Source organism: Hemitrygon akajei, chromosome 3 (genome assembly GCF_048418815.1).
Source record: "Hemitrygon akajei chromosome 3, sHemAka1.3, whole genome shotgun sequence".
NCBI lineage: Eukaryota > Metazoa > Chordata > Chondrichthyes > Myliobatiformes > Dasyatidae > Hemitrygon > Hemitrygon akajei.
Window position 1 is genome coordinate 53,633,092 of NC_133126.1, and position 144,179 is coordinate 53,777,270.

A 144,179-nucleotide genomic window follows, 5' to 3' on the forward strand; every position below is an offset into this window, starting at 1 on the left:
GGATGGATTGGAAAGTCTGCAGATGATACAAAGCTTTGTGGTGTTGTGGATAGCATAGATGACTGGCAAAGAACATAGCAGGTTACAGATATGGGCGGAGAAATGGCAGATGGATTTTATCCAGGCCAAGTGTGGTGTTGCATCTTGGTCAGATTTAAAGACAGTACACTGCTAAAGCTAAGACCATTAACAGTGTTGATGAGCAGAGGGATCTTAGGGTCCAAGTTCATAGCTCTCTGAAAGTGGCAAAGTTTAAAGTTAAAAGTTCAAAATAAAAGTCATTATCAGAGTACATACATGTCACCTCAGACAACCCTGAGTTTCCTTTTCTGCAGGCATACTTACAAATCTATTGAACAGTATCTGTAAACATCAGGAACTGTTAACTGTAAACAAACTATGCAAATGGAGATATAAATAGCAATAAATAATGAACATGAAATAACAATATGAGTCCTTAAATGAGTGTAGCTATCCCCTTTTGTTCAAAAGCCCGATGGCTGAGGGGATAGTAACTGTTCTTGAACTTGGTGATGCAAGTCCTGAGACACCTGTACCTTCTAACTGGTGGGAGCAGGGAGAAAAGAGCATGGCCTGGGTGGTGAGGATCTCTGATGGATGCTGCTTTTCTACGGCAACATTTCATGTAGATGTGCTCACGAGTTGGGAGAGTTTTACCTGTGATATACTGGGCTGAATCCACTACCTTTTGTATGATGTTCTGCTCAAAGGCATTGCTGATCCCATATCAGGACACAATGCAGCCAATCAACACACTTTCCATTACACATCCATAGAAGTTTGCCAAGGTTTTTGATGACATGTTGAATGTCCATAGATTCCTGAGGAAGTAGAGGAACTGTTGTGCTTTCTTCACAATTACATTTATATGATGGGCCCAGGGTAAGTCCTCCGAGATAGTGACAACCAGGAATTTAAAGTTACTGACCCTCTCCACCTCTGATCCTCCAATAATCACTGGATCACGGACCTCTGGTTTCTGTCTACTGAAGTCTACAATCAGTTTCTTGGTCTTATTGACACTGAATGAAAGGTTGTTGTTGTTGTTACATCACTTGGTCAAGTTTTCAGTCTCTCTCCTGTATGCTGATTCATCACCAGCTTTGATACAGCCCACAACAGTGGTGTCATCAGCAAACTTGTATATGGTGTTGGAACTGCAGTTAGCCACTCATTCATAGGCGTAAAGCGAATAGAGCAGGGGACTAAGCATACATCCCTGCAGTGCTCCTGTGCTGATGGAGATTATGGAGAAGATGCTTTCGCCAATCTGAATTAACTGGGGTCTACAAGTGAGCTGTAATTGATAAAGAACATCCTGATGTTCCAGGGTTGTGTGAAGAGTCAACAAGATAGCATCTGCTGTAGACCCTTGCTTCTGTAGGTGAATTGGAGAGGATCCAAGTCACCACTCAGACAGGAGCTGATATGCTTCAACACCAGCCTCTCAAAACACTTCATGTAAGTATCAATGGGCGATTGTCATTTTGACAGGTTACCACACTCTTCTTGGGCACCCGTATGGTTGAAGCCTGCTTGAAGCAAGTGGGTACCACACACTGCTGGAGCGAGAGGTTGGAGATATCTGTGACTATACCAGCCAGATGGTCGTCACAGGTCTTCAGTACTCAGCCAGGTACTCCAGGCATATGGCATGCTTGCACTATCAGTTGAGGCACTGAGTTTAAATATCAGGAGGTTATGTTGCACCTTTATAGAACTTTAGCTTGGCAGCATCTGGAGTATTGCACACATTTCTGGTTGCCCCACTATAAGAAGGATGGCGAGAGTTTGAAGCGAGTGCCAAAGAGGTTTACCAGGATGCTGCCTGGATTAGAGGGCATGTGCTATAACGAGAGATTAGACAAACTTGTTTTCTCTGAACTGGTGAAGACTGAGGGGAGATCTGATAGAGGCTTTATAAGATCATGGGATGCATAGGTAGAGTGGATTGAAATGTCTAATACAAACTGGCATGCATTTAAGGTGAGAGAGAGTAAGTTTAAAGGAAATGTGAAGAGCAAATATTTTACACAGTAAGTGTTGGGTGCCTAAAATCCACTGCCTGGAGTGATGGTAAAAGGAGATACAGTAGAAACTGTTAAGAGACATTTAGATAGGCATATGAACAATTATACCAGTGCCTAGGAAGAATAACATGAGCTGCCTTAATGACTATTGCCCGATAGCACTCACATCTACAGTGATGAAATGCTTTGAGAGGTTGGTTATGACTAGACTGAACTCCTGCCTCAGCAAGGACCTGGACCCATTGCAGTTTGCCTATTGTCACAATAGGTCAACGGCAGATGCAATCTCAATGGCTCTTCACACAGCTTTAGACCACCTGGACAACACAAACACCTATTCAGGATGCTGTTCATCGATTATAGCTCAGCATTTGATACCATCATTCCCACAATCCTAATTGAGAAGTTGCAGAACCTGGGCCTCTATACCTCCTCTGCAATTGGATTCTTGACTTCCTAACCGGAAGACCACAATCTGTGCGGATTGGTGATAACATATCCTCTTCACTGACGATCAACACTGGTGCACCTTAGGGGTGTGTGCTTAGCCCACTGCTCTACTGCTCTACTCACTATATACCCACGGCTGTGTGGCTAGGCATAGCTCAAATACCATCTATAAATTTGTTGACGATACAACCATTGTTGGTAGAATCTCAAGTGGTGACGAGAGGGCGTACAGGAGTGAGATATGCCAACTAGTGGTGTGGTGTCACAGCGACAACCTGGCACTTAACGTCACCAAGACAAAAGAACTGATTGTGAACTTCAGGAAGGGTAAGATGAAGGAACACATACCAATCCTCATAGAGAGATCAGAAATGGAGAGAGTGAGCAGTTTCAAGTTCCTGGGTGTCAAGATCTCTGAGGATCTAACCTGGTCCCAACATATTGATGCAGTTATAATGAAAGCAAGATAGTGGCTATACTTCATTAGGAGTTTGAAGAGATTTAGTATGTCAACAAATACACTCGAAAACTTCTATAGATGTACCGTGGAGAGCATTCCAACAGGCTGCATCACTGTCTGGTATGGAGGGGCTACTGCACAGGACTGAAAGAAGTTGCTGAGGGTTGTAAAATTAGTCGGCTCCATCTTGAGTACTAGCCTACAAAGTACCCAGGACATCTTCAAGGCGCAGTGTCCATTATTAAGGTCCTCCAGCACCCAGGGCATGCCCTTTTCTCACTGTTAGCATCAGGTAGGAGGTACAGAAGCCTGAAGGCACACACTCAGCGATTCAGGAACAGCTTCTTCCCCTCTGCCACCCATAAAGTAAATGGACATTGAACCCTTGGACACTACCTCATGTTTTTAATAGATAGTATTTCTGTTTTTTGCATGATTTTTAATCCATTCAATATATGTATACTGTAATTAACTTACTTATTTATTATTATTATTATTATTATTATTTTATTTAGTTTTATTCTCTTCTAGATTATGTATTGCATTGAACTGCTGCTGCTAAGTTAACAAATTCCATGTCACATGCCGGTGATAATAAACCTGATTCTGATTCTGAATGTGAAGAAAGTGGAAAGATATGGACATTGTGGAGGTAGAGGGATTAGTTTAGTTAGCCATTTAATTACTAATTTAATCGGCTTAGCACAACATTGTGAGCCAAAGGGCCTGTTGCCGTGCTGTACTATTCTGTGTTCTATGTTCTGTCTGCGCATTCTTGGATTGCTAATGAGGCTAATGCAGACTCTATCTTGAGTGGGGTAGATGGTATTTGATTTAGGAAGGAGTCCCAAGCAACAGTGAGCATTGTGAGTCTGAGGGAAGGTTAGGAGATGTTAGAATGGGTAGAGAACGGAGATATTGATTCAAGAAGTTGGAGGGAGTATGTGGTAAACTATGTATACCTGTCTGGGCACGCCCCTCTGCTGACTGCTGCTGAATGCTCCTGTGGCTCCTCCCACAGACCCCTGTATAAGGGTGATTGGGGCACCGCTCCTCCCTCAGTCTTCGACATGTCGTGCTCCCTTTTCACTGTTAATAAAAGCCTATCGTTCACTTCCAGTCTCCTACAGTTGTTGATGGTGCATCAGAGTAGATATTTTGCCACTGAATAAAGACTTCACCCTGTCAAGACAAAGATAATGTGACCATTTGAGCCCTCCAGCAATCCACTGAATTCCTTCTGGTATTTAAGTGTAACTATTATTCTCTTATTGTGACATCAATCTGGCATGTCAGAATTGATGCACACTCTTAGAATGTCAATACAACAATACAGCTGAGCAACATAATGTTGGTAAAGTGCATGAGCAAGTTTTAGAACAGTCTGCTTAGATTTAACTAGTAATCTTACTTGAAATATAATGAGAAATAATTACTGTAAACTGTGCTAATCTTGACATGTTTGAACTAATGTTAACCATCTTTAAAGCTATTATACCGGTAATTGTTTGCTGCTCAATTGACATATTTGTGTAGAGTGAAAGAGGAGAACAAATTTGCAAACCATTTGATGACCAGTCTTCCAGTCAATAACATTGCATACAACAGGGCTGATTTGCTGCAAAGGTACTCACTACTCACTAAAGTATAGTTAAAATATAACATATGAATCAAAATGGAAACTTTTTGTTCCTGTAAGAGCAGGATATAACTAAGCATACAATGAATGGAAGGAAATGAATAGTTTTGTTGCAGAATGTTCTAAGAATTACACATTGAAAAAAGGCTTGCATCTACCACAACCTTTGAGTGTTTTCAGGTCCTTTACAATAATTCACATTTTTCAGCTGTGTGGCCAGTGTTGCAGCACAAGCAAGCCTTGAGTTAATTTGAACATAGCAGGGCCTGTAAACAACAAACAAACGGTGACAAGATCATCTGCGTTCATCATGATGGAAAGAGAAATACACTCTGTACCTGATGAAGTGGCCACTGAGTGTATGTTCGTGGTCTTCCACTGCTGTAGCTCATCCATGGGTTCGACAGGTGTGTTCATAGATGCTCTTCTGAACGCCACTGGTGTAATGCATTATTATTTGAGTTACTATCGCCTTCCTGTCAGCTTGAACTTGTCTGGCTATTCTCCTCTGACCTCTCTCATTAACGATGCAGCTTCACCCACAAAACTGCTGTTCACTGGACGGTTTTTGCTTTTCACACCACTCTGTAAACTCCAGAGACTGCGATGTGTAAAAATCCCAGGAGATCACCAGTTTCTCAGATTCTCAAACCATCTTGTCTGGCAATAACAATCATTCCATGGTTCAAAGTCACTTAAATCACATTTCTTCCTTATTCTAAGGCAACACGAGTGAATCTGCAGATGCTGAAAATAAATAAAAACACAAAATGCTGGCAGAACTCAGCAGGCCAGACAGCATCTATGGGAGGAGGTAGTGACGACGTTTCGGGCCGAAACCCTTCATCAGGAGTGAAGTAACATGGGATGGTCGAGGGGGGATAAGAAGTGGGGGGAGGGATGAAGTAGAGAGCTGGGAAGTGATAGGCTGAAGGGAAATGGGAAGATGGAGAATTATGGGAAATAAAAGAGAAAGAAAGGTAGGGCTGGGGGGAGATTATAGTGAGGGGGGAAAAAGAGAGAGGAGGAGAACCAGACTAAAATAATAGATAGGGATGGGGTAAGGGGGGGGGTGCAGGGGTATCAACGGAGGTCTGTGAGTTGAATGTTCATGCTGGCAGGTAGGAGGCTACCTAGGCGGGAGATAAGGTATAAGGTATTGGGAGGTACTTCATCCCTCCCCCCACTTCTTATCCCCCCCTCGACCATCCCATGTTACTTCACTCCTGATGAAGGGTTTCGGCCCGAAACATCGTCACTATCTCCTCCCATAGATGCTGTCTGGCCTGCTGAGTTCTGCCAGCATTTTGTGCTTTTATTTCTTCCTTATTCTGATGCTTGGTCTCAAAAACAACTGAACCTTTTGACCATACCTGCATGATTTTATGCATTGAGCTGCTGCCACACTATTGCATGTATAGATATTTGCATTAATGTACCTAACAAACTGACCACTGAATGTATTTGAAATGATGCTTTTAAAAGCCATTGAGCAATGAATATTATGAGACTGGAGAACCTTCACCACTTAGAGGCTAACTCAGCTTTCAATATTGCTTTCTTTTCCCGAATATAGTCAGTTATATAATAAATATATAACATACATGACTCCCACAGCTACCTCTGCTATATCTCTCCCAGCTTGCAACTGTAAGGATATTTTCATTAATTTCTCTATCTCCTCAAATGAGGACTTCTATCCTAGGGCCTCTTAATTGTCCTCTTTCATCTGGAAATATAACTTCCCCTCTGCCATAGTTGGAGCCCTCCCACACATTTCTTCCATTCCCTGTAAGTCTGTTCTCAGCCCCTTTTCTACAGAGAAAACAGCAATACAGTTTGCCTAGTCCTCATCTTTCACCCATTAGTATCAGCATTCAACACATCATCCTCTGCCCTCTCCAAGGTGATCTCACTACTTAGCCCATCTTCTCCTCCAGCCCCCTTTCTGCTTTCCTCAGAGACCTCTCTCGCCATGTCTCCCTAGTCCATTCATCTGTCCCCAACCTCTCCAACCTTAGCTGCAACACCTGTCCCCTTTAACTCTTACCTCACCATTATCCAGGTACCTAAATATAGTGTCACCTGCACCTCGTCCAAACTGTCTATGTTTGATGCTTACAGTGAGGCCTCCTCTATATTGACAAAAACCATGCATAGTTTAGGCAATAGTTTTACAGAGTTCAAAGCTCAAAGTAAATTTATTATCAAAGTACATATATGTCACCATATATGATCCCAAGATTCATTTTTTGTGGGCATACTGAATAAATTCATAATAAAATAATAATCATAATAGAATAAATGAACGACTGCAGAAAATCTGGGTGTTCAACCAGCGTGCAAAAGACAACACATTGTGCAAATACAAAAAGGAAGAAATAATAATAAATAAATAAGCAATAAATATAGAGAACATGAGCCAAAGAGTCCTTGAATGTGAGTTCATAGGTTGTGGGAATATTTCAGTGAAGGGGAAGTGAAGTTGAGTGAACTTATCCCGTTTGGTTCAAGAGCCTGATGGCTGAGGGGTAATATCTGTTCCAGAACCTGTTGGTAGGAGTCCTAAGGCTCCTGTACTTCTTCTTAATGGCAGCTGTGAGAAGAGAGCATGCCCTGGGTGGTGGGGGCCCCTGGTGATGGATGCTGCTTTCCTGCAACAATGCTCCATGTAGATGTGATCAATGGTGGGGAGGGTTTTAACTGTGATGGACTGGGCTGTATCCACAATCCTTTGTAGGATTTTCTGTTCAAGAGCATTGGTGTTTCAATATCAGGCTAGTCAAAACATTCTCCACTACACATATATAGCGGTTTGTCAAAGTTTTAGATATCATGCCAAATCTTCACAGACTCCTAAGGAAGCAGAGGCACTGCCATGCTTTCTTCGTAATTGCACTTAACGTGCTGGACCCAGGAATTTAAAGTTGCTGACCATCTCCACCTCTAATCATCTGATGAGGACTTGCTCACGGAACTCCAGTTTCATCCTGCTGAAGTCAATAATCAGCTCCTTGGTCTTGCTGACATTGAGTAAGATGTTATCATTATGGCCCTACTCAGCCACATTTTCAATCTCCCTCCAATGTGCAGATTCGTCACCACCTTTGATTCGGCCAATGACTGCGGTGTCATCAGCAAACTCAAATATGGCTTTGGAGCTGTGCTTAGCCACACAGTCATAAATGTAAAACAAGTAGAGCAGGGGGCTAAGCACACAATCTTACGCTGCACCTGCGCTGATGGAGTTTGTGGAGATGTTGTTGCCAATCCAAACTGACTAAGGTCTCCAAGTGAGAAAATTGAGAATCCAATTGCACAGGGAAGTATTCAGGCAAAGGTCTTGAAGCTTATTGATTAGCTTTGAGGCGATGATGATATTGCATGCTGAGCTGTAGTCGATAAAGAGCATCCTGATGTATGCATCTTTGCTGTCCAGCTAGATACATTATTGATCCCAAAGGAAATTACAGTGTCACAGTAGCATTATGTGCACAGATATACAATTACTTAGAAGTGAAGCATGAAAGAATAAAAAATAAGTTACCTCAAACAGTCTAGCAGGAGGGGGTTAGCACTTCCCCAGCTAGAGGTTGACTCATTATAGAACTTATTGGCCAAGGGTTAGAATGAACTCATATGGTGCTCTTTGGAGCAGCACAGTTGTCTTAGTCTACTACTAAAAGTGCTCCTCTGTTCAGACAAGGTGGCATGCAGAGGGTGAGAAACATTGTCCATGATTGCCACAATTTTCTGTAGGGTCCTTTGTTCTACCACAACTTCCAGTGCGTCCAGTTTGACTCCTATAACAGAGCCAGCCTTTCTAATCAGTTTATTAAGCCTGTTGGCATCACCCATATTGATGCCATTGCCCCAGTACACCACAACGTAGATAATTGTACTGGCGACAACAGATTGGAAGAACGTGTGAAGGAGAGGTCTGACAGATGACGTGTAGATGTTCTAAGGTTAAGTGAAGAGCCGATGAGGTGGCATCTGCTGTGGACCTGCTGCTCTGGTACGCAAATTAGAACAGATCCAAGTCACTTCTCAGGCAGGAGTTAATATATTTCATCACCGAACTCTCAAAACACATCAACATTGTGGCTATACAGTAAGTGTTATTGGACAACAGTCATTGAAGGAGGTTACCATGATTTTCTTAGGACCGGTTTAAGTGAAGCCTGCTTGAATCAGGTAGGTATCTCACACTACTGAAGCACCAGGTTAAAGATCTCAGTGAACACTCCAACCAGATGATCAGCATAACTCTTTAGTACTTGGCCAGGTACCTCCCCTGGGCCGGATGCTTTTCGTGGGTTTACCCTCCTGAAGGCTGCACACACATCAGCCTCAGAGACTGAAGTCATAGGATCAACGAGGGCTGTGGGAGTTTGTGATGGCTCCTCCATGTCTTGATTATCACTGCGAGCAGAGAAAGCATTGAACTTATCTGGAAGCAAAAACCTACTGTTGTCTACGTCACTTGATTTTACTTTATAAGAGGTAAATGGTAGGGCATTGAAGAACGCAGTAGGACAGAGTGATCTAGGAATAATGGTGCATAGTTCCCTGAAGGTGGAATCTCATGTGGTTAGGGTGGTGAAGAAAGCTTTTGGTATGCTGGCCTTTATAAATCAGAACATTGAGTATAGGAGTTGGGATGTAACATTAAAATTGTACAAGGCATTGGTGAGGCCAAATTTGGAGTATTGTGTACAGTTCTGGTCACCGAATTATAGGAAAGACGTCAACAAAATAGAGAGTACAGAGAAGATTTACTAGAATGTTACCTGGGTTTCAGCACCTAAGTTACAGAGAAAGGTTGAACAAGTTAGGTCTTTATTCTTTGGAGCGTAGAAGGTTGAGGGGGGACTTGAGAGAGGTATTTAAAATTATGAGGGGGATAGATAGAGTTAGAAACATAGCAACATAGAAAATAGGTGCAGGAGTAGGCCATTCGGCCCTTTGAGCCTGCACCGCCATTCAGTATGATCATGGCTGATCATCCAACTCAGAACCCTGTACCTGCTTTCTCTCCATACCCCCTGATCCCTTTAGCCACAAGGGCCATATCTAACTTCCTCTTAAATATAGCCAATGAACTGGCCTCAACTGTTTCCTGTGGCAGAGAATTCCACAGATTCAACACTCCCTGTGTGAAGAAGTTTTTCCTCATCTCGGTCCTAAAAGGCTTCCCCTTTATCCTTAAACTGTGACCCCTCATTCTGGACTTCCCCAACATCAGAAACAATCTTCCTGCATCTAGCCTGTCCAATCCTTGTAGAATTTTATACGTTTCAATAAGATCCCCCCTCAATCTTCTAAATTCCAGTGAGTATAAGCCTAGTTGATCCAGTCTTTCTTCACATGAAAGTCCTGCCATCCCAGGAATCAATCTGGTGAACCTTCTCTGTACTCCCTCTATGGCAAGAATGTCTTTCCTCAGATTAGGGGACCATAACTGCACAAAATATTCTAGGTGCGGTCTCACCAAGGCCTTGTACAACTGCAGTAGAACCTCCCTGCTCCTGTACTCAAATCCTTTTGCTATGAATGCCAACATACCATTTGCCTTTTTCACCACCTGCTGTACCTGCATTCCCACCTTCAATGACTGGTGTACAATGACACCCAGGTCTCGTTGCATCTCCCCTTTTCCTAATCGGCCACCATTCAGATAATAATCTGTTTTCCTGTTCTTGCAACCAAAGTGGATAACCTCACATTTATCCACATTAAATTGTATCTGCCATGAATTTGCCCACTCACCTAACCTATCCACGTCACCCTGCATCCTCTTAGCATCCTCCTCACAGCTAACACCGCCGCCCAGCTTCGTGTCATCGGCAAACTTTGAGATGCTGCATTTAATTCCCTTGTCTAAATCATTAATATATATTGTAAACAACTGGGGTCCCAGCACTGAGCCTTGCGGTACCCCACTAGTCACTGCCTGCCATTCTGAAAAGGTCGTATTTACTCCCACTCTTTGCTTCCTGTCTGCCAACCAATTCTCTATCCACATCAATACCATACCTCCAATACCGTGTGCTTTAAGTTTGCACACTAATCTCCTGTGTGGGACCTTGTCAAAAGCCTTTTGAAAATCTAAATGTACCACATCCACTGGCTCTCCCCTATCCACTCTACTAGTTACATCTTCAAAAAATTCTATAAGATTCGTCAGACATGATTTTCCTTTCACAAATCCATGCTGACTTTGTCCGATGATTTCACCTCTTTCCAAATGTGCTGTTATCACATCTTTGATAACCGACTCTAGCATTTTCCCCACCACCGATGTCAGACTAACCGGTCTATAATTCCCCGGTTTCTCTCTCCCTCCTTTTTTAAGAAGTGGGGTTACATTAGCCACCCTCCAATCCTCAGGAACTAATCCAGAATCTAAGGAGTTTTGAAAAATTATCACTAATGCATCCACTATTTCTTGGGCTACTTCCTTAAGCACTCTGGGATGCAGACCATCTGGCCCTGGGGATTTATCTGCCTTTAATCCCTTCAATTTACCTAACACCACTTCCCTACTAACATGTATTTCCCTCAGTTCCTCCATCTCACTAGACACTCGGTCCCTTACTATTTCCGGAAGATTATTTATGTCCTCCTTAGTGAAGACAGAACCAAAGTAGTTATTCAATTGGTCTGCCATGTCTTTGTTCCCTATGATCAATTCACCTGTTTCTGACTGTAAAGGACCTACATTTGTCTTGACCAATCTTTTTCTTTTCACGTATCTATAAAAGCTTTTGCAGTCAGTTTTGATGTTCCCTGCCAGCTTTCTCTCATAATCTTTTTTCCCTTTCCTAATTAGGCCCTTTGTCCTCCTCTGCTGGTCTCTGAATTTCTCCCAGTCCTCAGGTGTGCCACTTTTTTTTGCTAATTTATATGTTTCTTCTTTGGACTTGATACTATCCCTAATTTCCCTTGTCAGCCACGGGTGCACTACCTTCCCTGGTTTATTCTTTTGCCAAACTGGGATGAACAATTGTTGTAGTTCATCCATGCGATCTTTAAATGCTTGCCATTGCATATCCACCGTCAACCCTTTAAGTGTCATTTGCCAGTCTATCTTAGCTAATTCACGTCTCATACCTTCAAAGTTACCTTCTTTAAGTTCAGAACCTTTGTTTCTGAATCAACTATGTCACTCTCCATCTTAATGAAGAATTCCACCATATTATGGTCACTCTTACCCAAGGGGCCTCGCACGACAAGATTGCTAACTAACCCTTCCTCATTGCTCAATACCCAATCTAGAATGCCCTGCTCTCTAGTTGGTTCCTCGACATGTTGGTTCAGAAAACCATCCCGCATACAATAGACAGTAGGTGCAGGAGTAGGCCATTTGGCCCTTCTAGCCAGCACCGCCATTCACTGTGATCATGACTGATCATACACAATCAGTACCCCATTCCTGCCCTCTCCCCATATCCCTTGACCCCGCTATCTATAAGAGCTCTATCTAACTCTCTCTTGAATGCATCCAGAGACTTGGCCTCCACTGCCTTCTGGGGCAAAGCATTCCACATATCCACCACTCTCTGGGTGAAAAAGTTTTTCCGCATCTCTGCTCTAAATGGCCTACCCCTTATTCTTAAACTGTGGCCTCTAGTTCTGGACTCCCCCAACACCGGGAACATGCTTCCTGCCTCCAGTGTGTCCAATCCCTTAATAATCTTATATGTTTCAATCAGATCCCCTCTCATCCTTCTAAACTCCAGTGTATACAAGCCCAGTCGCTCCAATCTTTCAACATATGACAATCCCGCCATTCCGAGAATTAACCTTGTGAACCTACGCTGCACTCCCTCAATAGCAAAAATGTCCTTCCTCAAATTTGGAGACCAAAACTGCACACAATACTCCAGGTGGGGTCTCACCAGGGCCCTGTACAGCTGCAGAAGGACCTCTTTACTCCTATACTCAATTCCTCTTGTTATAAAAGCCAGCATGCTATTAGCTTTCTTCACTGCCTGCTGTACCTGCATGCTTGCTTTCATTGACTGATGTACAAGAACACCTAGATCTCGTTGTACTTCCCCTTTTCCTAACTTGACTCCATTTAGATAGTAACCTGCCTTCCTGTTCTTGCCACCAAAGTGGATAACCTCACATTTATCCACATTAAACTGTATCTGCCATACATTTTCCCACTCACCCAACCTGTCCAAGTCACCCTGCATTCTCATAATATCCTCCTGACATTTCACACTGCCACCCAGCTTTGAGTCATCAGCAAATTTGCTAATGTTACTTTTAATCCCTTCATCTAAATCATTAATGTATATTGTAAACAGCTGCGGTCCCAGCACCGAACCTTGCGGTACCCCACTGGTCACAGCCTGCCATTCCAAAAGGGACCCGTTAATACATTCCAAGAAATCCTCTTCCTCAGCACCCTTACCAATTTGGTTCACCCAATCTATATATAGATTGAAGTCACCCATTATAACTACTGTTCCTTTATTGCACACATTTCTAATTTCCTGTTTAATGCCATCCCCAACCTCACTACTACTGTTAGGTGGCCTGTACACAACTCCCACCAGCGTTTTCTGCCCCTTAGAGTTATGCAGCTCTACCCATATCGATTCCACATCCTTCAGGCTAATGTCCTTCCTTTCTATTGCGTTAATCTCCTCTCTAACCAGCATTGCTACCCCACCTCCTTTTCTTTCCTGTCTATCCCTCCTGAATATTGAATATCCCTGGATTTTGAGCTCCCATCCTTGGTCACCCTGGAGCCATGTCTCTGTGATCCCAACTATATCATATCCATTAATAACTTTTACTTTACTTTTACTTAGTGTTGACGTGGATAGGCTTTTTCCATTGAGAGTAGGGGAGATTCAAACAAGGGGATATGAGTTGAGAGTTAGGGGGCAAAAGTTTAGGGGTAACACGAGGGGGAATTTCTTTACTCAGAGACTGGTAGCTGTGTGGAATGAGCTTCCAGTAGAAGTGGTAGAGGCAGGTTCGATATTGTCATTTAAAGTAAAATTGGATAGGTATATGGACAGGAAAGTAATGGAGGGTTGTGGGCTGAGTGCAGGTCGGTGGGACTAGGTGAGAGTAAGCGTTCGGCACAGACTAGAAGGGCCAAGATGGCCTGTTTCTGTGCTGTAATTGTTATATGGTTATATATGTGGCAGCATTTAAGCTCTGCCACAAACATCAGGCATCCTTTATTGATTCAGGTTTAGTCCGGAGTTGTAACTTTGCCCATGAGGTGGCTTACTGGAGATCATACCTGGACTTCTTGTAACTTTCTTAATCACCAGACTTGAATGCCTCAGATTGGGTCCTCAGCAGATTGTGGATCTGATGGTTCATCCAGAGCTTCTGGTTGGAGAAGACGCTGAATGATTTTGTGGGGACACACTCATCTAGAACTGTTTTTATAATGCCTGTGACAACCATGCTGCATTTATTCAGATCTACAGATGAGGCCTTGATCATGGCCCAGTCCACCGACTCGAAGCAATCCCGTAAGCTGGTCCTCTGCCTCTGGCAACCACCTCATGGGTGTCCTAATCTCCGGATCGTTGCTCTTTAGCCTCTACCTGTGTGCAGGTAGAAGGACAGACTTCCTGATCAGATTTCTTGAAACGTTTTCTGGGGCATGGAACAGTAAGCATTCCTTACCTTGGTATGACAGTAGTCTAGTGCATTGGGACTTCTGGTGCAGTAGATTATACGCTGACAGCAATCGGGTCGGGATGGACTGCTTCTTATTTGGAGATTGCATCCTGCAGTATCTTGGGCACTTGATTTTAGTCGGCCGTTGGTGATATGTAAACTCTGATGAGTTAAAAGGACAGAGTACCTGCACTCTGTCTACAATGAACATTTCAAGCTCCCTGTTGCAAGTCATTTCAACACTCCTTCCCACTGCCTCAGCTTTCTTGTCTTCCTTGACTGTACTCAGCTTTCTTTATTGCTACAAAAGGGCTAAACGTAAGTTGGAAGAATAGTAACTCGTATTCTGGTTGAGTAGATATAACACAACAGTATAAACATTGAACTTCTCACTTTCAGGAACCCACAGCCCAGCCTTACTCCCATAATCACTGTTCTCCCTAGGTTTATTCACTTCTCACACCATTACAAACTAACAACTTTGCTTCTTTCCTCTCAGACCTGCAGCAGGATCTCAGCTCAATATGCTAACTTACAACTTCTCCCTCCACCAATGTGACTCGACCTGCTGAGTTCTCCCAGCATATTTCTACCACATCTGTGGTCTCCTTTGTCTTCGTACAACAAAATATGCATGTCTTTAACTGCACTTTATATGCAAATATTATGTCTGAATGGAAGGCCAAGAGTGCAAAGATGTTTTTATTAATTTAATAGCTCCCTTGAGTCTAGTTCATGTAATACAAACACTTATATGTAAGAGAAATCTTTAATTCCACCATAACAGCTTTCCTTGTTAATCTGGATACCACAATCAATCTGAAACATACTAGATCATTGGCATCTAGAACAGCTGTAAGAACTGTATCTCAGCTGTACCCTGGATTGGCACACAATATGAATCAGCTAAATCTGACATTGGCCAACTCACATTGAATCCCTCCCACTCAGCACAACCCAGTGATGTAAAGGATATTGCACTTCTCTTGTACACAAACTCCCATTTTAGTGAAAGCGCCTCAGAACGCCGAGGACCTTTCCGCTCATAAATCAAATCACACGGGTTTCCGAAAGAGGCCAAGCATAGGCCACCGTCTAGCTTAGCAGTCACCAACCTTTTTAAGCCCAAGATCCCCTTCCTCGGCCTTAGTGAAAGGCAAGATCGACCCCAGATTGATTAGTCACACGCATGCGCACTGGGGCAGAAAAGACCGGAAGTAAAACCCCGCAACCTGGAAGTAGAAATAATATATAAACACCAGGGGGTACCCACCCTTTTTTGCACCGCGGACCGGTTTAATATTGACAATATTCTTGCGGACCGGCCAACGGGGGGGGGATGTTAAATACGACCAGAATACAGCGATACTTGAAGCAGGTTCCTTATGTCCAGTCTATTCCGCAATTTAGTTTACGTGGTTCTCAGCACTTAGCTTCTGTCCCACTTGCTCATGTTTTTTCTGCTGAAAAAACTCAACGGGTTTGTCTTTAAGTGCAGGGTGCTTGGACTCAGGGTACCGAAGCAGGTTTGAGGGCTTCATTGCCTCATTAGACAGCCTCCGGGCCCAAACTGCAGCCTCCCGCCCGCCCGCCACCTTGGCCAGGTGCGGCTGGTCGTGGGTGGGGTGAGAGGACAAGGTGAGGGCCAGAGGTCCCCGGGCCAGCGCCATAGCGGTCGCAGTCTGGAGAGAGCGAGCGAGGAGTGCAACAGGCCTGCGCCCTCGTAGGATCTATCAGCCGACAAAAGTCTGTCTCAGTAGATCGCAGCACGGTAGCTGCTCTACTACTTCCGAAATCTTGAGCCCGAATTAGGTCGTCTGCGAATATTTTAGCACCAGGTTCCCCACGTCATTCGGTGTGCTGAACAGGTTTAGAGGCAGCACTCATCTGTCCGCGCTCCAGGCCGGTAGCAATGGCACTTCCCGCCGGCCGCACGAGGCCAACCAGTGATCCCTGGTGCGAGGGTGTCACTACATTTAGGCGACTGATGACCTCGCGTGGGTTCAAGTTCAACAGTGGGCTGACAGGGAATGAGGAAAGGTGCAGCTGACTCATATCGTTTCCTTGCGGCCCGGTGGTTGGGGACCACATAAGTACACTGTGTAGTGCGGGGGAGCTACACGCATGCACACTGGGCAGAAAGAACGGAACTAAAACCCTGCAACCCGGAAACAATCTCTCAACAGTATTTGTGTATCTATTTTCATTTTTATTTCGGGATCTACTGGGAAAGTCTCAAAGATCGACGGGTTGGCAACCACTAGTCTAGCTGGTGGCAAAAGTACCAAGCAGATTTCTGACATTCAGAAACACCGCAAACAATTACAAAGTACACTTAAGGGAAAAGTCAAACCAAAGTGAGGTACTAAAACATTTAAATAATGATAAGCAAATACTAATGCTCGTTTAAATTATTCACATTTGTTTTCTAATGAAAATATGGGAAAACTCGCTGCATTACGGCTAAACTGCAGGAGAAATTTTTGAGCGGACTTCCGTCTTTGGGTTGGAGAGTTGACGGAACTCACATTCCACCGCTGCTCTGAAGAATGCAGAATCTCCGGCGAACAGCGACAATCGAAATTAAAGACCTACACTTTCGTACGTGCATGCGATCATTCGCAGTTTGTTTGGGCTTACAGATGGAATTGCCAACTGTTCCCCGAAAGAATGTTGAAAGGAAACCATTTAAATAACATAAATTCAGTTCACATAATTGCTCCTAACATTGTTTGTTCACCTTAGTCATTCTAGGTTCGCACTTCTTCATCTTTCCATTGGGTAATACACCCTCTCCACACTCTGGTACACCAAGCCACCCTTCTACACCAGCACTTACACGATAAAGTGTCCTATTCTTTCAGTTCAACAGTACCCATGTAAAGCACTTCCGCATCTGATTTCCTTTAATCACTCTCACCAAGCTCTACTTTATCGTTAATCAACACCTATTGATGTTTTTGATCCATGCCTTCTAGATAATAGGCCATCCTTTATTTTTGGCCCCGATCTCTGTAACTTTAAACTTATTTCAGCCGAATGGATCTGGACGCTGTTTTGACATGTTTCGGAGATTATGCAAATTGTTTCCTCTGCAAAATATGATTTTAATCCCCTACACCCACATTAGGATTTTCTATGCGAATTACAGACATACAATGACATTCATTACACTCTGTACTAATTTTCCTCCTTGGACTATATGGCTCTCTAAAGAAATTTATCATCTGTGATAAATACAAATCAAACTGGACAACATTAATTAGTGTGTGAAAAGAGGCAGCAACTTCTTGTGACATTGACAGCAATGCTATTTTTCATTTCACATTCTGTATAAACAGACCGGCTTTTCTATGCTTGATACAACAATCAGTTTTATGTTATCAAAGACACCTTTGAGCTCCAGGGGTTGTAGACTTTGTTAGCTCCATCATGGGCACAACCCTTCCCACCATCGAGAACATCTTCAAGAGGTGCTGCCTCAAGAAGATGGCATCCAAGGAACCTCACCATCAGGGACATGCCCCTTTTTGGGTTTTCTATCTTCAGGTAGGAGGTATAGGAGCCTGAGAACTAACATTCAACAATTCTTCCCCTCCATTGTCAGAGTCAATAACCTCACTCCTTTCCTTGCACATTTTATTTATTTTGTGATTTATAGCACATTTACATCTTTGCACTGCTCTGCTGGTGCAAAACAACAAATTTCACACCATCAAGACAATGATAATAAACCTGATTCTGAATTCCCAAGCTATCAGCTGAAGTTTTGGTATTTTCAGAGCACAGAAACCACAGAGTAGAAAGGAAGAAAAAGTCCTCAAAATTTGGACTGCACTGCGATCATTTGCCAAGCCATTAATCCTGCAAGTGTTTAATATGGCGAGTCAAGACGTATAAACAAGCGGGATGAACTCAGCAGGTCGGGCAGCATCCATGACCTGCTGAGTTCATCCAGCTTGTTTGTACGGCTTGATTTGACCACAGCATCTGCAGTGCACTTTGTGTTTGATATGGCGAGTAATGTTCACTAACTAGGATTGTATTGGTTCAGGTTATTCCTAAACTTTCTGGGTGTACAATAGTACAATTTGCTAAGCTAACCCAAGCTACTTCTGGTTTGTTTGCTTTCAGTACCTTTAGCTTTAGAACCTTTCATTGCTCATCTGCTCCAAAGCATGCACTGTAAATCCTGGGTATCAGGGGTAGTTACTTTTGCCGTACTTTTTTGATCTACTTTGGAATCAACTTATCTCACTAGTTGTAGTCCAAATGTTAGTGGGACAATGAAGGAGGACTCAAAAAAAGGGCAGGATCAAGAGGAAGAAGGGGGAAAGGAGGACATGTGCTGGAGATCCTGAGTCTTCAGAGGTCACTCATGGAAAACAATGGACGAAGAGTTTAAATTTTAGAGGTAGCACCGAACCCTATCATTTACTCCAGCAAACAAGATCATTAGCCCCACAACTCTTATGTCTTGAGATGCCCCTCAGATACAACAGATAAAATTCTTGCAGTTTGTTTAGTTTTTTTTTATATCACATTTTTAATTGATCGCACAATGCAAGGAAGGAAACTCATATTTACAAGCCTCATCAGCATTCAAGGAGCCATCAACCCACACTGCTCATGCTCATCAACAGCCTGACATCTTTCTCAATACCAAAGGTGATTAATTCCTAAATACGTGGCTTGTTTGCTGCCAGATAAAGTACATAATAAACAGCCAGTTATCATAATTTGTTCATCATGTTCCAAGACTTTTCCACCTTCATAACTGAACGGTTTGCCATGGATTTGTAGTCAACTGTTATAATAGACATTCCCTCTGATGAGAGCTGTGATGAAAGCTGATTACATGTTCAACATTGCAGCCCCCGTACTTGGTGTAAAGCTCTGACATGATACATTTTTCAGCTCCACAGATGCTGCTTGGCCCATTGTGTTTGCCCAGCATTCTGCTTCTCATTCTCGATTCTGGCACCTGTGTTCTCCTGCCTTCATATTAACATTTGCAATCCTACAGTCCTCTAGCAGCACTGATAAAAAGATCAAGAAAGTGGATTCACATGGTTTAGTATCCCTGTCCTAGCGTTTGTAAAGGACCCACTTTGTGCTGGTGAGCCACAGAGGTGTAGCAGTTAGTGTAAAACTCTTACAGTGCCAGTTTCCCAGGTTCAATTCCCACCGCTGTCTGTAAGGAGCTTGTACGTTCTCCACATCACCATGTGGGTATCCTCCAGGTGCTTCTTCCCACGGCCAAAAATGAACAGGTTAGGAGGTTAATTGATTCCATGGGTAAATGGGCAGCAGAGTTTCATTGGTCTGGAAGGGCTTGTTACCATGCTGTATCTCTAAACATATAAATAAATTTGTCAGCCACCATAGATGCATCACATTAGGACTAAGTGACATGCTTAGATTGAGAGATGCCAACATTTAGCACCTTGATTCTTTCCATTTTAATTTAAAATAACTCTACACCATTCTTCCACTATTGTAACAACATCCTGTCCCTTTGTGAGCACAGAAGCAAAGTATGCATTCATTAACATGCATTCTGATTCAAATTGCTTTTCCTCTAATTTTTCTACCATTCTTCTAGCCTTCCTAGTGTTTAGAAAACAATGCTCTTTTTATTACCTGTGAAATTTCACTCATACCCCCTTTGCTCTTTTTTGCTTTCTTCTTTCCGTAGTGCACTCTGTGATAACAATTTTATCTATGGTATTCCATTCCATATTTGCTATAAACTTTATGTTGTACCACACTTTAACTTCTAGTTATTTTGTTCATCCAGAGACCCTCAGCTTCAGGTGATTAGTTCTTCTCCTTTTCAGAACATTCATTTTATTATCAAAGTACGTAAGCAGAATACAACACTGAAAACAAATCTCAGAGTTATATTCTGCATACATACTTTGATAATAAAATGAACCTTTGAACTTTTGATGGGAAGTATCTCCTCGAGGGTCAGCCTTGCTCTTTCTCTCAAAGTCAGTTTTTGTTCTTTTCAGTATGCTGAATCACTTGATAGTTCACTGAAATTAGTTATTTTCCATGTGGGCATTTTCACTTTTAACTTCCTGCTGACCAATTTCATACTTTTTTATTATCTCTATATAGATAGGGAGATAGATAGATAGATAGATAGATAGATAGATAGATAGATACTTCATTGACCCCAAAGGAAAATTGTGTCACTGTAACATTACAAGTGCACAAATACACAAATATTAGAAGAGAAACAAGAAAGAATAAGAAATAAGTTACCTCAAACCATCTGACAAGAGGGGGTCATCACTTCCCCAGCTATAGGTTGGTTCATTATAGAGCCTAATGGCCAAGGGTTAAGCATGACCTCATACAGCATTCTTTGGAGCAGCACAGTTGTCTTAGTCTATTACATACCAAAAGTGCTCCTCCGTTCAGCCAAGGTGGCCTGCAGAGGGTGAGAAACATTTTCCAGAATTGCCAGGATCTTCTGTAGTGTCCTTCGTTTTACAACAGTCTTCAGTGTGTCCAGTTTGTCTCCTATAATAGAGCCACCTTTCTAATCAGTTTATTGAGTCTGTTGGCATCACCCATGTTGATGCCATTGCCCCAGCACACCACCGCATAGAAGGTAACTCACTATTATCCAATGATCTTTCATTGAAACTCTCTCCATTTTCCATTTCACTTATTAGATCCTGTACTGCTTCCTTCCTCAGCTGGCTTCCAAATCATTTTTTCCTATTTTGTACAATTCCTCACCCCTAAATGTCCCACCTTTTTAAACCATCCAGTATACATATGTGTATTAAAAAGTATTAGGCACCTTAAAAGTCAAAACTATATTTATACCCAATCAACGAATAAAGCACAAGGTTAACAAGGATGTGGATGAAAAACTAGCATTAAAGATATTTCCATAAGTACAGGTGCCTGGTGCACTCTCTACCCCAAGTCACAGAGTCTAGAGATGTGGCTCAGCTACCCCCACTGAGTTGGTTTCATGCTATCACACCTTTTGTACATCTACGTATCTCTTTGCCCACCTTCTCTGCAACCTGAAAATCCACTTGTTTTTCTCCTTCCATGTTCTGATGAAGAGTCTTTCACCTGTTTCTCTTTCCACAGGTGCTGCTGACCAACTTAGCACTTCCAGTATTAGAGTATTCTCAATTCTTACTATTCTTGTACACAAGCATTTCTTAACTCCTTTGCAAACACATCACCCATTTGCACGCTTCTAAAATAGAAGAAAAAATGAATAATTTTTAGAATGTTTATGCGTCCAATCAAAGATATGGGCAATTCCATCCATCTATTTATAAGTTGAATGACAGAGTCTGTGAGAGGGTTATAATTAGTTGGGATAATTTTATCAATAGTAGGAGTAATTTTAACACCCAAACAAGTAAAACCCTGTTCTAACACCATAAGCTGAGTTTGAAGTGGGGGATTGAGTCTTTATCCATGAATAATATTGGAGATTTGTTGTTGTTTATTTTATAGCCTGCAAAAGTACTAAAAGTACTTATCAGGTCAATTAAGGCAGGTAATGTTTATTTCAAGTCGAAGCAAAACAAAATTACGTCATCCGCATACAGGGCTAGGCGATGTTCTATATCTCCTATAGTTATTCCTGCTATGTTGGCCTGTTTTCGAATTGTCATAGATAAACAGGAGGGGAGATAGGAGACAGCCCTGTCTTGTTCCCCGTTGAAGTTTAAAAGGTGCCAAAAAAAGTCCATTAGTTAAAATTTCAGCCTGTGGGTTAGAACAAAGAAGCTGTATCCACTTCATAAATTTTCCCCCTATACTAAATCTTTCTAAAACTTTAAATAGATACTGCCACTTCACTCTGTCAAAGGCTTTTTCGGCATTCAATGACAGAATAGTGCTATCAGAGCTTCCAGATTTTTCATGAAGTATTTTAAGCCCTCTGAATGTTAGGGAAATGTTAAGGGAAGCCCTGCCTTCCCTTAACAAATCCATTTTGGTAAAGATGGACCATTTTTGCAAGAGTGGCTCCAGCCACCTAGCTAATAGCTTACAGAGAATTTTGAGATCATTGTTCAGAAGTGAGATTGGCCTATAAGATCCACATAGGGACGGTGGTTTTCTAGGTTTTAACAGTAGTGTAATTGCTGCCATGTTAAGAGAGGGGGGAAGGGATCCAGTGTCAAATGACTCCTGATACATATCAAGCAGATGTGGTAATAGTTTAAAGATTTTATATATTTCAACCGGAATTCCATCGGGCCAGGAGTTTTCTCTCCCTTCACGTTAGCTATAGCTTCAGACAATTATTTGGCCTCTAAGTTAGACTCCAGTGAGGTCAAGGACATTTCCTCCAGGGGTGTAAATTCTAACAAGTCGAGAAATTCCTTTTGTATTTGTGGAGCTGAATTTAAATATTCTGAGTTATACAGATTTTGGTAAAATCTCAAAAAGATATTGTTTATTTCTTTTGGGTCAGCAGTTGTCACCCCCTCATCTGATTGTATGGAGTTTATTGCCCTTTCTGTTTGTATCTTTTTGATGTGCCAGGCCAAGAGTTTACTAGCCTTTCAATTTTACCTAATTTCCCATACCTTTTCCAATCTATTCCACTTTCTCCTCCATCATCTTTCTTTTATTTATTAAAGAACATTTTTTCTAATTTCATCTGGAATAATACATGTCCAAGACTCAGGCTTTCCCTGTTATATCTGCCGTATGATAGAGGCAGCTTACAGCTACCAAATCTTATATGGTGTTTCTGGGCAGCCCAAATTAGAGCAGGAATGTTTTACTTAGTTAAGGATCACTCCCCTACTTGGGACTCAAAGGAATCCCAGTCGATCAATATCCCTCTAGAACTATAGATGTATTCAGCAAATAAGAAAAAACAGGTCAAATGAAGTAAAAACCCCTTCTTAAAGAATACAATAATGGTTTGGCATGAAGCTTTTGCGTATTTGGGAGAGACATCAGCGTTATCCCAGTTTACTCCTGTCTTTAGTAATGATAGCTTCCAGCCCAGCAGAACAGTCCTTGGCTTTAAAACTTGGTCAACCTGAGGCATAGCTAAGGTGTCTGATCTTTATAATGGCAATACGTTTATGTCATTTGAAGAACTCAAGGCCACATAACACTTTTTTAAACACCTTCAGTTGTGAAGTTTTATTATGTCCAGGCAAGGTTACAGTTTGAAACTCCCTCCTTTATCTACCCTAGAAGACATCACTCTGAAATTATCTGAAGCTAGGGGACATGTGTCTGTATTATACAATTTGTTTGCAAGTAAATGCAAACAGTCATCAAATAACATACTACAAGCATGGAGAACTGATTTGCATGAGAATCTGTCAGAAAAAGAGTGGTCAGAAGCTTGTTCCTTAGATCAAACCCAATCAGTGAACACTCATTCTAAATGACTTCAATACAAATGGATAACCAGACAGTACTTTACTCCAGTCAGGTTGCATCACTTTAACCCTAACATTCCAGACACATGCATTAAATGTAAACACCAAAAGGGGTCTCTGTTCCATTGTATGTGTAAGTGCCCCCAGACAATCTGCTTCTGGAAGAAGGTGCTGGGTTTGATTAGTCAGATTATTGAAAAGAAAGGTACCCCTTGATCCTAAATTATGTATTCTGAACATTCATCCAAAGGACTTTGTAACCTCCAAAAATGTAAGGTCTCTGCTTAATATTTGTTTTTTTTTGGAAGCCAAATGTTGCATAGCTATTCATGGAAGAAACCAACAACCAGTGGACTGTCACAATGGCTGAAAGGAATGACTTCTTGTCTTGCTCTAGAAAAAATAAGCTACATCACAAAAAACAAACTTGGCAAATTTCAGGAATTTTGGGACATTTTCTGCAAGTTTCTGGAGAACAATATTCAGGATGATGGAAGTAACAAACTGAATTAACTGCTTTTTTAATGGCGGAGTGCTTGCTTTTTTTGATCTGTGTGTTTTTTTTCTTATGTATTTTTTCCATTTTCAAACCTATGGATGACCTAATGTGTTTTCTTTTCATTCCGTAAAAGCAATAAAGAGATGTTAAAAAAAAAGAAAAAATGAATAATTTCTCTTTGTGATCAGTTACTCTCCATATCTTGAAAACCTTGATTATTCCTGTGGTGAACTACATATACCTGTCTGGACACGCCCCCCTGCTGACTGCTCCTGTGGCTCCTCCCATTGACCGTGGCTCCTGCCACAGACCACGGTATAAAGGCGATTGAGGCCTGAGCCCTGCCCTCAGTCTCCAGGATGTAGTATGGTGGTCAATTACTGCTTGTTCTTTCTTCCAGTCAATAAAAGCCAATATCTCGCCTCACGTCTCGAAGAGTTATTGATGGTGCATCAATTCCTTAACCTATGCGCCAGGGAAATAACTCCAGGTGAAGGGCTACTTATATAATATCTGCAGTGGTTAAACTGAAAAGTTATTAATTATATACTGTATAATAAAAAAACATTTTCAAAAGCAACATATCCTAGTTAAGAAATCAATTCATTAAAAATTGGATACATTTCCCAGGGAGGGGTGCAGTAAAGATTCAAGTCTGTCATAGGATTGTTAGTGAAGCCTAAATTCTTTGGAGTTTAGATGAATGAAAAGTGACCTCACTGGAACATACAAGTGAGGTGAATGCAGGCAGGATACTTCCTCTGGCTCAGGAATCTATTACCAGAAGTCCAAGTCACAAACTCAGGGGTGGGTGTATGTCAGACTGAGAGGAAAAAAATTCTTCAAAGTGCAGTGAATCTTGAAAATTCTCTACCCAAAAGGCTAAGGAAACAGTTATTCACTTCATTCAGAGTGAAACCAATGGATCTTTAGATATTAAGGGAATCAAGAGATAAAAAGATGGGTCAGTGAAATGACATTGAGGTAGAAGATCATGATGATTTTATTGAATGGCATATTATTGCCCCTATTCTTTGTGTTTTATAGAAATATGGATCATAATAGTCAAATTAGACTGATACTAAATACTGGCTGAGGTACTTTGGTGCATCTAAACAGGAAACATTTTCAATTGCACCTCCAGTATTCTCTGAAATTTAACAGATTTTAAAGAATTTTACGTGTGTTGCATTATTTAATTCAGACATGAATGAAGGCGGAGGCATGATTTTAAAAATTGTGGGTCATCCTTTGATATTTATCACACCCTCTAAATTTTACACTTTACACTCAAATTCTTACCACAGTTAAGGCCATAAGATAGAGAAGCATTTGGACTATGAAGTCTGATCTGCGATTCAATCATGGCTGATTTTCTTTCAACCTCATCCTCCCCATAACTCATAATCCCCTTACCAATCAACAGCTATCAATCTCAGCCTTAAATCTTAAATACACACAGTGACTGGCCCTCCACAGCCCTCTGTGGCAACAATTCTACATATTCACTACCCTCTGGCTGAAAACATTCCTCATCATCTTAATTTTAAAGGGACATCGGCCCTCAGATACTAATGGAAGCATCCTCTCCAATCCTCTATCCAGACCTTTCAGTATGTGGTAGGTTTCTACAAGATCCCCCATATCCTTCTGAACTCCATCAGTTTCAGGCCTAGAGCCATCAACTGCTTCATTGACAGTAAGGCAACAGCCATTATGACAATGCTTCAGGCATATACTGTAAGTATTTAAAGTATAAACACAAGAAATACTACAATGCTGGAAATCCAAAGCAACACACATAAAATGCTAGAGTACCTCAGCATGTCAGGCTGCATCTGTGGAAATGAATAAACAGTAGATGTTTCTGGCAAGTCCTGAATAAAGTTCTTGGCCCATAAAGTCTATTTGTTTATTAATTTTCATGGAAGCTGCCTGACCTGCTGAGTTCCTCCAGTATTTTGTGTGGGTTGTTAAGTATTTAAAGTTTTGAGAGTAAGTTAAAATGTTAAGAACTGAGTGACTATTCCATCTTTCTGAAGGATTCTATCAATACTTTTTTTGATTGATGTTTCCAGGTTATGAAATTATATTACTTATTTTATAGCTGCAGGAGGTACCATAGATAGTGATTAGTAGGTTACTAAAACTGGAATAGCTTTAAACTACCAGAGAAGTTAAAATTCACTCACAATAACTGCTATCTACATTATTAGAGATTCCACAGAAATTTTAAATTTTATTGGAAAAATGTACTAGAACTTACAGCAGTTATCAAAGTATGCCATCTATGGCTAAAATGTGAAATTACAGTTTTGACAGTGGAAAATATTTCGTAAAACAAACGCAAGTTGGTGCTCTGAATTACTGAATTTGGAGCACTGTGTACTAATACATGGAATGCCTACCAAACTTGGTTAGTCTCAAGTAATGATTACTCACACTTTCAACATTTAGAAGCATTAATATAGCCATGCTGCATAAGTATTCAGCATATATAGAATACTCACAAACTGTTTTGTGCACATTACAAAATGGATGATATTCTAAACAAGATAGAATCATTTGTACATACAAAAAATACTACAGTACTTTTAAAATCAGTAAGTATGCTGATTGATGGCCATCCCACACCTCCAATTTTATCAAAAAGGGAACAAGATAGAGTTAAATTATTCCACATTTTCAAACAAGAGATGTTGGAAATCCAAGCAACACAAACAAAATGCCATAGGAACTCAGCAGGCCAGGCTTCATCGGGAGGAAGGCCCAATATGTCGACTGTTTACTCCTTTCCATAGATGCTGCCTGACCTGCTGTGTTCCTGTTTTCAGTGCAGTTTGTCGGACTGAGCTGTGCTGGAGTCCAGCTGGCACCCAGTATCCCTCAACCCAAAGCTCGAATGAAGTGATAACCCTACTTCAAGAGAAATGCAGTAAGAAGTATGGTAATTATTCTGTATATTACACATTAGCAGTTCGCACAAATCTATTACAGCTTGTGGCATCAGAGTTCAATCTCAGCGTTTTCTGACAAAGGAGTCTTTGTACAACCTCCCTGTAGAACGTGTAGGTTTTCTCTGGGTGCTCCAGTTTCCTCCCAGAGCCCAAAGATGTACTGAGTAGATTAACTGGTCACTGTAAATTGTCCTCTGATTAAGTTAGGGTTAAACTGGGTTTGTTGGTAGTTGCTGGGCAGTATAGGCTGTAAGGCCAGAAGGCCTATTCTGCCCCTTATCTCCAAATAAATAAATAAACAGATTTTGTTTAAATACAAAAATACATCCCTGCTTACTAAAGCTCAGGATGAACAACTAAGAATGCTTTCTTCAGAAATGTGGCAAATATACTGTATATGGCTGCAGAATATCAAGCACCATCTGCATACTTTATTCTTTCCAGGACAAAAGTGAAAAAATGTTTAAATACAGACCCAAAATTATATGTCAATATTTTCATAGCAATATAAACATTTAAATAAAAATACAACTACTTGATAAATGCTTGCAGAGTAACAAGACTTCTTACATTCTTAATTTTTGACTAACGCAAATAAAGCTTTATATGCTGATAAATGATTGTAAGTGGAAGAAGCAATACTTCCTGAAAAATAAGTGTCATGATATAATTGACCAGCAAAACTGCCAGGTTCTGTTTGAAGTTAGGGTGTCTAAAGCTTTAGTAAAGACCAAAGAGACAGAATCTTCTCATTTGGGCAAGGTGCTGCATTTAAAGTGACGGTAATCCTCAAGTCAAATGAAATTCCAACACAACGTGGGCAGGAATCTGGATGAGAACACAAGTCATTGTTATCTCCTTGCCTTAAAGGGAGAGTTATTCAACCACAAAATCATGGAACACAGATTTATTTGGCTAAGGTAAAGGGAACTCAGAGTAAATCTTCCAAGGTGCCAGTTTTAGATGAAAAGCAAACATAGACTCAAAAAGGATACAAGAGCTTATGGAGTGTCAGTTCAAGCCCGTCAACACATCAAAGATCCTACCGGTTTTGTTATAAAAAATAGATCTAACTGGCCTACTTATTCTTTATCTGGAGGAGTAGTGGCATGAATAGCCACTACATTGCAGTGGAATCCAACTTCCTTCTCCCATTTACCTCGCCTTGTATCATAGAATAAGGGCTAAATCACAAATTGCTAACAGAGGCATTTTAGCAAATCTCTTCCAATCCATTTCAAGAGCCTTTCAGTGACAGAATCCATTGTGAATTCTCCAGATTAGAAAGATCCAATGTGCAAGCTAGGCAACTGTTCTATAATCCAGTTCTCTAAAGTATAGCTGGGTTAGTTAATGGAGTACTGAAGTGCAATCCTCTTCTGGTTTCTGACAAATATTGCAAAATCACAGTACAGTGAATAGATATTACTGTATTTTGAATGTATATTTAAAACAATTACATGTGATTGTGTGTGTAAAAAAAAATCTTTTGGTCCTATTACTCCTCAACGGCTGGTTTCACCTGTTAATAATCATTCACTCTCCGATCAAATGCATAGGATTTTGTTTTCTTTACTACTTCTAGCATGGCATTCTATGCATTATGAAATGGATGGAGAACATGGATTCAAATGTAGGCCCCCTCAGAACAAAAGTCCACAATTCCTAGAATTGTAACATTTAGTTACAATTTGTATTCTCAAAATTTGAATCAAAAGTCTCACCCGAACTCTAAAACCAGCTTACAACATAGGCACAAATAATAGGACAATAGTTGAGGGAAGAGATTAGGGGATGGAGTTAAAAGAAAATTAAGTTTGATCATAAGCAGGTGACTCAAGGATAAACTTAGTCCTGAAGAAGGTTCTCAGCCTGAAACATCAACTGTTTATTCTTTTTCATAGATGCTGCCTGACCTGCTGGGTTCTTCCAGCATTTTGCACGTATTGTTCTGGATAAACTTGGGTCTGATAAAAGTTCAGTAACTTTGAGATATCAACTCTGTTTCTCTCCCCACAGAAGCTTCCCAACCTTGAGAGCATTCCTAGCATTTTCAGTTTTATTACCCTCTTATTCAGCTGGAAACACTGTTGAATGACAGAGAATCATTCTGTCCTGCTGAGTTCCTCTAGTGTTTTGTGTGTGTTCTTTGGCAGAAAACATACAAATTCCATGTTATGGGTTCAAAGACAGAGTCTTTGATCTTCCCAGCATTTAATGAAAAGTAACATCAGACAGATAGCAAGGAATTTAATAGCAGAGAGGAAGATGATGTATTATCAATAGGGAAGTTGATCCATCTAGAAAGATGGTAAAAAAGGTACCATCACAGATGAGGAAGCCATGTGAGACATCTTGAAATGGTCAAACGAGCAAAATATATATCTAACACTTCATATACTTAAGATTCTACAGGTGCCTTTAATCTGGAGCAACTTGCACAAAATGCTGGTGGAACTCAACAGGTCAGGCAGCATCTACAGTTAAAAATGAACAGTCAACATTTCGGGCCGAAACTCTTCAGCAAGACTGGATAGGAATAGGGCAGAAGCCTGAATTAAAGGGTGGGTGGGGTGGGGGGGGGGGGGGGGAGAAGCATGAAAAGGTGAAAGGTGAATCCAGGTGGGGGGAGGGATAAGAGAAAAATGGAACGATGTGAGAAGCTGAGAGGTGCTAGGTGGAAGAGGTAATTGGCTGAAGGAGGAATCTGATGAGAAGATTGTAGACCATGAAATAAAAAGATGGGAAACCAAAAAGGGAAAGTGGAACGTCATGGGCAATTTGTGCAAGTGGAGGGGAAACAGAAGGGTTAGAGGCTACAGGGTTAAGGGAATATGTTTTGGGAGGGTGAACAGAGGGCTGTAAATACCACAAATGCTGATTCCATTAGATTGGAAACTACCAAAACTGAATACAAGGTGTTGCTCCTCCAACCAGCATCAGGCCTAACGTGCAAGTAGACCATTCTGTGGACAGACATGTCCGTGTGGGAATGGAAAGTCGAATTAAGGTGACTATCAGACCTGGCTGTTGCAACAGATGGAGCAAAGGTGTTCAGCAAAGCGACCTCTCAGTCTGCATCAAGTTTCACTGATGTTCAGAAGGCTGCACTGGGAGCACTGGATACAATAAATGAACTAATGAATTCATATGTGAAGTACTGCCTCATCTGGAAGGACTATTTAGGGCCCTGAATGGCAGTAAAGGAGGTGGAATAGGGGCAGATGTAACACTTAGCTCAGTTGCAGGGGTAAGTGCCCGGAGAGAGACCGGTGGGGAGCGGGGGAGATGGAGTGTAGATGTGTGGGAAATAGAGCTGATGCAGGTGTAAGCTGCATTGATAGCAGTGGAGGGGGGAATATCAGCATTTTCTAAAAAAAAGAGGACATTTTGGATGTCAGTGGGATTCTAAAGATATCGCGCATACCTTTAGAATATGCACCAATGAAAAGAGATAAAGATCATGTTTTTTTTGTTAACAACAAAGCATCTGCTCTAATGGCATTCGTCAGCAGAAACAATTCATGGAAAAAGGTCAGAAGTAGCTTCAACACTGCCAATACAACAACTCATAATAATTAGTGTTAGTAAAAATAGTTTAGCTTGTAGGCTAGAACTACTTGCTTCAAAAACTAAAACAAATCATCACCATTACCACACAGTCTACAAGCATGTAACTGTGACATTCCAACTGCATCAAGAATATTATACAAAAAGGTGGTGTAGCAAAGGTTCACCTGATTGATTTTCAGGAATATGGGCAGGATGAGAGATTAAAAACAAATTAGGATTATAGTCTTGAATTTAGAACACTGAGACATTATCTCAGTAAAACATTCAAAGGATTTTTGGGGCTTTACAGGTTAGATGCAGAGAATTGCTTCTCCAAAGTGGAATGATTAGAATCCAGTCACAGTCTCAAAATAATGGGCTGCCATTTCAGTAGAGATGAGAATTAATTTATTTTTCCAGAGGGTTGCGAGTCTTTGGAGTTTTCTTTACCCAAGAGGGCTAGAGAAGCATCGTCGCCAAGTATGGAGATACAGATGACAGATTGTTAGAGATTAAGGGAACAGATTCTAGGTACATTAATAAAAACTAAATAAAAGTAATCTGAAAGATAATCCCAGTGGAACATGATGTCCTTCAAAGTTTTTGTTATTCAACCCCGATCCAAAAACCTTAGAATGGATTGACCATCAACAGAAAGACTTACTTAGGCTTACTTTGGTAACAAACATGAGGTTGTATTGTGAAAGACAAAGTTTGGCTCCTGTGAGTAAAAGGGAAGTCTGTACTTAGAGCTTAAGTTGAATGAGAGGCACATGAAGACAATGCATAGGGGTAGATAGCTTGCATTGTTATTAATTCATTTTTGTATTTACTGTGTTAGTGATGCCAGTAGCTTTGGGACACACAGTCTAAAGACTAGCTTGAACAGTGTCCTTGCACCAAAAGATAGTGATTTTGAAAGATCAGCTTAATCATTCAATCTTGAGTCTAAAACAACCATTCTATATTTCACGTTGTTAACCATTTTAGATATCATTTTAGACAAGTAGCTAACAAGAATGAATAGTTCTGCAAATTAAATTTTAGTGACATGGACAACTCAAAACAGATTTAAGAAGTATGATTTGAAATTATTACATGATTAATGATGTCAACAAAGGCAATACTGACAAATTTCTAATATGCATTTCATTACCCTTCCATCAAGACATTATTAAACCTACTTTGCAGACTTTTTAATATCAGTGAAATAATACATCTTGTATTCAATAGACTAGCTTCAAAAATACAAATGAACCTCAGTATATTTGACTTTTCCTTTTAAAAAAAACTGTCTTGGTCATATTCACCAAATCACTTCAGCAAAGTTGCTCTGGATTTTTTTTTCTTCCCTAAATGAACAATGAATAATATTAGAATTCTATAACTACGAACAACTTCTTTCAGCTAATTATGGAATTACAACAAATGCAGTTAGCTACCTTTAGACCTACCTGTATTCTTATTCTGGCTCCAGCTAAAAACTGCAAATACAATTAGTAACTATAGAAAATAATTTAATAGCAACAGCATTTAAATAATTTTATCATTAATTAAACTAACCCAAATAGAGGCAACACAAGATACCTAGACCACTTGGTATGCACATCTAAACCACATAGTAACTGTAGAACATTTAATGTGCCCTAGAAACCAAAGGTGCAGAAAGTGGCATCAACTGGAGGAGCCCAAGTTCTAAGTCTTGCAGGTTAAGTAATCGGTGATGTCACTGCAGTCCACTTGTGAGGCTGTGTATTTCATGAAAGGCACATTTTAGGTGATCACATTACAGCTCAGGGAACGAATGGATGATTGAAGAGAAATCAAGAGCAGATAAATGGTGCAGGTGGTTCCTGATGGCAACATGTTCTTTAAGAAATACAGCAGAATCCAGTTAATTAGGCCATTGCTTAAATTGGGGCAGCTGCTTATTTGGACCAACTCTAAGAACAAAAACGAATCGAGAAAATAGCCAGGATTCCCTTTGTTTATTTAGGACACTATGCCAAATTAATTGGGACAGGAGACAGTTGCTGAACAGTTTCTAATCTAGAGTCAGTTGCATGAACGTATAGCTGCTCGACACTACACTGTGCTTAGAGCAAGCAATTGTTTAAATAGCATCAGTTGCATGTGTTTATTTAAAAAGTGGTGATTTTTGACAGTGATAGTTGGTGAGAAATAAACAGCAAGACAATTCAAAGCTGTTTTGTTCCTTGAGTCTTCAAGCATTTAGGCTTGGAATGCCAGAAACAGCAGTCAGTGAAAATGAAACAAAAAGTTATTTGAAGGTATCAACAATCATCATGAATGTTACAATGAAAATAAGATTTGGAGGATGCAGTCACTTTAAGTATTATATGAAGGCAGTCCATTGTTTACACTAGGTGTCTATGCTGATTTTGTTCACTTATAGTCAATCAAAAGAATGCGGCATCGTACAGGTAAACTGGATTAATTCCACCATCAACAATTAGGAATTAATACAATTTTATAGTTAATGTAATGGTCTAATTTGTTTTATTTTTCATTTAAATACACAATTTGTTACTCAGTTAAATGGGAGTATATCTTTTAAACTATTTCTATGAAAAAGGCTAACTGGCAAGCCGCTTCATTGAGCCAAAATGTACAGGTCTCAATGTGTCCTAATTAAAAAGGAAATTATTGTATTCAATTCTGGCAACAGACAAAGTAAAACGTTTCCTGTGAAGCAATGGGACTAATCCTGGGCAATTTGGAAGCATCTCAACAGATTTGACACCAATGACTACAATGAACACTCAAATTTATTTGACAGGAAAATGGTACCGAAGAAAAAGAAAAGAGTTACAAAAAAACTGGGAGAGAGAACTAGCACAAGAATAAACAAAGTCTTTAAGCTATGACTAGATTAAGGGAGAGTACAATAAAGTCTCAAAGATACATTTACAAATTCTGCAAACCTTAATATATTGAAAAATGTAGTTCAGGTGCAGATTTAATCAACCACTTGGTATTACGTTGTCATGATAATAACAAAGACCATGAGGGAAAAAGAAGGGCACAGGGTTACAAATAATCTTGTTTACAATGGGTTACAAGTAGTTTTAGGACCAAGTGTTCAGGATGGATTTTGGTTCTTTGCAGGAATGGGACGGGTGGTTCAAGGGTCAGTGTCACGGCAGGAGACTCGCGTGGAAAATCTTTTGCTATGGGTCCAAAGACCCGAGATCTTTGCAACCTTCAGGCACAGAGCTCGTAAAAAAGCGACGAAACCGACTTTTTAACATCGTAAACCAGCGGGTTGCTGTTATGTCTCCCACTCCCTGTGAAAATAGGGACACCTCCTTCTCCTTTATTAGGAAGAGAGAGAACCTGTGTGTTGCCAAATTCCAGATGAATTGCGATAGTCTTTGGGGTAACTGCAAGGTCTGTGTCTTTGCTGTCGCTTGGCTCACACTTGTGCTTGGTAACGAGTGCGCTTTTTGTTTTGGCGGTTGGGGGACGGGGGGATTGTTGCTTACTGCCACTTACAGGTGGGAGGAGGAAGCTGGGGAAGGGGGGACTTTGGGGTTCTCATGGTTAACTGTCCTTCATTCTTTGGGGCACTTCTCTGCTTTTGTGGATGTTTTGTGAAGAAAAAGCATTTCAGGATGTATATTGTATACATTTCTCTGACATTAAATTGAACCTTTGTAAAACGGTGAAGCAGTAGCAATGTCAATTAAGGGTGATAATACAATGCTGGAGAAAATGTCCTGGAATGATCAAGCTATTTATTTTAGAGTTAAACGAACAATACGTATGTAATTACACCACTGGGACTATTCCAGTGGCTTCCATGCCAAAGAGCAAATATACTGGAAAATAACAAATGAATACCTTTTTCATCATTACATTTGAAACTTAAGGTGGTGTAGATGGACTTGTTTTTGGGTGGTAAGCTGGGCCAACTGTAGCAGGTATCTATGGAACAGCTATAGGAAAGGGCTAACAAACCATTTCAAAGTCAACTGGTGTGGAGCTACCTTCAATGATATTGTAACAGACCTGACTCAGGTAAACTAGACAGTAATTAAACAAAGCAAATGCATTCCTAAGTCAGAAAGAGAAAGGAAGTTAAAGCCCAAACTCTATGGATGAACAAATGGATGTAATGGAGCTAATAGAATGAGCAGTCAACAAGAGATTGGCTTTTAAAATGACAACCAGGCTGATTACAGGAATTTGAGGGGAAGTGAATAAAAGAGGCAGAGAGCAAGGACAGGCAGAAAACACAAAAGGAAATCCAAACGTAATCTATAAGCATGGTAACAGGCAAGGCTCTTAAGAATAGTAGTGGAGCTGATGAGGAAACAAAAAAGATATCTAATCATGGAGACAGAAGCTACAGCTGAGATACAACCAAGAATCTAATAAACTAGAAAATGATGCACTTGGAGTCTCAAAGAAAGATGTGGTTGGGCTTCTGGAGGGGCTGTAAATACAATAAACATTCACTTGCTGCAGATAAAATGCATTCTATGTTGCTGGGGAAAGTAACTGGCAATAACCTTCTAAGCATCTATAAGATACGGGGTGGTGCCTATGAGATAGCACCAAAATGAGGTATTTTACCACAGTAACCACAGACTAGCCACTTTAACCCACATGATGGAAAAAGTTATAAATCAATAGTCAGGAATAGAATTAGAAGCATGGATTGAGAAAGCCAATATGGATTTGTTACCAGCAAATTCTATTTAATGATTCAACTTGACAGTCTAACGAAAGAAATGTAGCTGATGTGTATCTGTGGTTCTGATTCTCTTTCCCCACATTGCACAGTATTTTGGAATACTGACAATAGTAAATAAAGAGAAATGCTTCTCTACATTATATACAAGGTCATTGGCAGTTTAATGAAGCAGTATTTACACTTTTACCATCTGTAAAATAATTTTGCAGTTTTTCTACTTAATGATTTGACTTTTTTTTACTCTTAATTCAAGAAAAATGCTTCAAAGCACACATGCACATAAAATAATTACAATATAAACACTCAGGTACAAAACACATCCATAATGTACAATGTCAAAAAGTAGTATTATAAAATGTGAAAGTTACAAGCCAATTCTGTTTGTGATCATAATGCCAGCATACGGAAGATCAAATTTTATTCAAAAGACAAATAAATAATCTACAGAATCAACTTCAGTTTTGTTGAAATTACTTTGTTTTATTTTCATGGCAAATGCAATTAAAACGAACCAACACTGAAAACCCAATTCATTTCCTCCTGCAACTTACAGTTTAAAGACTTTTGAAATTCTCCTTTTACCTTCAGTAATCATGCATTATTGCCACAGTGGATAACATTAACCTTAGAGAGATGGCAAAGGGAATATATATTTACTGGAGCGCCACCTGCAGAGCTCGTTAATAACTAAATTTGCCGCATTAACTTACATATGAATGGCATTACCGTGCTACACTGCATCGTCCTCAACTACTCATCCCACTTTCAGTCCAAGAGAATATCCCAGTAACTACGTTTTATAAGCAGAGGCACCTGCGTAGCTGATCCTGTATAAACAAGTATACCATTAACATAGTGTTACCTCTGTGTATAGCAAGGGGAAGAAAATCCATTATACCTGGATAAAACATTATACATTTCTTAAACAAGTGTTTACTGAACTGAAAGTTAAACTTAATAGTCAGTGCTTCAACAACCTCCCTGATAGAATTTATAAACATGAATGTATCAACATATGCAAAACTTGAATTACATTAGTGGCTTCTGAGAGGTTCAGCTCTGGATAATTTACCGTTAGAGCATAAATTGTGCAAAAATATTACTTGTATTTAGCTTGAATTAATGTAGCCTCTTTTTCAACTGAAACAGTTCAATAATGTCTGCTCTTTAGTGAAGTCATGTATTTCCCATCAATTACATTTGTAAATGACTAAACAACAGGGGTTGGCATACCCTGCTTTTAAAGCTTCCGAAGATCCAAACAGCCTAAGCACAAAACTCTTGATCAAGCTTTGACACTATATTCCGATTTCAGATGTCAAGGATTTCAGCTGAAGTGACGACCAAGACGTGCTGATCTGTAGTCGGACCTTAACTGCACAAAGGCATGAAGGATGTTCTTGTCAAGATTAGTTAGTTGCTCTCCAGAACAGACCTGCTTAAGGTTGTCAGGTGCTACTACCAGAAGATTACAGAGTGCATGTAGCGTGTCAAAAAGTTGTAACACCAAGGGGATCTGTAAGGAAAAGCAGAAAAAAAGTCCAATTATGAAAAAAAAATAGTAGCAGCAATTCTATAGATATAAAAGTACATCTTTGGGAAGAGTAGGGGGGTTTGGGGAATGAATCTTCTGTAATGAACACAAAGTATAGGCTAAATTGGAAGAAGAGAATTTTTTTAATTTCTGAAAAGATTCTAGAAAGTGTAATTTTCTAATTTTCTTTTACTACTGCCTGTCAAGGGAAAAATACGGCAGGAAAGGACAACAGAAGACAAATTGTGTTGTGAAAATTGCTTTGAATGGTGAAATTTAACTTTTAACGAATTGTCACACTAAGTTGGAAAATACATGGTAATACAATAAAACAATGTGTACCAAAGTGGGTAATTTCTGAGTTACCAAATACAGGGTTATCAGAGTTCACATTATTTGCAGGCTTCAGACGTGTCATATATTGCTGTTTATATGGGCTGAGCTCGGGAAAACAAGGGGGCCTGAAGTGGTGGAGGCAGATGTGCCTAGACTAACATTCAATGTCCAGAAATTCTGTTTGCCTGGCAGAAACAAATAACAAAGGGTATCAGTTTACCAGTTTTACTATATAAAACGTAAATTCACTACATTCTTGAAAAGGATGCTTGGACAGATTATACATCAAACTGAAGTCACAGCTTATGAGGAATATGACTACTGTAATTATTTGATTTTGAAGCTAGATACCAAAACCTTTGTCAGCTTATCATCTATGAAATGGAGTAATATATCATTTTGAAAATCTGGCACCAAGTAAAAAGTGTTTAAAATTTAAAGTACTTCAGTAGTCAACTTGCTCAGGTATATATGAAAAATGTAAGTTTAAAAATAAACTGAAATGAAATAAAATATATGCACATTTATCGAATGACTGAAAATTAGGTAAAGGGAAGGATGATCTGAGGCAATCCAAATTAGAACATCAAACCTGAGTGGATTTATAAGATATAAAGTCAGGGTTTAATGAAATAAAATTAATGAAGTGCGTTTACATTGTGAGCAAATATTTCAGTTGTTAAGCTAAAACTGCAAATGCTAGAAATCTGAAACAAACACAAGTCTTGGTGTATGTGCTAGTTCTTTCGCCAGCAGTTGAGAAGTTAGTATTTCAGCTCTAGAGTCCTCATAAATTGGACAGCTCCATTAAAAAGCTGCACTTTAACTTCACTCACAGTTACTGACTAAACCGAATTTCCTGCCACTTTAGTGTGCAAGATTAAAACATTAGTTTTTCAGCAACTATGTCCATAATTCACATTGTTTCATTCTCCTTCATTATAATGGATATAAAACATTTTATAACAAGGATAAAATACAAAATAAAAAATCTTTTGATCCAGTAATTAAAATGTCATATAATTCTTCCTTGCTTTTAGAACGTCTTCAGCATTAGACTGAAATCTAACAACATCTGGTGATACAAACAGAGATACATTAATTCACTGAAGATGTAAGAGATCTCGTTACTCTCAGTTCTGAACATGAATTTGTTGTATACTATTTAATTAATTGATTTAAGCATATTTCTATCATGATTTTAAATATGCAGACAATTTTTGAATTAAAGATTTTAAGGTAAAACATTATACAAAATATTTTAAATACTGTATTTAATTAAATGAACATTCCCCTCTTAATTTATAAATGTTCAGACTTTCCAAATCAAAACATTCAGGTCTCTTATTTCTGAATTTCAAAATCAGTATAGTGGTGGTGATTGGTAGATAATGACTATCCCAAAAGTAAACTGAAAATAACTGAATATATTTAAGAAATGCTTACTTAAAAAATCTGCTGTTGCATGCAACTTCATTTAATTTGAACTCAAAGGGAAAAATTAGTACCATAATCAAGAAAGCAGCAACAAAACTACCAACAATATTTAAGTCATTAAATCAGCCGATGGTTAATAGAAGGTATACAACACCTTAAACTCTTTGGCACACTTCCGATACTCAGCTACATCACAGATAGCCAGCATGCCACCCATTGAACTGTATGTATACTGCTGAAGATGCTCGTGAATTAAGCGGTGGAAACGAACTCCAAATTCTGTTAGAACAGTATCCACATTCTTCCCATCCATTGAATTTCGATTTTTTTCTACTTGCTTCCTAACATAATCACAGACTTTGACACAGGCCTATTCAAAAAGGTTGCAGAAAGTGAGATATTACTAAAGTAAAACATTGCTCAAATCTGAGATAAAAACAGAAAATAATAGAAATGGTGAGAGATTAGGCAGCATTTGTGCAGAATTAATATTTCACATTGTGGTGCTGTCTGATCTACTGAGCATTTCCAACATTTTGCTTTCACGTGACATTAATAGTTTGTGCTCTATTAAGTAGTGAAAGCAAGATTATATTCAGTTGCTTCATTACAGTTTACCATAAAGCATTTGTTTTGTAACTATTTCAATGCTGGTGAACAGCACATTTTTAACTTTCAGTCCAAGAGAAATGATTACTAATAACAAGATTTGATTTCTAAAACAAAAGCAATACAAGTTTAATTTTCAAATATTTAAATTAAGGGAATAAGCACACAGCAGTTGTTAAGAAAACATTCATCCCAAATTAACAAAGACACCAAGCTGCTTTTCAGTCAGACTCTTGCTGTGATTATAACATAGTGCTCCAAAAAAAAAGTTGCTCCCCTAAGCAACAAAATTAATGGACATTATAGAAAACCATTTCTATCTAAAGATCAGTGACAAACATGCAAATTCTGATGAGATTGTTCTGTTAGCATACTCTGTTTGGGTCTAAATCCTGACATGTTAATCTATTATCCTAGCTGAATACATTTGCCAAAAAAAATTGTAATTCAATGTATTTGATCTAAAGAATCCCAACTGTATCAAGTGCATTTATGTGATATGTTCAACAAGACCAGCATGAAATTTACAATTCAGATGACTCACAATTTTCAGAACAAAGTTTAAACTATGATAAAAAATTAAATTAAATTTCCTCTCTGGAGATTAAGATGATGGATGGTAAGATCCTATAGCAATAATGTAACTGAAAATGTTAGATCCAAATAAGTGCAGTGGGACCTGACAATCAAAATCATGGCATGTTTGTGGATAAGTAATAGAATTACACCTGCCAGTTGGGGAGATTTTTCCCAGAAACTGAACTTCTATAAACTCTTCAGCAGGCTTTCCATGCCACCTTGGATTTGGGTTCCAATAGAAGAATTGCAAGTTTTGTCCTAAATTTACAACCTGCCTACAATTTCCTAATAATTCTCCAATTATTCTGTAACAGTGGACTCTATAAGGAGAAAAAAGAAGGGCTGTGTCATCCATCACTGGGCAACGTAGTGGAATTTAGATAAAGGCCTCACTCCCTGTTGATAATTTACATCACATTGTAATCTCTACAGATTTCTTAAAGTCCAAACATCTAATAGTCTTAAACACATATGTAACAATTTACATTGATTGACTCCTGTTGTTTGTAAAACGGTCACCATTTTTTCTAATGTGATTCATTTCAAGGATTCAAAATGTTTATGAATTTTGAAGATGAAATGTTATAATATATAAATTCACATTTTTTCTCACCCTAAGAACTATAAAATGTGATTGTACAAAAAAAAGTTCAACACACTTGCCATAAAAATTCAGACTGAAGTCAGTAGCCAAGGAGATAACAAATAACAGATCATCAACTCCACTTTAAATCGTTTAGCTCAACCATATTGTATAACAGCTTGGAAGGATTAAACATAATATACAACATGTTATATCAGCAACACAAATGAGAAATGTGTTCCTAAAATCAGTACAATGGTTTGTAAATACATACATTTGTATACTGAATTAATACGTTGTTTTCATCCTCTGGTTTGAAGTCTGTCTTTTTCTGTTCAACAGTCAGAATGTGCTTCATATGTCCAATCATGCAATTCAATGTCCTTTATAGAATAAAGTGGATACTTAAATTATGAGATAAAGCTGCTATTTGGTTGGTACAGAAGTATATTATATTAAATAATACAAAGATGCTTCGTGACAATTTTACCAAATGTTAAACTTTAAAATTAGTTATATTAAAGTACTTTGAAATAAAATCTATTTCCATGAACCTATATTAACACATATAATCTTACCAAAGTTGCCCCAGATGGAATGTATGAAGATATTCTGTTTTCCTACTTTCAATAAAGGCCCAGATCAGTTATCAGAGGCACTGTCTGAAAGCTTGCATATAATCCAAAAGTTTAGAGCATGTCAAGAGTTTCGATAATGTTCAAAAGTTTCAGGTGGACATTCAGAGACTGGGCATATTATAATAATGGACGTTGAAAGTCCATACAGGGATGAATGCTGCATTCCAGGATGAACGTCAGCTGCACTAAATCAGGGCTAGAGAAATCTCCTTAATCAGTTTAATTAACTAAGCAGATCAGAAATGATTCCATTCATTTGTTGTTTTCCCTAAATTAATTTGGGTTTTCATCTCGTTATTCACTTATTCCATAACATGATATGTTTGGTTAGGACATAGCAGGCAGGCACTTGTGTGGTTCAGGTTGGATAGACCAGTCTGTCTGAGTGCTGAAGAAGGGTCTCAGCCCAAAACATCAATTGTTTATCATTTCCTGTCCAGCTGAATTCCTCCAGCATTTGGAGGTATTGCTCTGGATTTCCAGCATCTGCAGAATTGCTCATGTTGAAAACCAATGTTAACCCTGGTAGTCATTTTTTAAATACAAGGTTACAGTTATGGTAGAGTCCACAGAAATTGGTATTCTCATTTCAGCACAGGTGAGCTTTAATAGACATGTTTTAAATTACAATGAATATTTATAGAAAATGGAGAAACCACTTTCCATGTAGATAGTTTAGTAATCAGAATCAATGGACTTAAGACAACTGGAATAGTACAGAGAAAAGATAGTTTTTGTTTAAACATATAAATTCAGGAAACTGAACTGAAATGCATTGTCCCAAAAATGTGACATAAGCAGATTCAATATTAATTTTTCATATTTGACTAAGAATACTTTCAGGGTTAAGGTGAAAACAGAGAAAGTATCATTATCCTGTATAATTAATTAGTACTGTATTTCCAAGAGCTGAAACAGATACACCAAAAAACACTGAGGAAGTAATTTTGTGACTGTACAAATCTAAAGCAGAGATCTCGAGAGACATCAATGCAGTATCAAAAATGACAAATCAAAAATTCACAAAAAACTATTGAGAAAATTATTGGAAAATGGAAGAAATTAATCTTTCGCATTACATATCTCAATCATAGAATAAAATCATTTAAAATGTCGAGTATTGTATTGGTCCTCAAGTGTAAAATGCAAAGCAATTTAGTCAATTCCAATTTAATAATTAATGCCAAAGTTTCCATTTACATCATAAAAAGAAAATGTCCTTCATTTCCAGTCAAGGAAACTTTGTAATTTCACATTGACGAGAATAACTGGCCATAAAGAGTATAATAAAAATGTTATTTTGCTTTAGAATTAAGCAGCTTATAACACCCTTTAGTCAAAAGTCTGCATTTAATAGCTGTCCAATGGATGATTAAGTGAATGATAATGAGATGCTGTATTGTACTTGAAAAACAGATTAATGGCATGCTTTAGATGGATATGTTGCAATGAATTTATATTTACCTATCGATGCCTGTATCTAGTTTTACTTCCATCTGTTCAATCACTTCCTTCTTTTTCTGTAGGCACTCAGTAAGCTTCGGAGAAGAGCTGCAAGTACAAATATTAAATAAAAAGTGAATTCATTTTGTTGGCAAATGTAAGTAAATTTAAGGAACTGTAGTGAGGTATTTCAATTGCTGTTTAAGTATTTAGCACAATGATTTGTTATGAATGTGCAGCAACTCTGAGGAGCCGAAGGGTACAAAATCGCCCCCTCCTTTTTGAGAATCGCAAGATCGCTATTAATTCGGGTCTGGGACCCAGGAAATGAGAGAGACACACGCAGAATCCACAAGGTTTGGAATGTGTCCTGGCCTCAGCGAAACAAAAACCCCTGATAACGGCTATTGTCTCTTGGAGACGGAATTGTGTATTGAGTACTGTACTATTCATTGAAGCCCCTCAGGGGACGACCAGAGTGGGCTGGTTGAGGGATTGCATCATCCCAACCTGATTGACATCTGAGACCCCGTGAGTAAGGATAAAAGAGGGTCTGGGGAACAACCCCTTTAGACGCACCAGGAGAAACGCTAGAAATCCCGTGACAGCGTTTAATAGCGACAGCCGGTGGGGGGCTCGTGTGCGTCCTCCCTTGCTTGGGTTGGCGGGCTCACCACGGAAGAACGGCTTAGCTAAAGGAGAGGCCACAAGTGAACGGCCACACCAACGAGACTCCGACGGATCGAAATCATAAAAGGAAAAGCCGGCAAGTTTTTCTCCAAATCTCTCTCTCTCCAACCATTGCCACAGCGGTCCCCAAAGGCTGCAGCCTGCATGAAATGAGTGAACTTTATATTTCCATCGGAAAACACATTATCCCCTAGACAACGATAGAGCTTATTTCTTATTATTATTATACCCGCACTTTTAGATTTAGTATTGACGACATATATTATCTGTATCTTTGCATTGATATTATTTTTGTGTATTTTTACTAATAAATACTGTTAAAAATAGTATCATCAGACTTCAACGGACCTCTCTATCTTTGCTGGTAAGTGACCCAGTTACGGGGTTCGTAACAGATTAAATTAACATTCAAACTAGATTTTTTATAATTTTAAGATTTAAGTCAGACACATTGAATTAGCTGGGATTACAATGTTCTCAATTGCATTTAGAGACACATCTCTGCTTTTTAACTGGCTCAATTTGCTCAGGCAATCATCATTTTGCTATTTATTTCACATTGGAAAAATCTTTCCTTTACCTATATTTTGCTTCAAATTGTGTCCCAAATAGCTTAAAAAGCATTTCCATTATAAGTCATCCTGTTTGCATGTAAACAGAGTGCAGCAACTTTGTTCTTAATGCAAAAATGCCACATTAGCCATGCAAATGATTGACTGGAAAGGGATACGAGCAGGGATCATAGTAAAACAAGAAATGCTGGAGTTTCCGGCAGTAACTTGGAAGATGCAGGATCAGTTCATCCCAAAGAAGAAACATTCTAAAGGGAGGAAGGGGCAACCACAGCTGACAAAGGAAATCAAAGAGCAAAAGAGAGAACATACAATATAGCAAAAATTAGCAAGACATTAGACAATTGGGAAGCTTTTAAAAATGTGCAGATTCCCTAAAGGTTAACTTGCAGGTTGAATAGGTAGTAAGAAAGGCAAATGCAATATTAGCATTCATTTTGAGAGGACTAGAATACAAAAGCAAGGATGTCAGGCTGAGTCTGAGGTTTATAAGGCATTGGTCAGACCACACTTGGAATACTGTGAGTTTTATGCCTTATATCTTCAGAAGGACGTGCTGGCATTGGAGAGGGCCCAGAGATTTACTTGAACAATCTTGGGAATGAAAGAGTTAAAAATATTAGGAGTGTTTGATGGCTCTGGGCCTGTACCCACTGGGGGTGGTCTCATTGAAATCTACAGAACATTGAAATGCCTTGAAAGAGTGGACATGGAGAAGATATTTCATTATAAGTGAGTCTTGGGCTGGAGGGCACATTCTCATAATAAAAGGACATCCCTTTAGACAGAGATAAGGAGAAATTTCTTTAGCCAGTAGGTGGTGAATATATGGAAATTATTCCCACAGATAGCTGTGGAGGCCAAGTCATTGAGTTGATTTAAAATGGATAAATTGATTTAAATAGGTTCTGATTAGGACATCAAAGTTTACTGGGAGAAGACAGGAGAATGACCTTATAAAGGCATTGATAGAAAAAAAGAATCTACTCACCTTATTAGTGGCATGAGGTGGTCATTAAATTGTTTGTCAAATAAGTGAAAAATAGTATTTGCCTGTTGTACGACATCTAAAAAGTAAAGGCTTCCAGTCTTGGAATCTGTAGACGGGATTGCTGAGGAAAGAGACAACATCTTGTCATATTTAAATGAGAGGACCAACAATAATCAGAACATTATGAATTAAATTTTGGTTGCGTCATTAAGCAACTAGCTCACAAATGTAAATTAACATGATAATCATATACTATTAAGTAATAAATGACATGGACAACCAAACATATTAAGTTCAATTCAACTCAATTATATTGATAGTCAACAAACAACAATCATCATCACACCAGGAGAAATTTCTACCTCACCTCTCTCAATCTGTCAAAGCACTCAAGTGGAACAATTTGAAGCACAACTTCATAAAGGTATAAATTATCTATATGATGCACTGTTTTGCAAAGACATATTCTAATAGATAATAAAATAAAATTCTTTTTTCTACATTGTGGAATCATTGGGAGAGAATTCAACAGAATACTGAGAAGTGAATGAGCATTCAGGTGATGGAAGACTGGAGTTTAGAGTTAAGGAACAGATAGATAACATAAAAGTGTTAGCAATCAGAAAAGTGTGGTGGAAAGGAGGAAGAACCTTAGTGAGGAAGATGAGGGTTAATGTCTGAGGCCCTCCGTTGGTCGGGGTTGACCATGGATGTTGTGTCCCAGCTGTTTACATGATACGCAAGCCAGGGCAGTATAATATTGAGAGCAAGCTGTTGCCCATGTAGCAGGCTGATGAATCCAAAGGAATGGCAGAGTGCGATACAGTTTGGCACCAGCGGCACAGCTGAAGCTGCCAGTTAATGTTGAACTCAATGTAGGACTGCCTTAGAGATTCCAAGCCTGGATTTTTCCTGTGGGATTTACTCCCAAAGCCTTCCCGTGAATGGGTATAGCCACAAGGCAGTGGAGGTTTGAGACAGTTTTCCTTCTCCCAGAAGAGCTGCCAACCATGGCTGACAAGCCCCATTTGGCCAAAGTGACTGGTTTTAAGACACCAGTAATCTGCCTTTACCTCTTCTCCTGTCAGTAGAAACTGGCTTAGTAGCTAAGCTACACCAGAAGGACAGGAGCGAAATTTCTTTGTCAGGGGATATTTGAGACATACGCCATTGGAAGCATTTAATAGGTAGTGGGAGCTTATCCTCACTAACACTTCCAGCCATAACAACCTTAAGAAACCCAAGTCTAGATCTATTTTAGTGCTATCCAAGGAAAACAACCTAGAATGTATAAGAGAAATAGGAGATCAAATGTTCAAAAATGCATGGTAGAGAAAGTTAAGAATGCAATGGCTGTTGGTGAAAAGAAGGAAATTAAGAGTCATCAGTATTGAAGTGATGGCATTGATATGAACTTTGAAAGGAGATTGGACAAACCCAAGGAAAGTGAAGAATTTACATTATTAGCTCGGAAATCAGGTGTTCATAAATTTAACGGAAACATGAAATTGAATTAATGCACAGAGAATCATATAATGAAGAACTTAATAATACAATTACCTGCGAGTCCAATCTCTAGCGCATAGTCAATATGTTCAACGCACAAATACTCCACAAGAATAGTAAATATTCGAAAAGCATTCTTTGGTAAATCAGAAGGGTCAGACAACTATAAATAAGAAGATTAAAATGTGAGTGTGTACAGCTCAATACATTAAGTATATTGAGCTGGAATAAATAAAAGTTTGCTCAAAACAATTTCTGGAAAGAGTCTCTAAAGTGGAAGGCACAGTGACCTACTTGAAGAAAATCAATTCACAATTCAAATCTTAAAAACTTTCTCACCCTATGACACCTCTCAAAGGCCTGTCTGGTCTCCTGCAAAAGATTGACAACCACCTCCTGTGACAGGAAAGTCTCACCATGTGTGTCAATACTTGGTCCAAGCGGTAAGTTGGTGCGTTGGCGAATTCGCTCTTTTAGATCCTGAATACTACAAAATGAAAAATCATTTCAAATAAAGCCCACAATTTATGAAAAGGTTTAAGATGCTGCTTATTTAATTGAAGCTACATGCAAAAGTATTCACACACAATGCATAATTACCTATTAAAACACACGTTTTACTAGCATAAATGCTGACTGATGTTTTGTAAAGATTTAAGAAGTTTACTTAGTGAGTAAAAACAACTTGCATAACCCTTTACCAAAGTGCAACTGTTATCCTACATTAGGGTTTAGTCCTCCCACTCAGGTTATAAACCTCTACAACTCTCAGTGGTTATCCAACTGCACAATGTGACTCGTCTATGAATCATTTCACCATAATTATTCTTTATTTTAAGAAAATGGCAGGGAGTTTTCCCAGAATATTATTTCTAAGAGGATTCACAGTGTGGTATTAGTTATCACTGCAGCATCTGTTGAAACTAAATTGCTGTTACTCAGTTAGACATTAACAAATAATTAACTTTTAATAGATAACAAGATGAAAGAACTCAGAAGCTAATAAAATGACTCCAGAAGTGACAAAATGTTTTCATCAACTCTGCTATATTACTTCAAATTAACCCGCCTTTTCATGCATTCAACATTGATGAAACTGAGGTTTCCTGGAAGCTTCAACTGGTTCTCTGCATCTTTTGTAACACTGAATGTATAAGCAGGAAATAAGGACTCTTAGTCGCTGTTGGCCCAAAGCGTCGACTGCTTCTCTGCCCACAGATGCTACAGTTTAGAGAGTGTTATGAATAACTATTCAATTTCAGGTCTGGAGGTCTTCCAGAGAACCGCACTTTTAAACTGTTGCCAATGGATACTGGATCTGGCAAATTATTCATGAACTAAAGTTGGCATTTCATGACTGGTTAAGGTGTAGCTGCTTAAGGATCAAGAGGGATGTTCAACTTGTTGTAAATAATAAATGCTGTTGGCTCTTAGTAACATGCTAACATTGCAAACTGTTTTTGATCTTTATGTATGCCCGGGAAAAGGGAGGAAAATTTGGTAGCGTTTTGAGGAACTAAAGGCGTTGCTGTGCCACAGAGAATTTGGAAGGGACTTCAAGCAACATATACCATCAATCTTATATTCTTCTATCTAGCTCCTGTCACAGTTTATTAATGATCACCAAAACATCTTTTTGCCAACTTCAGACCAAAGTAAATAAATGAGGCAAGAAAAAATTTGAAAATAATGTACCCATTTCACCTGCAGCATGCTCTACTTTGACCTCTGACAACCACAGTTGTGTAATATTCATTTATTGATTTATTGTTTCAAATAAACTAGCCTGGCAAAAACTGAGGAATTAATAGTTAATAAATTTAAGTAATTTAGCAGTTAATTGAATTACAGAAATACAATTTAAATACATTTTAAAATTCTTATGACATAGTAAATACCTTTAAAACACCTCACAACTGTTTTAAATACATAATCTCCAAGGTAATGCCTTGAGGAAACTCCCTATAGTTTTCAAAAATGTACCACTTTAATATTGCCAAAAGTGCATGTGCACATTTTGATTGTGGTTCTGAAGCTAATGCTTTAAAGGCAAATGACCAGATTTACAGCCAGTTCTGATGACGATCTGATAGTTTTGAAGTCTAGTTAAAAATTTATTGAAACATTTTCCAACAAGGAAACATGGTGCTACTGTTTGTAGAATAAATCAACCATAATAAATAGACTGTAGTATCAAAAAGGGTACAGGGTATATGTCCAGCCACTGTTCAATGTCTTTGGAGCACAATGAACAACTGCAGAAGGGAGATTTAGCATCTTGCATCGCCCAAATTAAAAACAGTAACTTTTCACTTAAGGGAAATGAGTGCCATTCAACCGAGAGACAAAAATTAATTTGGGGAAAGTAAATTTGGTTGCATATATCTAATAACACATACACTTGAGTAAATTAGACACCTACAAAATCAACTGCATAGAAATTACAAATTAGTTTAGTCACACTTCACAGCACTGCATTTGGAAATTATTTGTTTAAAATACTGTCCCCTAAATTTAATTATGTAATTGTACTGAAATAACAAGTACTACAAAAAGGCACAAACTGATGCTGAAGCGCACCTGCTGTGCATTCAGGTCATGGTACTTAATTAGACAAATTCAAAAATCTTTTTCATGTATAGACAAGCTCATCTTGTTTCTAGACTCTTTTGTGAAATCCAAATTAGATGTCAGGTCTGAAGTAAATTCAAGTCACCAAAATAATCACTGAAGTAGCACAGCAAATTTCTGCCCAGTGAAAATGAGATATCATTTCGCAACAATATTGAAAAAAAGCTCAAAGATTTAACACAATTGTAAAGAATGGAACATTAATTTTCTTCATTAGTCTAGTAAGTAATATTGTTCAACTTTTAAGATGTGACTTCCATGATGCAAGTTGATGTTAGCTATAAACTCACTATACTTTTTATTTTAAAAACATAATGTTCATTACAAGCTAAAGAAAAACAATTCCCATAAGGCGCCATCCTCAAAGGAAAACAAAGCTCTTTTGGGATGACCCAATGTTTACTGTTTCCAGTAAAAATTTGTAACTCAGTTTAATCATCTTCGAGACACTGTTTCAAATGGAAATTTTTGCTAGATTTTCATGAACTAAGAATGAATAATTCATTATTGAGGCAACTGATGGAAACCAGATACTAGTATAGTTTATTTAAAAATATACTTTACTTTCAATAATGCTGGTTTGATCGGGGCACGACCACGCAAGCGCGTGGACGCCAGCCAGTGAGAACAGCGAGGAGTTTAATTGAGATGATTATTCAGCGGTTTGATCGGGGCATCACTGTGCAAGTGCTTGGACATTGGCCAGCGAGAAGAGTTTAAAAGGAGACAGCGTTATAGTGCGGGTGAGAGTAGGAAGGTTTTGGCTCAACGGGTCGAGGCGAGTTAGGTTGCCTGAGTAGAATACAGACAGGAAGTATGTGTGTGAGGCCGGTTTTCTGTGCTACCGAGACTCACAGCCTCCCAAACGTCCACATCTGCGCCAGGTGTGTCGAGCTGCAGCTCCTTAGGAACTGTGTTGGAGAACTGGAGATACAGCTCGATGACTTTCGTCTGGTCAGTGAGAGTGAGGAGGTGATAAAGAGGAGCTATAGGCAGGTAGTCACACCGGGGCCTGGGGAGACAGATAAGTGGGTAACAGTCAGGAGAGGGAAGGGCAGGAGTCAGAGACTAGAGAGCACCCCTGTGGCTGAACCCCTTGACAATGTACTCCTGCTTGAGTACTGATGGGAGGGTCAGCCTACCTGGGGGAAGCAACAGCAGCTGCGCCTCTGGCACAGAAAGAGGATGGCAGCAGTGATAGGGGTCTCTATAGTTAGGGTATATAGTCAGAATTTTTCTACCCTGGCAGCCCTGATATCAAAATTCCTTTTGGGAGCCAGAAAACAGTATTACTTTGGGGATAAAAGATGTTCCAAAATGTACAATTTGGATACCATCAAAATTAGATATCACATATTTAATGAATACTGCCTGACTTCTTTAATATGCAAGTTATCTCAAATTCAAAACCTATTTACAGCTAAGCCCCAGTGTATTTACAGTGTTAATCTGTGATCCATCTACAAGTTAGATACCAATCAGTAGTAAAAGACCCAAAAATAATAAAATGTCAAAAATACCAACAGTTGGACGAAAAATGTACTTCATTTTCAAATAAGTCACTCACCCTCCAGAGCCATAAGACCGCTTTTGATGATTTTTGGAATCATAATAACGCTGTAACACCATACTACTTCTATTCTTCAAGTAGCCCGTCTCAATTTCTATATAATTTTCCAAATATGAAATGAAAATGCCTTTGATCATCTTAGCCAGAAATGTTTGCTTATCAGTGCCAAGGTCAAACTCTGCTAATTTGCTCGCTAGATTTGTGGTCCTGAAAGAAAAGAGACAACACAAAAAAGGTTGTGTTCATTGTTTGTTCTTAAGCACTTACCAATTGTATCCAACCAACAGCTAGACAGCTTGTTTTTTTTAAAAATATCAGACCAAACTATTTTGACCTTTTTCATTCAGTTCTGAAATACCCTACCTCAATATGACTAGCTCTACAAGGAAGGCAACTGAGATTTAAATGTAGGATTATTAATATAGCCTTGATGGTTTTGATTTCAATCTACACTATCTTTCAAGGCATAAGATATCAATTAAATAAATGTGTTAATAAGTCCTGGAGATATTGGATATTTATGTTTTGATCTCTAATGATATTAACTACATACCAAAGAAATCTCAGGTAAAAAGTGCAAATATGGAAGTAGCTTACTGCCTTATTGTTCTAAAAGATTTATTATTCTGAAGTGTACCCACCTCCAATAACTGAAAAAGGATTAGTAAACGCTAACCCGCATTGTAATGGCTGTGCAAAATTATGTAGAAGTCTATTTTATGTAACAATCATTGTGTGCAAACAATCTTTGAAATCAATTATTTTGCTAAGAAAGGATTAACCACTTGCTTGTTTTCCTAAACTTGCAGTCTAAACAGAATTAAATTTATATTTGTGCAGTGTATTTCAGGAATGCCAGATGTCATAAAGCACTTTGCAACTACCTGACCACTTTTGAAGTGCAGCCTCTGCTCTAATGTACAAAATGGAACAGCCAATTTGAACACAGCAAAACCCCATAAATTTAAATTTGATAATGACCAGGTAATATATTTTACCAATACTGATTGAAGACTAATCCAACTTCCACTTCCCATTGATACTCTTAACATATTTTCAATTAAGCAGAAACACATTTCAACCACTCGTGAGGTTTTGTATTGGTGGAAGTTACTCATCAGCATTTTCCTCCAACCTTTAAAATAATTGTCAGAAATCCTTCAGTTAATCTGCTTAATCCTCTTTTTCATGTTGTGCTCATCTGATACAATAATTACTTTAGATATCAGTAAGCGTCTCAAGGTTTTGTAACTGTAACCAAGGATAGTCAGTCTATTTCTTTTCAAATAAGTATCAAAGGTATTACAGATGGCCCACTGACAAACTTGGGACATGCAAAGGTAAAATGTCTCCCATCAAATCACCAACAAAAAGTTAATGAGCACAGAGCAATAGTTACAAATAATTTTCAAAAGTACAGGTGGGGGAAGCAGAGATACTCAGGTAATTTTCTGCAGCACAGGGTTGACAAGACATTGTAGGGTGACCAAAATAAAGTCTGTATCTGTTCTAATTAAACACTAGGAAAAATTCCCATTGACAACAACGGGTCAACTTAACTATCACATTTTTTCGCATTACCCCCTCCTCCCACTACTTTCAAATCTCTTAGTATCTCTCCTTTCAGTTAGTCCTGACGAAGAGTCTTGGCCCGAAACATCAACAGTGCTTCTTCCTTATAGATGCTGCCTGGCCTGCTGTGTTCCACCAGCGTTTTGTGAGTGTTGTTATCACATATAAAGATTGCTTCCATGTAATCACAAATGCTTCTAAACTATTACAATAACATTTCATTTAAATATTAATTATCACAGATTTCAATATGATTTCAAAAATTACATTTTAAAGACGGGTTGAATTTCCAATTTTTTTGGAATGTATATGCAAATTGCAGTAAAAAGCATAAATTCAATTAGACATTGAAAACTATAGCACAGAAACATGACCTTTGGCCCTTCCAGTCCATACTGACCATTTAAGCTGCCTAGCCTAATCAACCTGCACCCAGACCAAAGCTCTCTATACCCCTCCTATTCATGTACCCTACCCAAACTTCTCCTGAACATTGAAATCGAAATCGCATCCATCACTTGCGCTGGCTGTTTGTTCCATACACTCTCCGCTCTCTGAGTGAGGAAGTTTCCCCTCATGTTCCATATAAACATTTCACCTTCCACCCCAAGACCTCCGTTTATAATCTCACCTAACCTCAGTAGAAAAAGTCAGCTTACATTTACCCTATCTATACCCTTCATAAAATTGTATACCTCTATCAAATCTCACTTCAATCTTCTACATTCTAGGGAATAAAGTTCAAACCTATTCAATCTTTCCTTATAACTCAGGTCCTCCAGTCCCAGCAACATCCTCGTTTATTTACTCTGTACGCTTTCAGCCTTATTTACATCCTTCCTGAAGGTAGGTGACAAAAACTCCTGGATTCAATACTTGATCTAAGAAGGTCAATGTGCCAAAAGCTCTCAACTACCTTATCTAACAGTTGTGTCACTTTCAGTGAATTATAAACCCATATTCCCAGATCCCTTTGTTCTACCACACTCCATAGTACTATACCATTCACTGTGTTGGACCTACCCTGGTTCATCCTCGCAAAGTGCAACACCTTACACTTGTCTGTTTTAAATTCCATATGCAACTTTTTAAGCTCATTTTTCTGGTTGCTCCAAATCCCATTGCAAGCTTTGATAGTCTTCCTCACTGTCCACTACACTCCCAATATTGATGTTACCTACAAATTTGCTGATCCAGTTAACCACATTATCATCCAGATCGTTGATATAGATGACACACAATAACGGACCCAGCACCGATCCCTGCAGCACTCCACTAATCACAGACCTCCAGTCAGAGAGGCAACCATCTACTACCACTCTCTGGCTTCTCCTGCAAAGCCAATGTCTACTCCAATTTACTGCCCCATCTTAAATGCAAAGTGACTGAACCTTCTTGACCAACCTCCCATGCAGGATCTTGCCAAATGCCTTGAAGTCCATGTTGACAACAGCTACTGCCTTGCCTTCATCAACTTTCCTGGCAACATCCTCAAAAACATCCTAAGATTGGTTAGACATGCATAAAGCCATGTGGACTATTCATAACCAATCACTGTCTATCCAAATACTCAGATATCCAGTCTCTTAGAATACCTTCCAAAATCTTCCCCATTATTGACATCAGGCTCACCAGCCTATAATTTCTTGTTTAGTCTTAGAACCTTTCTGGAACATCTTTAGCTATCCTCCAATCCTCTGGTACCTCACCCGTCTCTAAGAATGATTTAAATATCTCCACTAGAGCACCTGCAATTTCAGCACCTGCCTCCCATAGGGTCTGAAGGATCAGCTTGTCAAGCCTGGGGATCTGTCCACTCTGGGTTGCCTCAAGACAGCAAACACCTCCTCCTCTGTAATTTGTTTTGGGTTCATGACCTTGCTGCTGCTTTGACTCACTTCTAGAGACTCTGTTATTCTCCCAAGTAAATACAGAAGCAAAAACTTAATTTAAGATGTCCCGCATCACTTTTGGCTTTACGTGTAGATTACCATTCTGACCTTCCAGAGGACTGATTTTGTCCCTTGCAATCCATTTGATCTTAACGTACCTGTAGAAGGCCTTAGAATTCTCCTTTGCTTTGTCTGTTAAAGCAACCTCATGCCTTCTTTTAGCCCTCCTGACTTTTTTCTTAATATTCTCTTGCATTTCTTATACTCAACTCCCTCATTTGTTCCTACCTGCCCTTACCTGCTATGCACCTCCTGTTTCCTTTTAACCAGGGCCTCAATATCTCCCGAACATCTAGTTTCCCTAAACCTGTTATCCTTGCCTTTTATTACAACAGGCAAAAGAAGCTTTATACTCTTAAATTTTACTTTTGAAGGCTCCCCCCCCCCCACTTATCAAGTACAACCTTGCCAGTACACAGCCTGTCCCAATCCATATATGCCTGATCCTTCCTGATAACATCAAAACTAGCTTTCTCTAATTTAGAATCTCAACCTGAGGCCCAGACCTATCCTTTTTCATAACTACATTGAAACTGATGGCATTATGATCACTAGATGCAGTGTTCTCCTACACAAACTTTATTTTCATTTCTTAAAAGATCAAATTGTGCATACTCTCTGATTAGAACTTCTCTATGTACTAATCAAGGAAACTTCCCTGAACACATTTGACAAACTCTATCCCATCTAGCCCTGTGACAGTATGGGATTCCCAGTCAGTATGTGGCAAATTAAAATTACCTCCTATCACGTCTTCTGTTCGTTGCAACAGTCTGTAATCTCTCTACAAATTTGTTCCTCTAAATCCCATGGACTGTCTATGATAAAGCTCCATTAATGTGGTCATACCTTTCTTTATTCCTCACTTCCACCCATAAAGCTTCATTAGAAGAGTTCCCCAGACTGTCCTGACTAAGCACTGCCGTGACATTTTTCCCCAACTAGCAATGCCACCCCTCCCCCTTTAATGACTCCTGCTCTATCATGTCTAATATAATAGAACTCAGGAATATTGAGTCCCGCCCCTTCTGCAACCAAGTCTCACTAATGGCTGCAGTATCATGTTTCTTGTATTGAAATAGAAGCAGCTCCTGAATATTAGTCCCACCATGCTCAACCTTTTGTTTCCTGACTTTGTCTGAGGTCTGAACATCTGTCTCCACAACCACTCGACTATCTGTTCAGGCAGTCTGGTTCCCAGTAAAGAAATAATCTTAGATATCAATATTAAGTATCACCTCGTGAGTAAAAATAACATTTTAAGTCAAAGTGGGGCAAGGTTAAATTTCAGAAGGTCAGCAAGAATCTTACCCAAAAGGTAATTAACATACACATAAAGATTACTATGCTTCATAACATATTTTTATGCATTTAGAAGTATATAAATTTCTACTTAAGGATGTATTATGAAAATAGTCCATACATTTTGACTTAGGGCGGTATTTGAAGTATGGCTTTATTAAATTTAAAATGGAATTTCCAATGATACCTTACCTTGTGTACAGATCATACAGGTTCTTTAAATACTGTTCTGCATCAGATCTTTTACTTTCTTCTAATCTATCGCGGATAAAACTCTAAATAGATATGAAAAGAAAGATTGTTTCCAATACTGATGGATTTCAGAGCTGACAAAGCTTCTGGCAGTTAACAATCACATTGCAGCAGCAACACACAAACTCTATCACTAATATGAAAATGAAAGAGCAATAGCAAAACCTGGCAAAATCTGAAGAAGATTTATTTCACCTGTGAGAAGAATACGTTAAAAACTTTTGTTGATGCTGATACACATTCACAGAGAAGAGTTAGCACAGCTTTTGGCAGACAAAAAAAAACCCTAATCCAAACTATTCCTGTACTGCCACTTTCTTTAATTCCTGGTAAGGAAAAGATACTTGAGAACAAAAGGCTTTTTATAGCCTCTTTTTGAATCCTGACAAAAGGAAAATACAGCAAAGTTGAACCAAACTAACAGTAATTTTGGCTTTCCAATAGGCATATTTGCTTCAGCACCGAGTCTATCAACACACAACTCCTAACTCCCTCATTTCATTTCCTGCCAAAACCATGACTTTGTTACCTTTACATTTAAATGACCTACAGGCCATCATACTACTTTGGTCCCTCTGGAAATTGGAGTTGCCATTTCCTAATGTATATCCCATGTCCTACTCACCTGTTGCTCATGTTTGATACTCTGACTCATCACACCGAGAACACAAATTTTGAAAATGTTCCTTATTCCAAATTCTTTGGTTGGTGTGCCCATCTCCAAATCTAACACTTCTCCTATTCTTTAACTCTCTGAAACATAGAGGTATAGAACACTAAAGCAGAGAAACAGGCCCTTAGGTCCATCTAGTCCATGCCAGACTATTAACTACCTAGTCCCATTGACCTACACACGGAACATAGAACTTCAGAGCCCCCTCACCCACCCCCATCCATGTACCTATCCAGATTTCTTAGAAGTTGAAAGTGACCCCACATTCACCACTTGTGCTGGCAGCTCATTCCACATTCTCACCACCCTGAGAGTGAAGAAGTCCACCCTCACATTCCCCTTAAACATTTCACCTTTCATCCTTATCCCATGATCTCTAGTTCTAGGGTCACCCAACTTCAATCTTCTATGTTCCTGGGAATAAAGTTATAACTTATTCAAGCTTTCCTTATAACTCAGGTCTGGCACCATACTTGTAAATTTTCTCTGCACTCTTTCAATCTAATTTACAATTTTCCGGTAGGTAGGTGACCAAAAATGCACACAATAATCCAAGTTAGGCCTCACTAATATCTTACACAATTTCAATATAACATCCTGACTCCTGTACTCAGTACTTTGATTTATGAAGGCCAATGTGCCAAAAGCATCCTTTATAACATCTGTGACACCACTTTCAAGAAATTCTGGATCAGTATTCCCAATTCCCTCTGTTCACACTCCTCAGTGCATTGCCACTCACTGTTTAAGACATACCCAAGGTTGGTTCTTCCAAAGTGCAACACTTGTCTACATTAAATTCCATCTGTCATTTTTCAGCCCATTTCACCAGCTGGTCCAGATCCCAGTTTAAGCTTTGATAGTCTTCCTTGCTGTCCACTACACCCCCAATCTTGGTGTCATCTGCAATCTGCTGATCCAGGTTACCACATTATCTATCATCCAGATCGTTGATATACGTAGATGACAAAAACAACGGACCCAGCACTGATCTGTGCAGCACACCATCAGTCACAGGCCTCCAGTCATGAGGCAGCCATTTACAACCACTCTCAGACTTCTTCCACAAAGCCAGTGTCTAATCCAATTTACTACCTCATCTTGAATGCCAAGCAACTGACCTTCTTGACCAACCTCCCATGGAGGACCTTGTCAGAGGCCCTGCTAAAGTCCATGCAGACAACGACCACTGCCTTGCCTTCTCAACTTTCCTAGTAACTATCTCAAAAAACTCTGCGAGATTGGTTAGGCATGATCTACCACGTACAAAACTATGATGACTACATAGTTCTACATTCAGTCCCCAGAGAATCTTCCAATAATTTTCCTACTACTGATGTCAGGCTCACTGGCCTATAATTTTCTTCCTTATATTTCCAGACCTGTTATCCTTGCGTTTTATTCTGACAGAAACATACAAACTCTTTACTCTCAAAATTTCCCTTTTGAAGGCCTCCCACTTACCAAGAACACCTTTGTTAGAAGACAACCTGTTCCAATCCACATTTGCCAGATCCTTTCTGATACCATCAAAATTAGCCTTTCTCCAATTTAGAAACTCAACCCAAGGGCCATATCTATCCTTCTCCATAGTTACCTTGAAACTAATGGCATTATGATCACTAGGTGCAAAGTGTTCCCTACTCAAAGTTCTATCACCTGTCCTGTTTCATCCCCTAACAGGAGATCTAGTATTGCAGCATTCCCTCTAGTTGGGACTTCTATATACTGATTAAGGAAACTTTCCTGAACACATTTAACAAATATCTGAGCTCTTCCAATTATAATCTCTTGGGGAACTCGTTATCTATACTTGTAATTCTCGATGTCTCTACCATTTCTCTATCTTTTCAAAACAAATTTTCCATGGTCCACTATTAAATTTTGTTTGCAAGTTTGTACCTAGATCTCCTTCAACAATTCAGAAATAAACTGTAAACATAATGAATTCATTGGCTATTCTAGTATTCTGCTTTGTGTTACTCTGCAGAGCACCAATTTACTTCAGCACTCCTGGAACCTCACAGGCATGTACCCACTATTTTGTGAAATGGCACTTGCTTGCATTGCATGCAGGATAAACTCAAGCATTGGCAGGAGCTGGCAGTGTTTGCTTCGAGTGTTGAAAGACCACGCAGATGCGACCACCTCTTTCAATAAATGATCTAAGTTGCTGTTTGTGTCCCTCTCTTTGTCTGACATCCCAGTTCTCTATGGTAACAAGTGAACAGTGGTCACTGGCCATTGAGCATGTTCCCATTGAGAAAGCCCCAGGCTGGAGAGAGATGTGGGAGTCATTCAAAAGTGAAGTAATGATTCTGCAGGACTAATGTGTCCCCTTAAGTGAAAGATAAGATCAGCAAGTTCAAAGAATCCTAGATGTCAAGCGATATTCTGTATATGGGTTGGATAAAGAAAAAATGCCAAATACAAAGGTAAAAACGAGGGAGATCCTTCAGGAATATATAAAGTATAATGTGCACAGAAATAGGAGGGTAAACATGAGGCACACATCACTGGTAGTTAAGATTAGGGAAAATCCCAAATCACGTTACAAACACATTATGTGCAAAAGGGTTACTGGAGTAAGACCCATCAGGGACCAAGGGGGAAATCTGTGCGAGGAGACAGAGGATGAAGACAAGTTCTTAAATTAGTATTTCCCATATGCAAGCACATAAGAGTTTGAGAATTCCAGGAGTGAAATTATGTAACTTATATTAAAAAGGACACATTAGATGTCTTAGTGGGCATATATGTGGATAAGTCTCCTTAGCCAGATAAGATTCATCCCAGGGTTATATGGAAAGTAGAGAAGAAAATTGTGAGGCCGAGAGATTTTTAAATCTTACACTGAGATGTCAGATGACTGGAGAACACCAAGTATAGTACCTTTCTTCAAAAAGGATAGCAGCAATAACCCAGATAAATATAGGCATGCAGGTCTAACATTAATGATAAGGAATATGTTGGATAAAATTCTGAGCAGGATCCAAAATGAGCCTGCTGATAGGAGTCAGAGGGCAATGGTAGAGAGTAATTTTAGGTTCAAAATAAACTTATTATCAAAGTACATACAGTATATGTCACTATACGCTGCCCTGAGATTTGTTTTCTTGTGGGCATTCACAGTAAATACAAAGAAACACAACAGAATCAATGAAAAACTGTACACAAAGATGGACAAACAACCTATATGCAAAAAACTACAAACTGTACAAATACAAAAAGAAAAAAACAAAATAATAATAATAATAATAATAATAATACATAAATAAATACTGAGAACATGAGTTGTGGAGTTCTTGAAAATGAGTCCTTAAGTTGTGGAAGCCTGTGACAAGTGCTGTACCACAGTGCTGAGACCCATAAGGTTCGGTATATACATTAACAATTCAGATCTGAACTTTGGAGGCAAGTTTGCAGGCAACTTGAGGATCGGTTATCAGCAAGGCTAGCTTTAAATTACAACATGATACTGCTCAGTTGGTAAAATGGCAGAGCAATTGTAGATAGAATTTAATCCTGATGTACATGAGGTAATGCACTTTGGGTGGACTAATAAGAGTAGGAAGATTGAGAGCTTCATGTTTCTAGAAGTGAACAGTACCAATATCCTGTCCTGGTCTAACCAAGTAGATATCATGACCAAGGAAGGTTACCAATACCTCTACTTCATCAGGAGCTTAAAGAAATTTGGCAAGTCCCATCGATTTTTATCAATGCACCATAGAAAGCATCTTATCTGGATGCATCATGGCTTGGTATGGCCATTAATACACACATGACCTCAAGAAACTGGAGAGTCATGGACAAAGCTCAGCACAACATGGAAACAAGATTCCAGATTTGTGAATGGTCCATGAACACTACCTCACTATTTCTGCTCTTATTTTATATTTCTTATTGTAACTTAGAGTATTTTTCATGAATTGCACTGCTGTCACAAAAGAACAAATTTGATTACGTTAGTGATAATAAACCCTATTCTGATCTTGTCTGTAATTTTGCTTTATTAGAAAGCAGCCAACACCATCAAAGACCTCAACCACACTGCACATTCTCTCTTCCCCCTCTCCCTTGTGTAGAAGATACAAAATCCTGAAAGCATGCATCACCAGACTCAAAGACAGCTTCTACTCCACTGTTATAGGAGAACTGAATGGTTTCCTAGCATGATTAAGTGGTCTCCTGACCTCACAATCTACCACATCATGATCTTGCACCTTGTGTACTTGTACTGCATTTTCTGTCTCTTACGCTTTTCACTGCATGCTGTTATTGTTTACCATGTACTATTTTAATGTACTGTGTAATGGTTTAATCTGTATGAACAGTAGGCAGGACAAGATTTTACTATACCTCAGTTGTGTGTGTCAATAATAAACCAATTCCAGGACATACACAATGAACAGCTGTCCAACTCTGGCAATCCACTATTCAATCCTTCAGATTTGGTAACTGATATTTCCACACTCCCTATAAACACAATAAGAGTCTGTTTCCTATGCCCCATTTAAACTTCTCTGGGCTGTGTTCCCCAGACTCTCTCCAAGTTCACCACTAAGTAGTCACATGTGTCACAGGCATCTGAGGTGGGACTTCAGCTATTCTGAAGAAGTGACCAGTTCATTGTAACCAAATTTGCTGTACTGGAATGCAAGTTGCACTCAGAATTTAAGGTGTAAGCAAAAAAGTATACAGGCAGAGTACAACAAGGATAAATGTGAGGTCATCCATGTTGGTAAGAAGAATGGAGAAGTTGAATACTGTTTAAATAGAGATACTACAGAATACTACTGCACATGTTTGAAGCACAAAAGTAGCACACAGGCACAGCAAGCAATTACAAAGTCAAAAGGAACATTGGCATTTACTGTTAAAAAAAACTGAGAACTTAAGCAGGAAATCTTCCTACAACTGTAGTGAAAAACTACACCTAGAATACTTAGTACAGATACAGTTCCTTTGTTTGAGGAACATACTTGTGTTGTGCACAGTTCAGAAAACTTTCACAAGCTTGATTCCTGGGATAAAGAAACCATCAAGTAAATTGACCCTATATTCACCAGAGTGGAGGAATATGAGAGAAGATCTGACTGAAACACAAGATTTTGAGGGAGCTTTGTAGCATCAATAATAGGGATTGCAGATGTGGGGGGGGGGGGGGAGCTTTGGGCAGGTTGTCAGTTCATGATTCAGAAGATTTACGTCTCCCCAGTACATGGTCACAAATCTTTGAAATTATCAACCCTGAAGAGCTTGGAGCTAAATCATTGTATACTCAAGGGCAAAACAGATTTACTTTACATCTTTAGGAAAGCCAAAGGTTATAGTGAACCAGGCAGGGAGGTAGAATTAAAAGTCAGGATCAACCATGACCTTATTGGAAGGCAGAGTAGGTCTGCAGTCCTATGGTTCTTCTTTCCATTTTTATATCAAAGCTGGGTTCTACTTTAGAGCAATTTACATCTTAGGCCAATATCATAACTGATTTATTCCTGGCATATAACACCTTTTAGTTCATTAGCAGGTTAAAACACATTAGTATTGAAACCTATTTACACAGCTAGGGATATTTACCATTTTCAATTATTTAAAATATGTTCTGCTGTAGTAAAACAGTACCTGAAGTTTTATTTCAAAAATGTTTTGAATAAGTTTGGCCATCACATTCTCTGGGCTACTGAAGACTTCTCGAACTTCTTTGTTTACTCGCTGGCATAACATGGCTGTATCTTCAAATAGATCATTCCTGAAATACGAACCCTTCATATAAAACATTTTAATTATATTTCAAATAATGGAATCCACTGGATTAAGATATTGCAGAGGAAAAAACAGCAGAAAAAGAATACATTATAGGCATCATATTCTCAGCATTAAATAAATTAGTAGAAGGAAACAAAATTTCATGAAAGGTAGACCACAGCAAGACAGATTACAGCATTTACCTCTTGGCATTGTTTTATATACACATCCACACAGTGAGAATAACCCTGGAAAAGAGAAAATATGTTCTATATTAAAAAAAAAATCAGAATGATTAAACGAAACATCAGTTTAAAAAGGGCTTCCATTCTTCCATTAAAAATACACTATTCTGGGTCTATAACTGGAATGGCTTCTTAAATGAAAACCACATTCAGAGATTGAAAGTATAAACTTGAAATACTCAAATCAAATAATATGTTTATCTTACTAAATGCTGCTCATTCGGGAATTTATAGTATTGATTTATTTTATATTTGCAGTACCCACATCATTTTATCCTTCTGAAAGTAAAAGTACGACAGAAAAGGTGTAGATACATACAATGGATAATCATGGAGGCACTTGCTTAAATCAAAACTGGAGAAAACCAAAACTGACAATCAACACTGGCGCATCACAGGGACGTGTGCTCGGCCCACTGCTCTACTCTCTCTACAGCCACAACTGTTGGCTAGTCATAGCTCAAATGCCATCTATAAATTTGCCAATAATACAACCATTGTTGGCAGAATTTCAGATGGTGACAATAGGGTGTACAGAAGGGAGATATACCAGTTAGCTGAGTGATGTTGCAGCAGCAACCTTGCACTCAACGTCATCAAGACCAGAAAGCTGATTGTGGACTTCAGGAAAGGTAGACGAGGGAACACATACCAATCCTCAGAGGGATCGGAAGTGGACAGAGTGAGCAATTTGAAGTTCCTGGGTGTAAATATCTCCGAGGATCTAACCTGGACACAACATATTAATGCAGCTATAAAAAAGGCAATACAGTGGCTATATTTCATTAGGAGTTTGAGGAGATTTGGTTTGTCAACTAAATACTTAAAAACTTCTACAAATGTAGTGTGGAGAGCATTTTGACGGGTTGCATCACCGTCTGGTATGGTGGGGGGGGGGGGGGTACTGCATAAAATCAAAGTAAGTTGCAGAAACTTGTAAAATTAGTCAGCTCTATCATGGATATCAGCCTCAGCAGTAGCCAAGATATCTTCAATGAACGGTGCCTTAGGAAGGCAGTGTCCGATCCCCACCACCCAGGACACAGCCTCTTCACATTGTTACCATCGGGAAGGAGGTACAGAAGCCTGAAGGCGCACCTTCAGTGATTCAGAAACAGCTTCTTTCCATCTGCCATCCAATTTCTGAATGGACATTTTACCCATGAACACTGCCTCACTACTTTTTTTATTTCTGTTTTATTGCACTACTTATTTTAACTATTTAATAGACATATATATACTTCATGTATCTGTTGTTTTCTCTATATTTATCATGTATTTCATTGTACTGCTGCTATAAAGTTAACGAATTTCATGACATATGCTAGTGATATTAAACCTGATTCTGAATTCTGCATATGAGACAGTGAAGTTCATATTTTATGCACGTTGAAGTTTCATATGATGTTTTATCAATGAGAATCCGGAATCAGTGAAGGGAAAACAAATGAACAGATTTAATTAAATGAGAAATATGAAATAATTGAGTTTGCAGTTGACAAGATAGGTATAAAGAGATATAAAAGGTGTGATCAGAGGATCAGAAATCCAGAAAACATAACTGCAGAAGCATAACAAGGATTTACTTTAATGCACCACCAGTGAGGGAGAATTCAGGGAATTAAAAATGTACAAAACCTTGGAAACGCAAGGAGGAAGACAAAGCAATATACTCTCCCTGAAGAGGAACACCTTTGCAAATTTGATGACATAATGAAAAAGAAAGTCATTCTAAACAATATTTTGCATAAGACAATAAAATGCCACAAGATGTAGTACAACCACGTTACCAAACAAAATTTTAACTTTTGCAGCTGGAAACTTTAAGAAAGCTAATCAAATGCTTGGCCAAAGTGAGATATTTAAGGGGAATTTTGGAGGAAAGGAAACAAGGATCAAAATGCCTATGACAACTGGAAACAATCAATGTTACTGCAAATAAATAAACAAGTATTCAAGAACCCGAAGGCACAGAAGATCTCATATAAAGCCAGAGGAAATCAGCGATAGGGACAAGGTGGAGCCAGAATGAGAACTGAAAATAAGGACGAGAAAACAGATGATTGCTTTAACTAAGAGCCATTACAGGTCAGAGAGTGAATCTTAGGCAAGTAGGATCTGATAAAAGTAAGATTCAACCAGCAAATGTTTAGAGGGTAAAATGAAGGGAGGCCAGTCAGGAGTGTGCTAACATAGTCAATTCTAGAAGTAACACAGACATGACTATTGGGAGATGAAATGAGGCAAGGATAGAGTTGTGCAATGTTACAGATGTAAAAACAGAAATAGACGATATTAGTGGCGAAACAAATCCATGGCTGAAACTACTCTCTGATAAGGCTGCAACAATCTGGATCAATTTTCGACTATTCCCAGCAAGAAAAAGATGATACAGTTGGTAGGCCTTGATCCTAATTAAAATGACTCATATGTTTGTGCCATCACATACAAACATATATCAAGTTGTGTAGTGACTAATCTTCAAAATATAATGGTACCTCATCTGTGGAGCAAATAATATTTTACATTGAATTGTAAGTGGAAGAATAAGTGGTGATGAGGGTATTGTGACTCTACCATGGAATTAAAAATAGATTCAATAAATCGGCAAAAACTTAGCAAATGGGGTTTAACGCTGGGAAGTGTGAGGTCCTGTACTTCAGTAACAATGCTGTAGGAAAAAAGATCAAGGCATTTTTGTGCACAAATTACAAGGTTAGCAGCAAATGGTTCAGAAGACAAATAGCAAATTGACCTTTATTGCAAAACAACTGCAATCTAGAAATTGGATAAGTTTGCTACTATTTTATATATCTGAAGTAAAGGGCAAAGTTTTGGTATCCTTACCCAAAAAAGAATAGTTGGAAGCAGTCCATACAAGATTCAGGAGGCTATTTGCCAGGATAAGATGGTATTACTATAGAAGGCTAAACTGCTGGCTCCTTATTCTTTGGAGTTCAGAAGAAAAAATTAATAGAAGTAGTGATGCATACATTACTTGAAGGGAGCATGGTAGGCCGGAAGTTGAGAGGATTTGACTAGTGGCAAAATCTTATAAGCTTTTGTCTGTTTATTCAAACTACCCATAATACAGAAGCATACATGACGGTGCAGACTGAGGGACCACAACACATATTTTGAAGATCTGAACATATTAATTACATAATCAAGTATGATTTTAACTAAGTTTATTTAACAATGAAGCAGATTTACATTGAGCCAAGAAAAGCAATATCCAAGATTTGTGTAATTTAGTAATTTCAATTTTAATATTGAGAAATCCGAAGTTGAAATAATTTAAACTATGTTTACTACTAGCAAAACATAAAATGAATACCTTAAAATGGAGTAAAACTGCTGCAACCTCATGCATCCTGGAAATTTCATTTTTCCTCTGTGCATTTGTAAATTCCTGAATCAACTGTAATTCCAGGTCATGATATTTACCTAGTGATAACATAGTCAGTGTCATACAACATGGAAAAAGAAAGGACCCACCCAGATTGACCCTACTTTAATGCTTTTTTTATTCCCTGTATATTCCAATCAACTCTTGTCTAGATTTTACACTCACCTATACACACTAGACACAATTTACAGTGGCCATTTAATCTCCCAACCTACACATCTGTAGAATATATGAGGAACCATAGAACACTACAGTTTTGATTCTACTACATAGAATCAAAACTGGTGCATATGGATGAAACCCATATTATCACAGAGAGAGCATGCAAATTCTACACAGCATCAACAGAAGTCAGAACCAAAGCCACGTTTCCAGAACTAAGGTAACAGCTCTATTAGATGTACCACAATGCTGTTGAAAGTACATTAATTCACAGCATATCACGTGGTAGTAATGAACTGGGTGGGGAGGCTAGGATGGAAGGTCAGTGGTTGATGGCACTGTGCTATTGCTAACATAATTCTTTATTTAGTTTATTGTATGACAGCAACTACAAGATTCAAATGCAACTTTATTTTAAGATGGCAATTTTCCTGTCATTCTCAGAACATAAAATTTTGATCAACTAATGTTGTAAAAAGAACATTTGAAAATTTAATCCATTTTGCAACTCTTAGATATTCTCCAACTTTTCACCAACATGCCAGTGAAGCACTTATCCATCTAAAGTTAACATTCCATCAGTACCTGTCAGAACCCTGTCTGAATTTCAGCATCTAAACTGCTTTTGAAGGGAGCTTTCCTGCTATTGCATTCTAACAGAATTAATTACGAGAACTCACTTGCAATTTTTGATTTCACCTCAGCAAACCTAAGGATATAGAGAAAAAGAAATACTTCCTTACAAATCAGCTAATGTCACATTTTAGGATTAAGTAAATATTAAACACACTAAATATTTATCAACACAAGCCTGACAAAAACATTTATTAATACATAAAATCAAATTATTAAGAATTGTGCAGTGAAAAATAGATTGATAATAGAATTCCACATCCATAATCAGTGCTTTTTGAAACTTTCAAGGTCTCGCTAGTTCAACAGTCACATGCTCAAAGCACTGCATTTATTGCATTGCCCTGAGAACAGCTTATGAAAAATGGAAGACAAAAAAGCAAGCAATTAACCTGCAGGGTTACTTGGCGAATATGATTTTTTAAAAAAGCTGCTTGCTTTATCAGATTCAAATAAGTCACGACTTATTTATTTCAGATACACCTGACAGTCGAAAATTAAGGACTATCTAATTTAAATGTTTGGCTCACCTATCAAATGGCAGCTCTTGAGCAATGAGATGCAACTTCTGAATTATATCAGCTGCCTCCTTAATCTGGGGGGGGGGGGGTAGAAAACAATGTTAGCTTGTTTCTTTTTAATGTGGAAGAAAGTCAGCTCCATTTAAGAATGACATATACAATCATTCAAAGTACCGTAGATTCCGGACTACAGAGCGCACCTGATTAAAAGCCGCTGGCTCTAATTTTAGAAATAAAATCAATTTTTTAATTGTAAAGGCCGCACCGGATTTTAGGCCGCACCGCTACTTTTAAATATACATACGTATCGGTAACACAAATTACGTTGCATATACTTTTTTACTGAACAGCACGAACAACATTCCAATATCTCCTAGCGACTGGTAAAAATATATATACTGCGAGCCTTTAACTTAAAAGCAGCGTTTTCGCTCGGGTCTGACGCGCTTGCGTAACGCGATCGGGTCTAATCGGGTCTGACGCGCTTGCGTAACGCGATCGGGTCTAATCGGGTCTGACGCGCTTGCGTAACGCAATCGGGTCTACTCGGGTCTGACGCGCTTGCGTAACGCGATCGGGTCTAATCGGGTCTAATCGGGTCTGACGCGCTCGGGTCTTGCTTTTCTTCGAGTATTTTCCACGTTGATGAGGGTGAGTACAAATGACTGATTTACAATAATTTAATTGTGAAAGTGCGCTTGATTTATCGTACAATTTCATTGGACCTCTGTGAACTACTCATCAATTTTATTGGTCTACTGTTACGAGGCAAAATGTTTACGAGGCGGCATGAAAAAAAACCATGTATTAGCCGCTCCGGATTAAAGGCCGCAGAGTTCAAAGCTGTTCAAAATGTGGGAAAAAAGTAGCGGCTTATAATCCGGAATCTACGGTAGTTCACCAACACTTCCTCATGGCATGAATGAACAATTAACTTAAGTCTTGTCAATGAGACCCACAACCCATTATTAAACTGTGAAATTGGCTTATTAAATTTAAGGAACCATTTCATTCCATCAGAAATTCAATTTGGAATAGCGAAGAAAACAATAATGCAATTTTATCTATTGTAAAACAGAGTTTAAAAACAAAACCAAAAGATAGCAAAATAGTACTATATTGCTTCAATTTACCATGCAACTTCAAAATGCTGTCTCCAAGATTTGGAAAGAGCAATCTATAACTAACATACAGTTTTAAAAGAAACCTCAGTGGTTGTTACATTAACATCTTTTTAGTAGTCTGCTTCCATCTACACACTCTACTACTTCCTGCCGGTCCTCAGCCCACTAGAAGCCTTAAGCTTTTGAGCAAATATAAGCAATGAATATTCCCAAGAAGGATTAATAAAAACATAATCCAACAAAGTGCAATGAAACTCCTAATGGGATCATGTATTTGGGACAAGATATACGTGAACAGCTGAAACTACTTAAATCTGCAATAATTGATCTGATCTCATTAGGGCTTCAAGTGCAAGGATGAGTGAAAAGTGTTTCGTTACATAATAACATCACTATGTAAGGATGACAGAATTACTACAAAACACTTGTTGATATCAATGTTAAACACAAGAGATTCTGCAGATGCAACACATAAAATTCTGCAGGAACTCAGCAAGTCAGGTAACATATACAGAGCGGAATAAAAAGTCGACAATTTGGGTTAAGATCCTTCATCAGGAATGGAAAGAAAGGGGCAGCAGCCAGATAAGAAAGTGGAGTGAGGGGGAATAGTACAGGCTAGTAAGTGATAGGTAAGATCATGTGAGAGGGAAATTCAGGGGTGGGTGGGGAGGAGGCACAAAGTAGGAAGCTAGGAGGGGAGAGGTGGAAGAGGTATAGGGCGAAAGAAGAAGGAATCTAATAAGATAGTCGACCGTGGAAGAAAGGGAAGGATGAAGGGAACTATAGGGATGGTAAGAAGAGAAGGGGTGAGAGGATAACCAGAATGAGAAATAGAAAGCAAGAATGGGGAAGAGAAATTACCAATAGTTAGAGAAACTGGTATTAATGCAGTTAGGTTGGAGGCTTGTCTGTCCAGGACATTCTCTACTGCCATGATGAGGACAAACTCAGGTTGGAGGCGCAATACTTTAATGTTCCATATAGGTATCCTTCAAAACATCAATTTCTTTAGAAATATTTAAAGTCGAGATATATAAATATTTGAAAGACTGTGGAACTGTGGCTCTGGAGAACTGTGACAATAAAGAGAATTGTGATCGGCCATGTTCATACTGAATGGCAGGGCAGGTTTGAGAGAGAGTGGCCTACTCCTGCTCCAATTTTGTTGTGTTTTCCGATCTTTATTCTTACAAATATGAAGCCAACAGCCAATATCCACTTTTATCCTATTGGTAGGGCCTACCTTTTCTGGATTTGTAAAAATATCAGACTTCAACTCTCCATCCAGAAACTCATTAAAATACTTCATCAGTTTTTGTGCTTCTACAGCCCGTTGCCTTGGTGTATTTACTCCCTCCAGTTGGTCTCCAAGGTGACAAACTTTTGTTGCAACATAACTGATATGTTCATCTAGCTCCTGGAAATGCTGAAAAGCAATCTGTAGGGGGGAAAAAAGAGGTAGTCTCAGGTTGTTATTGCAAAGTGCATGCACTAAATAATTTACTTTTAATAATAAAGATACTAATTTCTGTGTATTTAGATCCAGTGGTCAGCAAGAAATAGCTTAAATTATCAAATTTATCCATATAGAAACAACAAAAATTACATTCTACCAACTTTTCCTGGGCTATTTTCATTAAATATCATTGCAGTCTCTGTTAGCAAATAGCTTAATGTTTCAAAGCTTTGAAAAAAGTCTTCACCCTGATCTTATACAAGTCTAATAAAACACATATTCTGTTGCTACTTTCAGTGTTTATTCTAAATGTTATTCAACATGAAAACCATTAACTCACCAGCTGAGGGCAGATAATAATCAAATTTTTTTTATTAAACCACATTTGACCACGAGACTTTACAGAGTCTGGAGTTCATACTGATGACTGTAAGGGCTACTCCTGTTTAAGGTAAATTTGTCCCATCGGTGGTACCCAGATATTTTGATAAAGGAGTCTGGCACATTATCTGTAAGGTATAATCCTGAGAGACTGTTAAGTGACTAGCCTAATGGAACATCTTTGCTAAATTAGAGATTTGTCACCAATTATTGGCTGGGAATACTGCACGAAGTCTTCTGAGGTGAGATTTGGCTCTATCCAAAAGTAAAGCTTATGTCAATTCCAGGTGAACCATTTTTATCCTCCGTTTGAATATAATGCTAATAAGGCAATGGACGGGATTGTTAAACCACTCCAGAGGTTTATTCAATGTCAATCACACAAATCTGGATAGCCAGATTAGGTAAGAAAGACAGATTTCCTGCCCTGAAAGAGGTCAGTGAGACAGATGAATTTTCATAACAACTTTTATTCATTGCAGCAGAGACTTGATGTTAGTTTTATTAAGTTTGAGATTTTTAGCCATATTTAAATTCAGTAGATCCCTCTGTATTGATGGTCCAGGTCACTGGATTACCACATTATATCTTAAACTCTACTGCCTAACCATTACCACCACAGGCTTTGGGGCTTGATCCACAGCAGCTCACAATCTACATCAATGATTTGTTTGAGGGACTGTTTTAGACGGTGATACAGAGAGACTGCTGGTAGATGTGGATGTCACAGTCAAATGGAATACAATGTAGAAAAATCTGATGTCATCCACAATGGTAGAAAAAGACAAAGAATAATTTTCAAATGAGTGCTAGTGTTCAGAGGGACCTAAGTCTGTTCATGCATAATTTATTAAAAGTTAATGTGCAGTACAGTACCTTTGTAAGAATATTTGAGTGTAAAATAGAGATCTCATGCTCTAATTAAATAGGGCCACAAATTATGTATCACACATTTGGAAATGGTATACAAGTTTGGTCTCCCTCAGGAAGCATGTGTTTGCACTGGAGAGAATGCAGCAAAGCTTCACTACTATTAGATTTGAAATAACAACTGCATGGAAGGATTCCAAGTTGCTTTTTTTTTACAACCGAGATATTACACCAGAGTTCAGGTGTGAAAATTTATAAGATTTGAAGGTTAAAAATATTAATTTTATATTTTGTTAATCTTTTGTAAATAAACTAAAAATTGTGACTAAAGTAATCCTCTGAAGTACAATTAAGCTTTTTCTGTACCATTAATAACTTATGTATAGATAACTTGAATTTAAATTCACTTGGAGAGGCAGCTTTCAAATCATTAAACATTCAACTGGCTTATTCACAACTCAAAAGAACTTGAAGCAATACGCACAAAATGCTGGTGGAACGCAGCAGGCCAGGCAGCATCTATAGGGAGAAGCACTGTCGACATTTCGGACCGAGACCCTTCTTGGCCCGAAACGTCGATAGTGCTTCTCCCTATTGATGCTGCCTGGTCTGCTGCGTTCCACCAGCATTTTGTGTATGTTGCTCAAAAGAACTTGGTCATTTAACAAGTTATTTTGTTTTGAAGAGTCAACTGCAGTCTAATTTCCAACTATTATTAATAGATAACAAATGTAAATGTTCAGTACTGTAACAAACATAGCCTTCTCAATTCCCTTCTTTAACCACATTACATTTTGTACAGGTTCAAAATTAGTAAAACATTGGGTAGACTCATCATATCAGTTGCTATTTATATTTACAGACAAATTCTAGATTTTACATGGTCCACACCCAAAATGTGGATTTCTTGCATGATTCTAGTTGAGTCTGCATCTGTCATGTTGACTTGTGCCTCTTACCTTCGCATATATCATCAACACCAAACTGAAGGCGAATCAAAGTGGATGAAAATCATCTTTCTAAGTTCAAAGTCTATTTATTATCAAAGTACGTATATATTATACAACCTTGAGATTCATTTAACTGGCAGCCACGAAACAAAGGAACACAAAAACAAATCCACATGTACAGTTGCAAGAAAAAGTTTGAGAATCCTTTACAATTAGCTGGTTTTCTGCATTACTCATAAAAATGTAGTCTGATCTTCATCTAAGTCACAATGATAGACTTATATAAAAGTATACACAAAAGACTATCTAACACCCAATGTGCAGAGAATAAAACCACATCATACCCGAAAAAAAAATTTGCCTCACAAATCTTTTTGTTTTAAGCTTTCCCCTTCTCACATTAAAACTATGCCCTATGAAAATAAGTATCTGACTACTCACAAACAAAAGAAAATCTAAAGATGCTGGAAATCCAAGCAACACACACATAATGCTAGAGGAATACTGGAGTTCCTCCAGAACTCAGCAGGCCAGGCAGCATCTGTGGAAAAGAGTACAGTCAACGTTTCAGGCCGAGACACTTGGGCAGGACTGGAGAACCTGATGAAGGATCTCGGCCCAAAACGTCAACTGTACTCTTTTCCATAGATGCTGCCTGGCCTGCTGAGTTCCTCCAGCATTTTGTGTGTGTTGCCTATCTACTCTTTCTATTCCTTCACAAAAGTTTGTTCACTTATCTCAGGTCACCCCACAGACTCCAACTGTCCAGAGAAAACTATCCAAATTTGTCCAACTTTTCCTTCTAGCTAATAAACTCTATTGACAGGAATCTTCTCTACACCTTCTCCAAACCTTCCATATCCTTCCTGTAACATGCATACAATATTCCAGATGTGACCTAAACAAAGAGCTTCAACATGACTTCCCAACATTCATACACAATGACTTCTTTACCACCCTAGGTACTTGTGTTTCCACTTTCAGGAAGCTATGGACTTTCCAAGATCCCTCTGTACATCAGTGATCCCAAAGGTCCAGATATTTACTCTATACTTTCATCTTAAATTTGACGTCCAAAAATGCAAGCATTAACCTGCTTATACCTTTCAGCAAATATTTCAAACTCTTCCACCACAATTGTCCTGGCTCACTGATAGAAACAACTGACCAAAGATGGTATGACACTGTTAATGCTATAATCTGAGAATTTCACAGTAGCGGTATCCCCGCTTTACGAAAGTTCCCTTTACACCACTTCGCTTTTACAAAAAAAGGTGAAAAGTGAAAATAGTGTTCAGCATTTGTTTTGTAGTGAGCCGTTATAGAGGCAGCGTGCGCCCCGAGCAGCACAAGCAGAGCAAAGCACCCTGAGCAGCGAGACGTAATTCAGCGTTTCGATCGTGGTGAACGAAATAAAGATATTGTACATGCGTTGAACTTGCCTCTGTAAGTGAAACTACACTGTACATACATTATTTCTACTTTATATAGGCTGTGTATTTATCATATCATTCCTGCTTTTGCTGTATGTTAGTGTTATATTAGGTTTTATATGGCATTTGGTATGATTTGGTAGGTTTTTTTTGGGTCTGGGAATGCTCAAAAAATTTTCCCATATAAATTAATGGTAATTGCTTCTTCGCTTTACACCATTTCAGCTTACAAAAGGTTTCATAGGAACACTCTACTTTTGGATAGTAGGGGAAACCTGTATTAACTCCAGGCCACATGTTATCTCATGATATTAGATTGAACAAACAGGAAAACTTATTGATTACCCTTCTCCCTCAGTGAATGAGCCTGCATTTCTCCATGTTAAACACCACTTAAATCACAACTTCTCAAAAATATTCCACAATAAACACAGCATTCGTAACTATTGTATAGTATTAATCATTACCCATAAGAAATAGTATACTATAAATCTTCAAGCTTTCACTCCCATTCGTAACATCAAAGCATGCGAGAATCAATCCACAAAAAATACCTTACATTGAACACAGAATGGTGTGATTTTTGAATAACCAGTAAAAAAAACTTTGCAATTTTAAATTGTTTAATACATAAATCCATACAACTTGTGCACATCTGGAAATCTGCCACTTTATTGATAAAAAGTATTTTGTTAGTAATTGGTTAAATTTTAAAAAGGACTTCACAACCTGCAGTGAAAGGAAACACATTACCAAAACTTTTATCTTGTGTTATCAAGACAAGGCTAAATTCTTTACTGCTTTTCAGCAACTGGCAGAATCCACTTAAACTTAGAAATAACAAAAGTACTGAACTCAGGTAGATTACTTTTTATTTAGAGATACAGCATGGTAACTGTCCTGTTTGGTACAATGAGCCCGTGCTACCCAATTACACCCGTGTGACCAATTAACTAGTCCCATTCCAATTCAGCAATTCATGGCCAGAGATTCACCTGTATTTAAGACACAGTTAGATAGAATTTTGTACAATAGGAGAATTAAGGACTATGGGGAAAAGGCAGCTAGGTGGAGCTGAGCCCACAGCCAGATCATCCATAACTTACAGAAGAGCAGAGAAGGCTCAACAGGCTGGATGGCCTATTCCTGCTCCTATTTCTTTTGCTTTATGTTCTTATGTACTGCAACTTCCATTCTTACCCCTGGAATCTCAAAATCTCTCAAATTTCAAGCCATGGCTTACCTCTTTTACTCAGTTTTGGAATATCCTCCAGCATTGTGAAAACATGTCAAGCTCCACATGTACAATGTTAAAAGCTCTACCTCAAAATCAACTCTCCTTCCCTGCAGCATATCCGATTTGTCAAGCTGCTTGTCTAGTATCTTGTATCATGTTGAAACCTGGGCTATAAACATCACCCAAATGCAAGGGACATATTACAATGATTGAAACCACTGGTTTTGGTACCCACCACAAATTCTATTCCACACACTTAAAATGCTAGAGGAACTCAGCAGGTCAGGTAAATCTATGGAAAAGAGTAAACAGTCGATGTTTCTGGCTGAGGCCCTTCATCAGGAAAGGAAGATTTGAACTTCTTCAGGGTAGGCTTGCCTGGAAAAGACTTCAAGTAGTAGCATGAACTGAGGCCTGATGAAGGGTCTCAGCCTGAAACGTCAACTGCTTACACTTTTCCATAGATGCTGCCTGACCTGCTAAGTTCCTCCAGCATTTTTATGCGTTTCTTAGATTTCCAGCATCTGCAGATATTCTCATTTGTGCTATAAACTCTATTTCCTTGTTTTCCATCTGTTCTCCATCTGCAGTCCATTTACAAAATCTGTGCCCAAATTTTTACATCTAACTTAATAACTGAAAAAATTATTCACTTTTTTATTGTTCAATTATGAAGTATCTTGGGCTGCTTTGCTACATTAAATGCATTTGGTTATTACTGAAAATCTGATAGTGCCCACTGATTAATAGCTGAACCAAGAATAAGGTGAAAAGCACAGAAATTAGACACTGTTAATCAAATAGCAAAACAAAGAAATCAATTTACTTCCATCACCATCTGGCAACACTACACAATCTATTCGTCCTAAACAGTTGAGGAATACCACTAGCATAATATCACAACGCTGATCTGCCACTAAAAATTCCAGAATACAAACTATTAATTTCTATTTTAAAAATAGCAACCTAGTTCTACACAAAATAATGTAATTTTGAAATTTAGGGACAATAAATATATATTTTAGTTTGATTCATAATTTGTCAAAGGTTTGACAAGTTACTGTCATTACAAGTTTACTCTTGCAATTCATTGCTGAATATTTGCATATCTTAAGTACAAAAAGATTAAGTACATAAACCAAAAAAAAAATTTGGTCAACAAGTCTCAAACTAAACTAACCACATATTTCACCACCAGTTTCTTCCCCCATCTGGTTCCATCTGCCATTCATCTTGTCCCTAATGATTCCCATTATCACCCCCCATACTCAGATTCCTGCATTGGTAGCCTTTGGCCTTTGTGCTACTGCTATCATCCTCCTGGCCATCTTCATCTTCACATTCCCTCCCCCTCGCACGAGTCCATCTGCTCTTTCCTCTTGTCTACTTCTACTTATCACTACCTGCCTCCATCTACCCCTACTCAGTTCATTTATCATCTACTCATCGTTCTCACTTTTCCCCCCTTTCTTCTTTATATAGGCTATCTTCCCTCTCCACTTTGAGCCCTAATGCAGATTCTTCCCTCTTCACTTTTAGTCCTAATGCAGATTTTCAATGAAAAATGTAGACAATTCTTCTCCCCCACAGATACTGCTCAGCCCACTGAATCCCACCAACAGTTTGCATTTTTGCTCCCGATTCCAGCATCTACATTCTCATGTCTGAGAGCACAGTTACTACTGACCTGATTGCTTTTCTGTAATTCTTGAACCTTTTTAGCAAACTCTTTCGCTTCTTTCTGGCACTGTTGTTCCAGCTTCTCTACCTTCCTTTGGATGCGTTCATCCAGCATCTTCAGCTCCTCGATGTGATCCACAAATTCTTCCAAAAGCCTGTGGTGCAAGATTATAGTCATCCAACATTTTCCATGAGATTTAGATAAAACGAAGTTACTTTTTATTTAAAAAACAATCTACTTATGGCTTCTAATACATACAGATACCATTATATAACTTGGTTTCCAATTTGACTGTTATTAGTGGGATAATGCAGATAATGATTTCATTCATTCCACTAATCATGAGCATGGGGCCACATTACAAAGAGTTTTCATAGACAGCATTAAATGAATTTCACCAGAAATAACAATACACTAAACTGAAATTGGGTTCAAACTTACAAATACCAATTCTCCCTTTTTTTCTTACTTTTTTAAATATTCAAAATATAAATAATTAAACACTTTAACAAATGGTATGTTTATTATTGTCAGATGTACCAAGATACAGTGAAAAGCCTGTCGTGCATGCTGTTCACACAGATCAGATCATTACGTAGTACGTTAAGGAAGAACAAGGTATAACAATAACAATGCAGAATACAGTAACATCTATAGAGAAGGTACAGTGCAGGTAAACAAAGTGCATGATCACTATGAGGTAGATTGTGAGGACAAGAGTCCATCCTGTCAAATAAAAGGTCAATTCACAAGTCTGATAACAGTGGGATAGACGCTGTCCTTGAGCCCAGTATCACATATTTAAGCTTTTGCATCATCTTCTTCATGGGAGAGGGAATCAGAGAAAATGTCTGGGGTAGGTGAGGTCTTTGATTATGCTGGTTGCTTTACTGAGACAGCAAGAGGATAGACAGAGCCCATAGAGACAGTGTTAGTTTCTGTGATGTTCTGAGCTGTGTCCACAGATCCCAATAAATTAAACAGCTGCCACAAATCCACCTCTACAATGTATCCATCCTTAAACATTTGTATCTCTTGTGGCTGGTTAGCACACATTTAGATCTTTGTCTTCCTATTTCACCTCTAATCTTGACTGAGATCCTTATATACCCATTATGACATCTTTCCCTTCTAATGAAGGAAACTACTTAGTTCATTCCCTGCTCTTGGTCAGTACATAGAATATGGAGTTAAGGAGCAGGGAGGACAGGGTCATATTCTGCTAACTTGCTTCCAATGCTGTTCACCTCACAAATTGCATACATCATGGCCTACTCTACAATTCAATAGTATTTTTGTAGAAATGCACTTCAATTCTGTACCCTCGATTGAAAGTTGATCTGCTGAATTTTAACTGGCTATAATAACCAGTTCAACTACACCTTTCCTCTAATTCTGCAACCCACAATAACCACTCTGTCTCCTGCCCTCACCAAGTACACCCAAAATTTCTGAATCCGTTTGCTTTCTAATAATTCCCCCCCTCAAGTATTCTGTAGCATTTAGAGGAACTTTAGAGTCAAAGTTACTGAGACATACAGCAAGAAAACAGGCTATTCAACCACTACATCCACGCTGACCACACATCCCCACTAATGGTCTCTCCCAACAATTCACACAATTCAAGTGCTCATCTGCAGACTTCAACACTACCTCAAATACTCTTCTCAAGTAATGAGATAAAGATCCCCTTCCATCTCCTCTGAATCTCTTCTCCTTTATTCCAAATTTGTTTTACCCTATCAAACGTCCATCACCCGATATTTTATATCTCAATCATGGCCCCTCTTAACTGATTCCACTCCAGGGAAAACAGACCTGCCTTCTCTAGTACTACTCATAACTGAAACACTCCATCACAGGCAACATCTTGGTGAATCTCCTTTCAGATGCTTCCTATGGTGTGGCACCCAGAACTGTACACCGTACTCCAATTGAGACCCAGCCAAATTTTCAAAGAAGTTCAAGCATAATCTCTCTGTTTTTGTATTCAAAGCCCTTCCTAACCATATTATCTACAGTACTTCCTCTGTTACATTGCACTCCAAGATCCCCCTGTTCATCAATGCTCCCTGGGGCCCTACCATTCATAGCAGATGTCAGCTTTATGAGTACTTCCAAAATGCATCACCAATTTAGCTGAATTGAATTTTATCTGTAATTTTTCAGCCAATTTACCAGTTTAAAACCAAAGACCGCCCTCTACAGTATCCACAACACTACCAATCTTTATACTATCTGTAAATTTATGAATGATAAACATAAGAGATTCCACAGATGCTGGAAGTACAAAGCAACACACACAAAATGCTGGAGGAACTCAGCAGGTCAGGCAGTACCTATGGAAATGAATGAATAGTCAACATTTTAGGCCAAGACCGTTCATCAGCACTGGAAAAGGGAAGATGCCCGAATAAAAAGGGGGTTGAGGGAGAAGGAGCAGAGGAGAAGCTAAAAGGTAACAGGTGAAGGCAAGTCGTTGAGGGAAGGGCAATAAAGTAAGATGGGGAGTGAAAAGTGGAAAAGGTGAAGGGCTAGAGAAGGCATCTGATAGGAGAGCAGAGTAGATCATGGGAGAAGGGGAATGAGGAGAGTACTGGGGGAAGGTGATAGGCAGGTGAGGAGAAGTACTAAGAGGTTAGAGCAGGGAAATGAAGAGGGAAAGGGGATGGGAAAAATTACCAGAAGTTGAAGGATCAATGTTCATGCCATCAAATTGGAGGTTACCAAGAGGTTGCTCCTCCAACCTAAGCGTGGCCTCATTGTGGCAGAAGAGGAGGCCATGGACTGGCATGTTGGAACAGGAAGGGGGATAGGAATTGAAATAGTTGGCCACTGGGAAATTCCACTTTTTGTGTATAGAGTTGAGGTGCCCTCCAGCATTCCCTCTAGGTCAATCTCAACAGTATATTGTGAGTTAGTGGGTGGGAGGGTAAGGGGCTTGTTTTGCTGTTGCTTGTGTTGTTCTGTTAAACATGGTGGGCATGCTGTGTTGATGCCAGAATTCAAAGTCAAAGGAAAATTTATTATCAAAGTACATATATGTTACCATATACTACCTAGAGATTCACTTTCTTACAGGCATTTACGGGAAAATAAAAAAATACAATAGAATGTATGAAAAATAACACAAAGATTTATGAATAATAAATGTTGCCGCTGAGCTCCTCCAGCATTTTGTGTGATTTACAAACAACCAATGTGCAAAAGACAAATTGTGCTGATAGAAAATATAAATAATGAGAACATGAGTTGTAGAACCCTTGAAAGTGAGTCTGCAGGCTGTTAAATCAATTCAGAGCTGTGGCAAGTGAAGTTCAGGAGCCTGGTGATTGTCAGGTAATGTGTTCCTGAACCTGGTGTTGTGGGACCTAAGGCTCCTGTACAATGTCCTGTGTATGTTACTCATAATGGCTTCTTTGGTTTGTTGGAATGCTTCTTTGTCTGATAAGTGTTTCTCTCGCAGTTGTTTAGCTTTAGACTTGCTGATATGAGGATTGTATTCATTTGTTAACCAATGGGGACTGTTATTTTGTCTTGTGAGGCTGGGAGCTTGGGGGTTTTCGCGGTTTTTTCAGGAGAGTCGGGAAGAAGGCGCCGAGGAAGGTGGACGTGCGCTGCACTGCTCGGTCGACCACCGGGGGTGGTCCCAAGTGCAAGGACGTGGAGGTCAGAGGAAAGTGACGAGGGGTCGAATGGTTCGATGGTTGAGTTCCAACGATGTGCACTAAACTGACTGAACTTTGATAAGTTGGCGCCTTTTACTTTTTCTTTTCTTTCATATATACTGTATTGCATAGTACTCTTTAGTTTTAGTAAAATCTTTAAAGTGTATTTCATAACGGTATCTGGTGTGTGTTTGATACTGTGTGCGCGCGCGGCATAAACTTGATTCCCACAGCACCTGCGTGTACGGGAGGTGGGGTTGGTGTGTGGCTGGATCTCCTTTTCCCGTAGACATATACCAGCCTGTTAGGTGAGTGTTACACTCCTGTACCACCTACCCAATGATCACTGTTCCCACTAAGCTGTGCAGGTGCATAGCCCTACAGTAAGTGAAATGCTCCTGTGCACATTGCTTTTGTAGCCGTGAAGCTGGGATTTTCTTCTATATAATGTTAATATAACTTTGAAATTATAATCAATAATTTTGAAATCTGTTAATATAATTATGCAATGCCCTGTAATTGTGTTAATAAATATAATCCATAAACTTTCTAAGTAATAAATGTACCACAAGCTTTACTCTGAACCACCTTGGAGCTTCAATGTATTTACACTGTCAGTACTTCAAGTTTCAAATTGTAACAACAAACACAGAATGGAAATCGGCAGCTCATTGTTAGTAAACCACCAGCCTGTTCTACGCCGATACCATCCAGTCAAAACATTTTACTTTTGCAATTGTGCCTGTCTGTTGTTTTGACTGCATGACATTGTTTATTTGTGTTTGAGTGAAAATTTCTATATTCTTACTTTATTGATAAGTAATCTTTCAAAAAAATCAAAAATAATTTTTATATAAAGAATTGTTAGAACTAAGTAAACATTCATTTCTATAAAATTGTTTGCATGACTGTGGTTACTTTATTAAGATTATATTTTTCAAATAATTTTTTTTGTATTCTCAAATAATAATAATTATTTTTGGTATCCTAAGGATGTCAAAAAGAAAAGCAGAAGACGACTTAAATGCTTTGAAGAACAAAGCTCGGACAAAATTTAAGGTAGAATGGCTGTTGCAACTCTGAGATACTGAACAGCTTTTGCAATATTTTCACGTATCAAGATACTTGCGATGTTGCATGCACCAGATGTGCTGAAGCAAAAGTTGAGGGAAGAGTTCAGTAATGGAAAATAAATGGGAAGAATCAAAGTTAGATGACTTAAAATGGCATCTTAACCAGAGAATTAATTAACAGAGAAAGCTTCAATTACTAAATAAAATTAGAAGTATATGAATTTTCAATTTTCATTCCAAATATTCTGAGTATGTATATTACAAAAAAAATTAAAGTGCTGCTGTTTTTGAGGCTGTGCAAACATTTCATGCTCAGAGGGTGGTCCAGGCAGCTGTAAAAAAAAAATTAGAGGGAACATTGCCAATGATAGTAGCAAGAAAAGAGCATGGCCAGGATGGTGGGGGCCCTTGATGATTAATGCTGCTTTCTTGTGGCAGCACTCCATGTAAATGTACTCAATGGTGGGGAGGGCTTTGCGTGTGATGCACTGGGCTGTATACACCTTCTGTAGACTGTTCCATTCATGGGCATTGGTGTTTCTATACAACCAGTTAGGATATCTCCACTGTGCATCTATAGAAGAACAATAGATCTATAGGTTATCTTGGTTGTTAACACAAATGACACAGTTTTACTCATGTTTCAATGTACAGTATATATGATAAATAAATAAATTGGAATCTGAACTTCTTTAAAAGACAAAATTTTCAATGAGTTATCAGTTAATACTCTGCTTTGTGATTCCCATTTCCTTTGCCCACAGAAACTTAACATGGCCCCAGGCAACAGAATAGGAAGGAGAGAATGAAGGTGAGGTTTTATTAACTGTCAGAACATCAAAATGTATCCAATCTAGGTGGTATTTAGTCACAGTTAAAGGGGGAATATGCCTTCAAATAGTATGTTCTGCAGAAATAAGGAAGTTCTACTTCCTTGAGTAATCAGGAACTGGTTTCTAATTCCCAATTGCAAGTCACACTAAAACTTGCCAATTTGTGCACAAAAAGAACACCTCTCAACCATTCTCCTACCAGTGTGATGCTTGACTTACTCAGGAAGACATACAGGGTAAAAAAGCACTTCAAAATTTCTATCCATTTTTAAATGCCAACCTGTTGAAATACCAGCCTAACCATTCCATGATCTTAGAAGAGAAAAAAAATGGTTATAAATACACAATAAGTAGATTAGTTCAAACACAAACAAGAGAAAATCAGCAGATGCTGGAAATCAGAGTATAAACATAAAATACTGGAGGAACTCGGTAGATCAGAGAGCATCTTTGGAAACGAATAAACAGTCGATGTTTCAGGCCAAGACCCTTCATCAGGACTGGAAGAGAGAGATGAGAAGTAGAATAAGGTGGGGGGAGAGGAGGGAGAAATAGAAGGCAGTAGGTGATAGTGCAACTGGGGGGGGGGGGCAGGTGAAGGGTGAAGTAATGAGCTAGGAAGCCTATTGGTGAAAGAGATACAGGGCTGGAGAAGGGTGAAATCTGATAGGAGAGGACAGAAGACATTGGAAGAAAGGGAAGGAAGAGGAGCACCAGCAAGTAAGGAGATAAAATGAGATGGAATATAAGGTGTTGCTCCTGCAATTGAGTGTGGCCTCATCGCAGCAGTAGATGACATCATGGACTGACATGTTGGAGTTGGAATGGGAATGGGAAGTAGAATTGAAATGGGTGGCCACAGGGAGATCCTGCTTTTCTTGGAGAATGGACTGTAGGTGCCCGGCGAAATGGGCTCCCAATCTACGTCGGGTCTCACCGCTATATAGGAGGGCACACCAGGAGCACTGGATAAAGTGTCACCTCACCTGGAAGGCTGGTTTGGGGCACTGAAAGGTAGTGAGGATGAAGGTGTAGGGGCAGGTGTTCCAGCAGCAAGGATAAGTACTAGGAGAGAGATCAGTGGGGAGGTACGGATGGACAAGGGAGTCAGGTAGAGAGCAATCCCCGCGGAAAGCAGAAAGTGGAAGAAGGGAAAGATGTGCTTGGTGATGGGATCCCATTGGAGATGCCTGAAGTTATGGAATATGCTGGATAGGAAGGCTAATAGGGTGGTAGCTGAAGATAAGAGGAACCCTATCCCTGGTAGGGTGGTGGGTGAATGAGGTGAGAGCAGACGTGCATGAAATGAAAGACATAGGGGTGAGGCAGCATTGATGCTGGAGGAAGGAAAGCCCCTCTGTTAGAAGGAGGACATCTCATTAGTTCTGGAATGGAAAGCCTCATCCTGAGAGCTGATGCAGCAGAAACAGAGGAATTGAAAGAAGGGGATGACATTTTTACAAGTGACAGGGTGAGAAGAGGTACAGTCTCGTCAGCTGAAAGAGTCAGCGGGTTTATAAAATATGTCAGTTAGTACACTGTCTCCAGAGACAGACAGGGAGATTGAGAAAGGGGAGAGACATGTCAGAAATGAACAAGGTAAATTTGAGGGCAGGGTGCAAGTTGGAGGCAAAGTTAAATAAGTTGAATTGTATTTTAGTTCAAATGTTTGATTACAAGTCAGTAAAACTACAGGTAGCCTTCACATTCAATCTATCCAAAGCACAGAATTAGCTCAGCTGAATAACTTGCATTTTCTTTAAGTAAATGAATCACTACATTAAGAGGTTTATATAAAAATTGTGACATACTTTGTGTATTACACTTTACTATATTCAGGAGCTGTCAATAAAGTGAGGTAGCTAACAATATTCACCAATTCTACCAATACTTCAAATTGTAAATGCCATTTTAAATTTACTAGTTAACAGAAACAATAAACAATCAGCATGAGGGCAGGGTACAGAATGAGCAGCTGAATTAATCAGAAAAGTGCATGGTAGTACTGCTCATCACCTCAACAAATCAAGAAATTTATTACAATAACAATATAAGTAATGTTTTCAAATACAGAGACTAGCATTCAAGTATGAAAGCAGTTTGAAACACATGACAAAATACTTATCAGTAAAAATGCAGAATTGTTAATTCACAGAACACAAGTGGAATAAGCAGACTTCCTAAATTTATAACATGCTTCAACACAAGATAAACCCTAATTCTTGTACTTCCTTTCAGTTGCCAAACTTTAGGGTAGAAATTACATGGCTTTGAAAATTACTCATATATAGAAAAAAAACCAAAGAAATGAAAACCAATACATTTTAAAAGCATTTATTTTCCTTCTGATTAAAACAAAAAGCTGTCATAGTCAATTACTTTAAATCCATTAACAGATATACATCAGCTTCAAAGTGTTCACATTTTCCAACGAGGATAATTTCATAAATAAATATCAACTTTGGTGTTCAAATTTTAGAATTATCCTCTCTGCTCAAACAATACTGAAGCAAACAATTTAACTGAATAGTTTAAAAAGTTATATCAACTCAATAGCTCTACAATGAAGGGAATTTTATCATACTTCTGAACTATTCACCCACAGACTTTATTGTATTAGTAGGCTAGGGGAATATTTCTAGGCTCAAATAACAACGTAAACATTTCACAAAATGTCATCCATGTCAGAGGCCAGAATACCTTTATAACTAAAAGTTCTTTCACACATCAAAGTCAGATTAAAAACTTCTGCTAAAATCCATTACCTTTTTGGATCAAAAGCTTCTGCCCCACCTTTGGAACCTCCACCCGGTGTTCTCCATGCCAGGCGTTCAATGTACTCATCAACATCAAAAGGTTCCTGAAAACAAAATAAAAACCTACATTACAGCAACCAGCAGAAATGCGTGTCTGAACTGTGAAATATTAAATGTAAAGTAATAGAAATTTTGGCACAATTAAGATAAATTGGCAGTATGTCCAGGATGCCAAAGTTAAAGAATTAAGGAACTTTCTAATTTGGGGATGTCCCAGAATGAGAAACCTTTGCTGCAAGCTTGAGTGCCTGGTGGGGGGTGTCGATGCTTCTTTGCTGGGGGGGGGGGGGGGGGGAGGTCGTTGCTTTGCTGCTGCTTATGTGTGGGAGGGGGAAGATGGGGGGTTGAGGTTCTAACTTTTAACTGTTATTCATTCTTTGGGGCACTCCTCTGTTTTCATGGATGTTTGCAAAGAAAAAGAATTTCAGGGTATATATTGTATACATTTCTCTGGCATTAAATGTACCTATTGAAACACTGAGACTATGTTATCCATAAAATCTTCTTGTCACTGTAATCAAAGTCACCAGAGGGATACTGAAGCTGGTGATATAGAATTCATCATAACAAAAGGGCTTTCTTCCAGCAACGCTCTAGTCTCACAAACCCAAAAGTACATCCCATTTTTATACCCATAAGATCAAAGGTAACAGCAGGTGATTCAATACAATTTCAATAGTTACAATGACATTGTTTACTTCATTGTTTTGGGTTGTAAATGCTTTCATTGAATTACATATCTATAGGGGGAGACACCTCTGAATGTACAAACACTTTTGTCACAAAGTAATTCACACAAATAGTCTTAAAAAGCTTCTGGGGACAGAAATGCCAGGCACCCAAAATTAATGTCGTCAGGGCTATCTCTGAGTACACAAAAAAAACTATTGATTGCCTATACCTGTGACCATGTTTGATATGCTAAGTAACATCATTAGCCTGGTCTGCCAGCTTGAACTCAAGTGACAACGGTGCAATTAACTTAGCCATGTTGCCTGGTTTGATGCAGGCCAATTAACACAACCCCATTGTCTTAATGTTTGGCCTATGCATATGCAAACGTCTCATAGTCAGCATTTTACAAACCATATCTCTTAGTCTGTGGGCAATCTGTGCTCCACCAAAAGCGCAAAGGCATGTTTTTACCTTCAATTTACTGCTTGCAATTTACAATCCACATAAAGAACTGAAGATTCAATCTTCTTTGAATTAATATCTGCTATATTCACATAGCTCTGGAAAACTCCCTAACAAATCTGACAATAAAATATTCTTTCATTGAGCAATGTTGTCAGAAAAGACACAGTTGCAAGAAAAAGTGTGAACCATTTGCAATTACCTGGTTTTGTGCATTAATTACTCATAACACATGGTCTGATCTTCATCTAAGTCACAATAATGGACAAACACAATCTGCCTAGGCTATTAACATACAAACAATTACACTGAGTACACCATTTAAACAATCCCGTCTAGGTTAAAAAAATGTGAACCTCTGGGGTAATGCCTTCTACAAAAGCTATTTGGAATCAGGTGTTCCAATTAATGAGATAAGATTGGACATGTGAGTTGTAGAGGTGCCCTGCCCTATAAAAAAAGACACACAAAGTCAGGTTACTGACAGAGCCTGCTCTTCTCAAGAAAGATCATCTTTATGTGGATCATGCCTCGATGAAAGCAACTTTCAGAGAGGGCCTTAAAAAAAAGACCTGTAAGAGGTGCATGGTAGAGGTCTACTTGCAGACAATTTCTCTTACTGTGGAGTGATGAACACTCAGGCCTTTAGATCTGCTTTTGTAGCCTTTTTCAACTACAACATGTATCTCTGCAATTCTTCTTCCAAGGTCCTCTGAAAGTAATATTAGATCATTTTTCTCAATAAATAAATGAACAAGCATAATGTTTTTATGTTATTTATTTAATTGGGTTCTTTTATCTAGTTTTAGGACTTACGTGAAGATCTGATCACATTTTAGGTCATACCTATGCAAAAAACAGAACAAATTCTACAGGGTTCACGAACTTTCTAGCACCACTGTTAATTGCAGTAATAATTCCTTCAATAAATGTAATTTGTATGTAAAAATACTCTATAAGGATTTTATAGCTGAAAATTAACCTGCCTCACTTTGACAATCATATTGGCTTACAAAATTAATTTCATCTGATTTAATTTGAATAATTTGGAGTAATAATATAGTAGTTAAATAGAATTGTACAGTTAATGTAACATTTTCTGGGCAAGGCCAACAGAGGTCTAATTTTCCAATCACAATGTTAACAAGTAGCAGTGGAAAATTGTTACAGTACTAAAGCCATCTCACTCGGACAACTGGGGAAATTAATAATTAATTAAATCTGCAATGAAAGACCACAAATAAAGATGAGCGTTACACTAACAGCTTGCATTAAAAACGCACTGGATTCAAATTACAGCAGGGAGTCTGTCTTCTGTGATTCCATACCTCCGAACTGACCCACCACTCAAGGACCAAATGCAGGCCTGGATACTAAAGTGACTTAGATGAAGATCAGACTACATTTTAATAGCAATTAATACACAAAACCAGGTAATTGAAAAGGGTTCACAAACGTTTGGTTGCAAATGTACCTTAAGCTGCTGATTACATCTCAGCTTTGAACAAAATCTTTCCTTCAATATTAATCAGTAAGCTTCAAAACATAGGCCTCTGCACTTCACTCTGCAACTAGTTCCTCGACTTCATCAGGAGACCACAGTCACTGCTGATCAGAAATAACATCCCTTTTTTGCTAACAATCAACACCAACACACTTCAAGGATAAGCTTAGTCCCTTGCTCTTTTCCCTCTACCCCCTTGAATATACAGCTATGCACAACTTAAACACCATCTATAAATTTGCCAATGACACAACTGTTGTTAACACAATCTCAGATGGGTGATGAGGTGGCATACAGAAGTGGAATTGATCAGCTACTTGTGTCAGCGTAACAACAACCTTGTATTCATGTCAGCAAGACGAAGGAAATGATTGTCGACTTTGAGAAGAGAAAATCGTGGAACACACAGAAGTCCTTATTAAAAGGGCGAGCAGTTTTAAGTTCCAGGGTGTCAACCTCTGAGGCTCTATCCTGGGCCCAACATATTGTTGCAATAATAAAGAAGGCATGCCAGGGACTTGATTTCCTTAGGAGTTTGAGGAGAATTAGTATGTCACCAAGGACACTCGCAAATTTCTATAGATGCATTGTGGAGAGCATTTTAACTGCCTGCATCACCATCTGGTATAGAGGAGGCCACTGCACAAGGTTAGAAAAATCTGCAGAAGGTTGTCAGCTCAGCTGAAGGTTGTCAACCATCACAGTTATTGCCTCCCCACAACTGAGGGTATTTTCAAAAGCGGATACCTCAAAAAAGGTGGTAAACATCATTGAGGACCCCCACCATGACCCAGAACATGCCCTTTATTCATTGTTACCATCAGAGAAGAGGTACAGGAGCCTGAACACATACAGTCAATGCTTTAGGAACAGTTTCTTCACTTCTGCCATCAGATTTCTGAACAGGCAATCAATCCATGAACACTACCTCAGTATTTTTGCTCTCTATTTGCACTAAATATATATATTACAATTAATAATTTATGTTATGTACTGCACTGTACACCTGTTGCAAAACAACAATTTTCTATTATCTCAGTGATAACAAACCCAATTCTGATACTGAAATCTGGCAATGCCATTATTAATGACCCTACATGAGCTGCTGATGAAACACTTTCTTGAATGTGCAGCCTAAGTTATATTCCCACAATGATAAGTATTTCTTAGATAAAAGGAAGCGACTTCCTAGGTCATTTCAAAAAACAACGACACATTTGCAGGACTGGAGATAATTATATGGATAACACCGGGAGGGTTTCAATGATCAACAATAAACCACTACTGATGAGTTTTTTAAAAGTCAGTTAATTAAATAAATCTGACAAACTCTTCATTTTCCATGGCAAGATTGAAACTTGCCTCTCCTAGATTATTAACCTTGGGCTCTGGTTCACTAGTTAAATTGTTCATCCCCTTATGTAGTTAAAATGCATTTTAAATAATGGTGCTTCACTTCTTTGTCAAATATTAAGTCAAAATGCAATTGTGGTCAAATGTATGCAGTTTTGCCATGGAAAACCATTACGCAGAACAAAATTTTCAAATCCAGAAACAAAATGGCAGTTACAACATTTCCAGGTATTAAAAAAATGGGATTTAATTATGATCTAAACCATGACCTGGGTCTACTGCAACTGATTTAGCAGTAAAGATGTAATGTTAGTAGACTGTTTCAGCCCAAAACCAAAAAGTTTAGTTAAAGACAAAAATATTGTAGTTAAACATCAAACTACCAACTGCATTCAAATTTTGAACTGACCTGAGAAGTTCTAATGCTACATAAGACTATATTTCCTCTCTCAATCTTGCACTAGTGTCATTATGTTTATTTTGTTGTTGATTTTTTGCACATGCAATTTAAAAATGCTAATTTAAGTTTGCTGCTGAAACAAGGTTATTATGCATAATTACTGCATACAGTCCTGGTCTCCACATTATAGGACAGATATTGAGGCTTTGGAGAGGGTGCAGAAGTAGTTTACCAGGATGCTACATGGATTAGGTGCATGTGCTATAATGAAAGCTGGTTCTTTTCTCTGGAGTGACAGAGGGTGACGGGAGATCTGATAGAGGTTTATAAGATTATGAGACACAGAGAGAGAGTAGACAGTTAGTTTCCTTTTCCCAAGGTTGTAATGTTCAATACCAAAGGACATGCATTTAAGGTGAGGAGGGCAATTTTAAAGGAGATGTGTGAGGCTTTATTTTTTTTAAAAAACAGAGAGTGGTGGAGTGTTTGGAGTGCACTGCCTGGGGTGGTGGTAGAGGCAGCTACAAGAGAGATATTTGAGACATTTGGACAGGCACATGAATGTGAGAACATGGAGGAATATGGACACTGAGTGGGCATAAGGGACTGGTTTAGTTTAACTGGCCATTTGATTACTAACTTATTTGATTTGACACAACACTGTGGGCCAAAGGGCCTGTTCCTGTGCTGTACTGTTCTATACAAGTTCCATGGCATTTATACTCTGTATCTGTGCTACAAACAAATGAAACTGTGGTGTGGGGGGGGGGGGGGGGGAAGAGGGGTAGTCCTATATTCAATTTGAATTATAGTTCAGAATCAGGTCACTGGTCCACAATTTACATTTAGAAATTAGGTCTACCTTTGAATATTCAACATTATAATTTGGGAAATTTGGCAGCAAACTCCAGGGTACTTTGCATAAACAGTATAACTAAACACAAAGTCCCTTCAGCGATTCTTTGTTTCTCCACAAGGGGAAAGATACAGAATTTCATCGTTTATATTCTGATGATAAGCCACTGACCTAAGTGTTAACCCTTCCATCTGACACCCCAAATTCTGTCTGACCTTAGTACATCAATCAATTAGTGTTGCTGTTTCAGGTTTCACACTTACGGGACTTTACTTTTGTAAGCCAAGCATCTGATTGCGGAATGTTTGGGAACTAATAATCCACAGTACATAACCTACCCCTCTCACCTAGGAGACCATTTGTTTTCAAATAACTTAATTTTTAAGTTATTTTAAGTGAAATTAATTGACTTAATTTCAAATAACATTGTCATTCAGCACAGGAAGGATTTTTTTTAAACTACCAACAATGTTTTTTTAAACATTCTGCTTGTGAGACCAAACAACACTACTGGAGTTCTATACAAAATGTAGTTTCCAATCCCATTGCATCAGAATAAAGAAGTTTCTATTCTATATAACTTCATCCACTCTGTACCTCTCAGCTATTATATTCCAAAACAACATCCACACCTATGAATCTACAGATTCAGGCATATCAAATGTTTTAACAGCCTCCCATCTTCTAAACATAAAACTATACCTTATCCAAAATCTGCTGCCCCTCCCATGTCCCAAGAAGTTCTAGTTTTTTGATCACTCCCACAATCACTAATCTAAAGTGAATCTCAGTTCTGAAGTTTTCACTCATCTGGATTCTATCACTACATGCAAATCTAACAATGTGCTCATCCTGCCCTTCTTCATAACTGCAATCCATCCTACAATAAATTCTGTTCATCTGGTAAGTCTCCATGCATACCCTTTTTATACCCCACCCCTGTCAATTGACCATTTTGCTTTCCAACCACATTAGTCACAATTATAAAAATCCTCCTTTTTAATACCCACCTTTCACCGACCGTTTGATACACAATCTCTTGCTTGAACCAATGAATCGATTTTTAAGGTCAACTTAAAAGTCACTCATGCATCTTATAAAGCTGCATTATTGATTAATTAGGTTGTCATGTTAAGGTGATGCAGAAGTAAGAGAAATAAGGATTGAAATGAAAGTGACTACATGGAGGTTATCAAAAATTAAACAAACTTGATTATTAGTGTAATATTTTCATTATATTGTAAATTACTAATAGATGTAGTTTTCCAATAATAGCTTAGAAACAAAATATTTCTAAAATTAACTGGATAACACCATGGGCACCAAATATTAATAGTATCTACGTTCTCATTTGGCATGATAGAACAAATGGCACCCTGTGCATTTCTTTGTATACTTGGGTAACAATAAATCATCGTATATTACGTTCCATTCATTTTGGGGAAAATAAACTTCCATACAGCTCTTCAAAGAGTGATATTGAAAAATTTCATGCATCACCCCTTAGCTTTGAAATCTCATTGCAGCAAATGACTTTGCTGAATTAATCTTAGTTCATCGAGTCGTGATTATTTACCACTCCCTTGAAAGGACAGTCAGCTAAAACTGTTTCTTTCTCAATTGATGCCGTCTCACTTGCAGCGTTTTCACAATACATTTTAGCTTTTATTATAGATTTCCTGGAATCCCAATATTTTGTTGTTGGGTGGGTAATCATCACATCCTTTGTAACAACATATAACTCACTGAACCCTATTTCTAGGCCTATTATCTGGATAATAAGCAATTTTCTCAGTTTACCGACAACACCAACATCGGAGTTGAATCAGATTCGGTAACACCGAAACAACAGCCGGACCCACCTCGAACAGCTCCGCCGTGGTAGCCATGACGCCAGACGCGAGAATTGTTCGTTGTCTACCCGCCAAGGCACCTACATAATGAAGAGTCCCAGAACCGCCCAGAGGATGTTGCGACTCCCAGCGGGCAGCCCGGAGTTTGGGTTCACCACTGACACTCCTTCACCCACCCATCCGCCACTCCTCCATCTTTCCGCCTCACCGGAAGTCACCGCGTTGCGCGGTAGGACGACTGCGCAGACCGGGCGTCCTCTGACCCGTAGGCTGCGAATGCGCAGGCGCGCTCTCCTCAGCCCAGCCGGGGCCCGCCTGCTTTGCTGTACGTCGCTGTTCCTTCCGTCAACCTGACAGCAATGAGTGTTCGGGCACTTTGGCTGGTGGGCCTGGAGAGGGGAGAAGCGGCGTCAGTGAAGTTCTCCAGGTAATGATGTGCAGGATGCGAATGTGCATTTCCCTCTTAACGTTTTCTGTTCGAGGAGACTTCCAGAAACGAGCTTTCAGCAAAATACGTTGTACAAATAAACACGGGCATTTTGTATTGACCACGTTCGTTATATTACAGACAGTATTGGAAAGTTGATTCTGTTCGGGAAGCATTGGATGCGAATGGAAAATGGACAAGTTCAGAGTTTAACGGCATAACCTCTACTTACTAGGCGAATGGGGTTTGTTAAATGGGAGGAATTAAAGCAGTGCAAAATTTTCTTCAGTTAACTAAAAAGCAAACGACTTGCGTTGATATAGAAGAATGCTGAACTTTTTTTAAAGGATGAGGAATTTAGAGAATATGATGCAACAAAGAAAGAATGCATGATAATGTAGATGAATTCTTCATGCGATGCAGTAAGTTGCCAAGGGAAAATAAAACTAGCAATGTGAGAATAGAATGACAATTAATGTAATAGAGAAACCAAAATTATGCATGAATTCTTTTAAATTGGGATGGCTGTTGCACACAACTAACCCAGTCTGAACAGAGCAAGTCTTGTTACAAAAGCAAAGAGGTGCCAAAAATTGGAGAACATACACTATTGCTCAGGCTTATGTACACAACTCCCTCCCTACCTTACTTCCTGCCCTCCCACCTATTCGTGGGCCTTACAACTTCCTTCAGTTTCATCTGTCCCGTTTTCCCCTATGCTAGGTCTCGTGCGATTATGCTCACCGCATTTTAGCAATGCTGTGAAGGTCTCTGAAAGGGGGCAGTGGAGATATATCTCTGCTTCCGGGGAACTATGCAAGATTTAGTTGGAGAAGGTGGCGTTGTTCTCACCGGAGTAAAGGCAATTGGGAGGTTATTAGGGGCACAAAATATAGTAAGATGTTCAAATATCACAGCTCAGCTTAGCTGATGGGGCAAAGACCACCACAGTAGCATAGCAGTTAACACAACACTATTCCAGCTCTTTGAGTTCAGTTCCAGCATTGTAAGGAATCTGTACTTATTCCCCATGAATAAGAGGGTTCCTCTCACAATCCTAATGCCTACTACTTAATAGGTCATTATAATTTGTCCTGTGATTAGGCGAGGGTCAAATAGGTGGGTTCCTGGTCAGTGTAGCTCATTGGGCTGGAAGGGCCTGGTCTGCATTGTATCTTTAGATAAATAAGTTTAAGATTTTTGATCAGAGATACAGTTGATTTGTGGAAGAATGTTTCACACACTAGTAGTAAATGCTTACTACCTACAAGGGCGGTAGAAGCAGTGAAGACAAATAATTTTGAAATGGAAATGGATTTATATTTGAGGGAAATATGTATGGCTGTGGGAATAGAAAGGGGAAATGAGACTGAATTGGCCCACAGAGAGCTGACTTGAACTGATTGGTCTCCTTCTGTAACCTTTGAAAACTGAGCATTTTCATATGTCTCCCAGTACCAGTACTGCTGTTTTTTTAAAGGCCTGTACAATGTTATATTGATGTTAAACCCAATAACATTGCTGCCTTTAGGTTCAAAGTTGGTAAGAAAATGCTAACGTTAATCGTATTTGGTAAGTAGGATATATTGCACATACAGTATAGCACCCTGCAGTGATGCTCCATTTTATTTGCATTTTATTAAGTATTCAATGGCATTTATGGCAGTTATCAAAACATTTATCCATGCTTTCTTTTTATAGACAATATCCAACAGTTGAAAAAAGAGCCAGAGTTTTCAATGGGGATAGCTATACAGAAGTGCCAGAAGATGATATCTTTCTTGGTGCACTGTTATGTGAACTTGGTATGACTGATCTGGACAAGAACTTTGTGGAACTCAGAGACAGCTGTTGCAGAATAAATAGGACATCAATCTATGAAATTGCTGTTGGAGATGGAACTCTTTGGCCTGTTCTTGTAATGACACAAAATGGCATCCTCTTTGCGTGCCTTCCTTTAGTCGAACAGCCTTTGAATCCTCACCCCCCATTAATAAACCTACATGGGATTTCTGCTGCATTTGCATTACTAACAGGGTTAATGGCCTTTCTAAATGTGTCACAGAGAACTGAATCAGACGTTGCCACTAGGGTTGCTCAGCTCCCTGCAATGTTGATGCATGCATGTCCGCTTGGCACTCCAACAGATACTGATTTTGGATTGATGCAAACCCTCTCCGGAAGCCATGGTTCTCATAATTCAGTACAGGCCCCAAAGCAGCCAGCTTGGAAGCCTGGTACGTACAAAGGAAAACCACAGGTTAACGTCACTGTCACCGAACAAATTCGGTCAATGCAGTATGGCAAGAAAGATGTAATTGATGTATGGCAGGCATATGGAACTGTAACATGTAAGGTTAGTACTGTGTATGTACATTTCATTGTTCAGAAATTACCTTCTGACAAAAATGTGGAAGGTGTTGATTTTAAAAAAAAGTTTACTTTTTTAGTGTTGAAGTTGTATGTCTATAGTTTATCACTTTTTGTGTTTTTTATTTATTCAGAGAAATCAGATGTTTGTAAATTTGATTCTTATTCTTTGCTGAATCCTAAATAAATAATAAGGTAAATAATTGAGCTGTAGCTTTGTGCATTGTTATAAGGAACATAAGGCTATCACAAACATCAACAAATTGTTGGGGATCATTTCTGTCACCCAAAGTATGAGGGAATTCTACTCAGTGACAACATTTTTTACTTCATAGTAAGAATTTTGAGTCTCACTATAGGACATGAGCTCATAACTAAGATGGTACAAATGAAGTGTTGTATTTCTAGCGATACTGTCTTTCTATAGAGATGCAGAATGAAGATCTAGTTACCTTGTCAAGTGGGTGTAAAAGATCCTGTGGTTCATTATGAAAATAATCAGTGATGCTGTTGTTTACAACAGCAAAATTTATTTCTTGGCCAAAATCAATGGATGCATTGAGCATATTGAGCATAAATGCCATTAGGCTTTACAATTCTACCGCCAGGACTTAAGAACTTTTTAAAAGCTATTATTAATGCTTTTTGAGATAGTGATTTAGATGCATATCATATTTTTTACTGAGTTAAGTATTGTATGTAATTAGTTTTGCTACAACAAGTGTATGGGACATTGGAAAAAAAGTTGAATTTCCCCATGGGGATGAATAAAGTATCTATCTATCTATCTATCTATCTATATACACAAACTGTATGCAAATTAGTTCCTTGTAACAGCAACGGTCATGATGTAAAGTAATTTATTAGTTGCAAACGCTATATAAATGCATTTCTTTCCAACAGGTGTGTAGCTTAATGGAATTTACTCCAGGTTGTCTGCTGTCTCTGCTGTTATTATTGAACAAAAATGTTTTTGATTTCCTTAAAGTTTAATTTATTATTTTCTGTATTTGTTCTAATTTAGTGTGACTTGGAAGGAATAATGCCAACTGTTACCGTAAGCCTGAATTTACCCATCAATGGATCTCCTCTCCAGGATATTCTTGTGCATCCTTGTGTCAGTGCAGTTGACTCCACTATCCTTACTTTTAATAGTGTGGATGATATGGATGATTCACTGTTCAATGGGCCATACAAGTTTCCCTTCACACCACCATTAGATGTATTTAAACTCTGCTACTACACTTCCCAAGTTAGTATTCATGTTAAACTTGAAATAAGAAAGTATATGAATTTTGATTCAATTTATGCAGTATCTTTTTGAAAGTTTTGTGCAAGTAAAAGACCATTTTTATAAAAAAAAGTTTATTTTACTTGAACTGGTTTCTAACTTTGAATTATAGTCTTGGTGTCAGACTTTACTCAGTAAGTAGCATTCTTGCTTTTAAGTCAGTGTCATGGGTTGAAGTTATAACTTACCACAAATAAATCGTGGTTGGTAGTTCCGTAACAGTATACAAAGAGTGCCATATAATCAGAGCTGTCATCGTTTAGATGAATTGTTAGAGGCCAGTCAACTTATTCATGTCAATGTAAAATTGCTCATGCACTTCAGAGAAATGTAGAGATATTCTTGTTCTTAATAATTCTCTCAACCAACAGCACTCGTGCTTCCATTTATGAATCTTAGTCCCCTGTGCTTTCTGTATTTTAGTATCAGTTAATAATTTATGAGTATTTTGATTATGTTGATTATTATCCCTGAATAAATAACTTGGTTGCAGAACAATGGATAATCACTGGTATGTAGGTTTACTGATTTGAACTGAAAAATGTTGTGCTCTAGATGGAATGCATGGGAAAACTCAAAGATTGGTTGTTAAATCTGGGCTTTGTCTGTTGACTGTTTTTCCACTTCATATCACCCGAATACTAAATTTGAAAATTGGAGTGCAAGGATGATTTGTGTCTACATATGCCTGATTGGATTTACAGAATTTTCACTTCATTTACATAATGCTTTAAAAAGATGATTTGCAAAAGTATTTTTAAGTTCTGGTGTTGTCCCAGATTTTGTGATATATCAATCAGCTCCTCATAGTTTGCTCCACTCTTCAGTTTAACAGTGGCTGATCTGACTGTAATCTGAACTCCACAACCCAGCCTCACAATACCCCACCTTTCTAACAACCCCCACATCATGAAGAATCTGACTAACTGCCTTCACCGTACAATGAGGGACAGAGCTGCAAAGACTCGTGGCCCCGCCTTAAGTGGGTGACTTTCTCTCAAGAAACAGCCTGCCAAGACCTTTCAAGATCTTGGAGGTACAAGAGAGTGCTAGAACTAACAAGATGCTAGAGGAACTCAGTGGCTTAAGTGTGACAGGAAATGGACAGAAGAAGGGCCTTGACCATCTGTTTCTCTCCACCTATGCTGTTTAACCCACTGATGCCCCTCAGGGTTTTGTTTTTCACTCAAGTTGCTTCTCCTTTGACTCCAGTGAATACAAACCAAGCCAGTCATATACTGAACAGTTTTAATAAGTTAGGTTGCAGTAACAGCTTTTTTGCTCAGCTTTACTGCTTTGTGGAATTATTTGGATTATGGTAATTTCATACGATTTAAAACAGCTTGCTTTGAACAGAAGAAATCAGACTGTTAGGTCTTGTCAAATTAAGCATTCATGAAAGTGAAACAGTCTGATAGTGTTAGAGGCCTTAATTAAATTATGCCCCATTGCTTTGTTTGCAGGTACCAATCCCTCCAATTCTTGGTTTCTATCAAATGACAGAAGAAAAGCAACAATTAAAGATTGCAGTCAATCTGAAACTTCATGAGAGTGTCAAAAATGGATTTGAATATTGTGAAGCTCATATTCCCTTCTTTAACAGGTATTGAAGGTGGTGTCTTGTATTTTAAAAAAGTTTGTTATGTCAGTGAAAGTTTTGTGTGGGATATATGTGCAGGATACCCAGTGAATTTGTGGGATGTGGTATATAGTAAAATTTTATAATAAACTACTCATTTGAATATCAAGTGTATTATTTTATTGGTTGGCTTTCAGCAATTTTAATGTGTCTAAGGTTGGTAAGTTGGTGATGGGTGTGTGGCAATTAGATGGGTTAGGTTACACTAAGCGAATAAAATTCTTTGCTGGATGGAATTTGGAAGGCTCATTTTACAAAATGAGCTTTTTTTTTCAAATGGGAGATGTAGGAAAAAGTCCAGTGATCTATTTACACTTAATATGTACTATACAAAATGGAATATAATTACAACTAAATAGGTATTAATTGTTTAGTAATAACATTCCAAAATTTCAAACATAGCGGTGGAATGTGTGGTGACGTGTGGGCTGCCCCAGCGCATCCTGCTTGTTAATTTGATTGACTCATTTCACTGTATGGCTGGATCTACATGTGATTAATAGATAATCTAATTTAATATTTTTCATCTGTTGCATAACATAAGGTCCCGGAATCTGTTTCCTTAGCAAGTTGTCTTTGAACATTGAGGATTTTTCTCTCTGGGTGCACCATGCAGACTATTTCTGTGGACTGTTTGTTGAAGGGATTTTCTTTGGTAATTTAAATAGGTAGTTACAGCTTCTGCAAACAAACCTGACATTTAGAGATACCAGTTACATTTGCAATATTGATTCACATCCAAACCATTAAAACAAGTTTAATAATTATCTTTACATTTCAATATTGATTCTATTAGAATCAAATTATTTGTAGGATTTTTCAACCATGACCACTTCTGACTTCTCTTAACCTATCAACTTCTATCCTTTATGCAGAATGGAATAATTTCATATTGTGCAGTATGATTTAAAGAAAAAAAAACTACTGCCAGAAATTCTTTAATTCTAATGACAACTATGATAATTATAAATCTAAGTAGCTAAATTCCAAAGGCATTATAGAGTCAGTACTGCAAATATAACCACAACAATATTTCTTTCCCTATAACCGATATAAGACTTTTAACAGTTGTTTAATTTTGGTGCAGGCCGATTACAATAGTTTGGTAGCCTCCAACTTGAAGGCATGAGCATCAGTTTCTCGAACTTGTGGTAATTGCCCTCCTCCCTACCCATACCTTCACCATTCCCCATTCCCATTTCCCTCTCTCACCTTCTCTCCTTACCTGCCAATCACCTCCCTCTGGTACTTCCACTACCCTTTGTTCCATGGTCTTCCTCCCTCTCCTATTATATTCACCCTTCTCTAGCCCTTTATCTCTTTCACCAATCAACTTCTTAGCTCTTAATTTCATCCCCCTCCCTCCCTCCCAGTTTCACCTATCACCTACCACTTTATACTTCTTCCTCCCCTTCCCCCACCACCTTGCTCTGACTTTTTTTCCAGTCCTGATAAAGGTCTTGGTCCGAAACATCAACTGTTTACTCTCTTCCATGGTTGCTGCCTGGCTTGCTGAGTTCCTCAGCATTTTGTGTGTGTTGCTTGGATTTCCAGCATCTGCAGATTTTCCCACGCTTGTGACAATAGTTTATCTTAATGTTTTTGGTTAGTTACTCTATTTGAAATGACCCTGTGCTTTGAGTAAGTTGTCTCTGCGGATATGTAAAACATTCAATAATGTTTATGTAAGTTGCACATTACGATTCATTACAGTTCAATAGGTACATTCAAGAGAAATGTATACAACATTTTTCTTCGCAAACATCCACAAAGTCAGAGGAATGCCCCAGAGAATGAATGGAAGTTTGAAGTAAGTACCCCAAAGCCCCTCAGTTCCCTCCCCAGGCAGAAGCAGCAAGGCAACGACCCCTCCCCCACCAGCATAAAAGCATCAGCGCCCTCCACCGAGCACTCAAATGTGCAGCAAAGCATCAATAAAGACACAGACTTGCAGTGACCCAAAGACCACTCGTTCACCCAGTAATTTGACATACCACAGGCTGTCTCTTCCTAATAAGGAAAAAGAGGTGTCCCCGTTTCACACAGAGAGTGGAGTCATAACAAACTGACTTACCATGTTAAAAGTCTGGCGCTACTTTTTCTGACCCTTGCACCCGGAGAATCGGCCTGGGAAAGGCTAGCCCACTTCTCCAGATGTTTAGTGTTCTCCTGCCACACCTCAGTCAGGGGCACCGGCCTTGAATCAGCCCATCTCCAGAGCCACGAAAAATCTGGCATCCTGAAGGCACGCTACTCTTCCAGGCCGTGTCCTTGGCATGTCAAAAAGCGGCCGGTCATGAGGCCCTGAGACGGGTCCCATTCCCACAAAGAACCAAAGCCAGAGTGTAACTCCAGGTCAGAATCTTCAAAAGAACCTTGAAAAGGGGAAAAAAGATATCAAAAATAGAAATAGAGCTGTTTTCAAAGATGCAAACAAAGGAGTTGCTGTTTAGCGCCATCTTAACTTTGCTCTGCCCTCAGAAATGTGATGAGCCAAGAACCATTTGTTAATATGAAAATGGCTCTGTTTCTTTTGAGAACATAAGAATTCTGCAAAAGCTTGCTAAGTATTTTAAGTTGATTGGTATCATTTACATTGAATTAAATTCAGGCATGTATAAAATACACTTATTTTAGAAGTTATATCAACAGTTTTTATATTTCAGAGAATTTCTGCATGCTTTCATTTTCTGATCTCTACAACATATCAGAGATTTAAATTACAGTCTTAAAGAGTTATACAATAATGTTTCTCTGCACCTACTGCATTTCATTAGAAAACTAATACCAAATAGTAAATGTTAGCAGTGGTGGTTGTTGGGCTTTACATAACTTACTTCATTTGTAGTTCATGGGCCCAGTTCTCTCAGCTGTGTTTAGTGTCATAATAGCAAAGGCTTACTTTTATGTATAAAGGAAAAAGGTATCATAGGTAAGAGTGTAAACTTTAAATGGTGACACTGAGGAATTACTAATGGGAAACAAGGAGATGGCAGGTAAGTTAAATTATTTTATTACATCAGTTAGAATTGCAAATATCCCGAAGATATTTGATGGTCTGGTTTCAAATAATATTAAAGAATGTTTAACAATTCCTGCCATAAGGAACTATTTATTGGAGGGAGAAACTAATGAGACAAAAGGCAACAAAGTTGCCACAACTAAATGGCCTGTAGCTGAGGGTTATTTGTTTACACAGCTGTCCTTTTAATTTCAAAGCTGATAACTGTTTATAGCTCACATTTGACCAGGTTTATTTGAAGTCTGCTTCTCCCCTGTACTAATACCTGTTGTACACCTAATTCCTGAAAGAAATCCTACGTTTGATGATCCCAAATGGGGTCTTGGCATTCTCATGCATGAACTGCAAGAAGCTGGCTGGTAGGTGCAGCAGTTAGTTAGGAAAGCTAATAGCGTATTGACCTTCCTTGCAAGAGAGTTGGGGTTTATAAATAGGGAAGTATAGATAAATTTGTACATGATGCCTGTGAGGCCTATGGATAGCCTTTGAAGCCTTATTTAAAAGAGGCTATACCTGTAATGGAGATGTTCAAAAGAGTTTCACTAGGGTTATTTTTCAATAAGAGAGTTACCCTATCTCAAACCCCTAAAGAAATTAGAGGAAGTTTCTACAATGGCTAGTCAAAACTGCTGAATGCACCACTGGCACCAGCCTACATGAACGTCAGCAAGGACGTGTATACAGAAAGGTGCCGGGAAAGAACCAGTAACATCATGAAGGATCTCACGCATCCTGCTCATGGACTGTTTGACCCATTCCCATCAAGGAGGAGGCTGGATTGCATCCATGCCAGGACCAGTTACTTGCCCCACACAGTAAGGCTGCTCAACATCTCCACCCACTAACTGCACCACTACTTTATCATCTCCACCATTACTTTACAAAACTCCTAGCATCACTTTATCAACATACAGTCAATCTATGTATATAAGCTATCTTATATATTCATGTTTATTATGTTTTATTATTATTGTATTTGCCCTTTTTTGTGCTGCATTGGACTTGGAGTGATAATTATTTCATTTTCTTTACACTCTGTACAGGAAATGACGTTAAACAGTCTTGATTTAGATATATATTCTTTAGTGTTTAGAAGATTGAGTGGTGATCTTATTGAAATATGTAAGGTTCCAATGACAGGTGTTTCCACTTGTAGGTGAACCTTGAATTAGGAGTATGATTGCAAGATAAGGGAGCAATTACTTAAAACTAAATTGCATGAGAATTTTATTTCATAACGGGTGTTGAATCAACGGATTGTGGGGAAGTATTTAAAGAAGAAGATACATTTTTTTTTTGAAAGATCAGAGAATTGTGGGCTATGGAGATCCAGCACAGAAGATGAACTAAGGTTTGGGACCTTGATTTAAATTTATTGGCAAGGCAGATTTGAGGGGCCAAATGGCCACCTCCTCCTTCTATTTACTTCTGTTATTATTCATTGTTAACAAAAATAAAAAAAAAATTCAAATGTTTTGGAGTAAGGTAAAATTTGATTTCCTGGCATTTTAATATATCTGATTATCCTGCTCTCTTCATTTCTTGATAGGGGTCCAATTATACACACTGATTGTAAAGTGAACCATGGGCAGCTAGAGGTGGCACGAGAGAAAAGCTTACTGGTTTGGATCATTGGTTAGCATACTATTCTATTTCACTTAAATTTGATTCAAGATACAATATTTTTACAAACTTATACTATAGTTATTTTTAAAATATGAATTAGTAAATGAAATTTTACATTTATCATATGTTGTCTTTTTAAAGAATGACAATTAATGTCATTGTAAGTAAATTGAATCTATTAAACATCTTTAATCTGCCTTGTACACAAGGATCATACTTATTCATAAAACATCCAAAATTTGCTTCAGTTCCATGTCTGCTAGCTTATTTCAGCAAGCAAATTATATTACATAATTGATGGCAAATATTCTAGTGAGAAGTAATTGCAAACTCTTATCAATTTAATAAAGCCAAATTACTTTGTTTTGTATTGGGCTGTTTAAAACCCTGGCCAGATATGATAATTTCACTGAATTCTTCCAAATTTTATGTTTTATGTTTCAACTAATTACTGCATGTTTTGTCATTTCTGATCTCTTTACAATATATTGCAGATATAAATTACGATGTGTTGAGATGCCATGCAACTGTGTCACTGTACCTATAATATTGTTAGAAAATTAATATCAGATCATAAAGTAAGTTTTGATTATTGGGCTTTATTTACCTTATTTTTTTCAACTGTGGTTCATGGGCCCAATTCTGTCAGATTTATAATAAGAGTTTTTATAGATAAAAAGGAGGAGGGTATCAAGGAGTGGAACCCTCAGAGGGTGATACTGAGGATTATTACTAATAGGGAAAAAAGGAAGTGGCAGGTAAGTTAAATCACTATATGACGTGTCTTCACTTTAGAGAGCACTGCAAGATTCCCAATGGGCTAGTTTAGAATAATCTAAGATTACTTGTAACAATTCCTACCACAAATTACAACTGCAAAGAAGCAGAATTAATTTATCAGGTCAAAGGTTTGTTTTGTCAGAATTTCCCCAGGTGTTGACTATCCTGCTTTACCATTTTTTTGTTTTTAATCAGCTATTTTTATACATTTCTATCTTACATAAAACAAAATCTTGTGGAAAATTGAAGCTAAGTTATTTGCTAGAGTTGTTGCATGGACTTGACACTTTATATTATGTTTTTGAAACCAATTAGATAATGGATATGTTTAAGAGAAATCAGCTCTGAATATTTCATTTTATCTTCCCAAATAAGAATATACAATGGGGAATGTGCTATTTATTGTAAAAGGACTTTATTCTATTCGCTTCTTAGGTCAGAAATTCCCAAAGTCATTGGAAGTATCTTTAACTGGTACAGTAATATTCCATGGGGTTGGTGCTACAAACCAACCAATGCAGCCAACTGATCCATTCTGTATTGGACTTACAGCATATGTTAAGGTAGACTGGTGCTTTCCATTTTCTACTTGGTTATTTAGACCTGCCAAAGGAGGAAAAGGAAATATGTAAATTAATAACGAAGCCAAATGAACAGAAATTACTTTAATTGCTGCATCACTTTTACCTGCCATAAGTTTTGACCAAGAATAGCTTTTCATTGAAACAAGTGATGTTTAATTATTCACATTTTCCCATATTGAATACTTAACATAATTATTCAATTATCTTTGGCTATCAAACTTTATATTACAATTTTTTTTCTCTGCCTTTCCTCAATCTAAGGAATGGTAATGAAAGATATGTAATGACATACAACTTTAAATAAATTCCTTAAAACGTTACATTTGGTGTATTTTGTTCTACTTTTCAAAATCAAACATGCAAACTATTTGGATTAAATCAACAATGTTACAAGTAGTTTTCAAGTCCTAAGTTCACACCAGGTCTTTGATATTTTTTTTAAAACCTGCTGGAAATTCCCAATAGGCCGGGCAGAATCTGATGTTTAATGAGGAAAGAAGCCCTGAATTTGGAATATCTGCTTTTTTAATTTATTTATAGCTATATAAACTTTGGTGAAAAATTGCTAGGACTTTGGGCTGATGAGTTGAAATGGGCATTTTTCTCTCCAGGAAAATACCAATTTTTTTCTGACAGACTCCATATTACAAAATTCAAATGGCTTTTGAAGAGAAATTATAAATTCTTCAGTAGAGAAGGTGATTTAGTTTTATAAAAAATGAAATCTTGAAGGAGTACACTCAGATTGGAGGGTTGTGACTAGTGGTGTCCCAAAAGGATCTGTTCTGGGTCCTCTACTTTTCGTGATTTTTATTAACGACCTGGATGTGGGGGTAGAAGGGTGGGTTGACAAGTTTGCAGATGACACAAAGGTTGGTGGTGTTGTAGATAGTGTAGAGGATTGTCGAAGATTGCAGAGAGACATTGATAGGATGCAGAAGTGGGCTGAGCAGTGGCAGATGGAGTTCAACCCGGAGAAGTGTGAGGTGGTACACTTTGGAAGGACAAACACCAAGGCAGAGTACAAAGTAAATGGCAGGATACTTGGTAGTGTGGAGGAGCAGAGGGATCTGGGGGTACATGTCCACGGATCCCTGAAAGTTGCCTCACAGGTAGATAGGGTAGTTAAGAAAGCTTATGGGGTGTTAGCTTTCATAAGTCGAGGGATAGAGTTTAAGAGGCGCGATGTAATGATGCAGCTCTATAAAACTCTAGTTAGGCCACACTTGGACTGTGTCCAGTTCTGGTTGCCTCAATATAGGAAGGATGTGGAAGCATTGGAAAGGGTACAGAGGAGATGTACCAAGATGCTGCCTGGTTTAGAGAGTATGGATTATGATCAGAGATTAAGGGAGCTAGGGCTTTACTCTTTGGAGAGAAGGAGGATGAGAGGAGACATGATAGAGGTGTACAAGATATTAAGAGGAATAGACAGAGTGGACAGCCAGCGTCCCTTCCCCAGGGCACCACTGCTCAGTACAAGAGGACATGGCTTTAAGTTAAGGGGAGGGAAGTTCAAGGGGGATATTAGAGGAAGGTTTTTCACTCGGAGAGTGGTTGGTGCGTGGAATGCACTGCCTGAGTCAGTGGTGGAGGCAGACACACTAGTGAAGTTTAAGAGACTACTAGACAAGTATATAGAGGAATTTAAGGTGGGGGGTTATATGTGAGGTGGGGTTTGAGGGTCAGCACAACATTGTGGGCTGAAGGGCCTGTAATGTGCTGTACTAATCTATGTTCTATGAATAATTATATTTAACATCTTGGAAACATGATTAAGTTGGCTTGAAATCAAGAACAATGTAATTTTACTAGAAGAATCTGCTGATGGTCTAAAACTTTCTTAGGCAAAGATTCCAAAAGCATTATGGCTTCAGTAAAAGATGTTTCATATCTAATTTGCTAATCAACATGAGAAGTAGACCTTTTTTTTCCCTTTCTAAAAAATGGGCCATTTGATCTATTAACAATGGAACTATTAACATAAATAGATACAAATTCATTTCCACAAGGATATTTATTGTAACCAACATAACATACATGGAAAACAAACTAAATAATGGTTGGCAATGTTATGATAAAATGTGGTTGATTTCTTGTTCTAAAACACCTAATTAGTATTTCATATTTCATTCAATCCAGCTTTACTTCCGAATCCCAGATTATACATTGACTGGTTGCTATGCGGACCAACATTCAGTGCAAGTCTACTCTTCAGCAAAGCCTAAAATTGTCACATGTAAGCTTCAGTAATGTTCTTGATATATCGATTTGAATGATGAATATTTTGGATTTTCCTTCAACAAGAATAAGTAACCCTGAATGAGTCAATCTTGTCTGCAGTTATTGCCGAAAAGACAAAAACATTGACGGGTTCATTTACTTGGTCATATTATACTTCTGCCTTTCAATAGGTGATGTTAGTCATCAAAAAATTTGGATCCTTAAGATTTTGATGGTTAAAGTTATTGACCTTTACTCTTCTCTCTCATCCTAATTTCAAGTTTCTTTCAGAAGTCTCTCCAGATCTTCAATGTCCTTGTATCACAAACCAATGATTAATCAAGGGGAAAGCATTGCTGATAGAAACATAGAAAATAGTTGCAGGAGTAGGTCATTCGGCCCTTCGAGCCTGCACCGCCATTCAGTATGATCATGGCTGATCATCCAACTCAGAACCCTGTACCTGCTTTCTCTCCATACCCCCTGATCCCTTTAGCAACAAGGGCCATTATCTAACTTCCTCTTAAATATAGCCAATGAACCGGCCTCAACTGTTTACTGTGGCAGAGAATTCCACAGATTCACCACTCTCTGTGTGAAGAAGTTTTTCCTCATCTCGGTCCTAAAAGGCTTCCCCTTTATCCTTAAACTGTGACCCCTCATTCTGGACTTGCCCAACATCGGAAACAATCTTCCTGCATCTAGCCTGTCCAATCCCTTTAGAATTTTATACGTTTCAATAAGATCCCCCCTCAATCTTCTAAATTCCAGTGAGTATAAGCCTAGTCGATCCAGTCTTTCTTCATATGAAAGTCCTGCCATCCCAGGAATCAATCTGGTGAACCTTCTCTGTACTCCCTCTATGGCAAGAATGTCTTTCCTCAGATTAGGGGACCAAAACTGCACACAATATTCTAGGTGCGGTCTCACCAAGGCCTTGTACAACTGCAGTAGAACCTCCCTGCTCCTGTACTCAAATCCTTTTGCTATGAATGCCAACATACCATTTGCCTTTTTCACCGCCTGCTATACCTGCATGCCAACCTTCGATGACTGGTGTACAATGACACCCAGGTCTCGTTGCATCTCCCCTTTTCCTAATCGGCCACCATTCAGATAATAATCTGTTTTCCTGTTCTTGCAACCAAAGTGGATAACCTCACATTTATCCACATTAAATTGCATCTGCCATGAATTTGCCCACTCGCCTAACCTATCCAAGTCACCTTGCATCCTCCTCACAGCTAACACCGCCGCCCAGCTTCATGTCATCCACAAACTTGGAGATGCTGCATTTAATTCCCTCGTCTAAATCATTAATATATATTGTAAACAACTGGGGTCCCAGCACTGAGCCTTGCGGTACCCCACTAGTCACTGCCTGCCATTCTGAAAAGGTCCCGTTTACTCCCACTCTTTGCTTCCTGTCTGCCAACCAATTCTCTATCCACATCAAAACCATACCCCCAATACCGTGTGCTTTAAGTTTGCACACTAATCTCCTGTGTGGGACCTTGTCAAAAGCCTTTTGAAAATCTAAATATACCACTTCCACTGGCTCTCCCCTATCCACTCTACTAGTTACATCTTCAAAAAATTCTATAAGATTCGTCAGACATGATTTTCCTTTCACAAATCCATGCTGACTTAGTCCGATGATTTCACCTCTTTCCAAATGTGCTGTTATCACATCTTTGATAACCGACTTTAGCATTTTCCCCACCACCGATGTCAGACTATCCGGTCTATAATTCCCCGGTTTCTCTCCCTCCTTTTTTAAAAAGTAGGGTTACATTAGCCACCCTCCAATCCTCAGGAACTAATCCAGAATCTAAGGAGTTTTGAAAAATTATCACTAATGCATCCACTATCTCTTGGGCTACTTCCTTAAGCACTCTGGGATGCAGACCATCTGGCCCTGGGGATTTATCTGCCTTTAATCCCTTCAATTTACCTAACACCACTTCCCTACTAACATGTATTTCCCTCAGTTCCTCCATCTCACTAGACCTTCGGTCCCTTACTATTTCCGGAAGATTATTTATGTCCTCCTTAGTGAAGACAGAACCAAAGTAGTTATTCAATTGGTTTGCCATGTCTTTGTTCCCTATGATCAATTCACCTGTTTCTGACTGTAAAGGACCTACATTTGTCTTAACCAATCTTTTTCTTTTCACGTATCTATAAAAGCTTTTACAGTCAGTTTTGATGTTCCCTGCCAGCTTTCTCTCATAACCTTTTTTCCCTTTCCTAATTAAGCCCTTTGTCCTCCTCTGCTGGTCTCTGAATTTCTCCCAGTCCTCGGGTATGCCACTTTTTTTGTTGCTAATTTATATGTTTCTTCTTTGGACTTGATACTATCCCTAATTTCCCTTGTCAGCCACGGGTGCACTACCTTCCCTGGTTTATTCTTTTGCCAAACTGGGATGAACAATTGTTGTAGTTCATCCATGCGATCTTTAAATGCTTGCCATTGCATATCCACCGTCAACCCTTTAAGTATCATTTGCCAGTCTATCTTAGCTAATTCACGTCTCATACCTTCAAAGTTACCCTTCTTTAAGTTCAGAACCTTTGTTTCTGAATTAACTATGTCACTCTCCATCTTAATGAAGAATTCCACCATATTATGGTCACTCTTACCCAAGGGGCCTCGCACGACAAGATTGCAAACTAACCCTTCCTCATTGTTCAATACCCAATCTAGAATGGCCTGCTCTCTAGTTGGTTCCTCGACATGTTGGTTCAGAAAACCATCCCGCATACATTCCAAGAAATCCTCTTCCTCAGCACCCTTACCAATTTGGTTTACCCAATCTATATGTAGATTGAAGTCACCCATTATAACTGCTGTTCCTTTATTGCACACATTTCTAATTTCCTGTTTAATGCCATCCCTAACCTCACTACTACTGTTAGGTGGCCTGTACACAACTCCCACCAGCATTTTCTGCCCCTTAGTGTTATGCAGCTCTACCCATATCGATTCCACATCCTCCAGGCTAATGTCCTTCCTTTCTACTGCGTTAATCTCCTCTCTAACCAGCAATGCTACCCCGCCTCCTTTTCTTTCCTGTCTATCCCTCCTGAATATTGAATATCCCTGGATGTTGAGCTCCCATCCTTGGTCACCCTGGAGCCATGTCTCTGTGATCCCAACTATATCATGTTCATTAATAACTATCTGCACATTCAATTCATCCACCTTGTTACAAATGCTCCTCGCATTGACACACAAAACCTTCAGTCTTGTTTTTACAACACTCTTAGCCCTCATACAATTATGTGGAAAAGTGGCTCTTTTTGCTTTTTGCCCTGGATTTGCCTGCCTGCCACTTTTACTTTTCACCTTTCTACTTTTTGCTTCTACTCTCATTTTACACCCTTCTGTCTCTCTGCACTTGTTCCCATCCCCCTGCCACATTAGCTTCAAGCCTCCTGAACAGCAGTAGCAAACGCTCCCCCAGGACATTGGTTCTTATGCTTATCTGATGCTTATAGCAATCTATCAAACCTTGTTTTAGTGATTACTGAGCAATTTAAGCTGATATTTGTAACCTAATCGTTGTAATTGACATTGAAATTCAAAAATTGTACATTTTTTGTTTTTCAGAATTCATTTACTTTTGCTGGATCTTTACTGTTTCTAGTGAGCTCTACCTTCACTAACCTTCTTATCATTTCACTTTTAGCCAAGGAGCTCCTTTCTTCTGAGTACTACATCTGGAACTCCAAAGGTGATGCACCCATAGCCAGCAGGTCCTTACTATCTTGATGCAGTTTGGACAAACATATGGACAAAAGTTTTAAAATGTAAATTCACTTTATTATACATTTTTAAAACATTGGTAGAGTTTTAGTTGTGGTCCAGACCAAATCTGTTTTAAAGTGTATACATGCTATTGTAAATATAATGATTAAAATATGATGAAACTGATTCTGAAAATGCAAAGCAGCCTTTTGCAAACATGATCAGCTCTAATTTTGAGATCTCTCGGGTATGCATCTCTCAAGTACATTAATGACCTTACTGATCTACTGATTCTCCAGCACCTTAAACAAGTGGCCATGATTAACATATGAACCTTGACAATGAATATTAGGAGATAATTTATTCTGTGTGTTCAATTCGTATCTCCAATAAGCTTGTCATGAGAAAGCAAGGAATTGAAATGATGTTGGATTATATTTGTGCCTGACAATCACTCCCAATTGTAAATGATAAGATAGGATTAGATAAAACTATTTATCCCAAAGAAAATTATTGTTGTAAAGTTGCTCAGTCAGAAATATATACTTTAAAATACAAAATGTAAACATTGAGGTACGAAAAATATGCAAAATGTGCAATAAAAAGTAATAGTGCCAAATACAGATGTGCAATGAAACCATATTCTTGTATACTTGAGGAGTTGTAGAGTCTTTGCCTCAGGGAGAAAGAAAGGATATCCTTGGTGGACTCAGTCTGTTACTAAAGGTGTTCCTCTGTTTCTCCAGAATTTCATGGGGGGGCGGGGTGAGAGGGATTGTCCATAATGCTCCATAGCTTCTGCATCGTCTCCTCTCAGACACAACCACCAGGAAATCCAGTTCCACCCCCAGAACAGAATCAGCCTTTCTGATAAGCTTATCAATCTTCTTGGCATCAGCTGCTCTCGCCCTGCTGTCCCAGCAGACTGCAGTGTAGAATAGAATTCTGGCCACCACTGAGTCGTAGAACATCTGCAGCATTGTCTTGCAGATGTTGAATGACCAGAGCCGCCTCAGGAAGTCTGACCCTTCTTGTACTGAGCCTCTGTATTTTTAGTCCAGTCCATGATGATGGTGATGCTATCCATGGATTTGTAGGTTCCCTAGGCTGTATGATACAGCTATTCACTGATTAAACTGCCTTTTTTTCTCTCTCTGGTCTGCATAGTACAACTAATCAGCAGACGAGCTTTCTTGTGATGTGTGGTGCAGCTAAACGTTTGAATAAGCTCACTGGGCCATTACATAAATTGGACATCCTAATGTTTAATTTTAATCACAATCTTTATTTCAAGTAGATCCGTGCCACTCTATATAATTGCATAAAAAATCCAGAAACGATTTACACAAATAGTAACAAGTAATCATTTTCAAGAACAATTTAAAATATTGCACACTGACAATTTAGGAAATTAGAATGTTACAATTCATAAATTTTAGTTAAATAATTTATACAATTGATTCAAGATCAACATTTTGAAGAAAAAGTAGCTTACATTTATAATTAAACAATGCTCAGCTGTTTCATGTAAAAAGTAGAATGCACAAAGTATTTTAACTAAAAAGAATAATAGATTAAAAATAAGTTGTACTGTCAGCAGAAAAAAACAACCGTGATGGTGATCTTTATATAAGATTCATCATTTATCATCCAAATGAAGTCAAAGAAAAGCTATACATTTTGTTCAAAAGTTCATTTAGATATATAAGAACAGGTCAGCAACATTCAATTCTCATTTGTATAACTTCCTCAGAGTTATATTCATGAATTTGTCATTTTATTGATGCAGCAAAAAGAAACTGTTTCTGTTGATCTCAGGTCCAGACAAATACTGTACATGCCTCCAGAGATAAATTGTACTCTCATGCCTTGTTTTACTTCTAACACATTATAATCAACTGACAAAATAGTTTAGTTTTCCCAATACCAGAAATGTAGTAATATTGAACAAACTTCTTGGACCATTAATGAGAGCCAAATATGAACAATGATGGTTTTATTATACTGCCTTCTCCCAAGCTAATTGATAGAAGAAGGCTTACTTAAAAATAAGTCTTAGAGTTAATCTGTACTTCACTGCTTTTACTAAAGCATTCATAAAGTTATCAACTTTTCTCTGGCTTTGTAAAATGATACAAATGTTGGTATCATAAGAATAGATACAGTACCTAGAAAGGGTATAGTAAAGGCTGATTAGAACCATGAGTCAGCATTCATGAATTAGGTCATTTTGGTTATCCTATGCCATAATTCCTTACAACATTGTCAGTGACTTTACTACACTGTGCCAAAATTAATCCTAAATGTAAATACTTTTCCCCAACTACTTGATCAATTTATTCAAACATTCACATTATGTCAGGATGTGCTATCAAAATTTTATTTTACAGAAGTACATTAAATATGTACAGTTATAAAAATATATTCCCAAGAGCCTTATGTTGACAACTTTTAACAAATAGTTTCTACTATCTGCTAATTTACAAATTTAGCAATAGAGACATTCATTTTCCTACCAAATGATTAAGCTGAGGGCATCAGAGTTCTAACAACATTTCAATTTTTATTGTGTATGTGGAGTATAATTCAAAGGCTGTCAGTAGCTATACAGAAATGTTCAGTTTTCTGCATCTTTATTTCAACATAATTATGTACAGTAGCATATTTAGTGTAAATTAAAATATTCCTTTAAAACATCAGCCTTTAAGAATTCTGGCAGAGTCTATAATTGTGTACCATTGACATCTTTGCATTAATAACACCAAAAAGATTAGAACAGCAAATATGTTCTCGACTAAATGATGTTGAAAGATTTCCTCCATATTTGTTACGGCTCCATTTTGGGGAAAATTGTGAACAAATGGGAAGGCCGATGCCATCTGCAGGTTCAGTTTACCCTTCAACAGGCCTCTGAGGACAAAGAAAGCAGGAGAGAAGCCCATGCTTTTTTACCTTTTGTAGTCAGCTGATCCCACTGAGTTGTTTTTGGTCATGTCTGGAAATCTACTACTTCAGAAAGATTTTTTAAAGAGAGGGTCTGTTTCCAGTTTGTTAGGTGACCTGTTTTGTGTTTTCAGTGTGTCTGGGAACTCCTTAGTGTAATTAGTGACCTTTGAACTCTGAAGCTAATCCTGAGCTGTTTTGTATTCCTTACTCATCTTTAAGGCCGGTCTTCTCTCTTTTTCAGTATCCGTTGCTACAATTAAAGAAGAAACAGCTGCATTTCAAAGGGATTCCGATTCTAGAAGCTTAATCGTGATTGACAAGCCCTTCTTATTCTGGGCAATAAGAAAACTCTGGGAGTCCTTTCTTCTGCTGAAACTTCAATCATTTTAAAAAATTATCTCATTTGGATTTCATTCTACTCCTTTTATAACTATTCTGCTATACAATTTTACAAAGTTGAAAGATGCTTAGTATTTGCAGTGTATATGAAATGCATTCATCCCAAGATTGGTGCCAGACCTATATTGTTGACGGGGAAGAAGCCAAAATCCATTTAGCTTCACAACACAGTTATAAAACATTGTGCAAATCCTGCACACGGTCTTCTGTCACAACACTTTTATCAGTGTACATAAAAGCAGCTTGCAGCATGCTATTCTATAAGGTAAAATGTCCAGGAAGTGTACACATTAAAGCTACTGTTTTTAAGTATTTTCACAGCTTTTTGTAAAGGGGACAGCACTTTGTTATGTGGAGGACTTGTAAGTAGATTAGCAAATGAATTCTAGCATATAGCCTTGTTTTTCTCAACTGTACCTTTTCAGTAATTATTATTAGAGGTACTAGCTTTTGCCTGTACAGTTCTACAGTTGTTACGTTATGTTGGTGCCAGGTTATAACAACTAAATAAGATCAAAGTAAATTTAAACTACCCTATTTATACCTTTAGCCTTTATTTGCAGTTCCTCTTACAACTAAAAATAAGGCTGAATCTGTCTGAAGTAGCCAGACATCTGTAACTAAGATAATCCTACAGGTACAGACAGTGAAAATCTAACCAATTGCAGAGGCCATCATAGTTAAATCAAATCAGGCATAGATGTTAGTAGGGATTGCTGGGCAGTCTCTGCTGCAGAAATCTCAGCAGTTTTCATCCTTCTTCCAGCCGCAGCGTCTAGGGTCAATTGTAGGATACCTCTCTCCATTCCAATGAAATTTGTGCTCTGGTGGTATATGAGGAACTATATTTATCTTGTGAGCTAAGAAAACAGCAGATAAGGACACTTAACATTGAGGCAAATTCCAGCTAAATTAATTTTGGAATAATTTTACAAGAGATAAAGATAGTTAATGATGCCTGTAAACTTCAGTAGAGATTGATTTCAGTTCATGATGTAAGAGACACATGAAAGATCTGCACAAACAAGATTGTCAAATCAATACTTGATATATGTATGATTATAATGACCAATACTTGGAGGCGAATGATTTAATTACAAGACGACTAATTTCCTTTTGTATAATGGAACACGCTTTGTCTTTGGCCATTGTATTAAAACTCAATATTAATTTTCTATTCGCCACTAATGTAGTTCTGAGCTTGAAATGATAACACGTGAATAAAGGTTAGGTAGTATGTATTATCAAAAAACCTATGGACTGCTTGAAGTATGTACTTTCAAAAGTGATGTTAATATTGAACAGCCTTTTTTAATTACAACTGAAAAGTCTATTTTGTAAAGGAATGGTTTTTAGCCCAGCACTAGCTCCTCAAATTTGCGTCTAAGAAAATGTCTGTGATATACGCACAGTGGCTGCTTTATTAGGTACAGGAGTGGAACCTCATGTGATCTTCTGCTGTCGCCCATCACTTCAAGGTTCAACGTGTTGTGTGTTTGGAGCTGGCCTTCTGCCCACCACTGTTGTAACGCATGGTTATTTCAGTTACTCTCACCTTCCTAATGACTTGAACCAGCTTGCCCATTTTCCTTTGACCTCTCTCATTAACAAGGCATTTTTGCCCACAGAACTGCTGCTCACTGGATTTTTTTTTTGTTTTTGCTAAACTCTAGAGACTATTGTTCAAGAAAATCCCCAAGAGATCAGCAGTTTCTGAGATAGTCAAACCATCCTGCCGGGCACCAACAATCATTCCACGGATAACCTCACTTAGATCCCATTTCTTCCCACATTCTGATGTTTGGCATGAACAAGAACGGCACTTCTTAATGACGTCTGCATGCTTTTATGCACTGAGTGGCTGCCTCATGATAGACTGATCAGTTATTTGCATTAACAAGCAGGTGTACCTAATAAAGTGGCCACTGAATACATGTCTGGAACCCAATAATAGCTCCTCACTGTAGAGAAGTAGATGACTTGTTCCAAGTCAACTTTTCAATTAAATATTGTGAGCACAGGTTGTAAATAGCTTGTGTCTTTCAACCATCTTTCCAGTTTGAAGATTCTTCCTTCTATTGGTTTATCTTAAAATAAATTATTCTGATGCTCAAACCCTAATCAACTATGCCTTTCTATTTAGATGTTTCTTTTCATTTCCAATACACTGAGTGGAAATAATTGATAAACAACCGTCAAGCACTTATTTTTCAAATACATCTTGCAATATTGAGCACTTGTGATTTACTCTGATAATCTGCATTCTCATCAGATGTATTTTAACTTTGTAAAGTCTATTTAAAATGACATCAAGCGTACGTTATGCTTAACATTATGCAGTATCAGTTGACCAATCTGAACATTTAATTACGTCTTATTGACATTTTAAATATATATCCAAGTTCAGTGTGAAAGATTAAAAGGTTATTTTAAGCCTCCAATCATGCTCATGTTCTATTTATAGAAGCTATTTTTACAAGCCTCATTTATTGCTGTCATTGCTATAACTTTTCTTACTTTGTTCAATTTTACGATGCATATAAACAAATTCTATAATGATGACCAAATTACAACAGCAGAAATGCAGGTCTGAAGTCAACTGATACCGCATAATGTTAAGCATAACATACGCTTGATGTCATTTTAAATAGACTTTACAAAGCTAAAATACATCTGATGAGTGCAGATTATCAGAGTAAATCAGAATAGCTCAATATTGCAAAATAAGATGTATTTGAAAGAGGAAGACAGTTAACAAAGATGTTGAAAAACAATTAACATTGTTCAGATTTCAGGGACTTCTTGGGATTACATGTTAAATGCCCACAAATCAGATTTGCAGTAACTGAAAGTGAAACTGATACTTCCTTCACCAAACTTTGCAAAACTATCTAATTCCAGCCAGCGTCCAGTCATTTGGTTGTATTATCAGATTAGAATACATTGTAGGGATTGTTATCTGTTCCTACAGAAAGGAACTGCTACCAAAAGAAAGCTAAATGTTGGCTGAATTCTGAACCTTTTAACCTGGCTCAAGCCTGTTGCTCCCTGTTATGCAAATGCCTTAAAATCCCCCTGTTTAGTTCAGTGGAAATAATTTTTTGAATGACAGGTTTACTTTGTGTGGATTCAATTGGTGATTAATCCCCCTTTGATCTAGGGTATTTTACTAAACTACCAGTTACCTCTTCTGACAGAGTGCAACTGAGATTAGGGAGATCATTGGAATGCTATCAGGGTGTAGGTTTATTTTCCATAACCTCTTAGAGCAAGGGCAAGGAAAGCAATCTATTTGCAGGATTTGATGCCGTGCAACACTGGCAATGGTGTCAGGAAACTGATTGTATTTATCTTAACACTACAACTTTTTTTCAGCAAATAAGGAGATTTTTGTTAACCTTACATATCCCTATTGATCATCCAGTTACATCAACACTTAAATCAACTAGTTCAAGGGAATAATGTTCTGTATTCATTACAAAACATGAAACTGTATAAATGTCCCTTAACCCTAGTCAAGATTTAAGCAGATTTTCCCTTCAAATAACTGTCATGTTAATGGCAAAGTAGCATTGTGAAGATAAAGATTTTAAAGAGTTGAATAATCAAAGTCCTGTTTGACCAAATGTTATTGTACAACACATTCCTGTTGGTGTCACTTTCTGTTTGCCTGATAATGACAGAACAATTCCATTCTTGTAATTTTCTTCAGACATCTTCTGTAAGAACTGACTCACCAACTTAGTGTTCCTGAAAGCCACAAAATCTTTGTTGAAATTAGTTATGCAAGTGTATGACTTGATATTTTGTCTAACTTATCGACATTACAGCATCAGGAAAATATTTGAAGAACTTTATATATACTGTGTGAAGAAAGTTTCACAAAATATTTCTGTTAAATGGTGCATCGAACAAACTTAATTTCAAGTAAGAATTTTATTTAGATTTTGTGTGAATTAGTCTTACTTGAAAAGGAAGTTCTGAACACAGAAAAAGAAATAATATAGTTTATTGAGTGATGAAATTGACAGTTCAATAAACAATACTTAATTCTAAATAAAATAGTTGTAAGTTCACTCCTTTTTCAAAGTGATGTTTTACATGGAATTTTTTTAAGCTACATTCTAACAAAGGACCTTATTGTGTACATGAATTCGTGATAATTTTCTTGGCTGTAGAGAGTCATTTGGAGAGGTCGCTTCCATGTTCCTGTAGAAGAACTTGGAAGACATTAATGGGAAAACTTAAGAAGAGGACTGACCAGAAAAAGAAAAAAACTACCGAAGGCCATCTTGTAGACAATTCAACATTGCCTGTGTTGTATAATAACATTTGCTTAAACAGGACTTTGATTATTCAACTCTTTAAAAAAAACTGCCCTGTTTATCCTCAAATGGTCCTTTGCATTAATTGGACAGGTTGACCACAACTCCTTTTAAGGACACAACTAGGAGCAGAATAGGCTGGTCAGATCCTTGAAGTGCCATACAATCCAATAACATTAAAAAAAACTATCACTTAGTTTTCAATATACTCAGTAAATGACAACCCACAGTCCTTTGAGGTGGAGTACACACAACCAAGGTAACGTGTGGAAAAGACAAACTGCAAATACAAAAAGAAAATATTAATAATAAATAAATAAGCAATAAATATCGAGAAGCTGAGATAAAGAGTCCTTAAATGAGTCTATAGATTGTGGGAACATCTCAGTGATGGAGTGACGTTATCCCCTCTGGTTCAGGAGCTAAATGGTTTAACTGTTCCTGAACCTGGTGGTGTGAGTCCTGAGGTTCTTGTATCTTCTTCCTGATGGCACCAGCAAGGAGAGAGCATGTCCTGGGAGGTGGAGACCCCTAACAGTGGGTGTAGCTTTCCTGCAACAATGCTCCATGTAAATGTGCTCAATGGTGAGTATGGACTGGGCCATATCCACTACATTTTCCATTCAAGGGCATTGGTGTTTCCATACCAGGCTGAGATGCACCCAGTCAATATAGTCTCCACTACACATCTGTAAAAGTTACTCAAATTATAAATGTCATGCAGAATCATTGCAAACTCCTAAGGAAGTCAATGCACCACTGTGCTTTCTTTGTGATTTCACTTACGTGCCGGGCCCAGGACAGGTCCACTGAAATGATACCATCGAGGAATTTAAAGTTGCTGACCCTCTCTACCTCTGATCCCCTGATGAGGACTGGCTCATGGACCTCTGGTTTCCTCCTCTGAAGTCAATAATCAGCTTCTTGGTCTTGCTAAAGTTTGTTGTGGTGGTATCATTCAGTCAGATTTCAATCCCTCTCTTCTCCCATAAATCAATTTGAATGCACAGCTTTGGAATTACTTTTTACATGAATGTCAAGCAAGTGTGATAAATGTTATCTAACTTGCTTAATCTCTTGTACTTAAAAAAACACCAATATCACAGCACTCTCTAATTACAACTCTGACTATCTGCTTCCTTTGTGCTCTCAAATCTGAAGTTCAGCGTTACACAATGACACTTACACTAAAAACAAACTAAATTACTGTTGGGAAAAGCTCACCCTGCATTAATTCTAAATTGTTTTCAATTGACCAAAATAATTTTCCAGCTCCTCTCAAATAACCCAGATGCTTATCCATTTGTTTGTTGAGAGCAGAGTGGGAAGTTCTCATGATTTCCTTAAAGAGTGATCCTAATCATAGGAGGTGCAGAATGGAGCCTGCACTTTATACAGTCCCATAAAAATCATTCAGAACAAACTTACAGATTTTCCCCCAGGAAAAAAACTTTGCATTTTAACCAGCATTCTTAACTTTTTTTTTCCTAAACTGGACAGAAGTCAGCGCAGTGCAGTTTTTCATTTGGTTATAATCAGTTACTCAAAATGTCAGTAAATTGTTACGATTGTAGAATTCTAAATAATAGAAATAGTAAAAATGTCAATCGTAAATAATTTTATAATCTTTTACTGACTATTAGATAAGTATAACAAAATAATTCTGATTAAAATGTCATACATTTAAACATAAAGATGACAAGCTGAATCAAGCTGGTATCAGCTTGTACACGGAAATCCAGGTTTATTTCGGGTAGGTGTGGAGGAAGGAACAAGCCTCCACCCTGCACCCTGATCCCAGGCAGTGGCCAGCAAGGTGCAGTTAGGTCTGTCGAGTGGCAGGAACTGCTGCTGCCCTGAATCACTTTGGTTTTCAGAGCCACTTGAAAATCATTAAAATCGTTTTAATCAATGACATCCATTTAGAACATATATGCTCAATAATAAATAAAACATCAAAAATTAAATGAGTTAAAATATAACCATTTTTCTATCCAGTCTCCCAGTCAGCAAAACTCAATGAAATGAACAGGGGTTTTGTTCCTATATCAGATCTGGCTGGCACAGGATTACAGAGACACATTAGTACAGGACACCACAAATAAATAGATCCACAACATACTGGAGATGGGTGATTGTCTTCAGAATCATTCTCCATAATTAGAATGGTTCATTATAGAACCAGCACTGAACTAATCATCATTTAAAATAATCCATGGAATTTTTAATAGTGCAGTGTTTTATCAGAGTCCCTTCATTGTCAGTATGTGAAACATACCAGAATTGATTGTGCTTCAGTGCCAAACACAAAACACAGGACAATATCGCAGACAACACAATAGCAACCAACAATTTACAAGACAATAGTGCTAACAGCCATGAGCAATCGACAATTAACACAGATGTAAATAATCAACCTTAAATAAATGTGAACATATGAACAGGCTAAGCAATTATCAACAGAAGAAAGAGAGCAGGAAAGGATATTTAATGGACGTTGTGCAGGGACAGTCTGAGCATGACACGTGACTGGACAAGCTGGATAACTACAGGAAAGAAGCTCAGAGATGATGTGTAGTCCTGGTGATGGCGGGCGCAGCATCTCCCTGGACGCGGTGAACAGGTGGCTGCTAGGGTGGATGGAGCTAGCAGTAATTTTTCCCGCTCTTTCCTTCACTCTTCTGATGAACAGATCTTCTAATGTCAACAGCTGACAACCAATAATCAGAGAGTGAACCACTCTCTGTAACCTGGACTTGGAGAGGTAGAAGGTGGCAGGAAACCAAGTGGAGATAGAACTGGTCACAACACTCTCAACGATGGCTGAGTAAAAGTTCATCAGGATACATCCTGAGGTGTTAAGTTTCCTAAACGGGTGTAGGAATAACCCATCTCTGCCAGGCTTTTCTAGTGTTAAACAGAACGTGCTTATCCCACTTCCATGTATTGGTAATCGTAGTCGCCAGGAATTTGAATGGCTCGACCACGGACACAGCCTAATAGTAATACTGAATCTGTGGAATTCGTTGCCACCGACAGCTGTGGAGACCAAGTCTTTATGTATATCTAAGGCAGAGGTTGATAGATTCTTGATTGGTCAGAGCATGAAGGGACATGGGGTGAATGTAGAAGACGGGGAGTGAGAGGAAAAATTGATCAGCCATGATGAGATGGCAGAACAGACTCAATGGACCGAATCGCCTAATTCTGCTCCTGTACCTTATGGTCCAATGGACTAATCATTAGTTTCTAAGCTAGGGTGGGCGATAGGGGATTTATTTGTATTAAAACAGCTTTTATATATACTGACTGTGATAGTATAAAAGAGATGTATAGGTTATTTGCAATGTATTATGACATTAACATTTATTCTCTTTTTTAAATTTAGCAATGCCAGAGGATGACCCTTACCCTAACAATAGTGTTACACCCGGAGAGCTGGTTACCACGGTTACTCTACATGGGTGGATCAGGCTGCTCTCTCCTGTCAAATATTTATGAATATTCTTAATTGCACCTGATAAACAGAGACACAAGAGACCACTAATGCTGGAATCTGGAAAAACCTACAAAAAGCTGGACCAGATGAATGGTCTCAGCATGAAACATTGATTATCCATTTCCTTCCATAGATGCTGCCTTACCTGCTGATTTTCTTCAACATTTTGTGTTGTGACATTTAGAAACAGCCCAAATGGAGTTAAATAATTAAAAAGACAATGATAAATTCACCTAAAACACCTGAAATGAATAGAAATTAAATGCACATGAATGGAGTAAAATTAATAAAAATAAATGGTAGATTTATGGGTCAAGGTCAGTGACCCATCTCAAAGGATTGATTCGTATTATATCCTACAGTTGAAGCTGAGGGGCTAGATGTGAAGTGCATTTGGGCTCTTGGGCCAGGGCATGTGTGCTCCATCGCTGGACTCCGTGATGAGCTTGAGGGATAAATTTTACAGGCATGTGATCTTCAACTCACTTTTGACTCCCAGGTTGCAATGCACGGTTGCAGGGTCATAGCTGAGCTTAAATGAAGGGAGCATGTTGCTAAAATTTCTCTAGAGAACTGCCAACCAAAGTTGAGCTCATTTAAACCCTACATTTTTGATGGCTTTAAGCCCTTGTATAATAACATCCCTGCAACTTGTTTAGGGCATCTTCTCTAAAGCCCTCTAGGATCATCTAAAATATTTTAGGGATCTTGGGGTGCAAGTCCATAGCTCCATGAAAATAGCAACAAGTAGATGGGATGGTGAAGAAGATTACAGCATTCTTGTCTTCAATGGTTGGGTTGGGACGGTGAAGAAGATTACAGCATTCTTGTCTTCAATGGTTGGGTTGGGACGGTGAAGAAGATTACAGCATTCTTGTCTTCAATGGTTGGGTTGGGACGGTGAAGAAGATTATAGCATTCTTGTCTTCAATGGTTGGGTTGGGATGGTGAAGAAGATTACAGCAATCTTGCCTTCAATGGTTGGGTTGGGACAGTGAAGAAGATTACAGCATACTTGCCTTCAATGGTTGGGTTGGGACGGTGAAGAAGATTACAGCATTCTTGCCTTTAATGGTTGGGTTGGGACGGTGAAGAAGATTACAGCATACTTGCCTTCAATGGTTGGGTTGGGACGGTGAAGAAGATTACAGCATTCTTGCCTTCAATGGTTGGGTTGTTGAGTATAAAAGTTAGCAAGTCATGTTTCAGTTATACAAAACTTTGGTTAGTTCTAACATTTGGAGTCATGTGTGCATTTCTGGTTACCCCATTACAGGAACAATGTGGAAGCTTTGGGGAGAATGGGCTGCCTGGATCAGAGAGTATTAGCTATCAAAATAGCTTGGACAAACTTGGACTGTTTTCTCTGGAGGCTGAGAAGTGACCTGATTAAAGAATATCAGGACGGGCAAAGACTTCCTCCCAGGATGGAAATGTGAAATACTTAAGATAAGAGGGGAGAAAATCCAAAGGAGATTTATGTAATAAGTTTCCCTACCCAGAGTGGCAGGTGCCAAGGACATATTGCCAGGGGAAATGGTTAAAGGAGATGGAGTAGCGATGTTGAAGAGGCATTTAGACAAGCAAGTGAACATGCAGACAATGGAGGGGAATAGACCACTTGCAAGCAGATGGGATTTGTTTGGATTAGTGTTATGGTTGGCATAGGGATCATGGGCCAAAGGCCCTGTTTCTGTGCTCTGTTGTTCTATGTTTAAAATACACCAATCTTCAAAGTCATTGAAGTTCATTTAACCATTTATTTGAATCAATTTAATACATTAGATAGAAGAAAGAATAATAAAGGATGGTGCCCATGGGATGGCAGAATTGTGTTGGGCAGAATAACCTTCTGTCAGACGGTATGATCCTATTACTGATTAGATCTTGTCAAGAAGCTTTATTTTGAAAAGGCTTCCTAGGTAAAATTTTTCATTATTTACTCTCAATTAACATACGGAATTTTGACTTTTGTAATTTAGAAAGAAGTTAACACACAAACCTACAAAATATACCTCATTTTAGCCATTGGGCATAGCATGATAACTCCCTTAGTAAATAAAGTGAGACCTGGGGAAATTAATCATTAAGTTGTAGAAAAAGGTTCTGTTGAGGAATTAATAAATTTGTACTTAATTCTCTGGAAGGACACACATTAAAATGTATTCAGTAAATAATAAATCAATTATGCAGAATATGATGTATATGATGGAATTAAAACATGTTCTTCAATCCTCATTGTATATTTTCCTAATTCAATTCACAACCATAATGCAAAATCCACTTTTTGCAATATAAGGCATTAGAAATCATTATTGTTCATCATTACAATAACCAATATGCATTTATTTTGTGAGTTACTTTAACGTTCCATTTGGTTGGAAAGGAATGCTTTATTTTAATAATATTTTACTCCTGTAGCTAGGATTTACAGATCTCCTCATTGATATAATTATTTGGATCAGTCTTAAAAATGCCATAAAGAACACCATCTATCACTATAACAAGGAAACAAGGACTCTATATACCTCACCAGATTTAATTACTTTTTAACTGATATTTGTAATAGTTTTTCCACGATTCCTAAATTAAGTTATGGTTCCAGTCTTACATTAAAATCACAATAAATCAAAAGTTAGGAGGCACCTTTGCAGTTCTATGGTGCTAATTTTACATTTGATTTCATGCATGCTGGGGAATATAATAACATGTAATGGGTGATTTTAACATAAGGCCAAAAACAATCTATAGCAAAGGTGACAACGACTTTCTCATGAATTAAATTGGAGAACTTTCAAAGTCTTATTCTGCAAAACATCATAAAACCTGTTCAAGAACAAGCTCATTCACAGATGTGTGTAACTTAGAACCATAGAACATCACAGCACAGAAACAGGCCTTTTGGCCCTTCTTGGCTGTGCCAAACCATTTTTCTGCCTAGTCCCACTGACCTGCACCTGGCCCATATCCCTCCAAACCCCTCTCATCCATATACCTGTCCAACTTCTTGGTTACAATGATATCTCTCTAAATACAGCGGCAAAACCTAGTTAATTCCTTATAGAGCCGAATTGAGAATTGCTTTCTACTTAAAATACAAACCTACAAATGGCAGGCCGGGTGTGACAAGCACTCTTGAGCACTTGGCAATCTGCCTGCTTCGAACAGAGCTCTGCATTAGTCCACTCTGCCCTCCAGTGGACTGCTTAGTTCATTGCAGCTTATTTTAAAAACTTGCATTCACGGGTTAAAATCGAATTTTTTTTTGCAACGGTGCCAGTTTGACACCGCTCTACCCCATTTGAGAATTTCTAGCTTCAAGAGCGAAAAATATTGTGTTGTACAGTGTCCTTTAACAAAAATATGTGAACTAAAATAAGCTGCTACCAACACCAATTACTATCTGGAAATTGCATAGACTTTAAACTTTAAAAATCATATATTTACAAAGGATCTGATAATTCACAGCTAACAGAGTGTAGCATAATTAGGAGAAATAGCAGGGACTTAGTGGATCCATTATCCATTGTGGTATACGTATTTGTCAATTGTTGTAAGATTTTATAGATGTGGCTTCTTGGCCTCTCAGACTCCCATCATTCACCTCCACAGAATGATCTAATGGCTCTGGAATTCATGACTGTTGGACTGTAGACTAACTCTCTAGTGAATACTGCTATCAAAATGCACTCTTCATCGATGCTTTACTTTCTATAGAATTACAGGATCGAATATTCTTTTACAAACAATCTGAACAGCAAAGTATTGCTGACATTTTTCTTTATACTGGATACCTTCCCTCTCCACCCTCTGTCTTGATGCAGGATTTCAACTCGAAACATCAACAGTTCCTCTCCCCCCCATAGATGCTGTTCGAGCCGCTGAGCTTTTCCAGCAGATTGTTTCTTGCTCTAGATTCCAGAATCTATAGTGTCTTGTGTCTCTATTTTTATTCATATGGCGATTTTCAAAGGCCCACTAGGTTAGGCTTCTTCCTCCTTAGAAAAGCAATAGATTTGAGTTTGTGTTTTTTCTAGTCTTGCTAGTATATAAATGGTTCATTCATATTGAAGGAACCAAAGGCCAGTTCCATGTTCTTTGACTAGGTGGAACTGAAGATTTAGTTGTGCTCTGCATAGTCATTAATTCATTTAGGTTGGATATTTATTTTCTGGTGCCTTTATCCCACCCAAGTGACCCAGTCACAAGATTGTATCGTACCACTGCTGGTCTCAAGTTCAGCATTGTTTGGATAATGGACTACAACTTCACAGTTACTTGAATTTCCAGATCTTGGAATCAAAAAGTTAAAACCTGAGAAAATCTAAACAATTAATATGAAATAGATAAGATAAAAAAAAACAGACAGAAGCACATTTCAATACCAATGGCTGCATCACCACAAAATTGAAATACCTGAAAGAAGATTTTAAGAGGCATTTAGACTGACACAGGGACGGGCAAGGAATTGAGGGATTTGACCACGTGCAGGTAGATGGGATTAGTTAGATTGGTGTTAAGCTCAGCACAGACTCTAAGGGTCAAAGAGCCCATTCCTGTACTATGCTGTTTTATATTCTATGTTCAATGTTTACCATCTAAAAATTATGCACAATTTTTCGTATCCAATTTGTCTGATATTTTGTAAACAAGGCTGAACAATTTACCTTGTTTTGGCCTTCAAGGGAATATATTTTTTACCAAAATGTCTACATTCACCAAATATATGACAGTCTACAATAAAAAAAATGCTTATATCCATTCAAGATTGGTTATCCCCAAGTACTCTTGATTCAAAACATGAACTATGCACTCTTATTCCATTTCCTCATATAATAAAACTTTTTAATAGTAGTATTTAAACAATAGAGATATGAGATCGTAAATATCTCTCTGGAGTTCCAAAAAAAAATTGTTCAAATATATCACTGTTACTCCTAAGGATTCAAGTGCCTTTTATAAAATACATCAGGAGCTACTACGTTGGACCCTACATTAAGAACTAAGTAACGTTGCTATTGCTCACCATTATTAGACAGAGTTGGACAGCCAATTATAATATCTGCACACGAATCATTAAGTGTGATCAGGATTGCCATATCATCTACAGGAGTCATACAGCACTTGATCTATAAACATCTATACTGAAGCGATTCCAGTGCTAGTGTAAATATTAAATGCTGCATGGGTATCTACCTTTGCGACTCAGGCAGAGTGCTCCCCCTCAGGGTGAAAAATTCTTCCTCAGAAACTCGTAAAGGCAATGTAAAGCAATATAGTACGTTATAAACAGTGCTAAAATAGTGCACAGAACAGCATAGGTGCACTCATTCAGAATTTAACAATATTGCATTTATCTTTTCTTTTTGTCCCCTTTACTCTTTTTATTAACCCTGTCTTTCTTTCCATCACTTTCTGTGGGTGATTTTACTTTGAATTTAATATTCTAATTTTTACATCTTGGCTGAATGATACCTCAGTCTGAATGGAGAGCCAGATGCCACCTTGAAAATGAACACTTTTGCTGGAGTAAGTTGTTGCATAAATCTGTGGGCATCTTTCACAATGAATGGAAAGTGCCATTTTTTGAAGCTGTCTGAAAAATCTCGGCTATCGTCTTTATAATGATTACTTTTGATTTCAATGAATCGCATTATTCCAGTAATACTATAGTATTGGTGAAGTTCCAATAGCCAATAGTTTAGACAATTGATATCAAATGCTTTTTGACATTATAGCTTTTTTGTGTTTCCATAATATTCATTTTTGGGAATGTGTATAGTTCTGTTATGGCTGGCACTAAAGGACTATCCCATCTAATTGTCTTTGCAGATACAAGTAATAGTACATTGAGAAGCCAGTGATATTTGACCAACCTTAAAGTAAAATTCAACAGGCCAATATTCACCAGTATCTGGAAAACATGCTAAAATATTAATTACTTTAAAGTTATTACTTGTATTAATGAGACTAATACCATTTGCTCTTATATATACAGACTGCTTAGGCAAGGAGAAGATGCTATGTTAAACATGGAAATCCATAAATTTTCATACAGGAGGTAATATTCTACTGTGAACTTCAGGGAAACAGCATTCACTGCTGAAATACAGTGAATATTGTGAAGTTGCTAAACCTGTGAAGCATGAACTACATTTGGCTACTTTATTATTAGTACATTTTATATTTCTTTCTAATACTTAAAATTAGCTGCTGCAGCTGTGGAGTTTCACTTCTTTGTGTTTTAGTCAATGCTGATGTAAATAAAGGGTTAAAACCTTGTTAATGTTTTATCTCCTTGTCTCTCAATTTCTCTTCTTGTACCTGATTTAACATTTAATTTTAATTTTGTAATTCTTCATTCTGGTTGATTAACCTTTATCAATTTGGACTTTCAACAAATTGCCAGGCAAAGACAGGCAAGACTAATGATTTTAAGATGGTGCCTGATCATCTCTACTTCAAATGATGAGATAATGTTTTGTATACAGTTAGCTTCCAAAGTATAGGTATGATTTGGATTTTACATTGTCACATCATCAGATGATGAATTTTGTGATTTATGATCTTATGTTTCTGTTGAATGAAAAATAGATGTTCAGTTATTATAACAATGTTAAAATTCTGTTTAATATTGCCAGCATTTTACATCGTTCTTTGGTACTTTTCAGTTGCACCAACACAGGGAATAGTAAGAAGACTTTTAGTACTGAAACACTGTTAATAACCTGTGAGGCAAATTACTTACAACCTTTGTGCATTCTTTTCTTGAAGTTCTTTTGGAAATACATTTTCCATGAGTAAGCACTGTGTCGCTGCTGGCACTCATTCTGATCCAATAAAATCTAGTGGAACTAAGACCTAAACCAATCATTCATCACCCGGTGAGACCCTTCTGACTCTCAGCCTCACCTGCTTCCTGAACTGGAAGCTCATAAAGAAACTTCACTGAAAGAAGCCTTAAAGTGAAATTTTAACCAAACTAACCCTTTATATCAGAGATCTGAACTCTGATTGAGAACAATAAGTGTTCTGAGTTACCAGTGTAGTCTCCTTAAATCCCTCTGCCGTATATACATTTCAAATATAGCTTCATAGTATATGGAGGTTCTGCAGCAGGTGCACCATATCCATTTCTGCACAGGATAGGGGAGGTTTGTTTGCTTTGTAACTGAAGATCTAAGTGCAGGGTGCAGGTGCCACTTCTGACTCACTCCAGTTACCTCTTCACAAGGCCACTGGCAGAAACTGAATGGAATTGAAGGTGACGAGAAATGAAATCCACGAGGCAAAATTAATTTCCAAAAAAAGAAACCTGTAGACTGTCTTACTGAGCTGCCCTTCAGGAAACCTGTAACAAAGTCAGACTGGTGACGACAAAAACTTTCAGCACACCGGATGTGCTGAATTAATTAGTCCCATTACATTTGAAGCCCTGTGCTGTGCAATGGGAGGCAAAGCCTTTGTCGTCCCTGCTTTGCTAATATTCTTTCCGAAGCTAGTTGACATGTCGTTCTGTACTACAGAGAGCCACAAATGATGTTTGAAAGTTACTTTTATATTTGGCCCCATCGAGAAACACTGTGCACACATTAGCCTTTGCTGGGTGTAATTAAAGGGAACATTAAGAAAGTCAGGAACCGTGAAATTATTAAGAGTCCTTTATCATATTCAGCTATTGCCTCTATATGTCATGCAGGTTTTACCCTAAGTTACATCATTTAATCTAATTAGCATCGGTTCTATAAGAGCTACCAACTGAACACAAAACTTCATTAGGTACTGTTCCAAGTTAGCCAGATTCTTACATCATTTCCATCTAGAATCATCTGCCACCATCTCTTCACAACTTCTTCAAAGCAGCTTGAATTGGCACGTGTGCATGGAAAGTTTTTTTCTAAATTCACAGGAAATCTTGTACTTTACTTTTAGGAAATACTCTGATTTTTTGCCCACCACTTGTAATCATCGCACCCCTCCCCCCCCCACCACCACTTTCCTTCCAATCCACTTGCCCCTCTACCGCACTGCCACAGCATTATAAAATGTAATTTAAAATAATTAAGCATAAACAACTAAGGTTTAACAAAATGGAAAGTACATCTCTCAAGAAAGGGAAGTAAAATTAAGAGGAATGACTTGAGATATAGGATTATTCACTGAAGCAGAATCCTAAAAGGGTTTGTTTTCCATGTGCAAGATGTTTAAAGAGTGAACTGAGAAAAAAATAGATTCAGAGCAAGAAGGCGGCGAGTAAGCGGCTAAGGATTTCCGCAGCGAAGGCAGTTTTACTACTCGGGGTAAAAGAGAGGCAAGACTGCGCAGGCGCGTGACGTCAGCCAGTAGAGCGGGAAAGGTTTAAAAGAAGACCGCCATATCCAGCGAGCAGCGGAGTGAGAGGTAGCAGAGAGATAGAGCTTTGGCTCAACTGGCTTAGGCGGTAATGGGACGAGGTGAGGTAGGTTTACCCGTGTTAATTGCGGAAAGCAAGTAGTTTGTGTGTGAGGCTGGTTTTCTGTGCTCGGTGTCAGATGTGGGAGGTCCTGGAGTCTCCCAGCCTCCCGGACGGCCATATTTACACCCGGTGTGTCGAGCTGCAGCTCCTAAGGGACCGGGTTAGGGAACTGGAGATGCAGCTCGATGACCTTCACCTGGTCAGGGAGAGCGAGGAGGTGACAGAAATGAGTTATAGGCAGGTGGTCACACCAGGGCCACGGAAGACAGACAAGTGGGTCACAGTCAGGAGGGGGAAGGGGAAGAGTCAGGTACTAGAGAGTACCCCTGTGGCTGTACCCCTTGACAATAGATACTCCTGTTTGAGTACTGTTGGGGGGGGGAACATCCTAGGGGGAAGCAACAGTGGCTGTGCCTCTGGCACAGAGTCTGGCCCTGTGGCTCAGAAGGGTAGGGAAAGGAAGAGGAAGGCAGTAGTGATAGGGAACTCTGTAGTCAGACAGGCGATTCTGTGGACGCAGGAAAGAAACTCGGATGGTAGTTTGCCTCCCAGGTGCCAGGGTCCGGGATGTTTCAGATCATGTCCAAGATATCCTGCAGTGGGATGGAGAACAGCCAGAGGTCGTGGTACGTATTGGTACCAATGACATAGGTAGGAAAAGGGAAGAGGTCCTGAAAAAAGAGTACAGGGAGTTAGGAAGGAAGTTGAGAAGTAGGACCGCAAAGGTAGTAATCTCGGGATTACTTCCTGTGCCATGTGACAGTGAGTATAGGAATAGAATGAGGTGGAGGATAAATGCGTGGCTGAGGGATTGGTGCGGGGGCAGGGATTCAGATTTCTGGATCATTGGGACCTCTTTTGGGGCAGGAGTGACCCGTACAAAAAGGACGGGTTGCACTTGAATCCCAGGGGGCCAATATCCTGGTGGGGAGGTTTGCTCAGGCTGCTGGGGAGAGGTTAAACTAGGATTGTTGGGGGGTGGGAACCGAATTGAAGAAACTGGGGAAGAGGCGGTTGGCTCACAAATAGAGAAAACTTGTAGACAGTGTGTGAGGGAGGATAGGCAGGTGATAGAGAAGGGACGTGCTCAGACTGAAGGTTTGAGATGTGTCTATTTTAAAGCAAGGAGTATTGTGAACAAAGCGGATGAGCTTAGAGCATGGATCAGTACTTGGAGATATGATGTGGTGGCCATTACAGAGACTTGGATGGCTCAGGGACAGGAATGGTTACTTCAAGTGCCGGGTTTTAGATGTGTCAGAATGGACAGGGAGGGAGGTAAAAGAGGTTGGGCGTGGCACTGTTGATCAGAGATAGTGTCACGGCTGCAGAAAAGGTGGACGCCATGGAGGGATTGTCTACTGAGTCTCTGTGGGTGGAGGTTAGGAACAGGAAGGGGTCAATAACTTTACTGAGTGTTTTTTATAGGCCGCCCAATAGTAACAGGGATATTAAGGAGCAGATAGGGAAACAGATCCTGGAAAGGTGTAATAATAACAGAGTTGTTGTGATGGGAGATTTTAATTTCCCAAATATCGATTGGCATCTCAATGGAGTTAGGCATTTCCCTGGGTTTAGATGGGGTAGAGTTTGTTAGGTATGTTCAGGAAGATTTCTTGACACAATATGTAGAAAAGCCTACAAGAGGAGAGACTGTACTTGATTTGGTATTGGGAAATGAACCTGGTCAGGTGTCAGATCTCTCAGTGGGAGAGCATTTTGGAGATTGTGATCATAATTCTATCTCCTTTACAATAGCATTGGAGAGAGATAGGAACGGAAAAGTTAGAAAAGCGTTTAATTGGAGTAAGGGGAATTATGAGGCTATCAGGCAGGAAATTGGAAAGAGATGTTCTCAGAGAAAAGTACAAAAGAAATGTGACAAATATTCAGGGGATATTTGTGTGGAGTTCTGCATAGGTACATTCCAATGAGACAGGGAAGTTATGGTAGGGTACAGGAACTATGATGTACAAAGGCTGTAATAAGTCTCGCCAAGAAGAAAGGAAAGCTTACAAAAGGTTCAGAGAACTAGGTAATGTTAGAGATCTAGAAGATTATAAAGCTAATAGGAAGGAGCTTTAGAAGGAAATTAGGAGAGCCAGAAGGGGCCATGAGAATGCCTTGGCGGGCAGGATTTAGGAAAACCCTGAGGCATTCTACAAGTATGTGAAGAGCAAGAGGATAAGACGTGAAAGAATAGGACCTATCAAGTGTAACAGCGGGGAAGTGTGTATGGAACTGGAGGAAATAGCAGAGGTACTTAATGAATACTTTTCTTCAGTATTCACTATGGAAAAGGATCTTGGTAATTGTAGTGATGACTTGCAGCAGACTGAAAAGCTTGAGCATGTAGATATTAAGAAAGAGGATGTGCTGGAGCTTTTGGAAAGCATCAAGTTGGATAAGTCTCTGGGACCGGATGAGATGTACCCCAGGCCACTGTGGGAGGTGAGGGAGGAGATTGCTGAGCCTCTGGTGATGATCTTTGCATCATCAATGGGATGAGAGAGATTCTGGAGGATTGGAGGGCTGCGGATGTTGTTCCTTTATTCAAGAAAGGGAGTAGAGATACCCCAGGAAATTATTGACCAGTGAGTCTTACCTCAGTGGTGGTAAGTTGATGGAAAAGATCCTGAGAGGCAGGATTTATGAACATTTGGAGAGGTATAATATGATTAGGAATAGTCAGTATAGCTTTGTTAAGGGCAGGTTGTGCTTTACGAGCCTGATTGAATTTTTTGAGGATGTGACTAAACACATTGATGAAGGAAGAGCAGTAGATGTAGTGTATATAGATTTCAGCATGGGATCCAAGGGGACATTGCTTTGTGGATCCAGAACTGGCTTGCCCATGGAAGGCAAAGAGTGGTTGTAGTTGGGTTATATTCTGCATGGAGGTTGATGGCCAGTGGTGTGCCTCAGGAATCAGTTCTGGGACCCTTACTCCTCATGATTTTTATAAATGACCTGGATGAGGAAGTAGAGGTATGGTTAGTAAATTTGCTGATGACACAAAGGTTGGAGGTGTTGTGGATAGTGTGGAGGGCTGTCAAAGGTTACAGCAGGACATTGATAGGATATAAAACTGGGCTGAGAAGTGGCAGATGGAGTTCAACCCAGATAAGTGTGAAGTAGTTCATTTTGGTAGGTCAAATATGATGGCAGAATATAGTATTAATGGTTAGACTCTTGGCAGTGTGGAGGATCAGAGAGATCTTGGGGTCCAAGTCCATAGGACACTCAAAGCAGCTGTGCAGGTTGACTCTGTGATTAAGAAGGTGTATGGAGTATTGGCCTTTTTCAATCATGGAATTGAATTTAGGAGCTGAGAGGTAATGTTGCAGCTATATAGGACCCTGGTCAGACCCCACTTGGAGTACTGTGCTCAGTTCTGGTTGCCTTACTACAGGAAGGATGTGGAAGCCATAGAAAGGGTGCAGAGGAGATTTACAAGGATGTTGCCTGGATTGGGGAGCATGCCTTATGAGAATAGGTTGAGTGAACTCGGCCTTTTCTCCTTGAAGCGATGGAGGATGAGAGGTGACCTGATAGAGGTGTATAAGATGATGAGAGGCATTGATCGTGTGGATAGTCAGAGGCTTTTTCCCAGGGCTGAAATGGTTGCCATAAAAAGACACAGGTTTAAGGTGCTGGAGAGTAGGTGCAGAGGAGATGTCAGGGGTAAGTTTTTTACTCAGAGAGTGGTAAGTGTGTGGAATGGGCTGCCGGTAGCGGTGGTGAAGGTGGATACGATAGGGTCTTTTAAGAGACTTTTGGATAGGTACATGGAGCTCAGATAAATAGAGGGCTATGGGTAACCCTGGGTAATTTCAAAGGTAGGGACAAGTTTGGCACAATTTTGTGGGCCGAAGGACCTGTATTGTGCTGTAGGTTTTCTATGTTTTGATAATGAAGTGAGTGACAGGGTTCATCAATTTAAAATAATTGCTGAGCAATAGAAAAGGGGTTAGGTGAAACCGATTTCTGCATAGGGTTATTGGAAAGCTTTTAAATGTTAACATAAATTATTTTATATGGCAGAGCAATGGAGGGAGTACTGGAAGTCAGTAAAGATTTAAAGTTCTTCAGTGAAGTAGGAAAATAATGAATAGCCTTTTATTGTGTTCTAAACCTTGCTGGTCTTCTCAAGAAAATTTCATGTAAAATACGATGCAATACTTGAAAGGGAAGGGCCAATTGAAGCTGCTCAGGCACTTGTTAATGATTAATGAAGTTGACACAAATCCCACGGTGATACTAAAATGTTGTTCCAAATGGAGTATGGTCTCATAAGATGAGAACTCACATTGTCGTTCACTGATGACACGGTAGTGGTGGGGCTCATCACCAACCACAATGAGACGGCCTACAGAGAGGAGCTGGATGATCTCAAGGCCCGATAAACAACCTCCTCTTCAATGTCAGTGAGATAAAGGAGATGGTTATCGGCTTTACAATACATCGCACAACTCTCACCCCCTTTACTTCAGCAGCACGGCAGTGGAGACTGTGAGCAGTTTCAAACTCCTGGGAGTGCACAAAACCTCTTGTGGTCCCAGAACAGATCCTCCTCAATCAGGAAAGTTCACCAACACTCCTGCTTTCTGAGGATCCTGGAGAGAGCCGAATGTTGCATGTCTATCCTCACATCCTTGCACAGGTGTGCAGTAGAGAGCGTCCCAACACGCTGCATCACTGCACGGTACGGAAACTGAGTGTGGTGGTCAGGAAGGCTCTACAGTGGGTAGTCAAAACTGCCCGATGCATCAGCAGTACGGGCTACCTGCCGTCAAGGACATATATACAGAAAGGCTGAAAAAATGCTAGAAACATCATGAAGATTCCCACGTACCCTGCTCATGGACTGTTTATCCCACTCCCATCAGGAGGACGCCATTTAGAATCTACACCAGGACCACCAGACTCAAAAACAGTTAGTTTCCTCAAGCAATAAGACTGATCAACACCTCCACCCACTAGCCCACCTCTCCACATTCCCCCCACCATCTCCGCTTTATACTTCTTGTCAGAAGCAGTAAATTTATAGACATTCCTGTACCTAGTGTCACCTTATACTATCATCTATGTGTATATGCTATCTTATATATTTATATAGAAACATAGAAAACATGGGTTTAATGTCCATTCATAAATCAGGTGGCAGAGGGGAAGGAAGAAGCTGTTCCAGAATCATTGAGTGTAGAAACATAGAAACATAGAAAACCTACAGCACAATACAGGCCCTTCAGCCCACAATGCTGTGCGGAACATGTACTTACTTTTGAAATTACCTAAGATTAGTCATAGACCTCTATTTTTCTAAGCTCCATGTGCCTATCCAGCAGTTTCTTAAAAGACCCTATCGTATCCACCTCCACCACCGTCACCGGCAGCAGCCCATTCCACACACTCACCACTCTCTGAGTAAAAAACTTACCCCTGACATCTCCTCTGTACCTACTCCCCAGCACCTTAAAACTATGCCCTCTTGTGGCAGCCATTTCAGCCCTGGGGAAAAGCCTCTGACTATCCACACGATCAATGCCTCTCATTATCTTATACACCTCTATCAGGTCACCTCTCATCCTCCGTCACTCCAAGGAGAAAAGGCCAATTTCACTCAACCTATTCTCATAAGGCATTCTCCCCAATCCAGGCAACATCCTTGTAAATCTCCTCTGAATCCTTTCTATAGTTTCCACAACCTTCCTGGAGTGAGGTGACCAGAACTGAGCAAATACTCCAAGTGGGGTCTGACCAGGGTCCTATTAACATTCTGCTCCTAAACTCAATCTCACAGTCGACAAAGGCAAATGCACCATATCTCTCCTTAACCACACAGTCAACCTGTGCAGCAGCTTTGAGCGTCCTATGGACTCGGACCCCAAGATCCCTCTGATCCTCCACACTGCCAAGAGGCTTACCATTAATACTATATTCTGCCATTATATTTGACCTACCAAAATGAACCACCTAACACTTATCTGGGTTGAACTCCATCTGCCACTTCTCAGCCCAGTTTTGCATCCTACTGATGTCCCGCTGTAACCTCTGACAGTCCTCCACACTATCTACAACATCCCCTACCTTTGTATCATCAGCAAGTTTACTAACCCACCCCTCCACTTCCTCATCCAGGTCATTTATAAAAACTACGAAGAGAATGGGTCCCAGAACAGATCCCTGAGGCACAACACTGGTCACTAACCTCCATGCAGAATAGGACCCGTCTACAACCACTCTTTGCCTTCTGTGGCCAAGTCAATTCTGGATCCACAAAGCAATGTCCCCTTGGATCCCATGCATCCTTACTTTCTCAATAAGCCTTGCATGGGGTACCTTATCAAATGCCTTGCTGAAATCCATATACACTACATCTACTACTCTTCCTTCATCAATGTGTTCAGTCACATCCTCAAAAAATTCAATCGGGTTTGTAAGGCACAACCTGCCTTTGACAAAGCCACGCTGACTATTCCTGATCATATTATGCCTCTCCAAACATTCATAAATCCTGCCTCTTAGGATCGTCTGCATCAACTTACCAATGACTGAAGTAAGACTCACTGGTCTATAATTTCCTGGGCTATCCCTACTCCCTTTCTTGAATAAGGGAACAACATCTGCAACCCTCCAATACTCTGGAACCTCTCCCGTCCCCCCTGATAGTGCATTGCCCGAAGATCAGCAATCTCCTCCCTCACCTCCCACAGTAGCCTGGGGTACATCTCGTCTGGTCCCGGTGATTTATCCAACTGGATGCTTTCCAAAAGCTCCAGCACATCCTCTTTCTTAATGTCTATATGTTCAAGGTTTTCAGTCCGCTGTAAGTCATCCCTACAATCGCCAAGATCCTTCTCTATAGTGAATACTGAAGCAAGGTATTCATTAAGTACCTCTGCTATCTCCTCCAATTCCATATACACTGTTCCACTGTCACACTTGATTGGTCCTGTTCTGTCACGTCTTAAATGGTGTTTTTTTTTAATTTTTGTGTTGTTTATCTTATTGGGTGTTTTTTGTGCTGCATCTGATCCAGAGTAACAATTATTTTGTTTTTTGTTTACACTTGTGTACTGGAAATGCCATTAAACATCCTTCAATTTTGAATCTTGAGGATACAATCATTGAAAACCAAGTGAGAGGAAGAAACTGAACTCTATAGTGTACTGAAAGCTGATAAAACAGGATGAATTGAGCAAGAGGTAGATTCAGAAATATATTCCAATTTTGACAGTTCACTAGGCTGGGAGGGACAAACCCAGATGAGAATTAGGACTTTTCTGAAAATTACCACCAAACATTTTACATCACCTTTAAGCAACATACAAAGAATAACCATCTCACAGGGACTAGAGAGCTCGAGAGTGGTAAAATCTCCCAGTGGCCATCCACTTCCCATTCCCATTATGATATGTCAATCCATGGCCTCTTCTACTGTCAGGATGAGGCCACACTCAGACTGGTGGAACAACACCTTATATTCCGTTTGGGTCACCTCCAACCTGATGACATGAACATTGATGTCTTGAACTTCCAGTAATGCCCCCCCTTCACTTTTCCCCATTCCCTTTTCCCTCTTTCACCTATCTCCTTGTTTGCCCTTTGCCTCCCTCTCTTGCTCCTCCCCCCTTTTTCCTACCATGGCCTTCTGTTCTCTCCTGTCAGACTCCCCCCTTCTCTAGCCCTGTACTTCTTTCACCAATCAACTTCCCAACTCTTTACTTCATCCCTCCTCCTCCCAGTTTCACCCATCTCCTTGTGTTTCTCTCTCCCTTCCCCACCTTTTAAATCTACTCCTCATCTTTTTTTCTCCAGTCCTGCCAAGGGGTCTCGGCCTGAAACGCCAGCTGTACTTTTTTCCATAGATGCTGCCTGGCCTGCTGAGTTCCTCCAGCATTTTGTCTGTTCCTTAATTCATGGCAGTGTTGAACTTCATCAATAGTATCTACATACAGCAAGAGGTGGCTGCAAGGTGTAGGAATAGGTCCAGAGTTTTCAAAGTATCGTCATGACATTTTATTGTCAGAGTGCAATGAGGACAAGTTGGGAAATGACTTTGGTCTTGCTCAACTTGAGTCCAAAGCCCATCATCTCACAGCCTTCAGTGAAGATTTCAATCATTTCTGAGTGTGCAAAACCTCAAGCATCATCTGCATATTGCAGCTCGACCCTGTTTCCGGAATGCAATCATTATACACTCAGTGTCCTTCTGTATGTTCACGGTCTTCTGCTGTTGTAGCCCATCCACTTCAAGGTTCAATGTGATGTGCATTCAGAGATGCTCCTCTGCACACCTCTGCTGGAATGTGTGGTCATCTGAATTACTCATGCCAGCTTGAACCAGTCTGGCCATTCTCCTTTGACTTCTCATTAGCGAGGTATTAAAAAGAATTTTGCCCACAGAAATGACACTCACTGGATGGTTTATATATATATATATTTTAGTTTTGCACCATTATCTGTAAACTCCAGAGACCGTTATGTGTGAAAACTCCAGGAGATCAGCAGTTTCTTAGACTGAAACCACCTCATCAGGCACTGACAATTATTCCACAGTCAAAGTCACTTAGATCTCATTTCTTCCCAATTCTGATGTTTGATCTAAACAACAACTGAACCTCTTGACCACGCCTGCATGCTTTATGCATTGAGTTGCTGCCACGTGACTGGCTGATTAGACATGTTCATTAATGAGCAGGTGTATAGGTGTACCTAGTAAAGTGGACACTAAGTAGAGACTAAACAATTTTCCATCACTTCCATTTCCAGAGAATTCTAGTTAGTTGAGAAGCAACATTGCAGCAAGGAAGATCAAAGTAAGTCTGGGAAAATGGTGCTGCTGAATATGACACCAGTCTGGAGATTGATACTGCAGTAACTCCAAAGGTTACTATCCTGGTGTACATGCCATAGTGGAGCAGATGTCAGAGAGAGATGAGTTAATATCCAGAAATGTACCCAATCTGTTTTGAATAAACTCAATGTCTGAGCCTCCACAACCCTGTGATTTTGATAGATACATCACTAAATAAAGAAGAAAGGGTGGTGATAAATCTAAAATTGACTTGATTACTTATTAGGAAGGTGTTGATAGATCATTTCAATTGAATTGCAGAGGATTTTGTAAATTTAATTAGACATTGCACCCTCCACTTATCAACTCCCAGCTTCATTGTCCATCCTCTGACCTTCAACCTCACCTGGCTTCACCTGTCACTTTCTAGGTTGTATCCTTCCCCTCCCCAACTTTTTTACTCGGGCTTCTTCCCCTTCCTTCCAGTCGTGATGAAAGGTCTTGGCCCAAAACATTGAGTCTCGTTTCCTTTTCATAGATGCTGCCTGACCTGCTGAGTTCCTTCAGATCTGGTGTGTGTTACTCTGGGTTTCCAGCATCTGCAGAATCCCTTGTATTTACAGAATTGAATATTATTTTTGCCTTTTAACTGAAATAAAGGACATATTGCCAAAGAGGGATTGCAGTAAATATATGACAGGCTGGTTTCTGGGTAGGTAATTTGCTATGTTCAGTAGCCAAGGCCTGTATCTAGAGTTCAGGAGAACGGGAGGAGATCTCATTGAAACTTATAGGAGAGGTTTTTTGTAGAGTAGATGCTTCCCCTGACTGAGCAGTCCAGAACTCAAGCATTGGCCTTTTGGACTGTGATAAGGAAATTATTCTTCATTCAGGGGATGGTGAATCTTTGAAATTCTCTCCAGCACAGGCTGTGGAGGCTCTGTCACTGAGTTCAGTTCAATCGAAACAAAGACTGATACATTTCTGGATATAAGTGCATTAAGATGTTTGCTGTAGGTAGTCCAGGGTCACAGGTGCATATTAGAGGGAAACAGTCCTTTCCTACACTGGTATTAAACTTCCTTGTCACATCTCCACTTATTTAATTTCCTTGAATTTTTGTTATTATGGAATTATTTCCAAAGGGAAACTGACAAACTTGAAATAACCCTCCACTTTCCTCTGATCAAGAAAGTGCCTTGACTGTAGCTGCTCAGATGCCTAAATGATGCTATAAGTTCAAAACTCCATAGCAACTCTAAGAAAAGCAGCAAAATTAATGATTTATAGGTGCATCCTGGGAAGTATGGATAAATTGATGGTTACTTCCCAGGGTGCACATATAAGTCATTAATTGTCTTCAATTAATGAAAGCCTGAAGTCTCTCCCTTGGGACTCCTTAGGCCTCCATTAATTGTAGACAATTTATGATATGCATGTGCATACTGCGAAGTAACCATCAATGTAATATTCATCCTGTAGCCACAAACTATTTGAAAGAACAAAAGCACTTAACTGTTTATTTATTTGCGGTATTTCATTAAATATTATGCAATTAATTGGAATATGGGTACAGAGAGACCTAACCTCAATTCCAGGAATTCATGATTATAGAAGATACTGATTACTACTCAGGTAGAAAGCTGTAGGAGCGATTATCCGCTGGTATACAGTTGGGCTAACAACAGCGCCTGTGGGCATTATGGCCAACACAAGCACCCGATTCTATTCTGTGTGAACATCCAAAGCTGCACAGTTTGACAGCTTGATGCCAGGACTCTGGCTGACCTTGCCTCTTTAACTCAGACACAACGTAATTTGCAAATCTTGCTTAGGGAAGCAAAAATCATTTTGTTGCATTATAACTGTCGCACGTATAAAACATACATTTTGTTAATAAATATATCCCTTACATTCGATCATAATAATTGTTTTAGAAGTAAGCGTCAGTGTATTTTGAGTAATTGAGAAATGGCTGCAGAGAGATGGGGATTCAATTAGCATTTGCTGCAGCTGCAGTGGTTTTTCCAGTGTGTGCCAGCAGGGGGCAACAGGAAGACAGCTTTGTGCAAATGGTGCAATGAGCTTGCTTGCTCAAGAAAAAACACTGCAGAACCATAAATTAACTCTTCTGAAAGTGACCAATAACTGTGGTTACTGAAGCTCAAATAATTGAAATTATGGAGCATCACTGCGATAACTGCAAGAACCATAACCTTTATCTGTTGAAAAAGAGTAAGACACACAAAATGCCTGAGGAACTCAGCAGGTCAGCCAGCATCTACGGAAAGGAATAAAGAGTCAACATTTTAGGCTAAGACTGTTCATCAGGACAGTTGTGATGAAGAGTCTCAGCCCAGAATGTCGACTCCTTATTCCTCCAGCACTTTTTGTGCGTTACTCTGGATCTCCAGCATCTGTAGAATCTCTTGTGTTTATGATCTGTTGAAATTAGAGCAGCTTTGGTGTAACTCGATTATTATGAAGTTAAGGTGTTGTATAAACAATACTAATGGGACAAAACAGTTACTGGATTAAGAATTAAATCAAAACCTATCACAAGCAGAGCCCAAGAAAAAACATTTACAATCAAAGAAGTCATTTTTGGTGGAAATCACTGTGGCAAGGTCATATAAAATAAAAACAGAAAATGCTGCAAATCCTCAGCAGGTCAAGCTGTATCTGTGGAAGAAGAAACAGAGTTCATGTTTCAAGTCGAGCAGTCAGAATTGAAAGGGAGACAGAAGAAACTCGTAAAGCTGCAGGGAGGGAGAAGAAAGGGCTGCTTCTGCAAGGGTGAAAACAGGATGACGATGGAGAATAAATTGCAAACAAATGCAATGAGTGAATGGGAGCATTTAAAACATGTTAACAGGCAAAAGACTGAAATCAGAACAAAAACAAATTTAAAACAAAAAAACAAACAAAATAATGAAAATGTGCTTCACTGTTTGAAATGTTGAAATATAGGATTACTGCTGTAAAAACAAGGAAAAGCCCACGTGGTTGATGCACCATCAATAACTCTCTGAGACATGAGGCGAGATATCAGCTTTTATTGACTGGAAGAAAGAACAAGCAGCAATTGACCACCATACTACATCCTGGAGACTGAGAGGCAGGGCTCAGGCCCCAATTGCCTTTATACCGGGGTCTGTGGGAGGAGCCACAGGAGCAGTCAGCAGGGGGGGCATGTCCAGACAGGTATATGTAGTTCACCACAGTGGTCCCTTGCACTTATTCCACTCAACTGACCTCCATATTGAGTGCTCTTTCCCTCCTGATCCCCATATTTCCAAATCCTTTCCTTGCCCTCCACTGAGCACCCACACTTTTCTGAGGAAGTCTCAAACCTCTGAATGGGGAATTTCTATCCTATCTCAATCCTATATGACCAACCCATCATCCAATGTCCATAATTCTAGTCTCACGAACAGGGAAACTATATTAAGTTGACACACCAGTATGTAGAAGTTGAAATCTTTTTCATCCCAGGAAACCATTGAGTGAACATCTGTTGCGATTGCTCTAAAGCAAATGATTCGATGGATGTCATGTATTAAGTTCCCTATTTTTTGTATCTAATGCATCTTTTCTTGCACTTAACTAGAGCTATATGAAGAGAGATGGCTGCATCGACCAAACATGTTGACTGGAAAAGTAGTCCTGCAACAGCAAGTTGATAGGTCTGATAGTTCAATGGAAGAGAAGAGATGAGCTTAAAAAAAACTAAAGAATGTTCATATAAACATTCTGAGTTACTATTTCCATCTAGTTAGAGTTTATGTAATGTTGATTAAAAAAGTATGACCCAATTTAGCTAAGATGCTCAGTCCTTTCCACGGTGTCACTCAGCCAAAGGTATTCCATCATTCCACACAGACAGAAATAACATGACAGTGTAACCCGAATCACTCACAGTTGCAAGGGCTCGGAGATTCCACCTTGATACTGAGTACCTCTGTGACGCACAAAGTCTGGGAAAACTGGAAGTTCAGTGGACTGGCAGAGGCACACATCTAACAGAAAATGGCAGGAAGGGCCCAACAACTCCTGTCGTAGCTACTAGCAAAGAGTTAGCCCATAGCTCAGGCCCCCTTCTTCAAAGATTGCTCAGAAGTAACTCCTGTTTCATAAAAACATGCTGAAAATAGTTAACACGAGTGAATCTGCAGATGCTGGAAAGAAATAAAAACACAAAATGCTGGAAAACTCAGCAGGCCAGACAGCATCTATGGGAGGAGGTAGTGACAATATAGTTAAATATTCTGTGATTTTCCAAATGACTGTTACCACTTCCTTAGTAATACATTGTAGTATTATGCCTACAACTAGTCACCTGTAGTTTCTGTTCTCTCTCTCTCTCTCTCTCTCTCTCTCTCTCTCTCTCTCTCTCTCTCTCTCTCTCTCTCTCTCTCTCTCTCTCTCTCTCTCTCTCTCTCTCCCCCCCCCCCCCCCCCCCCCCCACTTTACAAGCACTTTCTGTCTTCTATTTCCAGAAATATCATCATAGGGAAGCAAGTCCCAGCATCCAATCTATCAGCTGCCAACTTTCATAAAACCTGTGATGTTTTGGACTTCCAGCATCTGCAGACCTTCTCATGTTTATAAAATCTGGAAGTTGGCCGATAGATCCAGACAATATGTTGTCTTATAATCCTCAAAACATTCCAGTACATTTTTTTCACTAATATTATTCCTTCAAATTAGTCTTAATTCCCAGTGTGTTCTCAATGTCAATGGATATGAAGCAGGCAGACTACATTAACATTTTACAATTTCTCTTGTTCTCGCCAAAGGACTCATATTTACTGCCATTAATCTCCTTTTTATACAATTGTGAAAGCTCTTGCATTTTTTCATGTTCAATCTTCCTTCCTTTCATTAATCTCTTAGTCATTCTTCACTGATTTTCAAAATCCAATTTACAAGCTTATTATCCTTTACACCTCTTTTTTGGCAACATTAGTTGAGTTTTGAGAAAAAATATTTTTGGAAACTCTTTTCCTCTTTTAACCTCAGAATATCATTAAATTCTTCAGTTAGCCAGAGCTCCATCATCACTCCAGATTTCCACCCTCAAGAGTATGTATATTCCCCAAGAATTACGAATCATATCCGTGTGTGATTATTACTGTTTATCTTCTGCCAGTTAATGTGATGCAGAACTGTTTACATTCTTCTGCAGTAAAATCAGCCATGGGTTTCTAAGCAGGACCTGTCATAGATGACAAAAGCAAAAACAGACAAATGGAAAAGATCCAAGAAGTAATAAAAAATGACAAAATCGCTGTTTGTCTAAGATGATGGAAAAAAAGGAAGTAAGAAAAAAACTTGCAAGGAATTTCAAAATCAATACAAAAGAAAATTAGCCGAAAATATGCTAGGGTGATATTACAGGAAAGAAAGCGGTCAAGGCCAATGAGGCACCATAAAAATAATGCAAATGAAATAAAGAACTGACAAGGCTGTTTCCATTGAGAGTAGGGGAGATTCAACCGAGAGGACATGATTTGAGAGTTAGGGGGCAAAAGTTTAAGGGAAACACGAGGGGGTATTTCTTTACTCAGAGAGTGATAGCTGTGTGGAATGAGCTTCCTGTAGAAGTAGTAGAGGCCAGTTCAGTTGTGTCATTTAAGGTAAAATTGGATAGGTATATGGATAGGAAAGGAGTGGAGAGTTATGGGCTGAGTGCGGGTAGGTGGGACTAGGTGAGATTAAGAGTTCGGCATGGACTAGGAGGGCCGGAATGGCCTGTTTCCGTGCTGTGATTGTTATATGGTTATATGGTTAATATATTGAAGCATTATGCTGTTGCAATACTTACAGTATAGGAAAACAATAACAAGCAGGATATACAAGGTAACTAATATTAAGCAAAATGAAGATGAATCTTATAAAAACAAGGATTAACCATTGCCAGAACCATACAATTTCCAAATCCAAGCTTTAAAGGAATTACGGTAGGTTAGAATATTACTTATGTCTCAAAAAAAACTTCTCAAGGTTTTAAAACTGTTCCTTTTCACAAGAGGATCCTACATTTCATCACTCTAGAAGAAGCAGGGAAACAAGGGTGGAACAGACCAGTTATCCTAACAACACATGTTGATAAATTCTATAATTAATATAATGGCAATTGAAGATGTTGGTAATTCTCAGCTGATCGGTGAAATACTCAGCACGGATTTGTAAAGTGTACAGAATTTTCACAAGATATGACTGATATTGAGGATAGATCTTTGTCTATGAATCTTATTCCTAAAGAAATTTGATCATGTTCATTTAATGGACAAACTAAATGGAAGCTTATGAAATTGAAGAAAATGTATTGGCCTGTTTAGGAAATTGGCTGGGTGTCAGAAGATTGAGATTAAGGTATTGTAGTTAAAATTAAAGGTATCATCTTGGAGGTGATAAGGATAGAACAGACG

General features: G+C 38.8%; 2 protein-coding genes across 2 annotated transcripts; one reads left to right on the top strand and one right to left on the bottom strand.

The window, feature by feature from the left end:
- Nucleotides 1-35,848: 35,848 nt before the first annotated feature.
- On the bottom strand, nt 35,849-91,817 carry exoc5 (exocyst complex component 5). Its single transcript, XM_073039916.1, has 18 exons — nt 91,618-91,817; nt 84,455-84,549; nt 76,122-76,269; nt 69,351-69,545; nt 66,990-67,054; nt 66,507-66,535; nt 65,593-65,702; nt 62,214-62,258; nt 61,888-62,028; nt 55,527-55,609; nt 50,506-50,715; nt 46,647-46,794; nt 46,362-46,470; nt 44,802-44,922; nt 42,570-42,656; nt 40,742-40,850; nt 38,851-39,066; nt 35,849-36,905 (listed from the first exon to the last, which is right to left on the bottom strand). Exons 1-18 carry the CDS (start codon nt 91,642-91,644, stop codon nt 36,717-36,719), a joined length of 2,127 nt encoding a protein of 708 aa, XP_072896017.1. The 5' UTR covers nt 91,645-91,817; the 3' UTR covers nt 35,849-36,716.
- Nucleotides 91,818-91,870: 53 nt separating this feature from the next.
- On the top strand, nt 91,871-114,787 carry ap5m1 (adaptor related protein complex 5 subunit mu 1). Its single transcript, XM_073039918.1, has 9 exons — nt 91,871-92,035; nt 93,737-94,391; nt 95,430-95,657; nt 97,160-97,299; nt 101,907-101,992; nt 103,199-103,326; nt 105,490-105,586; nt 109,263-109,383; nt 112,509-114,787. The coding sequence occupies exons 1-8, from the start codon at nt 91,968-91,970 to the stop codon at nt 109,343-109,345; spliced, it is 1,485 nt and encodes a 494-aa protein (XP_072896019.1). The 5' UTR covers nt 91,871-91,967; the 3' UTR covers nt 109,346-109,383; nt 112,509-114,787.
- The last annotated feature ends 29,392 nt before the right edge of the window (nt 114,788-144,179 follow it).

Bases quoted from the DNA above. Each gene is read 5' to 3' on its own strand.
- exoc5 (XM_073039916.1), bottom strand. From the start codon at position 91,644: ATGGCTACCACGGCGGAGCTGTTCGAG. The intron at 67,055-69,350 runs GTAGGCCCTACC...CCCCCCCCCCAG, and splicing joins TTTTTACAAATCCAGAAAAG to ATTAAGGAGGCAGCTGATAT. The intron at 66,536-66,989 runs GTGAGCCAAACA...CTATATCCTTAG, and splicing joins CAAGAGCTGCCATTTGATAG to GTTTGCTGAGGTGAAATCAA.
- ap5m1 (XM_073039918.1), top strand. From the start codon at position 91,968: ATGAGTGTTCGGGCACTTTGGCTGGTGGGCCTGGAGAGGGGAGAAGCG. The intron at 101,993-103,198 runs GTTAGCATACTA...TTCGCTTCTTAG, and splicing joins CTTACTGGTTTGGATCATTG to GTCAGAAATTCCCAAAGTCA. The intron at 103,327-105,489 runs GTAGACTGGTGC...CATTCAATCCAG, and splicing joins GACTTACAGCATATGTTAAG to CTTTACTTCCGAATCCCAGA.